This window comes from Mchenga conophoros, linkage group LG11, assembly GCF_057382185.1.
Source record: "Mchenga conophoros isolate Kocher_MC1m ecotype Shallow Benthic linkage group LG11, M_conophoros_male_GT1.1, whole genome shotgun sequence".
NCBI classification, from domain to species: domain Eukaryota; kingdom Metazoa; phylum Chordata; class Actinopteri; order Cichliformes; family Cichlidae; genus Mchenga; species Mchenga conophoros.
In genome coordinates, this window is record NC_140536.1 from 13,345,849 (window position 1) to 13,490,027 (window position 144,179).

Consider the following 144,179-nt stretch of genomic DNA (forward strand, 5'->3'; position numbering starts at 1 on the left):
AGCGCCTCTCATTTTAAAAGTAGAGCGAGGAATAGTTAGGAGACTGTGGTTAGAGGATCAGAGACACCGGCTGCAGTGATAAAGTTTAAAAGGCTCTGCTATATAAGCAGGGACCTGTCCATGTGGAGCCTTATATGCTAACAGGAAAGATACCTAGCTTCACTGGAAGTCAGTGAAGGGATACTTACTATGTGTGAACAACTTGGTATAGCAGCCTACTCAAACATGGTATATATGATGCAAGAAGCCTCTAGAGAGTATATAAATGGAGCAAGAGTTTAGTGTACTATGGATTGAATTTACAGTACTGTGTTGCTGTGACTTCTCTGGTGGGCTCTTCCCTAATTGAGTGTATTGGCAGAGTGCCCCTTTTTCTGACTGGATTTTGAAGCTCAATTTGATACATTTTCTGCCAATTTGTTCCCAAAAAACTTTATATAGGGGTTTTATTCACAGAGGCAACGATCCAACTCTCTAAACTGAGAAATGATAATAATAACCTCATGTCACTTGACATTAAGGGCAAAAGTTGAGGTTGTGGTAATCTGTCAGCCCGCTCGTGAAGACCGAGGGACCCTCGGCTGTTTTTAATGAATGAAGACAGGTTTACTGTGATAAGATTAAATCAACCTAAATCTTACCTTAATCTTATTAAAAGTGCCCACCCCAAAGCAGCAGCGACAGGCAAGGACTAGAAACAGTGGCAATACATGAGACAGATGGCTCTCGTGCAAACACGGCTTCATTATTAGGCTGTCGATCTAGCTCAAGGGATTAGTTCGGTTACAAAAACGGTCACTTAAAACAAAATCGTATAAAGGAAATGCAGTGAAACATCGCACCGCATATTAACGCACAGAGGGTTCACGTCGTTTTTTTAGGGTGACAGTTCAGGGGTACCAGTTTGTGGCAACCTGCACCTGCTCCACATGATCGGCAAACTTTCGAACCTGCACACACAGCACCGTGAAACACTTCTTACCGCTTCTGTGGCGCAAATTTCCCCGAAGAGTCCAAATGATTCCGGTTTCTGTTTTGGGGTGGGGGCGAACACCAAAGGACACTTTAGCGGCTCCGTCGGACCCTGCTCACACTGTGGCGGTATAAAATGATCCGTGATGCTGCCGGTCACAGTACCAGCTCAACACGAGTCTGGAAATAAGACAAGCAAACCAGCGACGGGTGTAATCTGAATCAAAACCCCGTGTCTGTTCACAAAACTTGTGCCGCTTTCTTACTTCCTCGGCAAGAGTGAGCGAATGTATGGCGCTTGAAACAAAGCTGCTGACCGAGCACAGCTGAATACAAGCGGGAAAAACTCACTACATACTTCCGGTCTGTGAGATTTCAAAATAAAATACTTAATGTCAGTATTCGTTGTCAAACTACATGAGGTGAACCTCCATTGACGAAATATCGACTAGAACATGCAGTAAAATCAGTATAAATTTTATAAATGGCTCGTGTGTCGAAGATAAATTAGATCTAAATGAAAATAAATCAAATCTGAATTGAAATTAAATTTATCTGACAAACCATAGATTTATATTACACCGTCCTTCTTCACATTTCAGAGGACATAAAAAACTATAATTAACATAATACAACGGATAGTGAGAAAAATCATTTACCTAGACAATGTCTGATTTTTTTTTCTTCCCCATTTTCATTTTCAGAGTAGGACTTTACTTATTTTCTTGTTTATATTACAGTGTATGGACACATACACATTTTTCATAAATTTAAGTGGCATTGCATAGGAGTTACTATTTCATTCCCAGATGAACAGAATCAACTTTTTGGGATTTACTTACATTGATGATTGAGCATGCGTCAAGACAATCTATTTCATTGAACCAGGAAAGCTGTCATTGTGTATTTACAGAGTTCAAGGGTCAAGGTTCTTTATTTGTCACATGCATAGTTATACAAGTATAACACACAGTGAAATGTAACCTGACACGCTCCTCGACATGTGCAAAAATAGGGGGGGGGTTAGAGGAAGAACATTATATATATATATAGTATATACATTAGGTGAATGTGCAGTAGTAGCAGCAAGCAGGTGAATTCTGTACATTAATAAGAATAGACAATCTGACTATTTTACAGAATAGACAATATAAACATATTTAAAATTAAAGGAATTTGAAATGTACATTGTGCCTGGGTTTAGAGTGTTTGGAAGAGAGTCCTGTCTCAGTCAATTATAGATGATGTGAGAGGGCGGGTGTGTGTGTTTAGGGCCCGGATGGCTTGGGGATAGAAGCTTCTCTTGAGTCTCTCTGTCCTTGCTCGGATGATGTGGAACCTTCTACCAGATTGCAGAAGTTGGAACAGTTTGTTGCCAGGATGGGACGGGTCCTTCAGTATCTGCGCTGCTCTAGTCCGGCATCTCCTGGTTTAGGTGTCCTGAAGCGGGGGGAGAGCAATCCTGCAGCAGCGTTCTGCTGTACGGATCACTCTCTGGAGAGCTTTTTGGTCCTTAACACAGCTGTTCCCGAACCACGATGTGATGTTCTGTGAAAATGCTCTCCACAGCGCCTGTATAGAAAATCCTGAGGATCTTTGGAGAGACCCTGAACTTCCTCAGTTGACACAGTCGGGTTACACAGCCGGGTTAAGAAATGTAATGACTGTTGTCTTTACTTGAACTTTGCAATAACAAAAAACTATGGTAAATACATTGAAAGCATCACTGGCTTTTATTTTGTTGAATGAAATATGTTCTCCGGAATTCGTCCCTGGCATTTTTATGTAACCTAGCTAGTTGGGAAGTTTTAAATTTATGCAGATTTCCACCGTTCCCTGCTCTTATATGGAGAGAAATTTGCCGCAAAAGACTGACATACTTCTATCCCTAGCTTATTAAGTTATTCGTAAGCCAGCTTCAAACATTTTTTAAAAACAATTTATTTATTCATTCTCATTTCCAGACAGTTTGATTAGAGTGAGGAAACAAAACCGTTTGGTTAGGTTTAGAAAAACATTTCAGTTTCAATAAAGTCAATCACCTTTTACGAAGCCACAATGGAAAACGTCTCACACGTGACCACATTTCACACAGTTTTAACTTAATTCACCAGTGTCCCCGCTGCCCTGTGGGCTGGCAAACACTGTAAGGCCTTTTGTCTGCCAATATCATTTAATTAATGACGTCATTCTACACTCTCACATGGATTGTGTGTATGCCCGCATTTAGACCCCGAAGACCGGAGTATGACCAGAGTTAGAGCTTACCTCCGGAATATTCAGAAGTACTCTGAAAATTATTTTTATAACACAAATTTAAAACTGAGTTTTATAAATTTCTCTGTTATAGTTTATTATAAAACGCCATTACAGCCACTTTAATTTGGATTCCAAGCGCCCGCTGTCTGTTGTGTTCACTCTAGTATCCTAGCAACGTGGGAATATACCATTTGGAGGTGGATCAGGTTAAAACTAATACAGCGTTTTTCACAAAATCACAGTTTTGCTTATATCTTATTTAAACCGAAACATTTTATTAAATATAATTACTTATCTGTATGCACATATAATGACTATGACGAGAAGATACAGCCTTTATTTCATGCCAACATTTTCACTACCCCCCACTCTTCCATTTGGAACAATGCGACCCATCACTCTTCCGCTCACAAACAGCGGGTCGTTGAAGAGGTAGGTTTCAAGCTACTTTAATGTGAAGTGTAAAAAAATAACAAGCTCAGCATTAATCGCAAATGTTTTTTATGAGCCTGTGTATAGGCGTGTGCAGGTCTCTTATAATTACTTTCACTTCAACTGTTAACTTTTTTTGTTCAAAGAGTGCAAACTACCTGAGCTCCTGAACGTACAACAGACCATGAAGCCCCCGAGGTCAACCGTTATTTTAAAGTTTACGTTAATGCCTCATAACATATATGTTTTTTCACACATAAAGGTTAATTATTTATTTTAAGCATAAAATACACACTTTGTTGTCTTGTCTTTCTGGGTGAATGTTAAGAGTTCGTTATGAAAGTGGTTGACTCTAATGAAGCTGCTGTAGTAAAACAGGTGTTCCGCTAATTAAAGGTAATCAGGCGGATTTTTTACAGGTGTGGCTCTCCAACAAATATAGTACCCCACCTTTAAATATATATATGTATTTGGATGTTGTTAAAACAGATTTATGACAAGATTCCCAGAGGTCCCATTTATCAAAACGCGTGCAAGAGCAGATAATATTCCATACGTACTGTACAACTTGCATGGTATAGTTTGAATTACTGTAAGGCTTCTGTTTTTCACTGATGGGAAAAAAAAGTTTGAAGTGAATAGATATAAATTAGGCCTTTTTTTTCTTCTCCACAGCAAATGGAAAACTTCATTCTGTACGAGGAGCTTGGGGAAGGCCACAACTCAGTTGTCTATAAAGGAAGAAGGAAGGGCAATCTCAACTATGTTGCCATCAAATGCACTGACAAAACCAAGAAATCCGAGATTACTAACCATGTAGGACAATGTTTGAACTTAGTAGTACATCTTCTAGTTGTATTAGTTTTATATACCAATAACAGAGTTGTTTTTAACAGTCCAAAGAAGGCTGTGATTAGTATTGATATATCTAACTGTCAATCTATTTTCCGCCTGTTAGGGGATGATCTCCCTTTCTGAGGCCACTGCTCCCAGTACACTAGCATATATACAGTGTGCTTTTCATATTGAATAAGATCATGTGAATGATTAGTGCATGATATTTTTAGGTGGAATTTGGCATTGAGCTTTGCCGTAAAAAGCCTGCTTTATAAAAGTGTTCTGATGATTCACTTTTGTATAAGGTACGCCTCACCCAGGATCTGGATCATCCAAATATAGCCAACTTCTACGAGTGGTATGAGACAAGTAACCACCTGTGGTTGGTGGTGGAGCTTTGTACAGGTCAGTCATTATTCCTGGCAGTTGTTATAAACAGTACCCGAATATCAAAGAATATATTTGATGAGAACCACAACTTATAGCAGCTTAAGGCTTAAATTACTTTAATATTTTAAGTTTTTAATAATAAATGTCCTTTCAGAATGTGTTTTTCCCCATTACTCATATATATTCAGTGTTGGTATAGTCTGTAACCACATTTTTTTTAAGCAGTGCAAGGTGTGTCATTCTTTGTTCTCTTTGTTTTTACCTCATGTGCCAAACTTGCATACAAACATGTGCTGTAAATTTCAGGGGGTTCCATGGAGTCTGTAATTGCCCATGATGGAAGCCTGTCACAAGATGCGGTACGAAGGTTTGGATGGCACTTAGTCAAAGGACTGAAACACATCCATGAGTTAGGAATCATTTTCTCTGACCTGACTCCTGCTAAGGTTTGCACCTGCATTCATCTCTATGTAAGTGTATAACAGCAATGCTACCATCATATATGAATGTTGTAATATTTCTCTTTCTGTTGCTCATAGATCCTACTTGATGGCAGCGGCATTCTGAAGTTTGGTAACTTCTGTCTGTCTAAGGCAGAGGGAGACACGCTGCAGGATTTCCTTACCTTGTTCTCTGCATCTGAGGAGATAGAGGAAGGAGACAGCAATCAGAACACTGACAACTTAAAGAAAAGATTACAAGGTTAGTAATCATGCTGTTTCTGTATGCTATCATTTGTTGACTGTATAAAACCAGCTGATTAGAGATAAGAGAGGCTCTAAAGATATACAGCTGTTAGTAGCTGCTGTTGATCAGATGGAAATGTAAGCAAGGTCTTAATGTTGCATCCAGTGCTCTGGGTGTGCAACCTTAGGAGAGGTATTTCACTTAAGGCAATGACAAAAACAAGTCTTGTGTAGGGAATGTTGTTTTGAAATCTTGGTGAGATTAAAAAATAGCAGCATAAAAACTTTTAAAAAAATTAAAATATGTTAAGACTATACCATATTGTATACTTTATACTATCTGTTTTTTAAACTACTCTGTGTGCATTTATGTATGTATATTTTCAGGTTCTACAGCTTACAGTGCTCCAGAGGTTTTGGAAGGATCAGAAACTAATATGAAGTCTGATCTCTGGTCTCTTGGTTGTATATTATACTACATGTACACCGGTACTGATATGCAAACAGACTCAAACTAATGAAAATACTAATTCTGGCCTGTAATATGTTATACGGTACTGTTCTATATTGTTTTTGTTTCCCAGGTACACCCCCCTTCTTCTCTGACAACTACACTGAATTGAGAGAGATGATCTTGAATAAGGAACCACCACCTCCCAGGCAGACAGGTGACAAACACTTCCTCGCACACCCACATCATTATATACAGACACAGACTCGCACACAAAGATGTCACATTTCATATAGTGTTTGATATTTAGAAAAAAATAGTTTTAACAGATAATTGTTGATTTTATTCTTGTTGTTGTTTGTTTGGTTAATTTTCTTCTTTGTACAGTGGTTTCTGCAGTTTCTCCCTGCCAGGATTTCCAGAGTCTTCTGAAAGGGTTGCTCAACAAAAACCCTGAGAGGAGGTTAAGCTCATACACACACAACAAACACTTACAATTCTGATACAGTTGCTATAGTTTCATCATCTGGATGCTCAAATGCTTCTATAAATCGATGCACATGTTCAGAAGCATTGCTCAGACAGTGGGATTTAATAAATGAGTGATCAGTATGAATGAATGAATGCTCAGTGTGCTGAAAACAAAAAATCACCACACCACTACACCACCTGTCTGAACTGACACAAAGCAGTCTGGGTTCATGGAGTCATGCTAGTTATGCCAAAGTCTGACCTTGCCATCTGTGTGCCTTAGCAGAAATTAAAATTCATTATTCATAATCATTAATTTTTCCAGTATTGCGTTGTCCAGTTTTTGTGAGTCTGTTCCCATTGCTGCTTCAAATTTCTGTTCTTGGCTGATAGGAGAGAACACACATGGTCCTGTTTTGTTGTAGCCCATCTGCCTGGAAGTTGTAAATGTTTTGGATGCTCTTCTGCTCACCCCAGCGTGGTTATCAGAGCTCTTTTCGGCTTTAATGTCAGGTCAGCACACTCTGGCCATTCTCCCGAGACTTTTGTCATTATCAAGGTATTTCTCACGGGGTATTTTTGTTTCTCACTCCAGTTCGACAGAGCTGTGCAGACTGCAGTGAGATCAGAGATTATAGAAATACCCAAACCAACTCGTGTGGCATCAACAGTCATGCCAGAATCATGGTTGGAAATACGGCCTGATCATATTTTTCCCAATTCTAATGACATTAACTGAAGCTTCTGAGTGCTTGCATGATGGATGTTCTATTATTTAACTGTCCTTTTATTTTGCCAATGCATTGCAAGAAGGACTCCCTTTCTAAATTACAAGAACAAATAAACTTGCAGGCCTGTGTAATGGAGCTAAGTCTGACTTGTAGTTTAGTGTAGTTTGATTTTCTACAAAATTACCAAGAAATTACACAGTACTTAAAAATACTTATGCAGTATTTAAAAATACAGTATAATACATACAGTATAATACCAGGAATTTAGGCACTACCTAAATTTTTTTATACATGCTTAAATTTACCTACAGTTTAATTATGTCTCTCTCTCTTTTTTTTTTTTTTATATATAAAAAACTGACTTATTAACCCCTTATTCTTGGGATACTACTTGTAGGTAAATGTAACTACAATGTAATTTCAAATAAAATAATTAAAGTTCCATTTACAGGGGAGTTGCTGTAGTTCCTGGTTGTATTGTAAGGTGTTACTCATAATGCATTTGATTTTTTGATGTATCTTTAGGATGAACTGGCCACAACTGCTGGCTCACCCTTTCTGGAAACAGATTATAAAGGAGGAAGAGGATGCCGAAAAAGGTGAAGAGAAGAATGAAGAAAATGAAGAGGCAGAAAATGTCTGCAAGGAGGTCGTTTCTTGTAGTTTCAGGTAGGTTATGTTTTTTCATTTTTCTAATCTGTTTTGATTTTAAAAGTCCAACATAATTACCAGCATTTATTTTCCTTGTTATTTTTGGCTGTCAGTCGGGATGTGAATCGTGTTTGACAAAGGTTGATATCAGAGAATTTAGCTAATAAAGAAACAGCTTGCAGAAAGGGTTCTGTATCGCCATTTTCACTCATGTGCTTCAGCATAGACCTTTTCTTGGCATTATCCGATGGAGCTACATACAAGAACACCGATGTTGGATTAAGTTGAATTGATCTTTAAATTTTCTTTTTTTGCCTGCAATATCTGTCTGGATCCATTCAAGAATAGTGCAGATGATAGCTGGGTGCATTCATGAGTAGACTTCATGTGTCCTGCTTTCTGCAGGAAGCACTTTCACTTACACCAACTGACTGAGTAAAACGAGTAGTAAGAACCCGTCTGAACGGAAATACTTCCTTTTTCTCTGTTACACGTTAGAAAGGGTAACTTCAGCCAGTGCTCAGACCTGAAAAAGAAAGAAAATGACCATGAAGTCTTTTTAGTTCTCACTACCTCCACAGACACACAAACACATGTGACCTTTTCCATCCGTGGCAAGCAGCGAGCCTTGCCAACAGCCACTTAGCCCTCAGTCAGCTAGCTTATGGGATGTCTGAGAAACTAATATCATCTCTTACAACAACTGACAGGCCATGTGACAGAAGGACTGACAGCCAAAATTCTGTCAACCACACATCCTCTGGAGCCTTGAGCCAAAGCCAGACCCTGACTAGTGAAGTCGGAAGGGAGAGAAGAAGAGAAGGAGAACCTGACGATGACTCTAAGTTAACTGGGAGTCTGCAAATGTGCCGCACACTGCAGCCCAATAAGTCATTCACACTAGGTAACAGATTCGTCAAAGTCTGTGTGGTTTAGATTAAGCAACAAAATTTAATACTTAGCCACAGTAAGCTACTTAACTTTGAATTTTAATTTGTACTTTAACACTAGTCATTTTTGTATATATGAACATTGTATGTGTGATAGATTCTGTTTTTTACAATATTTATCTTCAAACCATTAATTAATCATTAATCTGGTTTTATATTCCACTGTTTTGCTTTACCATTTTTTTGTACTAGAATTTGTTTGTGTTTGGTTTTGGTTTGTTGTAGGTCTACATTATACTAGTAGTTTCTATTGTGCAGATCTGATTTCTGCTTATTATGATGTAAGGTTCATCTTTCACCATACCACAAATTTATGTGTCTTTAAGTACACACGTGCTTACTTCTCCAGATAATGTTTCAGACCTGAAGCCAAAGAGTGGTTTGGATGAGGACAGCACTGAGGCCATTTTTCTGCTCAGGTATTCTGTACTCACTCTTTCCTAGTTTCCCTTACAGAGTTTTGTTCCTGTTTTCAGTGCACAAGTTTACAGATAAATCATTCCAGAGGAAGAATGTGAATCTCGTGTCTCAAAAGTGATATGTAAGCTTTGGATTTACTCTTACAGTAGGAACACACCTAGAACGAGTGGTACTCAGATGTCTATAGTAAACCATACATTGCTCTCCATACTCTTCTCTTCCTGTTCTTGTAGCTCCCGTGCCAACTCAATCAGAAACTGCAGTTCATCTGACTGTCCAAATCAGAACATTGCACCTCAGGTTACTCTCACTACCAGTAACTGTACTGACACTACACCCTGTGTGAAGGATCTTCTCCACACTGAATTTGATCTCACTGTCACCCCAGTCCTCGACAACCCCAAGGTAAAGGCGTGTAATTATATGATATGATGGCTGTTTCATATTTCTTTTTTTAATTCATTAAAATACATCTGTCAAACCTCTGTTAGTCTTTAAGTCTTCTTAGTGGGAAACTTTCTTGCTCCTTCTTACATAAGAATAAGACATTTATTAACAACCTTTACTAGCAATGTAGAAAAAATGGCTACAATTGACTATTTTGAGCTCTGTTTAACAGATTTTGAAGAACACACCTGGGCGATATGATCCTAAAACCCTATGTGTACCTGCATATTCAGGTATGTTTTTTGAGCTGGCACAAAGTCAGTTTAGTGTCCTGAAAAAAAGCAAAAAAGTATCTCAGTGTATTGTCCCTGGTTTTTATCTTGAATCCTCTCTATTTTCCTGCAGGTGAGAAGCTACAGTCTCTGAGTGATGAAGAGTGGACTGTCTTTCTATCACAGCTTTGTTCATCCATTGAAGAACAGAGCCACTCCACTTCCACGGCCACTCGATCCAAACTCAACCTCCTGTGCTACCTCGGCTGTGTGGTTGGACATACAGTTATCGCTAACAGGCTGATTAACTCAAGACTGGTAGGAAAACATATTTGTTTTAGACTCCTGTTGAAATATGATCTGCTGGGTGGGTTTCTTGAGAACAGTTGCATAACTGTGCAGCTTAATAGAATGTATTTAATATCTCAACCCTACATGACAGCAAGGGATCCTTAGTGTTAGCTGAGGAAGATTATAGTTGGAAATCTTTCCACTGGCATGTCTACAATTGAATATTTATAATGAGCTATTGTTTTCCAGTTTGTTCATTTTCTACTGACCTTGTGCTGTCTTTTTTTGTCTGTTTGTTTGCCCTGTCAACAGAGAACTTCAGTAAGAGGATGTAGGTGTGTGGGTCATGCTTTTGCTCCCAGCTAGTCATTAGTCAAGTGGGAGTCATTAGTACCGCACAAGGATGCAGTTTCATAGAATTATTCAGGGCTCAAATAAAGATACCTCTTTCAATCTGATTTTGGGCACAGAGTTCCTGAAAAAAATGTAAGATTAAGATTAACAAAAGCACAGGAAAATTATATTTAGAATGTTTTTTATTTATGGTATTATTACTGATATAACCATACTTTTTCTATCTGTAATTAAATAAAGTAATGATAATTGTTTTTTATACGGCTCATCTTTTCCACTCAACAATTTGAATTTGAAAAAAGTTAATTTCTTTTTACTAAAACACCGAACACTCTCATTAACAATCCTTTTAGAAGTCACAATGAACTTAGATTCCATGCTTTGTGGCAATATATCATCATTTTCTACATATTTACATTGTTTGCTATCCTTTTCCTTCTTTCTGTCACTCTAATTTCCTCAATTCTTCATTCAGCTTCTAGTTTTGGTCCACCTGTTGCGACAAGCTCCTAACTGGGACATGTAAGTATACAATGTATGTTTGTTCTATAAACAGGGGACACTGTAACATTGCTTTTTTTTAAAGTGCTAATTTCTGATGTGGCAAAACATTATGATTAAAGAAAAGCTACTGAATAATTAGAAGAAGCACGATTCTACATCCTCTCCCAATTGCTTTTTTTTTAACATTGTTTTATGAACTGCAGTTCCTATGATTATATCTAGAGTGGTTAAGCATGCTCTAAGAAATTTGATGTTTATACATTTTCTTTGCTTTATGTTGTGTTTTTCTTCTAAGGATGCTGGAAAACTTAAACACCATGACCAGTTTTATAAAATCAGTAACTGAAAATGTTTTTAAAAAATCCCGAGATGATATCCAAGCTGAAAATTCACAATTAACATAATAAATAAAAATGAAAAATGCCTTGCAGACGGAGCAAGGTTCTCAGAGTGATGGGACTACTGGCTCTGCACTGTAGTGACCTTGGATTGGACAGTCCTGTTTCTGAGGTCAGGAATATACACACATACTAAATAGAGTTATGCTTATTTCCTTTAGATTTTTTTATTTCCATGTATTCATTTATTTATTTACTTAGGGAGAACAGCTACTGCTCATTTGCTCATTTTTTTTTAACCTTAACCTAACACAATTTTCAAATGTTAGTATAAAATTTATACTAGGGCTCCTAGCTAATTGTCACAATTGTGTAGGTGTGCCAACACAGATTTAAAACCCCAAGACATTATCAATGCAATTAAATAGATATTTTATTTATGGAATTTTATTTATTTATTATGTATTAGAAATAAAAGTGTAACACTGGCAACTATAGAAAGAGCAAAACAGTCATTTTATTTCAGACAAGTTATTTAATGCGCTGAGTAACCAAAAAAATTGAGAAGTCCTGTTTTCTTCAAAATGTTTCATGATCCTCAGACCTGCAGTACAAATTTACACCACAATGTGGCAGTAAATACCAGAAAGAGCACATTTATTGATGTAAAAATGTAAATTTATCCACAACAAAATACATAAAGGTTGATTTAGCATGTCTTGCTTAATTTTATTGTGCATGTGGCCATAATTAGTACTTTTGTTTAGAGGCATGCAAACAATAATAAAAGCTTTTAGCTGAGGAAGGAGGAAAAAAACTGTCCTGAAACAAGATGTAGAAATACTTTATAGTACCAGTATTTACCAGCTGGCGGCGTTAAAAAGCTACAAGACAACCATAGCCTGTGTACAGTAAATAGGAACTTTAGAGATATCTTGCGCTCTCTTGCTTCTGCTCACTCTCTCTCTCTCTCTCTCTCTCTCTCTCTCTCTCTCTCTCACTTTTGCTCTCATCAGTTCAGTTAAATTCAGAGTGGCTATATTGGCACGGTGCTTCTGAAAAAAATATTGCCAAAATAATTTGAGTGTACACAATAATAGTGGTATAAATATTTATACAATTTATTTAATCAAGTATAACGATTAATATATAACTGTTATGTATCAGTCTATGATATATCATTTTCATGTTTGTGTCTGGATGAATCCATGTAATGTGTGTGTTTTGGTCATTCAGGGACCCTTGGGTGTGCCTCGCTCCTCGCCAAAGGAGTGTATATATAATATAAAGAGTTGAAGTACTTACTGTAAACATTGCTGTTTCATTAAACATTAGAAATTGTAGGAGGATGTGTATCTCTGACCACTCAACTCCACTCTACACAAAGAGTGACCACTAATGTACTTAGTTAAGATTGTTATTGGTGTGCTTCTAACCATGGAGTAGATATTCTGCCATAATTTCTTTTGAAATTGGCCAGCTCTACTTCGACTTTTTTTCTTTTCTTTCTAATGTTTGAAAATGGTTTCTTGACATAATTTGGGGAACTGATTGGTGCTTGGAAAGCAGTGTTGTTGTGATAATAGCCAGAAAATGTCTGAGAGGGAGCAGTTAATCTCAGCCCCAGCTCACACAAGGGACTCTTTTCTGGGCTCATCTTTTAGTTTTGGAGGGCTTTGGACTAGAGGGTGTCTGAGGGCTAGATTTGAGGTGATTAATAAATTTGAGTGTTCAATTTTTAATTTTAATTTTCCATGGATGTCTGCCTCATTCTGCTCTGCATCCATTTGTGGCTGTTTTTCTGTGTACATGTGCAGTAAAGTGCATCTGCAGGACTATACATGTAAACAATTCAGTTTTTTCGCATAATTACTGTGGTGACTCAGTGGAGCCTTTACTTTACTGTCTTACAACAAAAATTGACTGGTTAACACTTTAGCTGAAATTTGGAACTCAAATGAGGAATCAAATTTGCTTTTAATTGCATTTACAGCTTGAGCTTTTTTCTTTTAGTGTATTTACTGCCACGTTGAAACTCCCTGATGCTGTAATGCTCATACCAAAACAGACTTCCCTCTAGTCACTAAGAGACTGGAATCATTGATTCTAAAAAATAAATACTTAATTTTCAGCCATGGCAATCACTTTTCATCAAGTTAAAAGGTTTGGTTTGTCAAAGTGAAATGAGCATATGTACAGTGGGGCAAAAAAGTATTTAGTCAGCCACCGATTGTGCAAGTTCCCCCACCTAAAATGATGACAGAGGTCAGTAATTTGCACCAGAGGTACACTTCAACTGTGAGAGACAGAATGTGAAAAAAAAATCCATGAATCCACATAGTAGGATTTGTAAAGAATTTATTCGTAAATCAGGGTGGAAAATAAGTATTTGGTCAATAACAAAAATACAACTCAATACTTTGTAATGTAACCCAACCAGTGCAGGGGCCTCCCTACACCCCGGACTCTGCGTTGTATTAGTTTGTGTTGGATTGGGGTGCACCGCAGAGAGACCAGTCGGACACAGGCGCTCGATTTGTGGCTCGGACCGTGCCGTTTATTCGGAAGCAGGGGCAAACACCACTCCAACTCTGCTGCTGGCCCTTTTTGAATCACAGCAAACACTCCGTGACTATCAACATTGCAAAATACAACAACACATATACACAGAATACACATTAAGTAACAATAACCGTGCCTTCTACAACATTCCACGGTCTCGGCGATGAATACAACACAAAACTGATGCAGTTCGCCACTGGCAGTGCTTACCTTTTTGAATCACAGCAAACACTGAACCAAGATGGCGCCCGCGCGAACAAGAAATCTGAAGTACGGTGTCCTGCAGAGGACAAATGGTCAAAATTGCTAAATTTTACACCATATATGCAGCTCAACAGCGACACCTTGTGACTTATTCCAGTCACTACCTTACATCCGCCCCTCCTTTAAGTGATGGCGTCCCAGTCATCAAACAAAACAAAATAAAACAGAACAGTCTCACTATGTATACAAGAATAACGGTGGTGGAAGATGTGCAGTGTAATGCGAAAATGTCTGTGTTTCCTGCAGCCCTTCTTGCTTTGGCCCTCTGCCACAGCTTCCATCCCCTTTCTATCTTCTCCTGATCCTCCCCTGGTTCGTTAACTCTCGACCCATAAGTCAGTCTCTTAGGGGGATGCCGACTCCTTGGCAAGTTCCTCCTTGGTTCACTTGGTCTGGGAGGTGAGTGGGTGACCCTGACAGTTTCATTCCCCCTCCAATCTTCACTCTCTTGTCCTGTCCCTGTGTCCCTTTCCTCTGGTCCCTTGGGGGCAAGTGATCCATTTGCTGCTTCAGGTGAAACTCCCTCCACACCTCCTTCCAGGCTATCAGCCTCCCCGTCTTCGATCATGTCCGACTCTTCATCCTGTCTGATTACTTCACCAGCCTGCTCTCCACTGTCCTCAATCCCTCCTCCATGAACCTCCTCCACGTCAAGCTCCATTTCCTCTCTTGCCTCCTCTCCCACCTGCTCCACGGGAAGAAACATACACTGCGTGAGTAGGTTGCGGTGGACCACTCTCTCTGTATCACCATTTTCCGATCGCACCACATACACCGGCATGTCTGGCTGTTTCTTCACCACAATGTATGGACGTGACTCCCACTTGTCTCCTAGTTTGCTTCGCCCCTCCACATGACACACTTTAACCAGGACTCTGTCACCCGGGCTGAAGCTTTGACTCTTTGCTTGTCGGTCATAGTATCTTTTCTGGTGACCCTTAGCCTGGCGAGAGGCCTGATTAGCCTGTGCATAAGCCTGTGACAAGCAGTCATGCAGGGTCTGGACATAATCGCTATATCCCCCCGACCCATTAGTGGTTGACAGCCCAAAGACCAAGTCGACAGGGAGCCGTGGATGCCTGCCAAACATCAGGTAGTATGGTGTGTACCCTGTCGAATCATGGCGGGTGCAGTTGTAGGCGTGTGTCATTGCATCCACATATTCGTGCCACCGGGGTTTCAGGTGAGGTTCTAGCGTCCCCAGCATGTTCATGAGGGTGCGGTTAAACTTTTCAGTTGTCCCGTTGCCCTGTGGGTGATAGGGCGTGGTGTGGGTCTTAGTGATGCCGGTGCATTTACACAGCTCCTTCACCACAGCACTTTCAAAATTGCGCCCTTGGTCTGCATGCAGTTTTGCTGGGAAGCCAAACCGACAGAAAAAGTTTCTATACAGCACCCTAGCCACTGTGCTGGCTTTTTGGTCTTTAGTGGGGTATGCTTGCGCATAGCGTGAGAAATGGTCAGTGACCACGAGGACATTTTCGATACCACCTTTTGATTTCTCAAGAGTCAAAAAATCCACACAAACTAGCTCCAAGGGGGCACTGCTGTGGATACTGACCAGGGGGGCCCTGACCCCTGCGGTTGGAGTTTTCCTAAGGCAGCACCTCTCACATTGTTCGCACCAAGCCTTGATTTCCTGGAACATCCGTGGCCAATAAAACCTCTCCCTTATCATGTGCAATGTCCTCTCAAAACCAAGGTGGCCTGAGTCATCGTGGAGAGCAGTCTTCACTGATATACGCAAATCCTCTGGTAGCACCAATTGCTCAATTACTCCCCTTTGGCTGTCTTGGACGCAGCGGTACAGGATGCCATCCCTTACCGCTAACCTTCTCCACTCCTTTAAGAGAAGGCGCACGTGCCCTTCAGCACTCATTCGCTCGCTGCGGCTCGGCTTCTGGTTCATACTCTTATAGTGCAAGACGGGGCCAATAACAAGGTCTTTTTTCTGCCCTGCACGGAGCTCCTGTTTGGTCATGGTGGGCAGGGATTCCATCCCCACATCCCTGTAAGGCTCAGTGGATGTAGGTGGCCCGAGTTCCAGTTCCTCCCCTGTAGGCGTGCCATGGCCAGTGAGGCTTTGAGTATCCTGGGTAGCCTGTGTCACACCATGCCCCTGTTCGTCGACACCCACCCACTGAGGGCATGTCTGTAGGATGTGCATGACCTCCTGGTTAGACATGCGAGAGAGGGCGTCAGCGTTTGTGTTGCTCTGTCCCCTCCGATACTGGACATCGAACTCGAAAGCAGCCAGCCTAGACACCCACCGCTGGCCTGTGGCATCCAGCTTCGCTGATGACATAACATACTTGAGAGGGTTGTTGTCTGTCTGGACAGAGAATCTACGCCCATAGAGGTGGTCGTAGAATTTGTCGGTGACCGCCCATTTAAGAGCAAGGAACTCGAGTTTGTGTGCAGGATACCTTGTCTCTGCTGGGCTCAAACCTCTACTGGCGAAGGCTATGACCCTCTCAGCTCCACCTTGGATCTGAGCTAGAACGGCGCCCAGACCCTCCCCTGAGGCGTCCGTCTGCAGAACGAAGGGCAAGCTATAGTCAGGATATCCCAGCACTGGAGCGCTTGTCAGCCTTTCTTTTAGGGTCTTAAATGCCTTCTCGTATTCATCTGTCCACAAAAAGGGTGGGTCGGTAGCCAGACTTTTCTTTCCCCCTCTCCTTTTCTTTCTGGGGTCACCAGCAGTTAGGCGGTACAGGGGAGCAGCTAGGGTAGAGTACCCACTTACATACCGCCTATAGTATCCAGCGAATCCCAGGAATTGCAACACTTCTTTGCGATTTGTGGGCCTCACCCAGTTTTTCACCTTGCTGATCTTCTCTGGGTCTGTCCGGATCCCCTCAGCAGACACTAAGTGACCCAAATACTGAACCTCCTTTCTCACTAGGTGGCATTTAGAAGGCTTTAACTTCAAGCCATGCTCCCGAAGCCGATCGAACACCAGCTGCAGTCTTTCCAGATGCTCATCAAAGGTTTTGGAGAATATGATGAGATCATCAAGATAGATTAGGAGGTGGGTGAAGTTCAAGTCGCCAAAGCAGCAGGTCATGAGTCTCTGAAAGGTGGAGGGAGCATTCTGCAGTCCAAAGGGCATACGATTTGCTTCAAACAGCCCCATAGGGGTGCTGAATGCCGTCTTGTGTTTGTCATGCTCCGCCACCTCCACCTGCCAATAACCAGAGGTGAGGTCAAGGGTGGAGAAGTATCTTGCCTGCCCTAGAGCCTCCAGGGCTTCCTCTATTCTGGGGAGAGGGAAAGCATCTCTCGTGCTACAGGAGTTCAGTTTCCTGTAGTCAATACACAGCCTTAGTGATCCATCTTTCTTGGTTACGATCACGACTGGTGAAGCATATGGACTTTTGCTGGGCCTGATAACTCCTGCTACCTCCATTTCTGTCAGCAACCTTCTCACATCCTGCCACTGTGATGGGGGGATCTTACGGTAAGGCAGTCGAAATGGCTTAGAGTCGACCAGAGGGATTTCATGTTGCACAGTCTTTGTATGGCCATAATCCAGGGGGTGCTGTGAGAACACACCCATGTTCCTTTCCACAAGCTCTTTAAGAAGGGAACGCTGGTGCTCGTTTTCGACATCTGCTCCACTTAAATCCACTTCCTGGCTTGCCACAACGTGGTCCATACCCAGGCATGCTTCTCTGCCTCCGCTAATGTGATGGCTGCCCCGCACCCTGTCTGAAAAGTCCACAATACTTTCCACCAGAGATGCCCTGGCCAGATGCGTGTGAGGCTTGATAGTGATAGCATGCTGGGAGAGGTTCATCACTCTTACCGGGGCACATCCTTTCTTTACATCAGCAAGAACTCTGGCGACCAGGATGTCTTGGCTGAGCCGCAGGGAGGGGTGGCCTTCAATTAGGGCTGTATAAGTCTTTCTTTGTGGTCCAGCTTTTATTTTGCACATTAAATCTATCTCTTTCCCTGCTTGAATGTGCACCTTGCGACCAGTATAAACAACAGGGCCCACTGTGTCATCCATATCACACTGGTCAGTGCTCTCAATCTCTAGCAGGGAGGCGTGCCACTCCGGATGAGTCTCCTTGACCTGGAGGAGGAACTGCTGGCCGTAGGTTGCCTGGAGGTGACTTCTGGAGGCACGGAGGACATTAGTTCCCACAAGCAGAGGAACAGAGGAGCGGTACTCTGTGTTAGTGACAACAAAAGCAGGCACACCCTTAAACTCTCTCCCCAACAATTTTAGGTTGATGCGTAGCACACCATGGTAGGTGACACTCTGGCCCCCTGCACCTTCTATGGGTATCTTAGAAGGCTGCAGTTTTTGTTTATGGAGGGTGGGGTGGCTGCGCCAGTACTGATGCGTAATACTGGTTATCTGGGAGCCAGAGTCGATGAGTGCCCTGCACTTCATTCCGTTGACTTCCACCTCCCCCTCATTCCTGGGACCAACTAGGGGAGTGCTCTCTCCTCCGTCACCTTTGTTCACCTGCAGTGTGGGGACTTGCTGCTTTATCTGTTTAAAGGCTGAGCTGAGTAAGTGTTTCCCTCCATGGGGGTCACAGGCTGAGGATCGTGTGCCCACGTCTGTTCAGGCCCCGGGAGCACTGCTCTGCAAACCCGGGCTATATGTCCTTGCCTCCCACACCGGTAGCATGTGACCACTGACATTGGGGTTGTAGCCCCAGGTGGTGGTCGGACTCTCAGTGGAGTGGCAGAGGATGGAGCATAAATTCTCGATTCAAGGTGGGTCAACTTGGCCATCTGCTCCTCCTGGCTCAATGCTAATTTCTTGACCATCTCTGCTAGCTCTGACCACTCTGAGGAATGTTTAGCCTTTTCTGCCTTCACATTCACACTACACTCTGATGCCACTTGTACCTGGGCATAAGTTTTCTTTGATTTGTTTTGAGGCTGGAATCTCTTTGTTTCTTTTGCTAAATTTCGGAGCTCAGCCTGCAGCTCACGGAAACTCAAAAGCCGGGGCTTCATTGGCGAGATCCTCGCATACACATCCTCATCATTAATCCCCCGTATGAACTGCCGGGTGAGTTTACTGTCACGGTCAGGAAAAGGCTTGCCTCCTCTTTGGTTTTCTTCCACAGCTCGCAGTGTTGCCTCCAGTGCTATAGCATATGAACAGGCAGACTCCCCAGACCTCTGAACACGCTCATAGAAGTCCGCTAGTAGATCTGAGGAGCTCTGTGTGTCGCCGTACTCTGCTCTCAGTTCTTCGAATGCCCTTTCAGGTGTTTGGTCATGGAGAGGTAGATTCAGGACCAGCTTTCGGGCTTCACCAGTTAGGTGACGCACCACCGTGGAAAAGCGGAGGTGAATGGGGAGCTCTATTGCCTCAAGAAGATACTGCATGTCACGAATCCAGTCCTCTACATGCACCTTGCTGTCAGCACTGCCAGTGAAGACTTGGACATTTTTCACTTGATGAGTCTGTATAAAACCACCGTAGGCAGCTAATGGGGGGTTAGCGTTGGCTGCAGCCCGGCCCGGAGCGCTTAAAGATGTATGCACCTGCTGGGGGGGTATGCCAGGGTGTCCACTAACTTGGGGGTCTAAAGCAGAGGTTGGTATGTGCATTGAGGCATGGGTGCCGGGTGGGGCTATAAAACCTCCATGGGTCATATTCACGATAGGGGGCATGACAGTGTTGGGGCTTATAGCAGATGAGTGGAGGGGGGCTCGAGAGTCGTGGACAGCAGCTAGTGGCATGTGGGGCAAACGGGGCGTCAGCCCATGCTTTGAACTTTCAAGGGTCTGCTCGGCTGCAGAGGGATTATTCATTATGCCCACTCCCTGCACTGTTAGGGGGCTTGGCATGGCGGCTTGGGGGGCAGGTGTGGAATACAGATGGCTGGTGTATGCTTGGGGGCTGAATGGAACGGTCATCGTTGGGTAAGGAGTGTTAAGTGATTGGTTCAGGGTGGGATGCTGGGTACTGTGCACCGCTGGGTAGTTGGGATATGAGGCAACATGGGGTGCCGGTGTAGCAGTGGGCCCATGGACACTGGCCTGAGGGGAAAAAGCAGGGGGCATAGTTATCTGTACATCTGGCCGAAACACTGGAGGGGCTGTAGTTAGAGGGCTGTGGTTGGACTGGCTTGTCTGGTTGGTTGGCACTGACCTTGGGCGAATTTCAGATAGGTGTGAGGGCACCTGCATTTGGCCTCCATAGGGTGGCAGTGGTGGGGCATGAGCTGGAGCCACGCCAAGATCAGTCTGGGGTGAAAGCATGGTTGGTGGTGGGGTCTGTTGTGTGCCCAGCCCAGAGTCGGTGAGGTCCCTGATTGGGGTGTGATACTGTAACCGCTGGCCAGTGAAGCTGGGGAACTGGGTGACCAGCTTCGACTTCACTGATGACTGTTGGTCCACTGTACTGGCGCTAGCTGTAGCCCCTTCATTCAAAAGGTGAGGCTGTGCCCTCTTTGGAGTGTCTGCAAAGTCTCTCAACATTTTCACTGTCCTGTATCTCTAATTTAGCTGCACCAGAAAATGTGTGTGGGCTACTTGTAGTATGCTTAACTGTGAGTAAGTACAATATATTTCTAGTAAAATAGAACACAACACAGATGTATGACAACTATCATTCTATAACGCAGAAAAAAAAAGAATTCACAAAAAAACAGCATTAAACTCAGAGCGTAGTTAAACAACTATCTTCAGCACAGAGGTTGTGAATGACACAAATCAGCAGCAATTGCTTAACCGTATTCAATGATTATCATTATAGACAGGGAACATCATTTAGCATTCTTTCTACAATTCAAGTCTCTGAGTCTTTTTTTTTTTTTTTTTCAGGGACAGAAACCCTCAAATGAAACCACCCCAAGATTTCACTTTCAAAGGATATGCCTGGGGAGATGAAAGTCCCAGTAATACAGCTGCACAGGCAGTTATATACTTAGTTCAGCACCCCATCAGATGGCGACACCTCTTACTATGGCTGCGTAGCTGGGGGGTGTCGGCATTGCTTTCTCTTCGGTCTCGAAGTGCCACAAATCCGGGTCACGGCACCAAAGATGTAACCCAACCAGTGCAGGGGCCTCCCTACACCCCGGACTCTGCGTTGTGTTAGTTTGTGTTGGATTGGGGTGCACCGCAGAGAGACCAGTCGGACACAGGCGCTCGATTTGTGGCTCGGACCGTGCCGTTTATTCGGAAGCAGGGGCAAACACCACTCCAACTCTGCTGCTGGCCCTTTTTGAATCACAGCAAACACTCCGTGACTATCAACATTGCAAAATACAACAACACATATACACAGAATACACATTAAGTAACAATAACCGTGCCTTCTACAACATTCCACGGTCTCGGCGATGAATACAACACAAAACTGATGCAGTTCGCCACTGGCAGTGCTTACCTTTTTGAATCACAGCAAACACTGAACCAAGATGGCGCCCGCGCGAACAAGAAATCTGAAGTACGGTGTCCTGCAGAGGACAAATGGTCAAAATTGCTAAATTTTACACCATATATGCAGCTCAACAGCGACACCTTGTGACTTATTCCAGTCACTACCTTACAGTAACATAACCTTTGTTGGCAATAACAGAGGTCAAACGTTTACTATAGGTCTTTACCAGGTTTGCACACACAGTAGCTGGTATTTTGGCCCATTCCTCCATGCAGATCTTCTCGAGAGCAGTGATGTTTTGGGGCTGTCGCCGAGCAACACGGACTTTCAACTCCCGCCACAGATTTTCTATGGGGTTGAGGTCTGGAGACTGGCTAGGCCACTCCAGGACTTTCAAATGCTTCTTACGGAGCCACTCCTTTGTTGCCCGGGCGGTGTGTTTTGGATCATTGTCATGTTGGAAGACCCAGCCTCGTTTCATCTTCAAAGTTCTCACTGATGGAAGGAGGTTTTGGCTCAAAATCTCACGATACATGGCCCCATTCATTCTGTCCTTAACACGGATCAGTCGTCCTGTCCCCTTGGCAGAAAAACAGCCCCATAGCATGATGTTTCCACCCCCATGCTTCACAGTAGGTATGGTGTTCTTGGGATGCAACTCAGTATTCTTCTTCCTCCAAACACGACGAGTTGAGTTTATACCAAAAAGTTCTACTTTGGTTTCATCTGACCACATGACATTCTCCCAATCCTCTGCTGTATCATCCATGTGCTCTCTGGCAAACTTCAGACGGGCCTGGACATGCACTGGCTTCAGCAGCGGAACACGTCTGGCACTGCGGGATTTGATTCCCTGCCGTTGTAGTGTGTTACTGATGGTGACCTTTGTTACTTTGGTCCCAGCTCTCTGCAGGTCATTCACCAGGTCCCCCCGTGTGGTTCTGGGATCTTTGCTCACCGTTCTCATGATCATTTTGACCCCACGGGATGAGATCTTGCGTGGAGCCCCAGATCGAGGGAGATTATCAGTGGTCTTGTATGTCTTCCATTTTCTGATGATTGCTCCCACAGTTGATTTTTCCACACCAAGCTGCTTGCCTATTGTAGATTCACTCTTCCCAGTCTGGTGCAGGTCTACAATACTTTTCCTGGTGTCCTTCAAAAGCTCTTTGGTCTTGGCCATGGCGGAGTTTGGAGTCTGACTGTTTGAGGCTGTGGACAGGTGTCTTTTATACAGATGATGAGTTCAAACAGGTGCCATTCATACAGGTAACGAGTGGGGGACAGAAAAGCTTCTTACAGAAGACGTTACAGGTCTGTGAGAGCCAGAGATTTTCCTTGTTTGAGGTGACCAAATACTTATTTTCCACCCTGGTTTACGAATAAATTCTTTACAAATCCTACCATGTGAATTCATGGATTTTTTTTTTCACATTCTGTCTCTCACAGTTGAAGTGTACCTCTGGTGCAAATTACTGACCTCTGTCATCATTTTAAGTGGGGGAACTTGCACAATCGGTGGCTGACTAAATACTTTTTTGCCCCACTGTATGTTCAATAGTACAGTGGTTTAGGTGGAAGATTTTAATTTATCATGGGTCATCCATAAACAATATTTAGTGACCTTTTTTATGAATGTGCCTATGCACATGCTGACATAGATGCCATGGTACTTACATGGTCATGTTTAGTGCCACAAATGAGAGAAATTAGCCTTATGATAAAATATTGATATTACCAGTGGCCATATTGGCAGGAATGTATTGATTGTCTTGTTTTTGTTTGTCTGATTTTTACTATATACTGATATGTGATTTGTCAGATAATGTAACTTTAAAGCCTTTGCAGATTTGTCATCACTGTCTAGGGCCCATCATAAGCATTGCAGTTTATTGGTTTCCCTTGTTGAGTCATTTCTCTAAAGAGTCCCCTCTGAACTTTCTGTTAACTATGTACAAGCAGAAGGGAGAGACGCATTACCAGTGAGACTTACAAAACAAGTAGTTTCTGATTTGTAGTTTCATCATATCAGGCATCATTTTTTTGAGTCCTGGACATTGGCAGATTCTTGATGGAGTTTAAAAAATGGCTTCATCAAAGTAGAATCTACTGGGGGTGTATAAATGGCACAGAGATCTAGCTATGTGCTATTTGTCAGTGATGCCCAGGGCTTATTCTTATTTACCATGGTTTACTGTCGACATCTTACGCCAGAGAACTGTTTTATACCACACCAGTTGTCTTCTGGCTCTTTGCTGCTACTGGGATGGCTGTAGCTCAGGCAGTAGAGCAGGTCATCTACTGATCATCTACTGATACTGGTGGTTTGATTCCTGGCTTCCCCTAGTCTGCATGCCTCTTGGTCAAGATACTAACCCCAAATTGCTCTCCGATGCATCCCTCGGAGTATGAATGTGTGTGTGAATGTTAGTTAGAAAGCACTAAGAAAATGTGCTTGTTTGAATCGGTGAATGCACATGTTGTGTAAAGTGCTTTGAGTGCTCAGAAGAGTAGAAAAGCGCTATATAAGAACCAATCTATTTACCATTTACCGAGTCATCACAGCGATATACAAAATGGACGACTTTGGCATCGCAGTTTCTCTTTAGTGAATTGTTAAAAACCAATGATGAGTGGAAAAAAATCAGCTACTAATGACAAGGATAACAAAAAGCATTATATAAATAATCTTTGTGTCTGTAGTCGTGTGTCCATCTATAGACGCAGCAGAGGTGTTTTGTGTGTTTCTGCAAGTGTGCTTTTTTTTTTTTTTTTTTTTTAAACCATGTTTATGCGAGGACTCAGCAGGGGTCTCTTTTATGATATTTTGTGTGTGTGTGTGTGTGTGTGGGGGGGGGGGGGGGGTTGTTTGTTTGTTTGTTTTTTTTCCTTCTTTTGGTGCATCTGTGTTTGTGTTTGTCCTTATGTTATAGTGATGCTAACAGATGACCAATAAAAGATTTTTTTCTCTGGTGTGTGTGTGTGTGTGTGTGTGTGTGTGTGTGTGCGTGTGTGTGTGCGTGTGTGTGTGTGTTTTCTCAGCAGGGGTCCTCTCACTGATATTCTGCTAATCAGAGTTTTGGGGCTGGGCTTAGTTACCATGGTAGCTGCTATATGCTTTCATTACTCTTCAATAGACACACTCGTCTGTCTCTCTTCCTGTCTCACTGTTCTTTCTTCCTGTCCTGTTTGTTTCTCTTTTGTCTTTCTACAGTGAGTCTGTCATTGTCCTTCAGCCGTCAAATAGAATTAAATGAAAAATAAATGTTTTGTTTTAATGTTACTAATGCATGTTTCTTGCTTTCTTAATGTGAGATAGAGAAGCTGTGCTTTCAAAATCCACTACACATGATCTTCCCCAGATTTTCTGGGAGTTTTGCCACAAAAGCTTGAACTGTGAAGGGTTATAGGAAAGCAATGAATTTTAAAAGCTCACAGCAATCCTTAAGAAGACATATTCAGAGGGCAATGGCTCAACAAAGACATTTCTGGATTTCTAAATATCCTTTGTAAAAAAGAAAAAAAAAGTTTGGACTGACTGTGTTGTGTAATTATGTTAAGACTGATTTTGATTAAAGTTAAATAAAGTTGATTAAAGTGGCACGTCTGGATACTCTTATGGGTAAACAATATAAAAGTCTTGTTTCCTAGAGATATTTGGTGAATGTGTTTTTAGATGCTGTGATAATCTGTGCCTCACATTGTTAGTATAAGATATGTGATCCATTAATCTGAATTTAGCCGTGCAACAAACTGACAAACTATCCAGGTGTGCCCCCGCCTTTCACGCTATGACAGCTGGGATTGAAATCTGGTGTACTGATTTATAAGTCAGTCTCCTCTGTCACCGCTTTATGGGCTTGTATTACCTATTAATTCTGGCTGAGTCTTCAGTCTTCTATAAGGCTAATAGTCCACCGCAGTAACTGGTCATCGCACTGTTTATTGTGTGTGTGTGTGTGTGTGTGTGTGTGTGTGTGTGTGTGTGTCTGCGTTGTTGTTTATGTGTGTTAATTAAGTGCATGGGTTTGTATTTCCTTGTGTGCATTGATGTGCATAGTTTTCACCTGAAGTGCTGATGCTGAGATAATTGTAAGGTGTTCTCTGGGAATTATTTTTTATGTCTTCATGTAGGCTTTTTTTTTCTCTACCTCTCCCCTCTCCCTGAGTACAGCTGCTTGACCAGTTTCTAACACACCCCAGCATATTAATTCCCAACCTTTTCCATTTAGAAATTGTTAGTGGTTTGATCTCACTAAGGGAGTGAGAGAGAAGATTGGAAAATGGCAAAATACAATTGCTTGAGTGTAACTGTAGTGAAACTTTCTGTGGGAGAGAACATTATAATCTGTCACACTACCTCACCCTAAAATGGACAGACAGAACAACATAGCTAACAGACAGGATTGGTGAGAGAGCTGTAATAGAATCACAGCAGGCAAATTTAAAATGGAAGAGAAGGAGAAAATGTGTTCAACAATACAGAAATGATACAAAACTGGGAGAGAATGGAAACAATGGAAAAAATAAAGAAGAAAGCAGGAACAAAAGAGGAATGAGGCAGAACTTGCATCAGATCACAGAGGGGGAAAAGCTGGCAGTAATGCTAATGTCAGGAAGCAGCCAGCCAGAAAGGCTGTGTTTGCATATAATTAAGTCTGTGTGTGTGTGTGTTTACATCTGAGTTCAATGGGATTTTTTTTTTTTTTTTGTATTTAATGTATATCCCATCCATGCTTCTGTTTTCTTAACTCTGCCCCCCTGAACTGGATGAATAGAGGGCCTTGAGCATATCCATCCTCTAAGTCATGAAATACACCCTGGACATGTTTCCAGCCTTTCACAGGGCTATAGATAAACCAATTATGTCTTATTCCAGCAGCTAATAATCTTGTCCTTACTTAAAAGGTAAACCATAATATTATATTTTAACTCCATACACAAAGTATTTTGTTACACATTTTTGCTGTTTGTTTGTTTTTTAACATTATGCAACTTATACAACAGTTTATTGCCCAAGGAGTATTTGATGTGAGAGCAGTGTCCCTACTGTAAAAACCAACCTCAGTGCTGTAAACCTGTTGACCTCATCACTCATTTTTTCTCAAAGTCAAGCTTTGACTGGTGGATTTGTTTGGGAAGATCCAACCTGAGCATCACTCTGGGTCCTGCAGCCTTTCACTACTGGCTTTGTGTTAACCTCATAGAAGAAGTGACAATATTGCATTTGCAGGTTCTTTCAAAGAACATCAGTGGATAATTGTTCAGCTTTACTAAAACAAACAGTTGTTAAATGTTTTTCAGGTTAGCATGACATTGTTGCCGTTTTAGTCATCAAATTCTAAATAATATGCATGTCTTCGTTCCTCAAAAGTTGTAGACCAGGTTTTTGTTGACTACAACACAGGCAGCTCCTGGTAGATTTGGACTATAATCCTACACAGTGGGACAGCTTTGCAGGCTTTGAAATTATGATCTCTGTAATAGTGGCCTTAGTGACTTTGACAAAATCAATTTTCCTGTTTTTCCTTAATATTTTTAGTTGATTGCGTTCATAAATTAGATATTTGGTTTTAGCTAAGCTTTTTGTATTTGCTACCTCAACTTAAAAATAATGTTAGAATATAAGAGTTTTGAAGTTGAAATTTTTATGTGCTAGCAGAGCATTGCCATGCTTCTGGTGATGTCTCTGGGTAATACAGATGCCCCTGGCTTGTATTAAAAAATAGAATATGTCCAGCCCTAGGGAAATATATAAATGTAAAATGAATTGTAATTTTATTGTGCAGATAGTTTTTTTTTTAAATTATTATTATTATTATTATTATTGTTTTTTAAATTTTCATGTGATTGAACTTTAATTGAAAATAGAAGTACTATTGAAAGTGTTTGTCATGCTCTTTGCAGGCTGTGTCCACACTAACAGACCTGCTGAGGGATAATCTAAGGAACAGTAAAATAAAACGGCTCCTGCTGCCACCACTCGCGGAGTTCCTCTACCTCATCTCCTCTCAGGTACACTTTGAATGTCAGAAGCCAACGTGAAGAGACATTTTTAAAGAGATAGATATGTTGCAGTTTATTGAAACATGATTATGTTTCCAAACACGTCTATAGAAGTCGGTCCACATGCATACTTGCTTTAGGCATGAAAAGGACACTCATTGCAGGAGGTTGCATAAGTGGCAAGAACATTACTCGTTTTTTTTAACACTCATTCTTTGTGAAGTAGATTTTTCCTTGATTAGAAGAGGTATAACAGAAGAGGAGCTGTTAATAGAAATGTTATTTGGCATTTTTGTCAAGAAGAAACCAGCAGATTGGGGCAGGTGCATTTCTTACTATTTGATTTTATTCTTTTTATTACCGTTAACCTGCGATTAAAGTCTGTTTTCCATACACCATTGTTAAGACTAATTCATGAAGGTCTTTAATTAGTCTCAGACAAATTCTCTTAATATTGTTCTACATACTAGACAAGGCAGTGGCATATTATGTCATTAAATGACCCGAACAATTATGTTAATACAAGCAGTAAGGAATACAATGAAAGAAATGATTCACTGGCTGCTCACCTTGCTGTTAACTTTAAGTGGCTGTGAATGTGTCATATCATCTTTCGCCAATAGTTCAGCAGTGAAATTGATTTCTTCAGTTAATAAGTAAAAATGAACACAGAATTGATGTCACAAGTAAGACTGTTTGTTATTTCTTCAGTGGTAATGTTCAGCTTTAGGTGAAATGAATGAAAGTACTCTGTCATCAGGTAATGGACTTTATATCTACACACTAACTAAATTCAGTTGAAATTTAATTGACCCCCAGCCCTGAGAATTAGAGCGAAGGGGGCCTTGTTTGACTTCATTACCAGGGGCACTACAATTTATTGCCAGTTAACCTAATTTACCCAGGCAGGTCAATTAAGCATAAGATTTTTATTTACTCAACTGATGGATAACCTTTAAAAATCAATCCACCCACCTGATTGCACACATTATTCTCTGAAACCTTAAACAATCTCATTGCTGTGTCGAAGCTCCTAATAAATTGACTCTTAAGCTCCTGCAGGAATTGTGTTTGTCGACTGATGCAAATGTGTTCTATCTCCCACAGAAATCATCTAACCAGCAATTTAAACGTATACATTTTCATTTAGTTATAGTAAAAAAATGATCTTATATCAACTTACCATCCCTAAGATGCTCTGTAATGTAGTGTCTTTAGTGTTACTGAAATTTTAGTGCATATATATATATATATGTATATTAGAGCTGCCACAAACGATTATTTTGATAGTCGACTAGTCACCGATTATTTTTGCGATTAGTCGACTAATCAGATCATCATCCATTGGACGTAAAACGTACAGCTTATTGCACCAGCAGCATCTGCTCTTATATAACTATCATTAGCTTACAGCTTTAAGTGTTTAAGGTATGTGCTAACTAAAAATAAAGACAAGATGATAGTTTATAAAATTTTAATGAAATTTGCAGATTGTTTCGGTGAAGTTTAATAAACTCCTTGCTATCTAAAATATAACAGGACACCGGAGTAAATTCTCGAGCATCTCACACTTCTGATAATCAGCTGTCTGCTTGACGTTTATTCAGCTGTGTAAAAACTTTAATCTCAGCCAAACCGATTTCCTCAGGAACAAATAAAATACTAAAAAAAGCCAAACAATAACATGTTTAAGTTATCTAAGTGACTCATATATATTTAACCTAAGTAGCGAAAGACGGCGGTGGGTTTGAAAACGATTTGCCGGGAGTCCGGTGTTCTCACGGCTCTAGTTAGCCTAGCCCCCGGCTAACTATCGAGCTAGTGGGTAACAGACGTCTCCGAAAACGTCGGAGCGCTTTTGAAAATATGTGGTGTCTTGATAAACTGAGCAGATATTTGAGGTTTACACAGCTACATTCTCGCCTGAAAATATGTTAAACGTTTATTTTGTGACCCAGAAAGAATAATAAGAGTAATATTAAAACTAACTAGCTGCCGCCATTGTTGGAAACTGAGCTGGGCCGCGCTATGAATTCTGGGAAACTGCTTCTTCTTCTTCGGGGTTTAACGGCAGCTGGCATCCTTGTACATGCTGTGCTGCCATCTTCTGTTCCAGTCCGTTATTACACTCTTAAATCCTGCCACTTATTCCTGCGTCTTTTGTGATCTTACAAAGCTTCAAACGACGCGTCGACTATTAAATCAGTCGTCGACAATTTTGATAGTCGACGTAATCGTGACTAGTCGACTAATCGTGGCAGCCCTAATGTATATATATATGTATGTATGTATGTACATATATATATATATATATATATATATATATATATATATATATATATGTATGTATGTATGTATATATATATATATATATTAGGGGTGCAACGATACACAAAATTCACGGTTCGGTTCGGTTCGATACTTTGGTGTCACGGTTCGATATTTTTTCGATACAAAAAAATGTTCATGCCTTTTTAATTTGTCATTTATTAAAATTATAAATATATATTTTAACTCAAAAGTACAGTTTTTAAATTTAACCCTAACCCTTGTGCGTGTTTTTTATTTTGACAGCGAATGCGCACCTGCGGACCACTTATGTGCAGCCCTGGTTATTTAGCTCGTCATATTGCAGCCACAGAAATTCTTTTGTCCATGAAACCATAAAGCTGCACTTTCTTTTTGCCTTATAGTCTGATTTGTCATAACTTCTCCGTTTTGTGGTAAGCTTTTCTTTGGCTGTCACTTCTTCACCCTGACCTGTCTTATTTGGCTCAGCAGAACTAAAATATATATACTGCTGCTTTTACACAAGCACTCACATAAGCTCAGCGATTCTCTGCTCGATCAACCTCTCACATGTTTAAGCTTGCTGCGGGAGATTTCACTTGTCATGTTTGCATAGTAAGCTAACGATTAATAAGACGATGTCAGAGGAATTGGTGCACAAATTATCATCACTCACAGATCAGTGCTGTCGCTCTCTATACACAGTTCGCACGATTGCAAAGTGAAAGCAAAAAAGCAAGCGCAAATTCAAACGCGATTTCAATATGTCACATATTGACAGTGGCTCACCGATGCCAAAGACATAATTACCCAGCTACATTTCTGAAAGAATGCAAAAGCATTGACATATATTTTTCCTTCCTACAATAGCCCGACGGGCAGGGAAGAGATAGATTTTGGTAGCCCAACTGAAAAAATCGCTAGCCCCAGGACGTCGGGCTAGCGATATCGCAAGCCCTGTATCTAATTGAGGAATCACTCATCTTTGGAAAAGAGAGTTTATTACAGAGAAATGTCTCTTTCCAAAATAAAAGCTATACTATCCGCTTCTTCTGGGCTATATTCTCAGCAGCATAAGGAGAATCATGTGCTAACAGCTGTCTAAATGACTCGGCTAAAGTTAGTAGCATGCTTGTTGTTTTTGTCTTTGCACTAGGATGATGTCGGCGTAAATGTGCAGTCATATTCGTTGTGTTCCCACTAGTGCTTTCAGGTTAATCTCGTTGAAATGACCTTAACGCCACAACACGGCAAATCTCCGTTAACGAGCTACCGCCGATCGCCCCGTGCATGGGGCTAGACGGCCAACACGTTAACGAGCTAACTGCGCTAACACACTAGTTCCCACCCATGTAATTGAGCATTGCATGCCACATCCAACATACTGTTTTACTTTAGTCCATGACTCGCTTACCTTCAGGGTCATACGTCACATGAAAACCAAAATAATTCCAAACGCCAGATCTGAATGAGGGTGGGGGAGGTCCATGTTGCAAGGGGAGCTTAACTTCTGTCTTGCTAGCTTGCCCTGCGCTCTTCCTTCTGACTATGCTGTCTGTGTTGAGCGCTCAGTGGATCTGCGCTCGACAGTGCAGCCTAGGCGGAGTAGTCGAACGCAGATTCACTGAGCGCTCAACACAGACAGCATCGTCAGAAGGAAAGTTGATAAAATAAATTACAAATGTTGTATTGTTCGATACATATGCGTACCGAACCGAAAGCACTGTATCGAACGGTTCAATATCGATACGAATATCGTTGCACCCCTAATATATATATATGTATGTGTGTATATATATATATATATATATATATATATATATATATATATATGTGTATATATATATATATATATATATATATATACATACATGTATATTAGGGATGCAACGATACACAAGATTCATGGTTTGGTTCGATACTTTGGTGTCACGTTTCGATATTTTTTCAATACAAAAAAATGTTCATGCCTTTTTAATTTGTCATTTATTAAAATTATAAATATATATTTTAACTCAAAAGTACAGTTTTTAAATTTAATGTTGCTGAAACAATAAAATAATAATAATAAAAAATCTATCTGATCGAGAAATCACTCATCTTTGGAAAAGAGAGTTTATTACAGAGAAATGGCTCTTTCCAAAATAAAAGCTATACTATAGCTTCTTCTGGGCTATATTCTCCGCAGCATATTAAACATATCAGGTCCCCATAAGGAGAATCATGTGCTAACGGGTGTCTAAATGACTCGGGTAAAGTTAGTAGCATGCGTGCTTGTTGTTTTTGTCTGCTTCCACTTGTCTTTGCACTAGGATGATGTCGGAGTAAATGTGCAGTCATATTCGTTGTGTTCCCACTAGTGCTGTCAGCGTTAATCTCGTTAAAATTACATTAACGCCATAATGCCGCAAATCTCCGTTAACGAGTTACCGCGGATCGCCCCGTGCGTGGAGCTGGACGGTGTCAACACGTTAACGAGCTAACTGCGCTAACACACTAGTTCCCACCAATCGAGCATTGCGTGGCACATCCGACATACTGTTTTACTTTTGTCCATGACACACTTACCATCTGGGTCATACGTCACATGAAAACCAAGATAGTTCCAAACGCCAGATCTGAATGAGGGTGGAGGAGGTTCAATTTCGGGTAGCGTTGAGGCAGTTGCCATGTTGCAACAAGCTCAACTTTTGTCTTGCTAGCTTGCGCTGTGCTCAGTGGATCTGCGCTCGACAGTGCAGCCTAGGCGGAGTATCGAACGGTTCAATATCGATCCGAGTATTGTTGCACCCCTAATATATATATATATATATATATATATATATATATATATATATATATATATATATATATATATATATATATTAGGTACATACATTCAGTTTAGTTATTGTATATCTAGGCCTGGTGATATGAAATTGTATTTTTCAATGGTTCTGGCTGTCCTTGATGCACCATCAAGACTGAAATGGTCACGTTTATCTTTTCAAAACTCAATTTTTCTTGAATGCAGCATAATTAAATAAAGTTTTTGGTGGGTATATTCATTGTCTTGAAAAGTCACAAACTAATTCAAGTGTTTCAAATTAACTTCTTTTTGGTTTCATGATGTTGAGTGCATATATCCACAACATTTCTCTGAGTCAACTTCTTTAAAAGGACCCCTCCATGAAAACGTGTTTTAACCTTGACGTTTTTTCATTTCATGCCAGTTTAAGAATCAGAGCTCCAAAAACACAGTCGTTTTTTTTATTTTTTTGGACTGTTTTTAGAGTCTCAAGGTTGGCGGTCTGATGATCTGATAGGTTTTCTGCTTAGTGTCAGCTACATTGCTTCCTGTATTCTTGAGGCTAGATATACCCTTGAAAAAAAAAACCACCATAAAAACCTATATCCTTATTGGGCTTTACAAGGATGAATTAACATATTATCAGACTGATTTTAAATAGTAAGTAAAATTGGGTGTTTTGTTGTCTCATGCTGTCAGCTAACAGTACACGACTGTCTTTAACACCTTAATGAATAGTTAAGTTAATTTAGCAGCATTAGTGAAAGCAAATGTCTTAATTACAAACAGTTCAGATGAAAATCCTTCATGGATCTGAGCTCTACCAGCCATGTGGACCCACTTTGTCTCTATAATGGCAGGAGAAACAGTTTGAGTAATGTGGAATGGCTCTGTAAGTGTCCCCTGGTAAAATGATCTTCTTTACTCTCCTGCAGCCCCAGTCAATGACAACGATTAGCTATAGCCTCCAGTGCTGACTTTATCCTCAAGGTTAGATGTAGCCTAGAGCCTATACAATTGCAATGGAACAGAGAATTGTTTGATAAAAAAAAAAGTTGAATTATTGTTGAATTTATCTCAATTTTGTGGATTTTAAGACAGTTAGTAAGACAATATAAATGTAAAGCCTATTTTGTCAGGATAAGAAGTAAATGGTAAACATATGATCATGTGAATAACTGAAAATACAGTGGCAACATTTTGATGACTGAACATTCACAGGAAAAAATACCATACTAGATTTCCCAGATTAATATAAAATACATGATAATTTCAGGATTATTCAGAATTATGTGTGAGTTTATGGTTTGACAGAGCAACCAAAACCATCAGCCTAGTCCATAGGAAGTTGTAACACATTATTTCAACTATTTTTTGAAATGTCATTTACTACTAATACTAATAGATAACAGATTGTTTCTTAAATAGTCAATGAAAAAACACTATTTAAATACTCACATGTACCTTGTTCCTATATTTTTAAAATATTTTGATGGAAAAAGTCTTAATTTGAGTATTGCAAATGCAGTTAAGTAATAAAGATGCCCTGGCTCCTTTTGCACCCTTTTCTTACCCTTTCCTCAACTCCTCTCTGCTGCACTCCGCATCTCCTACACTCTGCCTTTCTCTGACTCCCACTCTACTCCTCCACTGCCCCCTCCTCCCTTTACTGTATCCCCTCCATCTCTCTTCTCTCACCCTTTCTCCCTCTTTTCTATGCCTCTCTATCAGGAGAAGAAGAGAGGCTCCCCAGAGGGACTGTGGTTCGTTCCCGCTGCCGCCTACACTGGCTTAATGAGGAGCCTGCGGGAAGGGGTGAGTGTCTCTGTGTATGTCTGCATGTGTCTGTTTGTCTGTGCCTGTGTAGCTGTGACTAAGTCTCTCTCACTGTGTGTGTGTGTGTGTGTGCGCAAGAGTGTGTGGCAGGGGATCCCTGTGAACTGTAATGATGAGGCAGCTGTGGGGGCCTAAAGCGTTGTTTGCCAGCTGCAAGTCAAGGGCATGCAGAGCAGTCACACACACACACACACACACACACACACACACACACACACACACACACACACACACACACACACACATGTGCGCATTCGCACTCTTACCTGCATCAAACACAACCCTTTACTGCTCAGCAGTCTGACCTCAGCAGCAATTAGGACCCTCCAGACACACATATACAGTAGATGGAGCAGAAACACAAGTAGAAATGTAGATACTTCTTTCCTTTTTGCAATTTTTTCTTTCACTTTTTTCTTTTTCTGTCTTATTTCATCCCTTTTTCTTACTTTGCCAGTTTAAATTACTGTTTTGTTTTGTTTTTAAAGTGAACTTATAAGACTGTAGTTGATTTAACACTAAAATAAAGATTAGAAATGGGCTTGTGCTTTTTGAAGCATGTCTATTAAGAAATTGCTCCCACATCACATAAAGAAATATACAGTGTTTTTCTTTCTAGTATTTTTACACGGTGACCTTTTCCCACGGATTAGGGACACATTTGGTAGACAGTGATATACAGTGAACAGGTAAAAGGAAAGAAGGAGATGGATGGATGTTGTTTTGTCTCTCAGGTGCAGAAAGGGTCTTGCTGTGGTGGCCCACTATAGCAGAATGAATATAGATGAAACCGGTCTGCACAGTTGTCAGCTAGTACCTACTGTTGCTTCATTACCACTGGGAGTGTAGGGGGGTAGATGAACAGAGAAGAGGTGCGTGTGCGTGTGTGTGTGTGTGTGACAGGAGCGAGGAGAGGGGTGTAGGGGAGGAGAGAGAAGGTTGACTTATTTATCATTATTGAGCTGAGAGAGTATGCTGATGGAAACACACACTACTCACACACAGCCTTAGGGACCAGACACTCATCCTAAGACCCAACCTGCCTCACTCTTTTTCCATCTCTCCCTCTCACACTCCATTTTCTCTCTCCTCCCAGTCTCCCTTTCCCTGACGAGCTGTTTTTCCAGTAGAATAATATTTGTCATCACGTTACAGAGCTGTCTATTTGGGCGAACTTTGTCTCATGGGTTTTACAATTATTGGAGAGATAGTGGTCACATTATATGGTTGGATGTTTGAGATACAAATCCTTGTTTGGGCACCTATGGGCAAAATACTTGTTTTGTTGCTTTATTTTCTTTTACTTGTTAAACAGTAAAACTTGATTAACAATTTCAGTGAAGCACTAAAACGTGTTGAATAGGTTGAGAACTGCCATGGGCTTTCTAAGCAATTGACTGAGGAGCTTTAAGTTAACTGATGTTTATAAATCAAGTTAAGGCTATATTAAAACACCTCCATATTATAATTTCCAAAATCTTTAATAAGGTCCTCTTAAGGAAAACTGTGAAAATGAAAAAAATTGCGGTTCATTGTGGTTGCAGTAAGCTTTAGCAGTATTTTTCCACCATGCAGAGATGATGCACCAAAAAAAGTCATTAGGAGGAAACTTTACCAAGTACCCGATCACAAATGTCATGATGAAGAATACAAAGCCACATCTGGTTTAGATGTTGCTTTAACTTCAGGTTGTGCACAGATGAAGTTTCTATCTTAGCTCTTTCTCTACAACTTCTAAAAGTAGGTTTAGAGAAAAAAAATGATGCAGAATTTGACCATGAGATTTAAAGCATCCTCCTTTTTGGGACAGTTAGTGGCATATGAAATATTGAATGGATATAGAAAACAGTTCCACTAAATATCAGAAGTTTTGGCTGCAATTGTACTCCAGTTAGTCACGTAAAGGCCTGGCAAAAACAACACAAATCTGACATGAACTGTTTAAATATAAGCAAACTAGAGATTTCTGAATGACCTTTGCAGTCTGTTTAACTATGGGAAGAGCTTAAGCCTGCCATGTGAACAAAATAAGCTAAAAATTGAAGTGTTTAATGGCTTAGCTGCGAGAAGGTTGATGGAGAGAGAGCTACAACAGGCTATTGAGTAAAGTTGAATTTTGCTTGACAGGGGTGACCTGTTAACCCATGATGAAATAGCCAAAAATAGAGAGTACACGCACCCCATATAAAAGAATGAGCTGCTCCCATGGCATCAGTGTTGTCTTAAATGTCAAAAAATGTGAATTTAGATCTAGACAGATGGTCTCTATTGATTTCTTTAAGGTTTATTGAATCCCTTACCCTAAGGAAAGCAAAGTGAAGACAATATGAGACTAGCTGACAATTCTGTCACATATAAGGCTAGATTTGGTCCAGTTTTTATATAAAAATATTGATCAGTATAGCTAATTCGTTTTTAGATGAAATATTTTTAGTAGCTAAGGCACAGAGCCAATTTGTTGGTTTTGTCAGTAGAGCGATATGGTGGAGGAAATGGGGACTGACAGAAATGAAGAAAGAAGGATCAGTGTAGTGGGGAAGGGGGTGGAGATGGCAGGGAGAAAGAGAGAAAGTTGTAGTTGGACAGGGGGAGTGGATGGCATGGAGTGAAAGGCAGGTTTCCAGGCCAGACTGAGCTACAGGAAATTATTTATGAGTCTGAACAAGATGATGCTTCAACTGCCTAAGATGAAAAGTGTATGTGTGAATATATGTGTGCGTGTGCGCGTGTGTGCAAAAAAAGTGATGTGTGAACAGTATTGCAGTGATAGAAGCCACGGGGCCAAAGGCAGAACTCCCCCTTACACACATGGATCCTTACATACAAACATACATACACACACAGCGGTGGTGGGCCTATTAATGATTTAACACTATCTTCCACAAAGGAGAGGAGACCAGAGGGGGATGTCGTGGGCCCTACCCTTTTGTCTAACATAGGATGACCATTGTATATGCATGAACACACACACACACCTAGCGTTAATGTTAGTAAATGTGTTATATAATAATGGATACTTACTCATCGTATTCTTCAGAATCCTTTTTTAGAATTAATCCCCATTTTTAATGAACAAAAAATGAAGAAAAATAGGCCAACATATGACGGAGTATAACTTAAGTTTATATTATCTTTACTTTTTTTCCCCTTTGTCTAAGAAAAACAATAATGTATAATCGAGCCTTTAACTCTTTTGGGGTAAAAAAAAAAAGGTTTGAAATTTGGCACAGTGATTTAGGGCACTCCTTGCTAGCTTTACAATTAGATGGAAGGTTCCTGCCTGAGTAAAAGGATCCAGATGTATCTACCTGAAATTAAAAGCTTGCAATTAAAAAAAAGTAATGTATTTTTAATGACCAATAGTTCTGCCTTAAGCACAATTAGAAACAAACACAATCTGACTTTACTAACAACATACAGAGATGTACATCTCAGTCTTTGGATGAATACACTGAATAATTACTCAGATCTCAGTCTGGAAAATCGATCCCTCCATTTATCCATGCATCCATCCATTTTCTGCTACTGCTGCTAGTAGCTAGTAGTAGTAGTCGAGTCTACGAGGCGTAGTTTAAGCAGAGAAACCCAGATCTTCGTCTCTCCACCTGGGAACACTTTGAGGTTCCCAGGTCATCCAAGAGATGTTCTCCAGCATGTCCTGGTCTGCTCCAGTGCCTCCTGCTGACAGAACATGTCTGAAATTCTTCATCTCATTTCTTTGGTCAACACTCAGCACTTATAACTACTGAACATAGCTCAACTGATAAATGGACAGCTTTGATTTTACACTTGGGTCTCCCTTCACCATAACAGCCTGGCACAGTGTTGGTACTTAAGAAACTCAACAACCCTCCACTTAGGCTACTCAGTCTCAACTTGGATTGGTCACTCTGACTTGTCTTACTTTGCAAAAAATGAATAATCATCTTTTTCAGTAATTCTGTTGTTGATTTTAACTGTGAGCACATGCTTGCTTCGATATGTAGCATTTCCAGCTTTCTGAATCCTTATTATGCTTCTTCTAAGGCCCTGTCAGGTATGGCTCTTGAGAAGACTAGACTTTCACAAGACACACTGTAAGACTTTTTTTTAAAGTCTCCTTTAACTGGAGGATCTGACTTCAAGTAGCTTTGGGAGAAATCATTAGCATAGAGGTTCTTTTGCTTATCCCAGTCTGGACCAAGAGATTTCTATGTTGTTGCTGGGATGAAGCTCATGTGCCAAGTTGAGATGGTGTCTCACTGAATTGTAAAACTGCCAAGGAAATGTGCATCTTCATGTTTTTTTTTTTGTTTGTTTTTGTTTTTGTTTTTTTTTGGGGAAGGAAAGGAAACATTTTTGCTTCCTGTTTGACTGAAATCTCATGAAACTCACGATTGAAACTCACCACACCACAGTGGGTCTGATTGGTTTCGCTAATAGTTCTTTACATAATTATTAGGTAAAACATATGTTTGAGTTTTAGCAATGATGTACCGTTGGCTTCATTTGATCAAGTGGAGTTCAGAGCACTACTTCAGTTCATGCAATACTTAATTTTCTTTACAAACCCCCCCCAAAACTTTAATTAAATTAAATTATTTGCATGGTTATATTTATTTATTTATTTTCAAGTTTTGGCAAAATTGGCAGAGATACCCAGCCAGTCAAATTTGGCACAAAGCTGTGAGATGAGAAGTAGTATCTTCAAATTTCCTTTTGTTGACATAAAGGTGAAGAAAATTGTATGATTTGACCATTTGGAGGTGCTGCAACAAGCGTCCCCATAACATGCTTCCATCCAGGCTATTAACCGGATCAAGTTGCCTCAGTGACAGTGGCCTATTGAACCTCTTGCCCCCTCCTCAGTGCTTGCAGCTATATTTAATATGTACCGGTATGTTTTTCTTTTTTTTGTGACATATTGGTTTTCCCACCTAATCGGTCCTTTCCCACGTCTCTATTACTTGTGCATAAATTTTTTCTCCTGTCAGCTATTTTGTCCAAGTCAGCTTATAAGCCTTTGTTCCTCGATGTTTACCTGTTTGTCTACAAGCCTGTGTTTCTCTTTGGGGTGTTAGATGTGTAGTGTGTGAGGTCAGTAGACAATGTCTGCGTTGCTGCCATGGGGGCTTATTCAAAACCAGGTGCACTGGCTTCTAAAGGATTTTAAATGGAAAGAGAAACCACATGAAACGTGAAAAAGTGTGCTTAAACATGCACAAGATTTCAACTCAAGAAAGTGATTTAGTTTTTCTGATCTGCTTGTCTTTGTACTTCAGACTCAGCAGACAGGTGCAAACATGTTTGGATATAAATCTAATCCACTGATCAACATTTAAAGACAGGGTTTTATTGTTCAGTATCACCCCAGCCTTTGAACTCTTTCATTTGAATTTCTTGTTCTTTTTATTTTGCCAGGGGTTCAAAGCACATAAATCTTTCTGTGGAAAAAGGGAGATTTTTTTTAAAGTTTAAACTACTTGCCATAAAGCCAGTTAGTCATATTGATTTCTGATGAAACCGATTGTTTCTATTTTTGGTAATTCTGAGTTTAAACCTTACAAACTTAAATTCTTATGCTTTGCTTTCCTGTTGCTTGTGTTAGATCTGGCCAATGCACTCCTGGAAAGCTGAATTAATCATCTTAACATTTTGTTTCTTTTATTTTTACAGTTATTATACTGCTATTATACTACAGATCAAAAGAAAACCTTTGGTCTAGCTTTGTAAGTTTTACCCGAGATCATGAATCTATTTTCCCAATAAACTCTGTAACCTCTTCTAAGGTCAGAATCAATTGTATTTTAATCTGTCAATGATTTGGAATTTGTGAAATGTTTTATTCATTTTTGTGCATTTTTACTTTTGGGGGGACAGGACAGTACAGTAGACAAGAAAGGGGGAGAGAAAGTAGGGGGAATGACACACAGGAAATAGCCTGGGGCAGACTTGAACCTGGGCCTCAGCAGGTGAGCCTTATGCCCTCTGGCATGTGGTTCACCTGTTCAACCAGTAAGCTACACTTTTTAATTTAACAATAACTAACAATAACTTAAGCAATAGCCGATAATGCTAGAAATATAATTAATATTAGTACATGTTTTGGAATTCAAAGCCCTGTATCTCTGATTTAGTCCAACACAGCAAAAGAGGATACCAGAATATACCAAACACATCCCTGGTGTCTGTAAACTAGAACAAGCAAAGAGCATTGTCTTGTCTTGTCAGCTGAGGTCATGAAGTGAAATTGCAGTGCTGTCATTCCAATTACCAGTATAATGACTCTGGCAGTTGCAACTTGATTCTGAATTTTAATAGCTCATAGAATTATTGATAGAATGAGGCTTAGTATACCACATTTTCCCAACCTAATTATTTCATCAGTTCTTTAACTCAGAACCAAGAAGTTGACATTTTTCTTTTTGAGTGAAATACTATGGCACACACTAAATTGTAACATATGCCTTTAGTAGTCTACCTATAATTGCATCTGTGGTCTCATGTGTTAGAGCATGGCTAATAGTTGATCCCCAGCCCCTCCACATGCCAAACTGTTGTTGGGCAAGATGTCAAGGTGGGGGCTAAATCTATCTTGAGTGCTGCTGTGTGTCCAATGGTGATGCAAGTCATAGTTTGTTACTGACAGACAGTGTTGATTTATTACTATTACTGAAGGTCCGCGACTCCGAACTGTAGTAAAGGGACCTCTGACTAATACGGCGGGGTCCCTATCGGCTCGTAGCCGAAAACTAGCTTTACTTTGTTGTGTGGGTCAACTTTACTTGCGAGAGACAGAGAGAGGCGTTGAAAGACTGCTCCAACGGAACTTATTGTTTTCGGAGGAAAACACGAACACGGTGTACAGTCGAGTCTTAATAGCTTGGCTGCAGTGGTTATTATTATATTTACATGCTTCCAGCTCCCGTTTTTCCTCGATGACAACTCCTACCTTTCCACTCCCCTTTTTCTCCCTCCTCGCTCACAGACACATAATGTGTATGGCAGTCCATTCTCCCTGCAACACGGACTACACTGCCCATGATGCTACATTCTTCAGAGCTATGCTTGTAGCATTCTGCCTGTTAGCTTAGCACAACAACAACAACAACAACAACAACAACAACAACAACAACGAAAAGGCGCTCTCTCACCCAGGAAACACACAGTCGCAGAGAGAGAGAGAGAGCGTCGCCCTGTAACCATGGCAACCGTAGCGCTGCCGCCTGGAACAACAGAACGTAGCTGTCAAACAAAACCCAAACAGTCCTGACCCGCGACAAAATGAAACAGGAAAGTACCGCAGTGTAATCCATTTATTTCAACAAAGTAACTGTATTCTGAATACCACCTTTTTAAACGGTAACTGTAACGGAATACAGTTACTCATATTTTGTATTTTAAATACGTAACGGCGGTACATGTATTCCGTTACTCCCCAACACTGCTGACAGAATATATCTGAGGTTACGTTTACAAATATGGATTAGCTTTACCTCTCTGTCTTGGAGCTACATATACAGTTGATGTTCTTTGAACAGCAGTTACCGCTGGAAGAATAAAGCAGTTAATCTGCTCCTCCTAGTGCTTGTAAAGACTGCAGTTGAAGTCATAACTGTCTGAGACTTCAGTCAGTTTCTAAAAACCTTGTTGTGTTGCATGTGCCGTACATATATTTTCAGTATATACCTAAAAAAAAAAATACTAAAGGATTGAACTTCACCGTGTAAATCGTAATAGTATTATTCATATCAGATAGTATTTAAGAAAATTGCTCACAAAACATTTTGTATCTTGGACATCAATACAAGCAGGCTTGATTGCATCTAAGCACAGTTTCTACAAATGCTGAGCTACTGTCTATTTGTAACTTCCAAATTCTCACCTTACTCTGCTGATCATTTATAAGTGTTACAATATTTGGCATCGCAAAATGCCTTAAGGGATTTTTTTCCCATTATTTTGTTTTTCTTTTAGGAGGCGTGATGCAAAAGTCATTTTAAATGGAGGGTGACGCCTCATTTATATCTTCTGCTTGCCTCATGAAACTAAGTGGTGATGGGATGGTGATAAGTGGTGATATAGTTCCAGATTTTAAAATACATTAGGCTCGGCCATAGGTATAGCTCTGGTATATAGTTCTTACTCTACATTTGAAAAACAAATCCCTAGTATATCTTTTATTGTCTCACAAGTGGCAGTAGTAGCATTAAGGAGGGTGGATTACCTTGAAGAGTGCACAGTAAATTAACCCCCCACCAATATGCTGTCTGATCTTTGTGGAAGTCACAATTACAAAAGCAGTGTGATTACTCATTTAACATACAAAGCACTGTACTCCTCATGTCTTCACTGAACACATTGAGCTATTACTAACAGTACAGGCCTGAAAGGGGAAAATTAACTTTAGTCGGTGGTAGAACCTCCTTTAGCAGCAACAACCTCAATCAGACACTTCCTGTAGATATTTCCACAACAATGAGGAGGATCTTGGGGCCATTCCCATTACGGCCTGTCTTAGCTGAACAACCTTCATGTGCAGAAGATGTCAGTCAGTTAAAATCAGGGTACTGACTTTAGGTTAATGTCTAGTTGCATCATTTTGTTCTCACAATGCTCCATCCACCATGGTTCACAGTTGGGATGATATTTTGGTGATGGTGTGCGTCTCCTTTTTTTTTTCTTCTCCATACATGATGTTATACATTTTTGTCTCAGAGTATCAGCCTAGAGGTGTTTGGAAAAAAATGGAAAGCAGTGATTTGACAAACACTAGTTACTTTTGTGACTTTTTCTTATTTAAAACAATTTATTTATTTATTTATTTTGTTGTAGGAGTTGGTGATATAGTCTTCTGATCTCATTTACCTAATTGAAACACCCAACTCTAAATAGCTTCTGGAGAAATTGTTTACAGAGTGGTTCATATTCCAGCCTGACCATCTTATGACTCCATATGTTCAAAGACATGACAAGTAAAAGTGTGTTTCTTTAGTTTAGTCTTGTTAATGCTTGTTAACCCTTCAAGCTCTTTTCTGAACAGTTTCCATCATATTACGGGCCTCTTTATACAGTGGGGCAAAAAAGTATTTAGTCAGCCACCGATTGTGCAAGTTCCCCCACCTAAAATGATGACAGAGGTCAGTAATTTGCACCAGAGGTACACTTCAACTGTGAGAGACAGAATGTGAAAAAAAAATCCATGAATCCACATAGTAGGATTTGTAAAGAATTTATTCGTAAATCAGGGTGGAAAATAAGTATTTGGTCAATAACAAAAATACAACTCAATACTTTGTAACATAACCTTTGTTGGCAATAACAGAGGTCAAATGTTTACTATAGGTCTTTACCAGGTTTGCACACACAGTAGCTGGTATTTTGGCTCATTCCTCCATGCAGATCTTCTCGAGAGCAGTGATGTTTTGGGGCTGTCGCCGAGCAACACGGACTTTCAACTCCCGCCACAGATTTTCTATGGGGTTGAGGTCTGGAGACTGGCTAGGCCACTCCAGGACTTTCAAATGCTTCTTACGGAGCCACTCCTTTGTTGCCCGGGCGGTGTGTTTTGGATCATTGTCATGTTGGAAGACCCAGCCTCGTTTCATCTTCAAAGTTCTCACTGATGGAAGGAGGTTTTGGCTCAAAATCTCACGATACATGGCCCCATTCATTCTGTCCTTAACACGGATCAGTCGTCCTGTCCCCTTGGCAGAAAAACAGCCCCATAGCATGATGTTTCCACCCCCATGCTTCACAGTAGGTATGGTGTTCTTGGGATGCAACTCAGTATTCTTCGTCCTCCAAACACGACGAGTTGAGTTTATACCAAAAAGTTCTACTTTGGTTTCATCTGACCACATGACATTCTCCCAATCCTCTGCTGTATCATCCATGTGCTCTCTGGCAAACTTCAGACGGGCCTGGACATGCACTGGCTTCAGCAGCGGAACACGTCTGGCACTGCGGGATTTGATTCCCTGCCGTTGTAGTGTGTTACTGATGGTGACCTTTGTTACTTTGGTCCCAGCTCTCTGCAGGTCATTCACCAGGTCCCCCCGTGTGGTTCTGGGATCTTTGCTCACCGTTCTCATGATCATTTTGACCCCACGGGATGAGATCTTGCGTGGAGTCCCAGATCGAGGGAGATTATCAGTGGTCTTGTATGTCTTCCATTTTCTGATGATTGCTCCCAAAGTTGATTTTTTTCACACCAAGCTGCTTGCCTATTGTAGATTCACTCTTCCCAGTCTGGTGCAGGTCTACAATACTTTTCCTGGTGTCCTTCGAAAGCTCTTTGGTCTTGGCCATGGCGGAGTTTGGAGTCTGACTGCTTGAGGCTGTGGACAGGTGTCTTTTATACAGATGATGAGTTCAAACAGGTGCCATTCATACAGGTAACGAGTGGGGGACAGAAAAGCTTCTTACAGAAGACGTTACAGGTCTGTGAGAGCCAGAGATTTTCGTTGTTTGAGGTGACCAAATACTTATTTTCCACCCTGATTTACAAATAAATTCTTTACAAACTCGTCGTGTTTGGAGGACGAAGAATACTGAGTTGCATCCCAAGAACACCATACCTACTGTGAAGCATGGGGGTGGAAACATCATGCTATGGGGCTGTTTTTCTGCCAAGGGGACAGGACGACTGATCCGTGTTAAGGACAGAATGAATGGGGCCATGTATCGTGAGATTTTGAGCCAAAACCTCCTTCCATCAGTGAGAACTTTGAAGATGAAACGAGGCTGGGTCTTCCAACATGACAATGATCCAAAACACACCGCCCGGGCAACAAAGGAGTGGCTCCGTAAGAAGCATTTGAAAGTCCTGGAGTGGCCTAGCCAGTCTCCAGACCTCAACCCCATAGAAAATCTGTGGCGGGAGTTGAAAGTCCGTGTTGCTCGGCGACAGCCCCAAAACATCACTGCTCTCGAGAAGATCTGCATGGAGGAATGGGCCAAAATACCAGCTACTGTGTGTGCAAACCTGGTAAAGACCTATAGTAAACGTTTGACCTCTGTTATTGCCAACAAAGGTTATGTTACAAAGTATTGAGTTGTATTTTTGTTATTGACCAAATACTTATTTTCCACCCTGATTTACGAATAAATTCTTTACAAATCCTACTATGTGGATTCATGGATTTTTTTTTCACATTCTGTCTCTCACAGTTGAAGTGTACCTCTGGTGCAAATTACTGACCTCTGTCATCATTTTAGGTGGGGGAACTTGCACAATTGGTGGCTGACTAAATACTTTTTTGCCCCACTGTAGAACAAAATGAGCAAAAATATTTTTATTGGTCATATACCCAGATTATTGTAAAAAAAATTGTAAAAATGTTACTTACTAATTTATTTGAGCTTACCTTTCTGGGAATGTAAAGTCTAACTAGAGCTATAAGGATAATATAATGAGAGTACTTATACTGGGAGACATTATAGTGCGAATGACTTACTCTTTTCTCTTTCTGCTGTATTTCTCTCTGCATCATAATGATGGAATTTCTTGCATTAGCAACTTGTTTCTTACCACATATAAGGATATCTCTCTCACTCTATCTCTCTCACTCTTTGTCTTTAACACCCCTCCTCTTCTCTGTGTAGTTCTTGGCAGGGCTACAGTCTATTAAACACACAGACAGTGGGTGCTCCCCCGTGGGCTCATTAGTGAGCTGGCCCACACGGCCTGGGGAATGCTGGAACAGACCATTCTACTGGTTCCCGGAGGGGTGCCAGAGGATTCATTATGTCGTTGTTCAACATAGTCTCTTGGTGGTGAATAGTGCAATGTGATGTTCTATATTGGATTAATAGGTCATCTATTTAAGATATTAGTCTTGATTTTGTTTCCATATACTTGTTGTATGTTGTATGTGATGTATGACATGAAATAACCAAGGCTTGCAGCCTGATCACAGATGCTTTCTTCAATGTCACAGGTAAATGTGTCCACGAGACAGCAAACTTTTTAACACCTAAAATTACATTTTGCCATTTTGTGATGAACAGAAGCCAAATGATTTATCCTTTTTTTCAAGAGAGGATTAATACAAAATGTTGTTATTGTATTTTGGGACCAAAGGATATTCTTTGACACAGTCAGAGCACATTATGTAAAAACTTGCTTCAACTTAGGTCTAATGTGAACATCATTTCAAACTGACATGATATGAGTTCAGTTGTTTTTGAGGGAAAAAAATATTTTTTGTATCCAGTATCACTGTTATTGTTTCGACTTTGTCTTAAGTATCGCATTATTTATACTTACTTTATAAACAAAAGTGTTGACTTTGTGAACTGTACAACAGCTTTTAAGTATAAACTGATGTGTTTTTCAGAATTAACATAATACATTTCCAGAGTGAAATAAATGTTTCAGCTGTTCATATGAGCCTTTACCACAAAATATTATTAGCTGTTTTTGTATGAATAGGCTCTATCGTATCCCATATCTAGGGAGATTGCGTGTAAATGATGTAACACAGTGAAACACAATAATAACTTGACAGAGGCAATCACTTCTGTTCTACTTCCTGGCTTTCTCCGCAATGACATTCCTGGAAAACTAATTTCCTCAGCGACAGACATTTCATTAGCCCATTGTCTGAACACTGACAACTATTCTCTACTGAAGCAAAGGTGTGTGGGCACATACAGTATACACATCGAATATGCACACAAACACGTTAATACACAAGTTCACTCATACATACGCACAACTTCGGTCTCCGTTTTGTACTGAGATGTCACTGAGAGCTAATCTAATTGTCAGTTTGTGATTTTATTACTTTTTTTGTACATCGTGGCCACATTTTTCAGTAATCGGGTTTTGGGTGTTGAATTTAACAATCAACCAGAAAATGCTGAACCCTTATCATTATAATATACTCTGCTATTAAGATGCACACCAGTATGAAAGCTTAGCTTTACACATGTGTGACCTTCACCAGTTGATTGTGCTGGCACACAAATTGCTTCTAGCACAGGCAGTAGTAAAACAACAACTTTTTCTTTCTGTATTGTCTCTGTTTATGTTTCTAAGTGTTTCTGCTTGGTATTCTTTGTCTTTGCTGAAGGACAACTGTTGAGGTTTTTGTCACTAGCCTGTTATTATAAGTGTAGTTGGTAGTGTAGTCAGTGCCACCTTAATTTGATCATTTTACTATATGCTACATACTTAAATTATACATTACCTCGTCTAGTCCCAGTGCGGTTAGCTGATCTCTATGTCAGAGCTGATATACATGATTTAGAAATACATTTATGTTTGTCTTTCAGGATGACACTACAGTTCATCATATGGCAGCAAAAGCAATAGAGAACATATCAACAGTGCTGTCTGGTCCCTCCCATCACCTGGTCACCACAGAGATAGGCGCCGCCCTGTGGTACCTGTTCACTCACTCCACTGTGGAGGCTGTCAGAGTCACTGCTATTTCTGTAAGCTCACATATATAAAGATATATCATAGATGTACAGCTAACTTTGTAAGAGCTATAAAGATATAGTAAAAAAAAAAAGTGATTAATACTAGTTGACTTTGAATAATTCAAGCTGATTTCACAAACTTATTTGCACCAGCTGTATATATTACACAAAGTTAAAGCAGCCAAATGTGCTTGACTGACTGAATTTCTTGTATTGCTGTTATAGTCTGCTAAAAAATAATTAATTCTGATGCGATTCTCCTAGTGAACCACAAGTAATGAATATCAACTACTTTATTATGATGCGTCACAAACCACATACTTTCTGAAACTATACCAACTTTCTCTACCCACTTTATTATGATGGACTGTGTATTAATTCAGGCCATGTTAAGCATTAGATATCCCACATCACCCACTGTCAGGCTTTGAACCATATTAATGTTTTTCTTAATGACACAGTCATTTGTTATTCCATAATATGTATCACTGGACACTTGTTCCTTCACTAATGGCAAGGAATTTCAGTGCTATGTTACAGAGGAGCGTACATTATCTCTCGGTGTGTGTGTGTGTGTGCGTGTGTGTGTGTGTGTGTGTGTGTGTGTGTGTGTGTGTATCTTTTTCTGTTTTTCCAGTCTCTTTCTAGGCTTACCCGGGTGGTCCCAGCAATCTTCCTATCAGTAATTGACACCTGTGGTCCAGCAGCCATCTTGGAGGGCATAGGGGGTGCAGGAGCCCGGGTCCAGCAGCACCTGCTCACTGCTGTGGCCGCTGCCTTGCTCACCTCATGCTCTCAAACACACCGTGTAACACAGAACAGGGTATGTGTATCACTTGTGTAACACGTCCGGCTACATGTACAAACCACAGCATTAGGTACACCGGTTAACGGCTTCTTAACACAAATATTTAATTTGATAGTCACATGGCAACACGTCTGTACAGTTAGGCATGTAAACCTATAAAAATATGAACAGCACGGTGAAGGTCCTGGGTTCATCTCCAACATCTGGATGGGGCCTTTCTGTGTGGAATTTTCATGTTTTCCCTGGGTGAATGATTTGCAAATCTCATAAAGTTGTATTTTATTGAGAATAAAACAAAGAAGACTTATTAACTGTTTAATCTGAGAACACACCACACCACAGAACAGTTTGCCTCAGTCCATTTTAAATGAGCTTTGGCTCACAGAAGGTGGTGGATCATGTTCACTGCTTCTTTGCATGACAGAGCTTTAACCTGCACTTGTTGATGACACAGTGAACTGTGGTTCTGGAAGTGTTCCTGAGACCATGCAGTTATTTCCATGAGAGAGAACTGTATTGGGCATGAAGAGCACCATCCAATATTGATTTTCAGCCTTGTCTCTTAGACATAGAGATTTTTTCCAATTCTCAGAAGCCTTTGATGATATTATGTACTGGAGTTGATGAGCTAATCACAATATTTGGAATTGTACAACTTGTGGAACATTTTCAGAATAATTTTCCACAATTTGTAGATCCAGTGTTTTGAGTAGAGTAAAGTAGGAATTTGGCGTAAACAATGTGAAAGAATGTTTTTTGGTGTAATGGTGTAGAGTGTATTTTCTTGGCTCACTATATAAACTCTATATAAATCAGTGCCACAAACAATGAAAGTATTTCTGAATGTAAGAATGTGTCTAACCTATTATTAGCGAGGTGTACCTAATAAAGTATTGGGTGAGTGTATATTTTAATGTATAGCAACAAAAAAAGTGTGTCTCAGAAACCTAGACACAAACAACCATTGTGGTAAAATTGCTAGAGCATTATTTGACAGATGATTTGGTGGTAACATCACTACAAGGAAAGCGTTGATTTTTAGTTCATGTGAGGAATGTCTCTAATTAGAGAGTTTTACACAGTGGCTGAGGGATACAAACACTCCTGGATAACTACACAACAACACCAAGAACAAACGAAACTGGACTTCTCAGATTCCTAACGTCTTCACGCTGTTTTTACCACTCTCTTTCTCTCTTCCACACAGTTCATGAACTGATGCTGAACTGTTCATGAACTAATTTGTCAGGAATTGCTTATTTAATTTTTCATAAGACAGTCCATCAAGTGTGTATGTGATGTGCTAATCTTGGTAAGGCAGAGGAGCTGAAATTGATTTGAAGGTTTTAACTTGAAGTCTAGCATTGGTAATTGACTCTGAACTGAATTTATTTGCATTGAGTATTTCCAATTTAACACCAGAATACAAACTTAGTACTTCAGCTCTCCTCTAATTATACAATGATATGCATTCACCCTCCAATCCCCTCCCCCCCACACTTTCCCTTGGCACAAGGACAGACAGACCAAGAGTTTGTTTACACAGAACTCTGTTAGTGTGTGTGTGTATGTGTACATGCATGTGAGTGAGTGACTGTGTGTGTGTGTGTGTACACTCAAGCAGAAGCGTTAATTTGTTGAGTGTGTCAGTATCTAGGCTAATTGGCTGAATGAACATGCTGTAGCCTTCTACTTCAGCAAAGCATTATGGGTAGTGGGGTGGGACTTATCAGCAAGGCACACACTACTGGGCTTTTGAAATTAATTAACTTAGTGTGTAACTCCATAAACACACATGTATACACATGCTTTCTCATTGCTGAGACACACACACACACACACACATTCAGTGGTGCTGGTGATTATGATAATGGTAATGAAGGGTGGTCAGTCAAAATGTTTTCCAACCAGTTACTGCTGCTGAGTGAATAGTTGTTGTAGCTGTAGGCATGCGAGTTTGTGTATGTGTGTCTAGTCTGGGCTGATTAATTTTTAGCTTGTTATACGTACATTTTCGGAAAAAAAAATTTAAGAAATGAACATGTTATTAGTTTGGATATTTTTCTCTTTTCTGTTGATTTCTGTTTCTTGTGATAAGGTGATATTAGGACAGCAAAGTACTTTTTTCTCTTTAAACTTTAAATTTACCAGAGTACTTATTATGTTACCAAATTAACATTTTCAATTTCAATTTGTTCTTAGCAATATTAAAATCTGTAAACTTTTTGACTATATATGATTTTGTCTTAATTACAAAGCTTAGTTTTGTTTTGGTTTGAGGGGGTTTTGGCAGCAGCAGAATAATTAGCAGTTGCACACCACCAAAAACACCTGTCAACTTGAAGTATTGGTTTTACAGTGAGTCTGTTTGTGTGTGGCAGAATGTGGTCCTTTTGACATCTTCTGTAGTAACACAGTACTTTGTCTGCTGTTAATTTGTCTCTGTGTGTGTAGCTTCAGAATGAGCATTAATTGAAGTAAAAAAAAACAGACAAAAATTGTTGCGTTCAGCTTTTTTTTGTTTCTTTACATCTTACAGAGCATCTGATCTTTTTTGGAAACCTGGTTGCAATTCATAGAATAGTAGATGTGTCCAGGACCACATTTTCCCATAATCCTACACAAACACACAATACTAGCTATGTTGCCAGAGGATGTAATCTGTTTGAGGAATAATTTTAATTTCCTTGCTTTTAGGATTTGGTTTTGAAAGTGCTGCGTTGTCTAGAGAGTCCGTCTACGATAACAAGAGCCAAAGCATTACTACTGCTTCTTCTGCTCATACAAGACAACAGACACACACTGCTTTACTGCTGTCAAAACAGGTAAATAAACATACAGTACACATCCACATGCCAACAGTGTACACACATACCAACAATATGTACTCGTGTAAAAACAGGTAATCATAATATACATATTGTTTTATCTGACCATGTGAGCAACCACTACAAAGTATGATGTGTGTGGTTGAATCTCATGAGTCAGGTCTTTATAAACAGCTCTATGAGCCACATTGCTAGATGAAACAATTAGAAAGTAATGTGTGTGACCTTCCCAGTAGTAGCTTTGAAAAAGACGTTAACTAGATGCAATCATGGTGCAATTTTGAATAATAATTCAGTTTTGTCAATTAAAGAATGATTGTTTATAATGAATTGTATTGCAACACACTAATAACACATTAATCTTGTTTCGGGTAGTGAGATTGCTTTCTTAACTTACCACATTTCACTGTGCACCCTGCAACTGTCTAACTGTACTGAGATTCAGACCAGTGAAACTCATACTTAACTCCTCTCAGTCTGTCAGACCACTGGCTAATTAGTTTCTCTGGAATGTAGTTGCCAGTGTTCACACATAGGCTGAGCTGTCAGAGAACAAACAAGTAGCATTTGTGAAATCCATTTCAGGGTGGGATTGCCCTTTAATTATTTAGCTGTAGCTTTCAGTATGAGAGTGTGTTCTCATACCGATCCTCACCACAGCTAAAACGAAATTCCCTTTTCAGTATACTTTGTGGGTTGACAAATACAAGATTGTGTTTTGGTTTTGCAATGTAATAATGTTCACTTGGAAGAAACTATTGTATGTACAACAGTTAGCTTAACACCTATTTAAGTAGATAGACTATGTATTACTCCAGCCAAGTTGGTTCCAATGTTATAACAGCTGGCTGACTGCACAGGAAGCAAAATGGTACATGCCACAGAATTTGTTTCAGTTTTAGAGCATTTCATGTTTTCTAGGCAATAAACTCAATTCAAGGTCCACAAAAAACTTTCTTTTTTTTTTTTTTTGCATCTTCAAGAGACTTCAGACCACATAATAAGTTTCAGGCTGACTGACAGATGTGATAGACCCCTCCTAAATATATTGCCCTTCACCAGCAGATCATATCATGAATACATTTACATCATACATTTTCTAAATGCTCGATTTGTGTTTGCCTAAAAAGAAAAGATGGATTCAGTGTGGTGGGCCAGAGGTTTGTTTCACAAAAATGCCTAACCAGTCATTGTTAACTCCCCTGGTGTTGTCTTCATTTTACCTTTCTCCTCCACTCCACCTCTCTCCAGATGTGCTGAAACTGCCAGCGAAATGCAGTATAGACTATCATAAGCACATTAAGTGCACATAAATCAGGCAAGTTTGCTAATATATTCTGTTTTTCCTCCTTTGGTTGCTGTAGAGCAGGGGTGTCAAACTCAAATACACAGTGGGCCAAAATTCAAAACTGGATCAAAGTCGCGGGCTAACGTTAATATTTATTGAAATATATTTATTCCTCCAGATATAAGAATGAATCTTTTCTTATGGACTCAAACATGTTTTGCTGAAAAACTGAATATGGAACAAGCAAAGCTTAATACTAAACAATATATATATTAGCTGTATAATACCAGTAGGCCAGCTCTAATAGTAATTTGGTATGGCTTCGCGGGCCAAATGTAATTGGGCCAGAGTTTGACACCTATGCTGTAGAGGGAAAAAGTGCATGTAATACTTAACTATTACTCAACTCATTAAACCCATGGAAACTTTAAGTCAACAACTCTTACCATTCATGCATGTATTCATGTATCCGTTCATTCATCTGTGTAAGATTTCCTTTATGTAGCACAGAAACTGTGGGAATTAGATTACAAATGTATTTACCCTGCACCTCAAATTTATGATGCTTTATGCTATTGGAACTGTAAATTGATTATTAACTGATCATCTTGTGTTTATCAACACACTGTGCAATGCTATGAATGTGAATAGCTCATTTAATTACATGCATGGTCATTATATATATGGTTGCTAGAAAAACATTTTGGAAGGATTTAGAATTATTAAGATATCTATACTGAATAATCATGCAGTGTGGTCTGCCCTATAAATTTAGTACATTCCAGCGCAATCTGCCTAGACTAAAAACCCACACCCAGTTATACTTAATATCCTCCTCAATTAAGTGTATTGAATAATCTCCATGTAAGCTGGAAAGTACCCTTGGTACTTTAGAAAAAATGTGTGTTTAGTAAAATTAAATGTATTTGTTCATTAGTGAAAGCAACTAATTTCAAATATTTCCTCTAGGTGCTTTTGAGTTTTCCACAACAATTGGTTTGAGATATTTCTGGGTTGTATAGATTGCACAGCCCATTTTAGGTTATGCCACAGCAGGCTATGATGCCCACGTGGCCATTAATGATTAATTTTCTTTTCCCATTAAGGTATGGATTTCCTTTTTATGCTCTGTGGTCTTTTACTTGTTGCTTCACCTAACCCCTCCTAACCAGTACATGATGGACTGCTGCCCTGACCTGCTCCTGTAAGCTTTTTGGTACAATTTTCAGCATATTGTTCCCTCAGTGATTGCAAAGTGCCCAGGCCAATCCACAATGCTGCTCCCATCATGCTTCACAGCTGTAGTTTTTCTCTGCAGTGTTGTTCTTCCTCTGATCTAATAATGAAAAACAGATGAGGCTTGTTTGTCTTATTGTAGACTCAGGAACACTCAGATTTTTAGTAGTGCTTTTGCATCCTCTTTCAGCTTTGTACATCTGTATAGTTCTTCTGAGGTCCTGTAAAAATTGCCCACACCAACCATTTGTTATTGAAAAGAGTAGACTTTGCAAGTTATTCATATGTATGCCTATTTATATGGAGGAGCACCTCTTTGCTTCCTATTTCATCAATTTATTCAAACATCTGAAATCTGTGTTTGTCTGTGGTTTTGATTTGACTGAAGGTCGGACCGTATTTTGTGAGTAATAAATACAGAAAAAATAAGCATATTATTAAATATTTAATGTAGTTTTGTTATTTTACCCTGTTACACAAATAAAGCTGAAAATAGTGTGTTATACTACACTCATATACAGGGAGTGCAGAATTATTAGGCAAGTTGTATTTTTGACTAATAATGTTATTATTGAACAACAACCATGTTCTCAATGAACCCAAAAAACTCATTAATATCAAAGCTGAATGTTTTTGGAAGTAGTTTTTAGTTTGTTTTTAGTTTTAGCTATTTTAGGGGGATATCTGTGTGTGCAGGTGACTATTACTGTGCATAATTATTGGGCAACTTAACAAAAAACAAATATATACCCATTTCAATTATTTATTTTTACCAGTGAAACCAATATAACATCTCCACATTCACAAATATACATTTCTGACATTCAAAAACAAAACAAAAACAAATCAGTGACCAATATAGCCACCTTTCTTTGCAAGGACACTCAAAAGCCTGCCATCCATGGATTCTGTCAGTGTTTTGATCTGTTCACCATCAACATTGCGTGCAGCAGCAACCACAGCCTCCCAGACACTGTTCAGAGAGGTGTACTGTTTTCCCTCCTTGTAAATCTCACATTTGATGATGGACCACAGGTTCTCAATGGGGTTCAGATCAGGTGAACAAGGAGGCCATGTCATTAGTTTTTCTTCTTTTATACCCTTTCTTGCCAGCCACGCTGTGGAGTACTTGGACGCGTGTGATGGAGCATTGTCCTGCATGAAAATCATGTTTTTCTTGAAGGATGCAGACTTCTTCCTGTACCACTGCTTGAAGAAGGTGTTTTCCAGAAACTGGCAGTAGGACTGGGAGTTGAGCTTGACTCCATCCTCAACCCAAAAAGGCCCCACAAGCTCATCTTTGATGATACCAGCCCAAACCAGTACTCCACCTCCACCTTGCTGGCGTCTGAGTCGGACTGGAGCTCTCTGCCCTTTACCAATCCAGCCACAGGCCTAATCCATCTGGCCCATCAAGACTCACTCTCATTTCATCAGTCCATAAAACCTTAGAAAAATCAGTCTTGAGATATTTCTTGGCCCAGTCTTGACGTTTCAGCTTGTGTGTCTTGTTCAGTGGTGGTCGTCTTTCAGCCTTTCTTACCTTGGCCATGTCTCTGAGTATTGCACACCTTGTGCTTTTGGGCACTCCAGTGATGTTGCAGCTCTGAAATATGGCCAAACTGGTGGCAAGTGGCATCTTGGCAGCTGCACACTTGACTTTTCTCAGTTCATGGGCAGTTATTTTGCGCCTTGGTTTTTCCACACGCTTCTTGCGACCCTGTTGACTATTTTGAATGAAACGCTTGATTGTTCGATGATCACGCTTCAGAAGCTTTGCAATTTTGAGACTGCTGCATCCCTCTGCAAGATATCTCACTATTTTTGACTTTTCTGAGCCTGTCAAGTCCTTCTTTTGACCCATTTTGCCAAAGGAAAGGAAGTTGCCTAATAATTATGCACACCTGATATAGGGTGTTGATGTCATTAGACCACACCCCTTCTCATTACAGAGATGCACATCACCTAATATGCTTAATTGGTAGTAGGCTTTCGAGCCTATACAGCTTGGAGTAAGACAACATGCATGAAGAGGTTGATGTGGACAAAATACTCATTTGCCTAATAATTCTGCACTCCCTGTATACATCAATGATTTGGTTTTTGATCCAAACTTTGGCTATAATTGACATAGTTTGTGCAAGAAAAGATGAGAGGAATAAAAGTTTTGGAATTGGATCTGGTATAGTGTGAAGAAATCCTGGAAAGCAAAACATAAAATTTCCCTCAGGGTGGAAAATAAAGCAGCATTTCCTTCTAAAATGCTGCTTTAAATATGTTGTTTTCAATTTTTAAATTGGCAGTGGCATGAATCTCTTTCAATGCATTTTTTATTTGCTTTTAGGCCCAAATGTTCCAGCACATTGGATTCTGCTATATTAATTGCCTTAACACAGTAGCAACTGAAGTATAAACATCTATATACTTGAGGATATAGTCGGTGTTCTCTGGAAATAATCAGTAACAGAAAGTGTAAATGAAGAACCATGATTACTTAGGATCGTTTCTGTTTGACCATTCACTCTGACATAAACACAGGGCCAGAACATCAATTGCAACCCTGAACACAGCTTACAATGACTGTTAAGGAAGTTAATGTGATTTTTTTACCTCTTGCTTTCTCTTCATGTTTTCCCTCTGCCTGTTTCTTTTCTCTCCCTTCCAGTGTCCCCACACACACATACATTCTTTATTTCTTTCCTCGCACTTGCTCTCCCTCTCTTAGCTGAGTTAGAGCTGTCAGAGTTGACCTGTCTGTCTCTCTCCCACTGAGCACTCTGCATGATTCAACCGTATACAGAGACACACATCTTTTCCCCAGTCCTATTCTTTCCCAGGCACGTTGTGTTTAATTAGCTTCTCAGTAGCATGAAAATTGCTTCTGTTTTTGTTTTGTTTTTTTGGTCTCTGAGATAAAATTGCATGGGTCTTATTGAGAAAGTGTCAAGATTGTCATTGAGAGTGGAAAGTGATGGCTTTCAGCAGTGGAGAGGCATATGTACACAAAGCTGGGTCAGTGGTGTGTGTGTGTGCTTTGTGAGTCTCCCACAGCGACTAACAGTGAGGCGGCAGGTTTGTGTCTCTTTATGAAGCAATCTGGAAAATGGCTGCAAGAAAAGGTTGCAAGTTGGTTGATCCACTACTTTGATCCAGCTGAAATACCTCAAAAACTACTTTACAGTAGGTCCAAATCCTCTCATGGGATGCAAGATGAAAATATGCTTAGGCTGTGTTCCTGATTTTATTTTAGTTTCTAAGTCACAAACCTTCATGATTGCATCAGTTATAGCCCCTGAGCCCCTTCTTGTTTGCAGTGGTGATGGACAGGTTGTCAGATGAGATCAGGCAGGAGTCTCCATGGACTATGATGTCTACAGATGGCATTGTAATCTGTAGTGAGAGTAGGGAGCAGCTGGAAGAGAGCCTGGAGAGGTGGAGGTATGGTCTGGAGAAAAAAGAAATGAAAGTCAGTAGAAACAAAACAGAATACGTGTGTGTGAATGAGACTGAGACAGATGGAAAGGTAAAATTGCAAGAAATGGAGATGGCAAAGGTAGACGATTTTAAATACCTGTGTTCAACCACCCAAAGGACAATGCGCAAGAGAGGTGAAGAAGAGAGTGCAGGGAGGGTGTAGTGGGTGGAGACGATTGTCAGTGGGCATTTGTGAAAGACAGAGACCAGCAAGAGTGAAAGGGAAGGTTTACAAGTTGGTAGTGAGACCTGCTATCATGTATGGTTTGGAGATAGTGATACTGGTAAAAAGACAGGAGGCAGAGTTGAAGATGCTAACAATTTTATTGGGAGTGACCACAATGGACAAAGTCAAAAATTAGTTTATCAGAGGGACAGCTCAGGTGGAGCACTTTGGAGAAAAAGAGAGTCGAGGATGACATGAGGAAGGATCTTAGAGCGAAACCGATGGGTGTAGTAAAGGAGGATGTGCAGATGGTTGGTGCGACAGTGGAAGATGGTAGGAATAGGGTGAGATGGAGGCAGATGGATACACCCTGATGACCCCAAAAGAGTGCAGCCAATAGAAGAAATCGGCAAAGACCTTCATGGAACAGAATTTTTTTTTTTCCAAAGATTTATTTATTGCTTTTCCAAAAGTATTTTAAACAAGGAAGACAGAGAAAAATAAAATGAAATGAAATAAAGGAGAAAATGAATAAAAATTGAGTGTGTAATAATAATAATGCATGCTCATCATGTATAGACGGTGTGCGTAAACACACAGATACAGATATATGCACTCACCCATGGAGATATACCCATATATTGTTTAAAAAAACACCACACAAAAACAAGGGAACAGACAGTGCTCAAAGACCAGGTACAACACAGTGAGACATTAGGTTTAAGTTCGTTACTTCAGGGTTTTTGGCGGGAGTTTAGTCCAAGGATTTCAAGTTAGTTAGAAAGGCATCCGACAAAACGGCTGCAGCAATGAGCTGTGTCCTCTTCCGTTTCAGTCCATCTAATTTCACATCTCCATCTCCTGCCCTTCCATTGAACAGTCCAGCATAAGCTCCCCAGGTTCTCTTCAAAAATCACAGCAACACGTCTCCCGTACAAGTTAAATGGGTACAGCCATATCTGTTCACTGTCGGCCATCTCCTCACATTCCAAAAACGACCAAAAATTTCCCCACATCTTTTTAAAGGAAGCATGTTTACCCTTAATCACAGATGTAAGTTTTTCCAAACAAGGGATTTGGACAATGTCAAAAGCCAAGTTCTCAAGTGTGGTCTAGTAATGGATCTCCATGATTTGGCTATGCTATATTTTGCCTGTAACAGAAGTAGATTGTAGTTTTTTGGTGAACTTTGCTCAGCTGGCTTTCAGTGGGGAAAATCCCTAGGATACATAATTTAGGACACGGATTCAGCTTAACATTTGTAATACGCGCAATGACATCTGAAACTTCTTTCCAAAACTTTTGAATTTCTGAACATTCCCATAGGCAATGCATCAGTGTGCCTTTATCCCCACATTTAACACATATGTCTGGAGTTTTAGGGTCAAATTTGTTTAACAATGTTGGGGTGACATATGTTCTCATTAGCCATTTATACTGGATTCGTTTAAATTGGGTGTTTATAGATTGTGTTTGGGCTTTCAAGCAGACTTTTTGCCATTCCTCTGTGGTTATTCTACACTTTAAGTCTTGACACCATGCAAGTCTGTGTTTTTTTCTGAGAACGTTTGAGAGCCGTCTCCGAGGTTGCTATAAAAGCAGGATATTAAGCCCTTCTTCAGCTGATGGTTTATTGCTATGTCCTCTAATGAGGTAAGAGTGGGCAGTGTTAGGGATTTTTGAGTGTTTGAAATAAAGCTTCTGATTTGAAGAAATGTTTAGTTGGAATGCCAAATTTCCGTGTCAAGTCATTAAAGCACATTAGGGTGTCCTTGTCAAATAGGTCTGCAACTTTGCACAAGCCTCTGGCAGCCCACATTTTAAAACCCAAATCTTTCTAACTGGGTTCAAAGGTCTTATTACCCCAGATAGGCGAGAACTGGGTAGTGCTGGTGTCTCATTTTTAAACTTAAGTGCATCGAACCAGACACGAATGGTATTTTTAACAAACGGATTCAATGTATCTTTCATCAAATCTTTATATTTTGCTGAGTACAGGCAAGAACTGAGCGGTAAGGGGGTGCTTGTCCTTTCTAAATTTACCCAGGATGAGGTTGTCGTTAAAATCCAGCAAAAAGCTGTAGAGAGTTGGGCAGCCCAGTAGTACCATTTGAGGTTTGGAATACCCAGACCTCCCCTATCATACGGAAGATACATTAACAATAGGCGTAGTTCGGCTCGTCTGTTATTCCAAATGAATGGAGTGAATATTGTTCTTGCCTTAGTGAAGAAGTCATCTGGAGGGCTGAGAGGAATGGCTTGGAAGAGAAAGAAATTTTGAGAGAGTGTTCATCTTAAGAATGTTTATGCGTCCAATCAGAGAGATTCATTTTGGTTTATTTCTTCTTTACTGTGCATCACCAGTCCTAGTTCTCCATTATAATTGTTAAATGTGAGACTTAAAAATGCTATTAGCACTTTGTTGTTATTAATGGTTTGGTTTTGCACAACAAGAATAACCCTGCGCAGATGAAATAATATATAATTTTTTTAATGACATTACATCATGACAATGACATTGACAGTAAGAAAAATTCAGTTAAAACAAAATTAGAATAATGATATAAAAATAGGATTGCATTAACATGTCTGCTTCTTTCAGAGATTTAACTTTGGTCGTACCAACCAGGCTAAAATTTATATAAAATTTATAAATAATTAAACTTAATAAGTAATCTGAAGGTCTTTCTCAGTTGCCAGGCTCAAGGTTGCAATGCTTTGCACTAAACAAAAATAATGTAACAATAAATGAAGTAATTAATCTCAAGAAATGCACTGGACAACAGGTTAACAGTTAACTATTTCTTGTTCTATATAGTTGTAAACCATGGATGATCATCTTTTATGGAACAACGTGAGAAAAAAATGCAGAATTTTTAATCCACCGGTCCCCTGCATCATTGCCACTCTAAAGCTTCGAACCCCTCTGAATTTCTCCATTTATTTTCTGTTTATTTTCTGTGTGCGTGTGTGTGCGTGTGTGTGCGTGCGTGAGATGATATACATAAGCATGTGTTTATGTGCTGGTAATGAATATGAGTTAGTGGTGGTAACCTTCTCTCCCTGCTCAGAATTTGTAAAGAGAAAATTATTGATTACTGTTCAGTACACACACTCTGATGAGAATAAATATGCTCTTAAATTGTGTGTGTCATGGACTTCTTGCCCCCTTATTTTGTACCCTATCAAAGTTTTACTGCTGTGCATTAAAATTTGTGTGCATTCATGTTCTTGTTAATGGGTCTGTCTCACTTAATCATGCTGCTAAACAACTAATAATATATGGAGCAGACGAAAGACCGGTAACCATTAAACACACTTGATGTATCTGCAATGTTACATAGAGGGCTGAAAATATTTCTTTCTGTCTAGACTTGTGATATACCTGGAGAGAGACCTCCGCAAAGCCACTCCTCTCAGAGAGAACCCCAGCCAATCAGGATACTTGTCTCAGTGTCTCAATTTACTGATTGCATATCTGAGCAGCACCGCACCAGTGATTATGGGTACACACACAAATACACACACTACTGTATGATTATCCATCTGCCATTTGTGTTTTCACCTCCATGTGTACAGAAATTTGTAAATCAGTTCATTTGACATGCTGATTTTTTTGATTTCCCTTACCATTACTACATCTGAGATCTTTTTTAAATCTGACATCTACAAAATTAATTGTCAGGTTACTATGGAAACTTGATTTGTTTCTGGTTCTTGTGCTAGAAGAAAAAATGTGATACTTAGGAAAAATAGACGCATATATTTGTAGGGTTTAAGACGCCAGAGAAATTTACCAGTATATAATATAATATAGTATATGATATATAATATATCTTAATAAAGATAGATGATAGCCACCTTCTTAAATTCCTTCTCATCTGTTTGCGACTCCTTGCCTTGTCTCCTTTCTTTAGAGGATGTTCTGTGTACCCTCAGAGGAGTGATTGGGAGAAGACACCCAACTACTGCTCAAAGTAAACAACTCAAACAAACTTTGCCTACTTTGTCCATAGTGCTGGACCTTGTTTCATCCCAGGTAAATGGAGCAAAATTACTTCTCCACAGTGTTTGGTTTTAAAACCTTTAGCAGTTTCTCACATAGATTTTCTCATAAATGACAAACAGCAGTTCTTATTTTTGAACACAGAGTTTTCATTTATTTAGTACATGGCACTAAAAGAAAAGTCAGGAGGCTTTCCAAAATAGTCAATAATAAAAACGAGGCAGACCTAAATCATCACCTCCCTCCCTGCTTGTTTTGTAACACTCTCAGTTGTCACCTGATCACATTATCTTGACTTACCTTTGTAAAATGTGTCTTCTGTCTCCTCACAGGTCTTTAGATCTCACATTGTAGCAGGACAGTTTCTGGCTCAAATTGGGTTGCTGTTGGTAAGTGTTTGGTAACCAGTCATAAATTGACACATTATCTGTCTCCACATGCTAAAGGCAAATAATAAAACTAACAGATAGGGTGAAGTGAAGTTTTTAGTTGATCACATTTTGTTACTCTAACAAGGAGACATGTTGATTATATATATTTTTTCAATTATAGAATAAATAAAATTAACCTAAATTATTTTAAAGCCAGCAGTGTAGTTACAGTTTTACAAATTGCAGAGACTGGTGGTGCCTTTCTCTCTTACTGTCAGTACTGAAATTCTTAAAACATCTCTGACATTCACACAACTAACTTTTTATAAGGAAAACTTTGAATGTTTGACAGTTTCAAAGCAAAACTCACATCAAGTTTTTAAATATCTCTTGACAGAACTTCATTGCCTCAGTAGAGTCCAATGAAACAAATCTGGCTAGTGCTATGGGTGAGTATCTTTACAGGTATGAATACTTTATCACTGGATATCAACCCCTGCCATATCTGCAGTAGTATTCCTTTTCACATGATTAGTCTGTGATACTGTGATTCTACAGAGCTTCATGTACTGCATTGTTTGTTAAAGTTGCACAGTGTGTTTGCTTAACTTGCCAGGTTAAATGAAGGATAAAAGAATAAATAACGTAGTTAAAATGATTATTATAAATTCGAGCTTATCTTACAAGTCAATATTGAATTGTATTGACATGGAGACGGTAAGGAGAGAGTCAGATACAGCACTTGAAGACAGCTATGACACTGAATTACAAATGCCTGCCAACAAGGCAAGCTGCGGTGTGGGCTCAGCCACTCTTCAAGCACCTGAATCAAGTGCTGTGATAAAGTGCCGCGCTCGAAGGCCATGTTATCAGCAAATCACAAACAGAATATATGCCTATCCTTAAAAGGTATTCAGTTATGGGTCAGTTTTTATTGAGAACATGAGTATTTGTATTATTATGTTTGATTCTTCTTTAGGTACAGCAATATGTGAAGATTTAATCAGAACATCTCTGTCCATCGTGGAAGTACTGAGCCAGCACCATGCACTCATCAGTCCATATCATAGTGATGTAAGTATCTGTGGAAGAAAATATGCAACTCTATATCCCATTAAATGAATGGTTGAGTGTGCATTTGTTGTAGGTTTTTGACTGGCTACCTGTCTGACTGACTAGCTGTCTGCTGATAGTTTAGTACACCGATATAGGACAGGTATCTTGTGATATTCAACAAATGTCAGTACATTTCCTCTGACGGGACGTTGGAGACAACCTGTCATCATCCTGTTATTCTGTATTTCTGCAACTGTCAGATTTTCAGCATTGATTTTCCCCTTCTCTCATTTAGAAAAAAACGTAATATGCAAGTTGCTTTGCTAGGATAGAATGAATTTCTGTAGACTTTGTCAATAATATGAATTGGACTGTGGTATGTTTACTGTGTGTCTTCCAGTCTACTAAACCTGTCTATTAGTGATCATAGGACAGAGGGTTAGCATGTGGACTATTAGGAGAGACACTAATCAACTATTGAACCGACAGACCTTGTGTGTGTGTGTGTGTGTGTGTGTGTGTGTGTGCGCGTGTGCGCGTGAAAGAGAGAGAGATGTTGATGGGAAGGGACAATGAGATTGTGTTTAATGACTATTGACGTATGGAAGTGGAAAACAGCAGCAGGAAGCTGACAGGATGGAGAGAGAGAAAAAAAGAAAAGACTTGAGGAACTGGGGATAGGAGCAAAAAGCAAGGCTGTGGATACTGATAGTCAATAACACAGGAAGACACTTTAATTACCCACAGCCAACTCAGATTAGCTTTAATTGTCCTCTGGACAAGGACACACGCTCATTTTTGACTTTGTTTGCGTTTCTAATTTCTTGTCACAGTTTGAAGCTAGTTTGCAGTTAGTTTTGCCTCCACAACTGCTCTTTTGTTAAAACAGATTTTATGTGATGTGGAAAATGACATTTTAAATTGCTGTGCAGACCTTTAAAAAAACTCTCATACCATAACTGAATACTGTTTGAAAATACTTGGGAATGATGTTTTGCCTTGAATGTGCATTTGAAAGATCACTTCATTACTTTTTTTGTTAGACTGTTTAAAAATTAATAGAAAAATAGTTTTCACTAAAAGACTGCAACATAATTTTAAAATACATTTTAAATAGCTACACAACACACAGCTGTACAGTACACAGCAGTTAGTAACAATCAGGTACGATTGTTGTTGAAACCAGCTGTTGTTTTATAACAAGGTAAGTTCTTAAAAAAGTTAACTGAACACTTATTTTTCTTTAGTCATGTTCAAATGCAAATTAGACACTTTAATTACTTTGGATATTTATATTATACAACAAATTATTCTTTAGTTACTGTTGGAGTGATGAGATTTCTTTTCTGCACCACTAAAAAAGCAGCTAGGAGAAAGACAGGAAAACGGACAAATGTGAACAAGAAAGGCTTTCATAAATACGAGGAACGCACTGCCCATAGTTACAGAGTTCAGAGAGAATGCACCCAGATCTGCACATCTCAACACACACACACACACACACACACACACACACACACACACACACACACACGGCTCCATGCAGTCTTTTGATGGTTGTGATAGTAATACACCAACCATTAAGTGGTGGACAACATCCTTTGTAGTTTTTTTTTTCTTCTGGCTTTCAATGTAATGACCTCACACATCCTCACTCAGCATTAGTGGTGTTTCTATGGTAATATTAGTAATCATGCAAATTCATGCAATACAGATTCATACCTAAATAAGAGCTTTGACAGTTGTGAAAATACGCGTGCATGTCTGTGTGTTTGTTTGTTTGATCAAAGAAACCATTCAGCAGTGCATTTCCATAGTAATTTGATCCTCTGTGACAGTGGTCTGTGGTCGATGCTCACAGAATTAATATAGTACAGCGTCTCCTGTTCATTTTTATCTAAAAATATAGACTATGCTTTTAGAGATGTTATACAGAATATTAACTCTATAGCTGTTTAGAGAACACCATGATTATGTTTATAAATACCCTCATTTGCCTCAAATTAGAATATATGGGACATTACTGAACTAATATTTACACCTTGTTCTTAAAAGCCGTCAGCAGAGGAGTGGATTTTTATTTCACTTCAGTGTTTTAACCTGAGTTGTTTCACATCCACGACATCATTTGTAGCTGAACTTGTGAAACACTAGATTATAACAGATTTTTCTAGCTTGTTACAGGTTTAATACTAAAACCAACTTGCTTCTTTGGTGACCAGGATCAAATACAGTACCATATAACATTTTTTGTTTGTTTGTTAATGTCTCTTGAAGGTCGTGGATGCCATCCTGCCTCCTCTGACAACAATGGCTTTCAGCAAAAATGGTATGAATGGTGGGGTCAGTTTTTTGAGGAAAGAGAGTGTGAAGGAGAGAAGATGAGGGAAGAATTGTTAATGTCAGAGTGAGAGAGAAAGAAATGGCAAATGGGGAAAGAGGCAGAGCGGGTTCAGAAGCCTGATGGCTGGGGACCTTTAGTTCCTGTCACAGGCAGTGATTTTCTTCTTGTTTCCTGTTTGTTAGGGTTCTAATAATTCTCCAAAGAGACGAGATCACGAAGAAAAAGTTCACTACTTACCTAAACGATCTGTAAATATTACAGCATTTAACAGACTAGCATACTGCCAGCTCCCTTGCGATACAAGTAGATAAAACTGCAATACAGCATTGCTTATGTTTGTACCACAACTGAGCGAAATGCCAAATAGTAATCTTTAAAAAAAAATATAGGTATCCGCATTTATTAATTACCATATCACCAATACAATAATAACAGCTTCTTTTGGGTTTTGGAACCTGAATGAGTCATTACAGTTTTGACTTTATGGGTCAGTATGCAAAAGAGCCAGCTGTCAGGGTAAAAGGTTTTTTGTTAGCCATTATAATGGTGCTACTTGTTGTCTTGTTGAAGCTCAAAATATTTCGTTTCCATGTGGGTATTTTGTTGTTTTTCCAAGCTTGTTGGTATTCTTACAGTATATATAGTACATATGTGTGCTGTCTAATGTTTCTTATACGGTAGTGTCGTGTGAAAAACAACAACTGACTCAAAGGCTTGTAGAACCACCTTTAGCAGCACTAACTTGCAGCAATCGTTTTCTGTATGACTTTTCCATTCTCTGCCATTCTTATGGAGGAATAAGGTTGAGGTCTGGACTTTGACTGAGCCACTTCAACACTTAGATGTTTTCTTTTTCAGACACTGTTGTATATTTGCTGCTGTGCTTGAGATCGTTGTCCTGTTGCATGACCTAGTTTCAGCCAAACTTCATCTGTCAGACACACGGCCTTCCATTTGACTTAATAACTTGGTATGATAAAATACTTTAGTATAAGGAGGAGTTTGTGGTTGACCCAATGATTGCAGGGTACCAAAGTCCTATTGCTGCAAAACTGAGGCCTGTAGAGTCAGAGATTTAGGTCTTAGATTTTTCCTTAGACTATGTTCATTCTTTAATCCTTAATCTAAAGTTTTGCGACATCCTAAAGTTTCAAATGCCATTCAGCAAATTCATTCAGAATTGTTTATGCATATTATTATCACCTCAGAACCCATTGTCCCCTTTCATTTATGGAAGTAAATCACGTGACATATACTTGTCCAACTAACACTAACTACCCCGACCCCCAAGACACACTAATCTAATCTAATTGACATAATACTTTCCCTAGCTGCTTACCCTAACCATCAAAAATGAACCATTAGCCTACACCTAACCATAACATAATTGTAACCCTGACACTAAAACCACATTTTGAGTTTCAAAAATGCCTTCAAACTTGTGGAGACTTGGATTTTGTCCCAATAAGGGCTGTTGGTCTCCACAAGTATAGTAAACTTGCAATTTTTGGTCCCCACAAAGATATGTAAACATGGTACACACAGTATTCTAAACACTTACTCCTAATAATACTCTCTCTTCCTGTCTTTGTGTGTGGTGTGGTGCAGTGGAGTGGTCTGTGTTTGTTTTGAGGGTGTTGTCTGAACTCAGTCTAATCCTGCTGGTCCAAGATGGTGTTGATACTGAGGTAAAAGAGGAAAGGACAGAGGAAAATAAAGAGAGAAATGAGAAGGAAGGACAGGCGGCAGAGGAAAGAGGGGATGGACTCTCGTGTATCACTGAATCTCTCCTTTCAAGGTTGGTCTGGTTTATTCTAAGTGCAGCTTCAGTGTTTCTAGATTCCTCCTGTATTTGCTGTCTCTATAGGAACAGATACTTTCCCCTTGAATGACATTTTTAAAATCACTACAGCTTAACCAAAATAATGACAGACTGTCAGTTTAAATGATAGATATAATAATATGTAATATACAATACTGAAGTAATTTCTACCCACTCTTTTGTGCTAAGGTGTTTATGTTCACATTAAAGCAAAATTTCTCTTGACTATTTTACAACCAAGACAATAAGTCTGACCTAATCCTTACCCGACACAGGTAATTTACATAAACATAATATTATAACCAAAAGAGCTCAGCTCAGTTGCAACAGATGATTTCAGAGTTGATCTTTAAAAAGTCTGAGACTGAAGTATAGAAGTCTAACAATGAACAATTGTTGTAATAGGGTTTTTTTGAAGATGTATATCAGATATAAATGATATGGTGTGGATTTGTTGATCCACTTTATAATATGTTGTAGTTTGTAAAATGCTTCTACAAATACAGAAAACTGGCAAGTGACTGTTCAATCTATGAAAAGGGGACAATGCATTTTACACAAGTCAAAGAATAGCTACACAGTACAAAAAAAGATGCTTGTATGATAGCCTCACAGGTTACCGCTTGTTCACTTTTATTTCTACCAATATTTCTCCTCCTCAAAGTCAGTCCTTTCTTCCTCCTAGTTTCTCCCCTAGCTGCTTCTGTCTACGTTCTTTTCTCTGCTTCTCCTATTATAAGTCTAGTTCTCCCCTCCCCCTCTTCTTCACCCCTCTCTCCAGATCTGTTCTAGTTTACTCTCTCTTACTAATGATCAGAACACTGCATTAATTATTAACACTTCGAAAGCCAAATGTTGTACTCAGACATGTTTATGTCTAGGTACGAGACTCTTCTACGAGCACCGGAGCCTATACCCCTCCATGCACTCAAACTGTTGGTATCAATGACTGAACACAACAGTCAAACCTGCAGGTAATGTGAACACATCAGCCACACACACAATTAATCACAGACAAGAAAGACTGTTGAAGCATTGTGACCTTGCTAATATGAACTTTACTTGTAATCTTTATTAGGATAATGTTGTTTACTGGTAATATAGTAAAGAAAGTATTACAAAATACTCCTAGCATCCATTTAAATCCATTATCTGCTTCTCTATTTTTTTTCCAAGACGCAGAATAGGTAGCATGCAAGTATTTTGCAGTCCTAGCAGGTTCAGATACAAATATACACGGGCGCATTTTAGGCACTCTGTAATGTTTTAATGCCAAGGCCATTCATTCCCAATTCAGCACTGTGAATCATTCACACACTGCACACAGACACACACACACACACACAGACACACACAGATGAATGTTCACTGTCTTAAACACACACAAACACACTCCTCCGTATTATAAGCAGTAATTTATTTGCCAACTCCAGAACACAGATATACACAAATGATTATTTGCTTGTTGTAGGTGATGCACATTCAGAGCTAATAGCAACAAAACCTTCACAGCTCCAGCACTGCTGGTGATCTGCATTCAATGACACCCTTTGAGCACCCTTAAAAGCGGTATTTTCTACATTAGTAATCAGTTTAGTGGCAGGCATAAGGTGCTGTATCAGCTGAGATGTGTAAAGACTTGACATGTTGTGCTGATATACCTTGGCACACTAGCTAGTCCAGAGAAGCTTTGCTTAAAAATGCAACACACGTTCTTTAAATATACGACACTAAGACAAAATTATTGCTCGCGTTGAAGTGAGATTCACTACTGCATAATGTGGAAGTAATTCACTATGCAGGAATTTAAAAAACATCGCTCAGAAAAGCAGTCATCTGACACCCAAATAAAAAGTGGTAATGATGTGTTGCTGTTGCACAGGAAATTTGCTGATTCCTTGTCTAGCCATGAGATGACTCACTTGTGTGTGCATGTTGTGTGTGTGTGCATGCGTGCGTGCATGAATGCTTGCGTAAACACATGTGTGTGCATGATGATGTATGTGTGTTTGATAGATGTGCTTTGACAGCAGCTGTCAGTAAGTCTTGATTCTCTGGTCATCTGTCTTCTCGTCTCAGCTGTTGGCAGGGATAGAAAGTGTGGGTGAAAAGAGAGGAGGCAGAAAGATTGAGGAGGGGAAGTGGATAAAGGTGCCAGGAAAAGGATAGGAGGAGGAACTAGGAAAGAGAATCTTGGGAGAAAAGAAAATGTTGATGAGGCCAGAAGGGTTGAGAATAAAGGAGAAGTGTTAATTGGTTAGAAAGTATAATTAGATGTGTGTCACCTGGCTCAGAAGATAACTGGAGGAAAGAGCAGGGGAAAACTGTAAAACTATGTGCAGTTTACACTATGAGATATACATTTCAGCTCAGGAACACTATGTTGCAAACTGTAGTTGTTACTTCAACAATACTCTCAGCATTTTTAGATTTAGTTGACTCTGTGTAAGGCATGCTCTATTTTAGCTCTAGAAATGCAGTCATTCATATTGGTGGAACACAATTTGGACATGGACATGTACCTGGTCAAATGCTGCAGTTGATCCAGAGATTTACATTTAATCCTTCATCTTTAATCACTAAGTATTAATTTGGAACAATGATTAAGCCTCTGTTTTGTGGTTTCCTCATTTCCATCCCAGCTTCTTTCCACATTTTATCTTCTCCAGCAATAATAGTTCAAAAAATCTCTAATCACTGCCAGTCACCTTCCATCTCTATCCATCCCATCCTCCTCTACTCCTAGAGTTTAAAGTTCGTCCTCACAGCTGAGTATGCCCCTACTTCTCTTATCAGTAATATTACCCCATTTCGTCTCCATCCTTCTCTTCCACCACCTCTCCTCATCCCCCTTTTTCTTAGACACAAGTAGAGTGACGTGAACTTTTCAAATTGGTGTCAGGACTCTTTCCTCTACATCTGTTTTCGCGCTCACTCTTTTCCTTTGACATTATTAACAACATTTTACATTTTTTTTCTCTGCCTCCCTCGCTCTCATTCTCTCACCATCTCTAATTTATTAACATTAGTCCACATTTTTCTTTTTCTCTGTGCCCTTTCTCCACAACTTTCCCTCCATCACTGCGGTTATACAATCAGAAATTAAATTGCCTGGGTCTTGGTTAGATAAGTGTGGCTATGAAGCCAGCCGAGCAGTAATTAGATGGTAAATTGGGGACATTAACGTTGGGAAGGCAGCCTGCTGTCTCTCTCTCCATTATCACAGTCCAGACACACCTTCAAACAACTACATTTACTATGACCTTTAGCCGGAGAACCTCATGCTGTGTGGTTACATATGTGTTTGCCCATGGATTTTCAATTTCCTTTAAGGCATCCTTTCAGCATATGTGCCATATGTGTCGATATGGTATTTTCACGCATACCCATCAACAAAGTAAAGAGGTAGTATTTGTCATAGTTTAACAGTACTGGCTGTTTATAGATTTTATTTTGATAAGATTTTATATTTAAACAACTTGTGTTTTCTGCCTGTTCTTTCCTTTTAATATGGACTCATAGACTCAGTCTATGAGTCTAAATCCATTATATCAAATTGCAGTAGTTAATTGGACACCAACATCTCTCTGTTCCATGTAAAGTGGATTCATTAACTGTTAACACAAAAGTGGCCATTTTCTCAGGCTAAAACGCTGTAATTGCCTCTAACAGCCTGTTTTACTGGTCTTACTCTCCACTGTAAATAAATGGGGGAAAAAGGTCTTTTTTTAAGTTAGTTATTAGAAAAAAGTATAATTTTCCTCTCTAGGCAAGTACTAATACATTATGGTATCAGATAATTTGTCAGTGCTGTTAATTATAAGCCCCTGACTGTAGCTATCTACTTCGTTGTATTTATCATCTCTTTATGTGCAAAAAGGTTTCATTTTGAATTTTGTTAGCTTTACAAAGCTGTGTAGCTGACATAAAGTATATAAAACTAGAGTAGAGCTGAGGTTAATAAGCGCATACTGTGGTATTTATTGCATTACCTCTAATGAAACAGCTGTTGAGTGAATGTGTGATGTGATGATGATGCAGTGCAGCATTGTCTCATCTGTGTTTTCTTATTATAGGTTGTCTGTTGAACCCTGTTCATTGTATGCTGTTGCGCCCTGTGTCCTGATGAATGGCTGGTAGTTTAAAGGTGGTCCAGTTTATCATGTTGTGCAGGCCTGGCCTGTCCTTTCATCTCTGAGCCTATCACCTCTCTAATAGGAGGCCATCCATCACATCTACAAGCAAACAATCAGACCCAAACAATAACAAATGCACACACACACACACACACACACACACACACACACACACACACACACACACACACACACACACACACACACACACACACACACACATGTCTAAAAGGTTGAACTGTACATTAAAATACATCACCATGGCAGGTAAAGAGAACCTACAACAGCAATTCATTACGTTCCTTAAATTCACATTTCTTCAAGCTTCCTGCACCTGTAGTCAGTGATTGTTTTCAGTAAAGATTATGGAGATTGAGTGACTGCAACTAAAGATAAAGTTACACTGTGCTTATACTTTTGTGGTGCTGATGACAGCATCCATCAGAATATCTCAATTCACCAAAGTAAATCTAACAATGTAACCATGAAGGGATCTAATGTTACTAACTAAAACCACAAAGTTAACTATTAAACAATAGTTACATGATGCCCAGGAAGTACGTGCAGTGGTGTAGAGAATATGTTATCATCATGAAACATGCATGCTTTGTTCTGGCTCTTTGTATACAAGGTAGGTGAGAGGACATCAGTATCTGATGGAACAAGGAAACCTAAAAGAACAAACACTCACAGAAGACAGTATATAAGTACAAATTACCTGTAAGTGGTGAAAAAAAAAGACGCTTGAGCTCTGAGGACAGCCTGAGATGATCATTTGGTATTCTTTGCTGTTCAGATGTTCTTTTTACTTAGTCATCTGACTTTGTTTGTTTGTTTGTTTTAATGAAAATGCCTCCAGGTTAATGAGCCATTGTTTTCACTTTCTAGAAGCAGCACACCAATAAAATGCTGTCCCATATTTGTAATGAAGTGGAACATTTTGTTTGCTAATTTAAAAAAAAGGGCAGTTTTTTAAGTTTAAATCCACATTTCCATAGGTTGAATGATCCTGCTGGAGAACCTATAAATCATAGTTAGAACATGGACAGATTTATAAATCAGTGGGCAGGCTTTGTTACCGTCAGAATATCAACACCTGTCTGATTTTTGCTAGTTTTATTCACATTACTGCCTGAATGCTTTCTTGCTTACTAATTCACAAAGACCCATAAACAAAATGTGCGTGCATATATGTAGACACTCCGCCCACTCAGTAACTGATTGAGGTTTAAAGAAGATCAATCAAGAAGTAGACAGAATGTCATTGTTAATATAAACATCCATCTCCCTCCCTCCCTCCATCTTTCTTCTTCTGTCTCTTGCCTTCCCCCCAAGCTTTTCAGTGTGGATTTATCCACATTACTCCTTTTTATTTTCCATTTTCCTCTCATTCGTTTGTTCCTCCACCTCCTCCACCTCACACCTCTTCTCTAATCTTCCCTCTTTTTCCTCCACTTTGCAAAATGTAATCTTTTCTAACCTTATCTTGCTTTAAACTCTCATCACCTTTTTCCATGTCCTTCCCTCTTGTCTCTCACCTGCTTTTACTTCATCTGCTCACATCGCTTCTTCTCTTTTTCTTCTCGCAATTCCACTGGTACTAGACGGAAGTCATTGTACCAGAACTCCACCCTTAATGAAGATGAAATAGCCACTTTTATCTGCTTGTGTGTGTGTGTGTGTGCAAACAGCATGCCTGAACAGCACATCTAAAAAATTAATTCCTTGCCCTGATTTTTCTGCTGCTACCTAAAGTGTATATTCTCTTTTTCTTCTCCTTTTCAGGTTGATCAAACGTAGTAGGATCCTACCAATGGTCTTTCAGCTCATTATGGTAAGAAAGCAGTCATGTTTCATCATTTAGTCTTCAAGGCAGTATCTAAATTACTTTACCAGTCAAACTGGTCAGTAAATTCAGTGCAGTTTTAAAATAAGCTCATCAAAGTTTGTATTATTGTAGCATTTCTATTCTGTTTATATTCAGTCTATTATGTCTGTTTCCTTCTTTTTGGTCTCTCCTTCCATCTAACCCTCAAATGTTTATGTAAATTAGTCTGAATAATGTTGACCTATTAGAGGGCTGGTGTAATTGACTGGCAGGTCAGCAGCAGAGAGGAGGAACGGCTAATAGAGTGGAAAGATGAACTCTGCTATTAAGATCATGTACAAGGGCTTGCACGCAAACACATGGCACTCGTCTGTTCTCAGTGAGCCATAACAGTGTTTCCAGTAAACCATTTCACCTGACCCTTTTTGCATGCGAACAATTTAATGCACCCACCAACACAGTACAACCAAACCAGCTCTAATTTATGCTTCACACAAACACATGCACTCACACAAACGCGCACACTCAATAACTCTGTTCTGCATGGCTGCCTGTCCAGCCCCAGCTAGCTGATACAGAATTTTAAACACTGCTGTCCAACAGCCTGATTAACTCGTCTCCTGATTGTTTACTCCTGCCTGAACCAGTCATGTCTGGATCCATTAGTGCCGTCTATATTGCTCACATTTGAATTGATTTATACTCCCTGAAACTCTCTGATGTAGATTGATTACACCTGTCGCTGGTGATCACACTTGTCATGGAGAAACTCACCTAATTGTATTTGTCTAAATGATGTAGTAGTTCTGCTTCAGACATGAAAGGACCTCAGGATGCTGGTTAGACCACGGCTCTGAACGGGGTGTTAGCCGTGCCTGAGGTGGCAAAAGACTGATCAGAGGGGAATGCTTGCAGTAAATGCTTTAACAAATCCTGCCTGGCTGAAAGTGTTCACAGTGCAGCTACACCGCTTATGCAAGTCAGATACTTATCCCTTCATGTGCAAGGTCCAAGTTAAACTTTGGTTTGCCGTTCCTCACTGTCCATTGTCAGCTTTATGCTTTTAGTGAGAACGTACAGTACAGTGCAGTATTTTTATAGCTTTTTAGTCTTTAAAGATCAAAATAGTTTAGCTTTGTCATTTGTGGCTCCTGACAGGCAGTTTGTCCTCAGCACAAACTGATGTCATTGTCTCCAGCCGCAGGCAATTGCACATGATGAGTACTAGCCAGGCTAATCACCACGTACACAGATCACACCGATGTGCACCAACCCTGCAGGCAGAGCTGGTGTATCTCAGAGAGGATCAAATAGTGAAGTGGGGGCAGAAGGGGGAAGGAGAAGTGAATTACTGTAGGAGGGAGGAGAGAATATTTTGAAAAGAGGAGAAAGATGAAGTAAGAGGAGTAAATAGGATGGGTAAGAGGGAGGTGAAGATTACACTTTCAGTCTTTAAAAACAAATAAATAAAGGCACCTTTTTTAATAAAACAATCCACTACTTTATTAAATAATTAACTGTGTTCTCAAGACAGTATATGCAGTATAAATAACAAAATGATGACAAAACCATGTTAGATATTAGCTGTTTTGGGTTAATTGTGAAATGTTATAAGCAAACCTGTAATTTACTTATCCTGTGTCTGTCTCCTGTTTTTCTAGGCCAATAGAAGTAACGTTATCAGTGGGATAGTCCAAAACGCAGTTGTTTTGCTCTGCAATCTTAGTGAGGGCACAATCCAGGATCAGCAACCACTGTATCAACAAGGTAGAGTGTGTCTGAATTCCTCATGGAGAGAAAGATCTAGATTTTCTCTCCTTTAAAAGGTACTAAATTCTTCTTATATTTTCCTGCATTGTGTTGCAACACATGTACTATTATCAAGGACACTTAGTCATCGAAAGGCATCTGTTCTGCTCACATTAGTGATTGTTATGTTACTTGTTGACATCCCTGATACCCGACCACATTGTAGTGTAATGCTTATTCAGGTCAGCAACCTTGGCTGTGTGTGCCTGAGGCGGAGGCCATGCTTTTTGTCTCTCAGCTACTGTGAATAATCTGAGATTTTCCTGTCAATTGCAAGTGATTCCAGGGGATCCTTAGGGAGAAGTCAAATTCATGTTTTTTGTTCTCTTGGTGTGAGGACATTGTTCAGAAGTCTAGTTTAGGCCTATTCTGGCCTATTTAATTAGGAGGAAGCAATAGTGAGGCACAAAGCTTTGGTACACTGTGGATGCCTGCCCAGTGTGTGTGTGTGTGTGTGTGTGTGTGTGTGTGTGTGTGTGTGTGTGTGAATGTTTCGGGACCCACAGTTCAACAGTGTGATTGCAACACCACAATAACACACATTTTCTCAAGTTTCTATTTGAGGACTGTGTTCATTTCTTTCTTTCTTTTTTATTCACTCATCATTCTGTTTCATTTTGTCCATCTTTATATACTTGCATACTAACTCCTCCTCTCCCTCTGTTTCCATTGGGTCAGCAATGCAGCAGTCTTGAAGTCAGCATCATTATCATCCAATCAGCACCTCTCTCAACAAGAATCTGTCAACCCAGCACTAATACTGGCCTGGCAATTAACGCTATCTCCACTCCTCTCCTCTTGTTCTGTTCCCTCCTCTCCTCCTCTCCTTTTTGTCTCGTGCTATCAGCCACTTTTCCAATCTACTCAGCTCACATCTTGGCCCCTCATTTCCTTTCCTTCCTCGCGTCTGTTCCCAGTTTTACCCTCTCCCATCTCCTCTATTTTGGGCTCCTGTTCTGCCTTCTCGTCTTTCTCCCTTGTTTTCCTTGTGGTCCCTCCAGATGAGTGTGGTGATGGCAAGAACGAAGGGAAAGGGAGAGAAGGAAAGAAGAGGAAAAGGGAGGAAGCGTGTATAATTGGGTTTTTAAGGTGTGACAGAGGGAGGAGGGGAAGGGTGGTGTTCTTGTTCGTGTGTGTGTGTGTGTGTGTGTGTGTGTGTGTGTGTGTGTGTGTGTGTGTGTGTGTGTGTGTGTGTTAGGAGGCAGTGAAATAGACAGTGAAGAAGAGAAAAATAGGGAGGTGGTTTTTTTGTGCCTGTGTAACTGTATTTGTGCTTCTGCTTCTGTGTATCTGTGAGAAGAGGGTGTGTGTGCAGCAGTGAATGCAGGAAAACCTCATATTTGTGTGCGTAAGAGAGAGAGAGTTGGGGAGATGAGGTTTATAATTGGGCAGATTTGCCTCCGACTGAGATAATACCCCCTGGGGAATGAAGACAGAGGAAGCAAAGAGGGAGAGAAACAGAGATAGAGAGGAAGAACAGAACAACGGAGGAAAAAAAGAAGATGGCACAAAAGCATGAAAGAGAAAAGGGATGGAAAATGATGGAGGCAGAAAAGCAAAATAGGAGGTAAAAAGGGTAGCATGAAGGTGAGAGAGGGAAGCATGGGACACACAGAGAGCGAGAATGTGTTGAATCTGGGTTGGAGACAGCAAGGGATAACACGCTAGAGGAGAAAATTGGAGGTTAAGATGAGTGACAGTTTGATAGCAGAAGAGATTTTGGGATGCAAGAGGGAAGAATAACTTGATGCCTTAGTGTGAGATTTCTAAACAGAGTAAATATTTTAGGTGATAATGGATGATCGGCTTTAATTTGAAAACATGCAGCAGACTAAGGAAGAAAGTTTAGTCTCTAATCTGATCATACACGGATATAAAGCCTAGGGCTTCTCTGCCGAGAATAAATTTGAGACCAATTTTGCAGGCACACTGGCATGCAGGCTGTTATTTAATAAGGAAATGGTCACATCTAGAGCATGTCAAGCTCAGAAATTCAGCCCAACAGTTCAGAAATGTTTGCACCCTGAGTGAACCTTGAGTTTGGTCCTGGGCCGAGTGTTAGTTAAAGTGTGCTTATCCTTTTAATTAATTAAAGAGCTTCTCAGGGGCTCTGTTTGTCTTCAGAGTTCTTGACAGTCACTGTGGTGCCTCTCAAGGTTAAATCCATCACACTTCATTTTTCATTATTTCTCTTGACCCTTGTAAGAAACTGAGATATTTCAGAAAACCTCTTCTGCAACGATGTTATCTAGTTTCTTTCAATTTGCATTTATAAATTCCCGTTTCAAATTGGTTTCAGCATAATTTCCCAAATGCATTCTCTAATAGTTCACACTGTGTCCATATGTGTCCAGTCAAAAATAATGCCCCCCAAGCATAATTTATACCATAAAAATCTGTCTTTGTTAATTAAGGGTGCAGTATTTCATTGTTTCATTGTCTTTGCATAAAGTTACATGTCTTCAGAGTCTCTACAGACCCAGAAAAATAGAAAAGATTACCATGCATGTCTCTACAGATCAGAAAGAATGAAAAACAACCGTTTGGGTAGGTAGCCACCTTAAATAATAATAATAAAACAATAAAATCAGATAATCTGGCTGGGTGGAAAAAATGGCTTGAGAAGCATGGGTTTTTCTGTTTATGCTATAAATTTAGACAACAGACTTGGTAGCTAACTGGCATAAATAACACATCATTAACTATATGTTGGTTCCCTAAAGTCAGTTTACATTAACATTAGGGGTACTCAGGCAGAAAAGGCATATCGGGCAGGTTATATTTGAAACTTTGACATGGAAGATTTGGAAGCATAAACATTGTGTGGTCCAAAGGTCTGTTATCATAGGAAATATCACATAGAGTTATGGTACACAGAATTAAAGTCAGCTAAAATAATATTTATTAATTATATGTACATCTTTCTTTCTTTTTTCTTCTTTTTTTTTGAGTAATATTCACCTGGACTTAAACTAAAAAAGTTACATTTACACATTTTTGACATTTTTAATTTTAATTGTTAGAATTCAGAGCAAGTTCCTGGCCCCACTTCTCTACATGCCCATCTCGATGTACTGTATAAGGCGCACTAAGTGAAAACAAAAACAGTGAAACAAAACAGTCAGATAAGTCAAATTTTACTCAACTCATTCTTCTTGCTTCCTCCACTTCCGTACCAGTGATTCATTAACGTTGAATTTTCTCGCAGCTGCTCTATTCTCTTGTTGTTGCAGTATATTAATGACTAACCTCGTATTGTGGATGGATTATCTTAGTTGTTCTCCTGACTGAAGTTTACAGAATCCTGCCATGCGATTGCATTTGTCCCCAACCATCGGGAACCTTCACATTAACTTTTATCAAGTGGAAGAAATTAGCATTCATCCTGCAGCTTCACTGTGTTTGTTATGCTAACATAGCTGTGTCGCTAGCAATCAGGTAGCACATCATTATATACCAGCTAGTCCAACTTCAGTAACCCTACAAAAGTCACATAGTATATCATATTTCGGTGGAAACTAGCGAGCTAACTTCCTGCTAACTTCTAACTCCATTAAATGTATTACATTCTGTTTTCATGGATGCCTGGATATTAAACTTAATTGTTACACCTCATAAAGCAGCAACACTGATCATTTTATTAAAGATGAAAGAATTTAGACAGTTTTTAACTCTCAGTGATGCTGCAGTTTTTTGGACCTGAAGTGGGCGGAGTTTTGGACCTAGATTACTCCACAAGGCTCCTGACTACGGTAGCCATAATGCTCCGACAATCCATCAACCGGTCCGGCTTCGTAGCTTACCAAAGACGTACTAAAACATTTTTTGACAGATTTCTGAGTGCCATGTACCACATAAAATCGGTTTGAGGCCAGTAAGGACAACCAGAATTCATACATAACACACACCGGATTATAAGGCGCACTGTCAATTTTTGTGAAAATTAAAGGATTTTAAGTGCGCCTTTTAGTGCCGAAAATACGATAGATGTTTGTGTGGTATACTATACTATTATACACCACATTCTATAAGCAGAAAAACATTGTCTTATAGTTGGGTCCATATATATATATTTGGACACGTTTTGTTTTTCTACCTGTTTACAGAAACATATTTATAGTTATATAATGACCTTAACAGAAGTTATATAAGTGGACATAATGTGTAGACCAGGGCTGCCCAATCCCAGTCCTCGAGAGCTACTATCCTGCAGCTTTTAGATGCATCCCTACTCCAACACAGCTGAATCAAATGTTTGATTACCTCTTCAGCATGCCATCGTGTTTGGCAAAGGCCTGATAACAAGCCATTCATTTGATTCGGGTGTGTGGGAACAAGGATGCATCTAAAAGCTGCAGGACGGTAGCTCTCGAGGACCGGGATTGGGCACCCCTGGTGTAGACTCTGAGCTTTCATTTGAGGCTGTCTTCATTTAAATTTGAGGAAGGGTTTAGAAGTTTCAGCCGCCCATTTTTTAAAAGGACCACAAGTAATTGGCCATGAAATGGCTTTGACTCAAAGGCAATTTCATGGGCAGGTGTGGGCAATTCCTTCATTATGTCATTACCAATTAAGCAGATAAAAGAAGTTGATTTGAGGTGTGGTGCTTGCATTTTGGAAGATTTTGCTGTGAACAGACAATATGTGGTTGAAACAAGTGATCCTTACGCTGCAGAAACAGAAGAAAACCACCATTATCCGTGGTGAAGAGAGCCCTTCACAACAGCCAACCAGGTGAACAACACTTTCCAGGAGGCAGGCATATCAATATCCAGGTCTATAATAAAGAGAAGACTGCATGAAAGTAAATACAGAGGGTTCATTGCAAGATGCAAGCCACTCATAAGCCTAAAGAATAGAAAGGGTATACTGCAATTTGCAAAAAAAAAAAAATCAAAAAAAGGCAGCACAGGTCTGGAAAAACATCCTTTGGACCGATGAAACCAAGAACAACCTCTTCCAGAATGAAAAGGAGGAAACCCAGCAGCTGGTGATGTCCATGAGTTCAAGACTTCAGGCTGTCATTGGGTTTTCAAACAAGTATTAGAAATGATTGATTTTACTAATGGTTTTACTAGTGAAAGATTTTATTTTCAGTTCTTTGTCCAATTACTTTTGAGCCCCTAAAAAGAATGGATTGTGTTAAAGTTGCCTCTGCACGAAGACTGTAGGTGCTACCATTACTTTTTTTCTCAGTTTAATTTTAATGTGAATTTTGACACAAGAACATAACTTTATAACAAAGAACAGATGTGTTGCTTGGAAGAGCCAGCTGTAGGACTCAGGATGACTGAGGATAAGGGCTGAACAGATGGAGTGAAGGGCAGGCGATGGTGGAAGCATGGTTGGTTGGATGGACAAGAAGCAGCGAGCCATAGCAGAAGCAGTGTTAAGTAGGAGTGAAGGTTTGTCTTTAAGGGTTAGGGTTAAATATGCAAACTATTGCATCCCATATGTTTTTCTTAACACCTTCTCTTGACCTTGACGTAAAATGTCATAAGGCCCCCAGGAAAGAAGAGGAATCTATGAAACCATAACCATTTGTAAACACTTAGGCTTTATAAATATGCATCAATGGCAGATGCGGCTCATTAGACTTGTACAATGTGGAGAAAGTTTTGGACCATTCCTCCTACAAAACTGTTTTAGTTTATCCATATTTCTAGGATGTTTTCAATGAACAGCTCTTTCCTCATCATGCCATAACATCTCACTTTTTAAGGTCAGCACTCTGACTTGGCCATCCCAAAACATGAATTTTCATTCTCTTTCATCCATTCTGTTGTTTATTTACTAGTGTGATTTGGGTCAGTGTCTTCTTGTATCACCCAGGCTCTCCTAAACTTCAGGTCATGAACTGTTGCCCTGAATTGTGCTTTTAAAAGTTCAAGATACAATTTTGAATTAATCAGTCCCTCCATCAGGCCCCGAGGCCAAACATAGCTATGTGGATTTTTGCCAGAAAGTTCCAATTTTGTCTCATCTGTCCATGAAATATTTGTCCCACAAGCAAACCGGAAATGTGCTGCTTTATTTATTTATTGTTGGACAGCTTTTGTGACCTTCCATTAACACCATTCCTAGTCAGTGTTTTTCATTGACACACAACACAAAGATTTAGCAAGGTGTAAAGCTTTCTGCGGGTGTTTTACTGTCAGTCAGTAGTTGCGGTATTGGTGTGATATTTACAGATTGTCCATTTACTCAGTTTGTAGACAGCTTGTTTCAGTGCCAGCTGATGCATACCTTTGCATATGCTTTTGTAACTTTTCCACCTTTGTCCACCCTTAAAAAGCTTCTGTTAAAGTCATTTTAGTGTAATTAAGGAATAATTTCTGTCTTTTTTAAAAAGAGCACACTTGGTGAGTAGTAATAATCAGCAAGTATCAGCAGCATAATACACAAAAACTATCTAAGTGGGACTGTGTTGTCAAGTTGCATTAACAGGACAAGTCTTTTTTGATTGAACAGTCAAAAGTAGAGCAGCTTGTCTAATTAATTATGAGATTGTTTGACAGTGTAACAGTACATCTCGCTGACAGCAGGCAAACTTAATGGCTTTCTAGTGTCTGCAGTGTTGCACTTTCACTCTCAAAAATAAACACACGACATCCACAGTCTAAATAAAGATCTGTTGGAAGACGAAAACAAAACTGGGTGTATTTTCCCTAGTGAAGACTATGATTTAATACACATGGTTATATAACTAAGTTTTTGTGCACAGAAGTAGAAATGAAGGACAAATCTGGGCGTATTGATTGTCTAGGTATTGTTATATTTATGGGCACTGCATGTGTCATGTCTTCACTGTGACTATCCTCTGTGTCACTTTAAATTTAATAGTGATATAACATGGGTTTGCACTTTAGTAGGTGCTATTCATAGCTTTGCAAGAGGTAACAACCTCATGTTGTACATTGGACAGTTATGTAGGGAGAGACTGAGTGAGGTGAGAGAACAGACAAAAACAATAAGAATGAGTTTTTGGATGAGTATGTAGTGAGTTGCCTTGTTGCCTCTGCTGCCCTTATGTACTTTCTCATTAAGGGACTGTAACCCTGCACAGTTCAGTGTCGTATTCAAACAATTTCCTCTGATGTGCAGCTTGGTAATAACAAAATGTTAATTGAATTAAGCTTGCATATAGGCAATCAATCTGCTCTGTAGCTGAATCAGAGCCTGAAGTTACAGATATTTATTGGTATAGTCTAATTTGTTTCCAGCTAGAGAAACATTTTTGGTTCACATGAACTTAAAGATGTTCTTGTGAATGTAATAATGTAATTGTGGTAATGTGCGTGAATTGCCTGAATTGCTTTTTGTTTCTCTTTGTTTAATAAAATGTATCGTGAACACAGGGCCTCAAAAAGACAAACATCTAATATATAGATCATTATAACATATAGAATATATTAACTGATACAATTTGTATTAAACTGGTTAACGATTTTTGGCAGTTAAAGTGACAAAGCCGTCCTTAATTAGGTTCTCTTACATTATTATCCTTATTTTTTATGTTCACGGCTTAATAGGTTAACAATTTATATAGGCTGACAAGTTCCCAGAATGCACTGGGCATATGCAAAGCTCTGCAAAAATACAAGTTACCAAGAAAACTAAGAAATCATAGTTCAGATACAATCTTCTCCACTTTTCTTGAATACACAGGGCTTATTGAGGTGGTGGTTTGCACCCTCTCAGAAGCTGCGCTTGCTCATCTAGATAGAGAGGAGCATGCTGGAAGGAAGGTCGGCCACGTTGTGCTACAAGCTCTGTTGGAACTGCTTCACAACGTCCTTAAGCAAACATCAGTTGTTGTCCGCTCTGCCCTGCAGGTATGAACACTCAGACACACCTGATGAACACAAACTTTACAGCTGACTGATGTCCCTTTGTGATTTCATCATGGTCCTCAAAGATGCACAGAGAGCAAACAAGAACTGCCATGTCTGAAAGATCATCGCTAGTGATGTGAGCTGGTTCTCCACCTACAACCCAGCAGTTTTCAGTTAAAGAGTCACACCGGAAGAGATCCAGTGCGCACACTGCAGAGGTGCAAGTGCAAGAGGAAATAACAGGAGTTTAACTGAAATAGCAGCCAAACTAGAAACTGTGTGAGCATACCAGAGAAGGAGATCATGAAAGGGAGATCATTCAAATTTAAATCAAGTGTGTTTTTTGATATTTTTATGGGCCCATTCCCCTAAAAGAAACTTAAAGAAAACTAAATATTAAGGAATCCAGGCATAATTTCAGTATCACACACTTTCAAAACGCTCAACGGTCCTTGCAAAGACATCCTTAAAGAGCCACAAGCCTTAATTTAGAAAATAATACTAAATTATTGTTATTTGTTAGGTTTTTTTTGGCTTCATCTTGTGAAATTGGTCATTTTAGGCTCATGTATGTCCTACAGTGATTCACCACTTTTTGCCAACTTCATCTTAGGTGAGTGCAGATTCACCGACAGAATCACAAAGTGTACTTCCTCAAAATGTTGCCCTTGTATCACGTCCCTGAAGGCATGTGTCTGTGTGTGTTTGAGTGTGTGTGCCCCTTGAAGTATACAGTGAAAGCTAGCAGGTTTAAGCAACTGCAATATTGAAGTTGTGGACTCAGGAGAAAGGGTATGAAGTCCTGAATCCCTGGGACACGCACACACACACACACACACACACACACACACACACAAGCATGCACAGAGGGGCCTGTCTGGCTATGTCCCTGCGGCCTCATTATCACCGCTGGCTTTGTCCTTAGCTTGCCTCACTACATACACATCCACGCGCACACACTCACACTCTCGGATTGGCACACACACATCAGCCCCCATCTCCCCATAGTGTGCACCCCAGCCCAGCACATACATATTAATGCCCGGACAGGGGGTGGGGGGACTAAAGTGAAGGCAGGGTGAAAGACTGGGTGAAAGAGAGGACAGAAAAAAGAGAAGGATGGGTGGAGAGATAGGAGAGACTGAGATGGAAAAGGCAACAAGCAGAATCTGCAGCGGAAATCAATTCTGCGAGAAATGCAAAGCTCATTAAAAAGAAAACTTCAGCCCAAACCAAATTCATTTGGGTAATAAGGTCTGATAAGGAGAAAGGACGTGACTAGACCGTTTTTCTCAAAATATTACTCAGTTGGTCAAGAGGGAGCATGTCAGAGATTATATACAGTACACTACAGAAGGAAAAAATAGGACAAGCGTAGCAGAGACTTTGGGAAAGAGACAAAATATGTGCTGTTATTAGCCCATCACTAATTGGCCTGAAGTTCCACTACAGGCAGGAAGTAAAGTAAAATAAGCCAAAGTAAGTCACAGAGGTGCTAATAATGAGGGGCAAAAGAGATGATGCCTTAAGAATGAGATGCAAAAATAACTTTGTGGCAAAAAAATGTTCAGCTTATGTTATCCTGAGAACTTAAAGAAGGTTTAGAATAACATAATATGTAGAAAAAAAACAATTCCCTGTCTTCATCTATCAGGGTGTCTTTCTGTGTATGTCTCAGTTTGTCAGAATAAGTCTTGGCAGGTCCCTGGATCCATCGTTATTGACTGTCAAATCTCTATAATGTGTGTGTGTGTGTATGTGCGCGTCTTTGCACGTGTGTATAGAGCCAGAGGCTATCTTGTCCAGCAGCAGAGACGGAGGCAGCAGAGAAGCTGCTCCGAGCCAACAGACCCCTGAGCCAACTCAGCACACACCTCATTCACATGGTGAGACCAACACTCACAGATCCTGTGCATGTCTGCGCATGTAAATGTGTTGTATGCATATATATTTTTTATGGTTGTTTCTGTTTGCATGTTTATATACATGTAAATATATGCTGGATACAGTGGCAAATATTGTGTTCTTGTACATAGTGCATTTAAAAAATGTATGTTTTTTAAATGCACTATGTTGTGCAGAGCTGATGCTCAGGTGGATAGGGCACATATCACCTGGGCTAAAGCAGCTTCCTGCTTGTATCCAGGCCAACCAGCCCTGGGTTCCAGTGTTAACACATGTCCATCTCTATTATGCTACCTGAATTAGATAAAAGTGCCAGTAACCAAAACATTAGTGACCTATACAGCTCAAAGTAGGTTATTCTTTAGTTATACACTAGGTCTCCAAATAAATCCATTAAGATCAGCAAAATAATCAGCTGCATCTGCATCTTGACTAAATATTTCTAGAGAAATATCTCACTGCACCACACTGTATGTGTTTCTTTGTTATTGTAGGAGTTAACTGGACAGTTGAAAATGTGTGCATGGACCATCTAATTCCTTCAATTAGAAAAGCTGTGTGCTTCGTGAATATTGTGTGTCTATTTAAAACTGATGATTGTCTACGTTTACTGAAGTAATTGGTTTGCAGTTATTACAGTTATTAATCCCAGGCATGTGCAGTGTCTGCTGGTACTAACACAGAACCTGATGAAGTCTAAAAACAGAAAGATAAGCATTGCAACAGTGTTGGCCTTTTGTTATCTCTGCAGCCAGTCAAACATCCATACCCACTGACACTAAACACAAATAAAATTGTGATTAACGATATGGCGCCTTGCAATGAGATCGCACCAGCTGGAATGCTCATCAACATGTTGATGTTCTTGCCCCTGAGTATTTAGTAGTCATTAGTACATTATTATATGAGTACTCGGTACTTAGGCCAAAAAGAGAGGGTACTATGAGGCAGCACACTTCTGGGAAGTCTACGCCAGAGAGATGAAAGAGGAGGAGACTGTGGGGGATTTAAAAAAAAAAGAAGTCTCCAGGGATGGAAACAGACACTACACTTGACACATCGAGTGTTGTTTGGAAAAGTAGGCTGACCGAGCAGCTGACACGCCCCCAGCCTTTGCATATATCTATAGATAGATAGATAGATAGATAGATGGATAGATTGGAATCAAATGTAAAATTGAGAAGTAAAGGTATGAAATTCTCCTTGGACTCTGGCCACATTGTTATTAGTCTCATTGTGTATTCTCCCATTTAGTATCTTTTGGTTGTTGTTGTACTTTCAAACTGACAATGACAGAGGATACAGACAGGATACTTTTTTTTTTTTAACAATGATTTATTGATTTTTTTGGAACAACACAAACAGCAACAAATCAGCACAACAAATACAAATAAGAAAAAGAGAAGAAAAACAAAAACAAATACAGGTACATGAGGTACAGATGTACATGTCTGGGTCAAAATATGTACAGTGTTTCACATTTGAAGTCAAGGGAAAGAAAAAAGGAAAAAAGTGGGGGAGAGAAAAAAAATACAGACATTAATTATTGTGTTTAAAAACAAAATGTGATCCCCCTTTATGTAATAGCACAGCAAGGTCACGAGGTTGGTGATCAAGCAAAGGCCGCCATATCCTACAGAATGCATCACAATTGCCCTTTATGATGGCACTAAGGCGCTCCATTGGCAGCACCTTGAACATGTCTCTGTACCATTGTGTAACAGTGGGGGGCTGTCTCTGAATCCATTGAAACAGTACACATTGCCTCGCTAAATGTACCTAACAAAAGCATCTGTACAGAAGACAGAGAAAGGCCTTCTATAGATAGACCCAGAACGAACAGCACAGGGTTCAGTGGGATCGTCTGGTGAAAGATTGAGCGAAGCTCTATAGCAATACTTTTCCAAAATCTAGTAATTAAAGGACATTGCCATATGCCATATCCGTATTGCACTTTACACAAAATGGAGAAATCTGAGTGATGAATTTTATTTAGAAACTCTGGCGTACGCTGCAGTCTATGTAATATTCTGTAATGGCTTTCCTGGAGTCTGTTACAGGAAAACAATTTCTTGGCAGATCTAAAAGTTTTGGACCATGCTTCTGCACTAAGCTGAACTTCGAGGTCGGTTTCCCACCAAACCCTGGCCTTATCAGTGGTTACAAAATTCAAAGACAATAATTTCCCATAACAAAGAGCGATAAATTTCTTTTTTGTGATTATTTCCTCATTAAATTTAAGAAGAAAGCTTTCAATAGGATTCAAAACAGGTTGATTGGCTGGAAATTTAAGGGAATTTACAAAATGCCTTACTTGCAGGAACCCAAAGAAGTGTTTCTGTGGTAAATTATATTTAATTTGAATTTGATTAAAGGCCATAAAACTACCCCTTTCAAACAGATCGCAAATAAATCTTATATTTTTAGAACGCCAATCATCAAATATACTAATGCCAATACCTGGAAGGACAGCTTTATTCCTAATTAGAGGCTGTAGACAGGATACTTTTATGTTTTGTTGACTGCCAATTTTACTTGGATTCAAAAGGTACCTGGGTGCCATTACTGATTCTACAGATTTTAAGATCCAGTACACATAGTAAAAAACTTGATGCAGAACCTGAGTATCCAAAATAGAAACATGTTCTCTTATACTTTAATCTCTGCATGTATTCACTGATTATCTGTCCATGCAGCTGTCTGCTGAGAACCAGGAAATCTGGGAGGAGTCTGTTCATTGTCTGTCACTGCTGGTCCAACTTTACTGTGGAGAGGGTCCTGACTGCCTGTCGCCTTCCTGCTTACGAAGCTTCTCGCATGTGCTGCGCACTCGCATGCACACTGAGACGCCCCGAACACAACGTACAGCTCTTAAAATTATTAAACGACTAGTAAGTAAACATCCACACAGACGGACAATCTGAAAAGCTTAACTGAACACACTGACATTTTCACATACACACGCTCATCAGAGCTCATGAACATTTTTTTGGACGTATATTTTGTGTTCCATTTGTGTTGAACCTTGGTTCTATATTGGTAATTTGAGCGCCCTGCAGATTTAACATATTGGAATTATAGACACATACCTATATGTGTATAAATTATACAAACACAAGAGTCAGTTCAACTGTGCTGCTGTTCTGAAAAAAACGTGTACTTTCACCCAAACGAGACTGACAGAGAGAGCAAGGCAGAGAGGGAAAAAATTTTGGTTTTCTATCTGCCTCTCACTCTGTTCAAGTATCTGTCCAATTTTGTCTCACAGTCAGAATGATTTGTACTACAGACCAAAGCTAGCCTGTAGTACAGTGTACTGCAGTAAAACACATTGAAATTTAGTAAGGCTAAGGCTCCCCAGACAAAACAGAAACATTATTTTAATCTGGTAGCAGTGGGAAGGACTGAGCAGCTGCGGCTGGCATTCAGGATTTAACAAGGCGACAGTTTCTTAACCCTGACAAACAATAGCAACATTTCATGTGTCTAAAACAATTTAATATTAATAGGAACATGCTGTGAATTGAGTGAAAATGTTGGCCCACCTACTGATTCATTTGAATTTAAAACCTTGTTAAAATGTTAACTAAACTGCCAGTAAAATATTGTCTGACTAAGGCAGTTAGTTGTGCAGTAGTTAGATATTTGGTAGACATCTTACATGCTTTGCTAGCAAATGAGTTCACATTGAATGTTTTTGTGTTAAAAGATTTAAGCCCAGTGCCAGCCCTCGTGGCCAAGTAGTTTACGGTTCATGTGACATAGCCGCAACCCGGGTTTGATTACTTTCTCAGTTCAACCTCACCTATTGTCTTCACCCTGCCAGGTGGGTGGACGGTGTGGACACCCAAGTTTGTGAATGCAATAACTTGAGAACGAAGTAATGGCGCACTTTCAGATTGATACCATAAGTGCATCTACTAAAAATCTCTGACAAGTTGGAATCTCAGTGACTTTGAACTCGAGGTCAGGGGTCAGAGGTCAAGTGTTCTGAAAATCTTCTGAATGTGAAACAACGTAGGAGTTTCAAATTGACACCTTAGGTGTATCTACTAGGAGGCTGAGGGCTATCACTGACTGCCATCGTTATTTTTAAACCATGATGTCAGCGTTATTTGGACATTAATTGCGTTGTTCTAGTTGTCGAAACTTAACCATACTTAAGAATAAGTTAAGTGTGTTGATATTGGATTTTTAGTGCGCCCCAGGGCAGCTGTGGCTACAATGTAGCTTGCCATTGCCAGTGTGTGAATGTGTGTGTGAATGGGTGAATGACTGAATGTAGTGTAAAGCGCTTTGGGGTCCTATGGACTAGAAAAGCGCTATACAAATGCAGGCCATTTACCATTTAATCAATCTGGTCTCTGAATGTAACCCACTGAATTTAATTTAATTTACTGAATACATATCTTTTTAGAGATTACTGCTAAAAAAAAGAGGCAGGGTTGGTGAGTCGGTCCAGTAAAAATGCATTTTAGGAAATCAACATGAAGTTAGAAAAAATAGCTGATTGTTCAGCAGACCCCTATGAATTATGTAAAATGCATTTGTAATGTTTTGGCTTGGCCGCAGGGTCATGAGATTCTGCATGTGGGATACAAGGTCAGCTGTCACCCTGAGATCACATGATCTGACTGAAGGCTGTGCCTGGAAGCTACCGTGTGTGTGTGTGTGTGTGTGTGTGTGTGTGTGTGTGTGTGTGAGAGAGAGAGAGAGGCAGTGTTTGCGTGTACTCGTATATTTTTGATTCCTCTTACTAATTATTTCTAGCCACCTGAACCACCCACACACACAAACTGTCACACACGAGCTCTTAGACGTATCTCTTCCTCTTTCTGTCTGTCTGTCACACCACATTTGTCCTCATGTGAAAACTCCCTTATTACTCCCCGTGCTAGTCAACAAAGTAACATCTGTGTGTGTCTTCTCTGTCCTGATCACCACCCTGGGCAACAAACACACATCACAGCAGTTACTTTCAACTATGTAGCAAATGAGAATATGTAGCTAGTGGATGAGTCACCAAGCAGCATCCCGCACGGAGTGAGCAGCAGAACTCATTTATTTGCTTAGAAAAAGCCTCTGCATGCATTTGGTCATTTCACTCATTACAACAGTTAATTTAAAAGATTTCATTTTTAAAGGTTTGGCTCTCTCTCTCTGAGTGCTTGTTCTAGTTCTCCCTCTCTCTTGCTCGCTATCTCTCGCTCGCTCTCGCTCTCTCATTCTCTCTTTATAGAGTGCTTAACAAAATTATTAGACCACCTGTCACAAAAGAAGAAATCTGTGAAAAACTTGATTAAAAATTACTGAGTTAACTGAACTGGATCTGCATTTTTATACCTAATATCGAGCCAGTACATTGGACTTCTCTGAACAGTCAGAAATTAAAGCATGACATTAAACAACTAAAACTAATTTTTCTGTTCAGGTATCCAAGTAAATAATTGTTGTTTGGCATTTTAATCAAAATATAATAATATGATTAATTATTGTTTTTCTAATTTGTAAAACTGTAAATTAAAAACAATTCATATTTATAATATACATATAATTATATTTTAAAATTAGAAATATCATTTTGATTAAAGAGTGTAGACATACTGGTGGATTAACCATTACAAAAACATAAAACATGATACTGGTAATTATCCTTACTGTTCATTTAGAGCAGCTGTAGCATAAACCTTACATTGGGACGTGGTCTAATTAATCTGTTAAGCACTGTATGTATCATAGACAGTTAGTTCAAATGTATCAAAACATATCCATCACCCACAACATGCTTTTATACAGAAGACTCATATTCTCTTTCAAACACACATTTACACCCTCAGACAAGTGTCTGCCCTTCAGAAAAAAGCTTTTTAATTATTTTTCATTGATTTCAGGGCTCTGATAATCTCTATCAAAGATCCTGCTAATAGCTTGGAAACTACAAGGGAGAGGAAATGAAGAATGTATCATGTTGGATTTACTACAATTTTCAACTTGTCTGTCTTTCATATTTGAGTAACAACTTGCAAAGACCTACAGAAAAACAAAATGCTAATTAGATTTAAAACAATACGTTTTTGAAAATAATAGGCATTTATTATCTTTTTTAAAATAATATAATTTCTCAGAGTTATTGGTCTTCCTCTGGCCTCTCAGTTTATCATGTTCAGTCCCTGATATGAAAAATATCTTTAACAAACTCAGTTCACACAAAACCTCTTTTAATCAACTTAACTGTAATTTAACTTTTTCAGCAGCTATAACGTTCACTGATCTGATATTTGGATATTTGCATATGGATATGTAAGCCGTGGTTGACATTGTCCTGTTTTTTCACTTGTGTCCTGAAGCTTTGTCCTCTCTCACCTCCAGAGGCTGAAATGTCTCAGCACACAGTCTCAAAAATGTCAAAGCACATTATGTCCAATTATTGTAACCTTTTACGGTGCTCAAGCCAAAAACATGAACCTTTATTTATCTTTTAGTCCCTGTTTGTTTCCAGCTTAGTTCGACACCCATTAGAATTTCCTTGGAAGCTGATGATTTCATCATGACCTATTTTCAGTGGGAAAACTTTGTGGGATTTCCTTTACCTTTAGGATTGATTTCATCAAGATAATTTCCCCTGTCATCAGTGTCAGAGAATTACTAAGCAGATGGGAAAAGTTTTGTGAGTTATGTTTCAAGCCTTGCTTTTGACTCCAAGATAATTCTCGAGATTTTTTTAGGTTAGAAGCTCTGCATTTTTAGACCTGAGTATTTAAAATAACTGTAAAACAAAAAAATCATTCCTCACTAGACTCTTACTCAAACGCACACACATACAGATCACAGCAGTGTCTATATCTGTGCATGTCTCTCTTTCTTCCTCTGTCTGATCTCAGGTACGTTTTTCCTTGTTTGAACTGACTGTTGAGACAGCCCTGCTGTCTTTCTGAAAGGCCACACGTCTGCCTGTCCTCTGCTGTCTGCCTTGAACGCCTCTCAAATCACTTTAAGATCAGTATTATTGAGTTAGGGTTGGTTGGCTAGAGATGGAGACACATGGAGGATAAGGAGGTGGGGGGTGGGGGCATCTGGAAAGCAAGGATGAAGGTTTGGTAAGTAGGTATGTTTACGTGTGGTTTCCATGCACACATAAATAGCCCCTAATCATGATGGGAAATTCAAAACTATGTGTTTGTGAAAACATGAAGTGCAATTCACAGTTTCACTTACAGCTTTTCACTTCAAGCTTCCTCCAGATAAAAAATTCAGTCAATCCCCCCACCTGCTAATGCCTCTCAGAAGAAAGAATTTGTTGGGATCCTTTTTGTTAATATTCAGAAAGACAACTTCCTGTTGAAGAAGTAACTTTACCATGAGAAGTTGAATTTTTTTCTTCTGTTTTTCAAAAGAGAAAAAGAGAAGAAACATAGAAACAGTTGACATTAGAGGGAGTTCCCTCCTGTCTCCATATTCCTGTCAGACTGTCCAGTTTCTAGCATCATGTGCCCCACCGCAGCCCCCTCTTTGTCTCCTCCTAACCCCGTTTCTTAGCAACGAGCATGCTGTGCCGCCACAGAGACACAGGTGATGATGTCACTGGAGATCAGAGAAAACGCATCCAACAAATAGACAGGCACATATGCACTCACACATTAAACATCTGAAGAGACATACGCCGAGGCATTTTTTATTCTTACAATACCGTTTTTGTAACACAAACTTTTTCAGCAGTATGAAATCAGACCTTAACCTAGCTTTGTGTTAAAACGGCGAGAACTATTCTGTGTGATCAGTGAACACACCCTCACACAAGCCTGGGGTCCAGGTGTTCCTGGGAGGGTGAGGAGCCTAGACATGGTGTGAAGAGACATGTCAGGACAGGAGTAAAAACAGAGGAAAGACAAAGAGCAGAGATAAATAATGTAGTCTGAGAATTCAGTGAGGGGGAAAAAGAGAAATGCTTGTAAGCTGATGCTTTAACCTAGTTTAATGTACTGTAGCAGAATAATTAAATAGATTTATACATCAGTAGAATTATGAGTAATATTAATACCAATAAGAAGAGTGGTCCTATGAAGAATGCAGCCACAGTTCTGTTTTAAATATGGCTTTAGACAAATCAAGTCACTTATTTGTTTCTGTGATCCATTAGGATCCCACCAGCTTCAGCTCTAAGCATAGATACTATTCCTGGCGTCATCCATACATTCATATGCATGTGTGGACTTAAACGAACCCACTCTTCTTAAATCATTGAAGTTCATAGAAACCTTACAATAGGACATTAAAACAAAATGCAATGATGAAATTTCCAATGATCCAAAGAACATTCATTCTTTAATGTCACTTCAATTACAGCCTTGAGGAAAATGAAGTTCATCTCAAGGAGTTGGATGCTTTGGAGCAAAGGCATATATATGTATGTATATATAAAAAACACCCAGCACGCCCCTGCGGGTGGTTTATCCTTCAAGCTCAGGTCCTCTACCAGAGGCCTGGGAGCTTGAGGGTCCTGCGCAGTATCTTAGCTGTTCCCAGGACTGCGCTCTTCTAGACAGAGATCTCCGATGTTATTCCCGGGATCTGCTGGAGCCACTCGCCTAGCTTGGGAGTCACCGCACCTAGTGCTCCGATTACCACGGGGACCACCGTTACCTTCACCCTCCACATCCTCTCGAGCTCTTCTCTGAGCCCTTGGTATTTCTCCAGCTTCTCATGTTCCTTCTTCCTGATATTGCTGTCATTCGGAACCGCTACATCGATCACTACGGCCATCTTCTTCTGTTTGTCTACCACCACTATGACCGGTTGGTTAGCCACCACCATTTTGTCCGTCTGTATCTGGAAGTCCCACAGGATCTTAGCTCGGTCATTCTCCACCACCCTTGGGGGCATCTCCCATTTTGACCTCGGGACTTCCAGGTTATACTCGGCACAGATGTTCCTGTACACTATGCCGGCCACTTGGTTATGGCGTTCCATGTATGCCTTGCCTGCTAGCATCTTGCACCCTGCTGTTATGTGCTGGATTGTCTCTGGGGCATCTTTACACAGCCTGCACCTGGGGTCTTGCCTGGTGTGATAGACCCCAGCCTCTATGGATCTTGTACTCAGAGCTTGTTCTTGTGCTGCCATGATTAGTGCCTCTGTGCTGTCTTTCAGTCCAGCTTTGTCCAGCCACTGGTAGGATTTCTGGATATCAGCCACCTCCTCTATCTGCCGGTGGTACATACCGTGCAGGGGCCTGTCCTTCCATGATGGTTCCTCGTCTCCCTTCTCTTTCTTGGGTTTCTGCTGCCTGAGGTATTCACTGAGCACTCGGTCAGTTGGGGCCATCTTCCCAATGTATTCTTGGATGTTCGTTGTCTCATCCTGGACTGTGGTGCTGACACTCACCAGTCCCCGGCCCCCTTCCTTCCGCTTAGCGTACAGCCTCAGGGTGCTGGACTTGGGGTGAAACCCTCCATGCATGGTAAGGAGCTTTCTTGTCTTTATGTCAGTGGCTTCTATCTCCTCCTTTGGCCAGCCTATTACCCCAGCAGGGTACCTGATCACGGGCAGGGCGTACGTGTTGATGGCCCAGATCTTGTTCTTACCATTCAGCTGACTCCTCAGGACTTGCCTGACCCTCTGCAGGTACTTTGTGGTTGCAGCTTTTCTAGCGGCCTCTTCATGGTTCCCATTCGCCTGCGGGATCCCCAGGTACTTGTAACTGTCCTCTATGTCTGCAATGTTGTCATCTGGTAGTTCAATCCCCTCAGTTCTGACTACCTTCCCTCTCTTTGTTACCATCCGACTACACTTCTCCAGTCCGAACGACATTCCAATGTCATTGCTGTATAGCCTGGTAGTGTGGATCAGTGAATCGATGTCTCGTTCACTCACTCTTGGCATACAGCTTGATGTCATCCATGTACAGGAGGTGGCTGACAACTGCTCCGTTCCGTAGTCGGTATCCGTAGCCAGTCTTGTTAATGATCTCACTGAGGGGGTTCAGGCCTATGCAGAACAGCAGTGGGGACAGAGCATCTCCTTGGTGACTTGTGCTATGGGCTTGGAGTTGGCCTCTAGTGTTGTACGCCACATCCCCATGTCCCCATTGAGTTCCTGATGAAGGCTCTTAGGGTCCCATTGATCTTGTACAATTCTAGGCATTCCAGTATCCAGCTGTGGGGCATTGAGTCATAGGCCTTCTTGTAATCAATCCAGGCAGTGCACAGGTTGGTCAGTCTGGTCTTGCAGTCTCGGCTGACTGTTCTGTCTACCAGTAGCTGGTGTTTTGCGCCTCTGGTATTCTTGCCAATTCCTTTCTGTGTCTCGCTCATGTATTGACCCATGTGCCTGTTCATCTTAGCTGACATGATGCCTGACAGGAGCTTCCATGTAGTACTGAGGCAGGTTATTGGTTGGTAGTTGGAGGGGACCGGTCCCTTCTTGGGGTCCTTGGGGATCAGGACCATCCGACCTTCGGTTAGCCATTCCGGGTGTCTCTCGTTAACTAGCAGCTGGTTCATTTGTGCTGCCAGACGCTCGTGGAGTGCAGTCAGCTTCTTTAGCCAGTAGGCGAGAACCATGTCGGGTCCTGGTGCTGTCCAACTCTTCATACTGGAGACCCTTTCTTGGATATCTGCCACTGTGATGGTTACTGGACCCTGTTCAGGGAGGTCGCTGTGGTCTGCCCTCAGAGCCACTGAGTCATTGCCGTTATGGGTTGCGTCCTTCTCCCATATGCTCTTCCAGTATTGCTCCGTCTCCAGCCTTGGTGGTGCTGTTCTCTTATTATTATTGTTCCCTTGCCACTGAGAGTACACCTTTGCTGGTTCTGTGGAGAACAGCTGGTTTATTCTCCTGCCTTCTATCTCTCTGGTGTACCTCCTCAAGCGGCTGGCCAAGGCTGTGAGTCTTTGCTTGGCAGTTTCCAAGGCCTCAGGTATGCACAGCTTGCTGTATTTCTTATGCACCTTCTTTGTCGCACCTTTCTGCACCTCCGTTAGTTGGCTAACCTCCCTCCGTGCTACTTTGATCTTGCCCTCTAGCCTCCTTCTCCATGGAGGGTACTGCCCCTTGTGGCTGTTCAACTTGTAGCCAAGCATCTCACTGATCACTGCTGCCGTATTGTAGATCAGCTTGTTAGTGTCGGTAATCGTGGTTGTAGGTATTGTCCGTAGTGCTGCATTAACATCATCTAGCAGACCTTCTGAGGGTACTTCACGTAATCTTGGTAACCGGCTATGGGGGATCCAGGTTTCAAGCTTGGCCATGATCCTATTTTTCAGGTCAGTTCCTCTCGCACTCAACGATCCTTCTCCTATCCTATTGGGGCTATGTACCCAATCTCGGGTGGGGGTGATGATATCTCCCCCCTGACCTGGCGTCCTGACTCCTCCTTGCCGTAGCATTTGTGTTGTACCTCGTCAATCTCTAGCTGTGAGAGCAGTCCCTTCTTTCGAATGTTGGAACACTGAGCTACTAGTTGTTTCGCCGTCATTGTGGATGTTGGGTATCGAAGAATCCATAGGTCCCTCATCCTATTCATGTAGCCCCTTCCGCCGGGGTTACTTGCGTAGTAGCATTCCAACAACGCCCTGTTTTCGTCTCTTGCCCACCGATGCCTTCTTGTTCCAGTAGCCCACTTTTCGTCAGGGTGCCCTGGTTCCTCAACACCTGACGCGGACCTTGTTGATCCGGGCATGCCTTCATATTTATCTGTCTCGCTCATGTCTGCGGTAGGCTTGCTTACCATAGGGGGTCTAGCCTTAGGACCCTTACTGGATACAGGCAGGAATCGATCCTGTGTTCCAAAGGCGTGTAGTCTAACCACTACGCTATCCAGCTGCTATATATATACATATATATATACATATGTATATATATATATGTATATATGTATATATACATATATATACATGTATGTATGTATGTATGTATATATATATGTGTGTGTATATATATGTGTGTGTATATATATATATATATGTATATATATATGTGTATATATGTATATATATATGTGTGTATGTGTGTGTGTGTGTGCGTGTAATTAGTCAAACAGACCACAAAAAGAAACATTATATTAAGTATTCTTTTAAGGTCACAAGGGTTAAACAGAGAGCTGTGCCAGAACTGACTAAAGGTTAAAGTTCACGTTTTCTCGGCTTTGAGTGATGTGCACATTTCACCACAAACTTAGTAAGGACCATAAGTAAAGAAGTCATCACTTCTTATTAAACTGTTCCAACAGCGTGTCCTGTAAAGTAACTCTCTGCTCTTATACATGCAGGCTGGGGTGAACATTTATTCAACCTGTGTCGCTCACTTTTTTCAGGTTCAGGCTACGGACAGGTCAGATTGGAGCGAATGTCCTGAGGGGGCGGAGCTAATGAGTCTACTGCACGATATGACCACATCCAACAGGTGCATGTTTCTGCTGTTTGTGTGTGTCTTTTAGAGGATCAGCTCATTATCCATCCCAGTAATTTGATATAACACAAAGGCATCAGCTGCTACCCGAATCAGGATTCCCCCACTTCCTGTGGGATCCTGAGATGATTCCAGGGATACATTTGTAAGAAAATGTCTGTGAACTTATTTGTATTACCATGATTTCTGCACTGTTCTTGTCTGATAGAAAGTTACTTACTAGATAATAACAGTATACTTAGTTTTAAGATATTTGCTGTCAAGTACACTAATTAAGGAGGTGAGACTGTAAGTATGGGTTGTTGAGGTGCCCCTCAAAATCTGCTCCACTAACAAAATATTGGTTGGTTTGAACTTCTGATAAAAGTATTACAGCAATACACAAATCTGTAAAAGACTACAGAAGCATTTTTGAAGATCTGGATGTTCATCTTTATACAATAAGATAAACTACAAATGGAGGAAACTTAAACATCAAATAAGATTGGTGTCAATAAAAAGCCATGAAAAAAGCCATATCGGCCAACAAAAAAAGAGCAAACATACTGGGAAACACCAGCGCCTAAAAATAATCTCAGTGGCACGTCCCACATTTCCAAAGAATCCCACTGATGTCTCACAGCACTTCAGAGATGTGAGCAGAGGAGACAAAAGTTTTAAATTAAATGAAACGTAATTATTTGTAAGGGAAAACAAGAAACTTAAACCAACAACAAAACCTCATCCCAGCTGTAAAGCACAGTGGAGCAAGCACCATGGTTTGGAGCTGTTTTTCTACATTATTTACTGGACACATTGTGGTCAGTAGAGAAACCAACTGAATTCAAAATTGTAAAAGAAGAAAACAAATAAATAAAAGCTTGACAGGGCTGGGTCATGTAACTTGAGAATGGTTCAAACAGCAATCATAAATCAGTTGAAGGGTTAAAAAAGAAGGATATTCAAGTTTTGAATGGAAACGTCAGAGTCCTGATCTTACACTGACTGATGATGTGACAGGACCTGAAACAGAGAGGTTCAGTTAATACATCCCATAATTATTAATGAACTGAAACTGTATTGTAGGATTGGTTTTCTCATTTTTGTGTAAGTCTCATAAAGAGCTACAGGAGACATCTGAGGTTTACCAAGTTTTAAAAAGTGAGCGATTATTTCATGTTTTCTACACTTGAAAGAGCACAAGATGATTCGTTTTATATCAGTCTATAACTGTGACTTACAGTGTTTAGACCATATGAGTAATAAAATGAGATCTGATCATTTTATTCCTAAAAAATTGTAATTGTATCAAATCTACAGTGGGGCAAAAAAGTATTTAGTCAGCCACCAATTGTGAAAGTTCCCCCACTTAAAATGATGACAGAGGTCAGTAATTTGCACCAGAGGTACACTTCAACTGTGAGAGACAGAATGTGAAAAAAAAAAATCCATGAATCCACATGGTAGGATTTGTAAAGAATTTATTCGTAAATCAGGGTGGAAAATAAGTATTTGGTCACCTCAAACAAGGAAAATCTCTGGCTCTCACAGACCTGTAACGTCTTCTGTAAGAAGCTTTTCTGTCCCCCACTCGTTACCTGTATGAATGGCACCTGTTTGAACTCATCATCTGTATAAAAGACACCTGTCCACAGCCTCAAACAGTCAGACTCCAAACTCCGGCCATGGCCAAGACCAAAGAGCTTTCGAAGGACACCAGGAAAAGTATTGTAGACCTGCACCAGACTGGGAAGAGTGAATCTACAATAGGCAAGCAGCTTGGTGTGAAAAAATCAACTGTGGGAGCAATCATCAGAAAATGGAAGACATGCAAGACCACTGATAATCTCCCTCGATCTGGGGCTCCACGCAAGATCTCATCCCGTGGGGTCAAAATGATCATGAGAACGGTGAGCAAAGATCCCAGAACCACACGGGGGGACCTGGTGAATGACCTGCAGAGAGCTGGGACCAAAGTAACAAAGGTCACCATCAGTAACACACTACAACGGCAGGGAATCAAATGCCGCAGTGCCAGACGTGTTCCGCTGCTGAAGCCAGTGCATGTCCAGGCCCGTCTGAAGTTTGCCAGAGAGCACATGGATGATACAGCAGAGGATTGGGAGAATGTCATGTGGTCAGATGAAACCAAAGTAGAACTTTTTGGTATAAACTCAACTCGTCGTGTTTGGAGGAAGAAGAATACTGAGTTGCATCCCAAGAACACCATACCTACTGTGAAGCATGGGGGTGGAAACATCATGCTATGGGGCTGTTTTTCTGCCAAGGGGACAGGACGACTGATCCGTGTTAAGGACAGAATGAATGGGGCCATGTATCGTGAGATTTTGAGCCAAAACCTCCTTCCATCAGTGAGAACTTTGAAGATGAAACGAGGCTGGGTCTTCCAACATGACAATGATCCAAAACACACCGCCCGGGCAATAAAGGAGTGGCTCCGTAAGAAGCATTTGAAAGTCCTGGAGTGGCCTAGCCAGTCTCCAGACCTCAACCCCATAGAAAATCTGTGGCGGGAGTTGAAAGTCCGTGTTGCTCGGCGACAGCCCCAAAACATCACTGCTCTCGAGAAGATCTGCATGGAGGAATGGGCCAAAATACCAGCTACTGTGTGTGCAAACCTGGTAAAGACCTATAGTAAACGTTTGACCTCTGTTATTGCCAACAAAGGTTATGTTACAAAGTATTGAGTTGTATTTTTGTTATTGACCAAATACTTATTTTCCACCCTGATTTACGAATAAATTCTTTACAAATCCTACCATGTGGATTCATGGATTTTTTTTTCACATTCTGTCTCTCACAGTTGAAGTGTACCTCTGGTGCAAATTACTGACCTCTGTCATCATTTTAGGTGGGGGAACTTGCACAATCGGTGGCTGACTAAATACTTTTTTGCCCCACTGTACCTTTAGTTGCCCTCCTTTATTCAGCCTACGTGACAGCAGCCTGTCAAAGACACCAGCTACTCTCCCTCCTCCCTGATGAAGCGACTCCCTCTGTTAGGGCTCTGCTCAATAAGCAATCATGGCAAGTTGCTCTTAGTCTCACCTGACAGAAAGGTGAGACACAGAGAGTCCATCAGCTTTCTTTAGTCTGTGAGTGCATGCAGTATATCTGGCTATGTAATCCATGCTTTCCTATTTTGTTTTTGAGACCAAATCTCCAAACATACCAATAACAAATGATTCTGGATTTTGATACTGCCCATTCCCACGTCTTATTATTTCCATGCATGTCAGAACTGATCTTTGTCTAGTTAATTGACAGGACATGCGCCTGTAACAGAGCAGGGTAGCTTAATGGCAAGAAAAAGCTCTGAGATGAAATATGTACACTATTAAAAACGTATATTTAAGTCTTGACATCTGTTACCAGGGACAGGAAACATAATCTGCACTTCTCTCTTTTAAAGAAACACCAGTTTTGAAACTCCAACAGCCCTCTTTTATCTTTAATTATAAAATATTTTTTTATATATGTGTTTTTTATATATGTTTTACTGTATATATGTCCCATGCTTCACTCTATGGGTCAGTATTAATACAAATACAGTCGTCGCCTCCACCCGCCTTTTCATATATGTAAAATAATGACTTCTTTTATATTTACCATATGAAGGAGTTTGTGTGTATGTGAGTGCATGTTTTCATGTGCACACCTGCATCTCTGCATCTAACTGTCTTTTATAAGTATGTCAGCCAGTTGTGTTTCCCCTCATAGGGCCAAGGCTTTTGTCACCGTAGTGACCGTGCTTCTTTTGATCTTCTGATGTATGAGACTAGCAACCTTTCACACACACACATCCACACATGCACACACACATCCACACACAATGAATACACGCAAATAGAGTCCTTTATTCTCATTTATATACAAACTCTCTGCAATCACACATACACCCTGTCAGATCAATAATGAAGGTGTATTGTTGCCCTGCTATAGAGGCCTCTCCTATTCTGTGCTCCCCGCCTCCCTCTTTTCTCCTTGGTCACCCTTTTCTTCCCCCTTTGTCACCATCCTCTCCTCCTCCTCCTCCTTCTCTCTTTCTCCACAATTTTCTTTCCTTTTTCTTGGTTTTCTTTCTTTCGTTCCCTCTTGTGCTCTCCCACTTCTCTTCTCTCGCCTCATCTCCTCACTCTCCTGTCCCTCTTTGGTAGATGAAAGCACAGATCAGCTCCAGCCTTTGAAGTGGCAGAGACTGGCACCCTCCCACTGGTTTAGCAGGAGGAGGAGGGGAGCAGAGGTTTTAGGAGAAAGGGCAGGAGATGAGAGGAGTTACAAGGAGAGAGAAGAGGAGTGGAAAGGGATGGGAAGAAGGGTTGAAGAGAGGTTTTAATTGAGAGGATGAGAGGAGCTAGCGCCGAGGTAGCAGACGGAAGAAGGATGGAAAAGAGAGAGGGGAGGTCTGGGCTAAGATCCTAACCCAAATGATGTCATTCACACTTTGCCATGGCAACCTGAGGAATGCCTTTTCAAAACCTCAAGCCTGACCAAGGGTGAAGGGTGGGGAGGAGCAATAGCGTATACTCCCCGTTCCTGAAGAAAAAGCATTGAGGTTCTCAACATAAACCTAGTTAATGCTGCTTTCAGTGAGTCAAAGCCTCAGTAATATCTGCTCAGACAACAAAGACAGATCAGAAAACTGCACAACTCTTCTACAAACACACTCTGAGGTCAATCATTCAGAATTTTATCAAAATGCAAACATTAACATGGTGAAACTAGCTGCAGTGTACACATGCGGTACCATTAAAAGAATAATAAGCTGTCTGATCTTCCTTGAAAGTCTCTAAATGTAGTGGTGGGCTGATCACATCAATCTCTGGGTTGAATTAAGCAGCTAAAGAGAAAATACTTCACCCATGAAAAGCAAAAGTTTACAGATTTAAAATTGGCGAGCCTCCTTTGTTAACCATTCAAAGTCATCTCCATGCACTTCTGCACTGCTTCCAGCACTCGGATTAATTTTAGATTGCTTCATGGGAGTCCCACTCTGAACACTTACCACATACCCATCTGATATTAGCTTGGACCTCAGGCTTGTGCAGAGAGAGCACATTATCTGGATCTCTGGCTAAGCTCCAGAGAAGAGTCTGCAGTGTCTGAGCACAAAGGTGTATTGTGTTTTGGTTGTGTTATTTAAAATGGCTTGTACACCATACATTTGTCCCCCGGGATTAGATTATCAGCAGTGACTTTCAATACGATATCTTGAGGTGTCAGAGGGAGGACTTTTGCCACAAACACAGTGAATTCCAGTGGCCAGCAAACCACATTTTAAATTTTGCTGTTGTTCAGTCCTGATCAGCACTATTGCTGCCAACCACTCACTCTGCTCATGAGGTTTGGCTCCCTGCAGCTTTGTCATTTTCCCCAAACAGAAATTCAAGTTGAAGGGCTGCATTTCTACAGAAATCAGTGCAGAATCAAAACTGTAAGAGGACAGAGTGGGACTGACAGCACAGCAGGAGCAATGGAAGGCAGCGGAAACTCTTAGACTCACCTTTTGAAATCATTTAGTTGTTTATTTAATCTGAACAAAAACAACAACAACAATAATCTTTGGGTTGAGTTGTGAGTGAGTCTACCACTAAAGGAACTGCAGATGATTGTCTTCTTTCTGATGAGTTCTTCTGTTTGTTTGTTTTCTTAAATAATGGAAAGCACACAGATTCCACACAGCAGACATCCCACATGTTGGTGTAAGCAGAGTGTGAGGCTAATGCGATACTGTAATCTAAAACCAATTATTTTATTTTCCGCTGTTCTCTGTGCAGCTGTGTCAATTTGAGGCTGTTAAGAGTGCAAGGATTTAATGAGTAACCAAACTCTAAAGTTTGTCCTAAAACTTTTATGGACCCAATTTATGTTTTCCAGATCCACAAACTTTCAAGGGTTTCCGAGGCCTCTGGGGAATGTGTTAATTAGGTTAATTATGTAGGTTTTAATTAACTAAGATGGGTGGGTGGGCTTCTTCTGGCCTGGCTGTCAGGTTGCCCCCAAAGACACCTGGGAGTAAGTGGAGGGGGGAGGGGGGTGATAAGAGGGGGAGAGCAGGAGTAAATTATAGACAGCCTAGAGGGGCCTGGGCAGATTGGATGTTTTCATCAAGTCTTAATTATCATATATAGATGTATGTTTGTACAGAATTGTGAAAATCATTATTTATACACTTGTATATGTTTTTTAATTGTCTTACTACAGAACACATAAAATATCTATTTAATAAGCACAGGTTCATGTGGGCTGAAATTGGGATGTAAAGTTTTATGTTTGCGGAGCAGAAATAAATGTAGTAGTCTAATTACTAATTCAGTCCACTCAGTACCATGCTAAGTGGCTGCACCTGTTTCATTGCTCAGCATGCTTAAGAACCCTGATCTATTTTATTGTAATTGTGTCTTTGATTAAGCTGTTTGCACTCATCAACGGTTAATTATCACTGGATAGATAGCATGCCAGTAATACTACTCATTTTTTATGTTTCCCCATCACAGGTATCACACTGATGTCACTGGCCTGGCTGCTGATATCCTTCAAGAGATCTCTGAATCCTAAAAGCTTTCAGAGCATTCAGCCATGCCTCCATATGACTGTCATCATTTCAAATTGGATCAGTGGCAGCAAAAAATATTAGTGTCACTAAAATGTCTTGAGAGGGCAATCAAAACATGCATCCGGTGTTCATCAAACTTCACAGGATTACAGCATGAGTGTTAATTTAGACTGTCATTGGCATCACAACACTGACCTCTGAGTGTGTCAACACACCTCGTGTCATCAGCAGTGACAGAATATTAGATCACGCATGCCATCACGAGTCATAAATTTCTACTTTGTAATAACATGAAGCTAATGGCGACATCTACAAACTCTTTTTTGTTGGTATTCCAGCACTAAAAAGGAAGTTGTTCTGTTTACTTGTAGCAGACTAGTGCCGTGAAAAACCATTAATACCAAAGTGGTTCACCACATCAACTGAGTTGTGCATAAATCATCCATGTCTGCTTTTACACAAGTTAGGTCATATCATTCTAATTAAGTAATTTTCCTGTGTATAATCCAGTGTATACCTGATCTCTGCCTACTGTTACATTCCCAATTTTTTTAACTGGATATAATTACTTTGCATAATTAAATATTCCATTACTGAGAAGTGTTTGAACTTAAAATGAAAGAATGACACTTAAATGTTCCAAGCTGGATGAAGTCGGGTTAAATAGGTGAGGTAGAGGTCATGTTAGAAAGATTATGCTTAGTCATTGAATATGTCCTTAAGCTACCTCAGCTGTCCATGTACCACCATCCTAGACATCCACACGTGGACACCACCAGCAGGCTTTTAGTTCACAGCACACTGAATTTTCTGCAATTTTGACTCATCGCATTAAAGCTGGACCCAACTTGCCACTGTACACAGTTTAAGTAGATTTCAACAGTCTCAGTGAACACACAGCAGGTGGACTGCTGGCACGTCAGTTTCTCCTCACCTTCCCGTCAATAAGTGTAAAACTAATGCAGCAGGCTCCAGACCAGGGATGTCAAACTCATTTTACATGGTGGGCCACATGCAGCCCACTTTGATCTAAAGTGGGTCTGACCACTGAAACTGCCCTTCCTGTCAGTGTAAAGAAGTTGCACTACACATTTAATCTCTGAGATACTGTAACATAAGAAAATGCAATGTCAACAGCACATCTACATGAAGTCCAACTGTTTGGGTTTATATTCAGAGAAGGCCCCATTTCATTTCACCGTGGAACCTTTGTAAACAATGAAAATCTTTTAGTGTTAGTACGCAGGAGTAGAGCAGGGCGATATGGCCAAAAATATTTATCACGATATATATTTGAAAATTTGCGATAACGATATAACCGACGATATAATTGATGCGAGACAAAATACAACTCCACAACATTACTAGCGCAAAAAGACAACCTTCCATTTATTTTCACTTAAACAAGAAGCTGGTTTTTATGTACATTAAAGCTTTATAAAAATATAACAGTGCAAATGCAAATTCCTTGCTGAAAGTTTAACCAAAAGGCATTTCCAGTAGAAATGGGCTGACATATCCTGAGCATAACCATGTATAATATCCACTGAAGTTAAAAAGAGGTGCTTTGCAACATTAAACTGCAGTGTGCAGTACGCATTTTTCGGACCATAAGGTGCACGGGATTATAAGGCACATTAAGCGAAACAAAGCAGTCAGATAAATCAAACTTTATTAAACTCATTCTTCTTGCTTCCTCCACTTCTGTACCATCGATTCATTAATGTTGAATTCTCTGGTAGCTGCTCTATTCCCATGTTGCTGCAGTATATTGACTAACCTCGTATTGTGGATGGATTATCTCAGTTGTTCTCCTGACTGAAGTTTGGTCCGTTTACAGCATCCTGCCATGCGATTGCATTTGTTTCTAACCATGAAGAACCTTCACGTTAACTTTTATAAGTGGAAAAGTGTTAGTGTTCGTCCTCCAGCTTCACTGTTTATGTTATGCTAACATAGCTGTGTCGCTAGCGATCACGTAGCACATCATTATATACCAACTAGCCCAACTTCAGTAACCCTACAAACGTCACTGCTGTTTAGTTTCCCGTCTTCATTTATGTTGGAAGTGATAGCAGAGCTGTACGTTTGATTTTTTTCAGAAATCTCTCAGTCAGAACATGCAATATCATGCTTAGGTAACTAGCGAGCTAACTTCCAACTCCGTTAAATGTAATAACTTTTGTTTTCATGGATGCCTGGAAGTTAAACTTCATAGTTACACCTGGTAAAGCAGCAATGCTGATCGTTTTATTAAAGATGAAAGAATTTAGACAGTTTTTAACTCTAAGTGATGCTGCAGTGTTGTTTGACCTGAAGCATACGGAGTTTAGGACCCAGATTACTCCCAGATTTAAGAGCATCTTAGTCCGACAAATATGACAATAACAACGGCCGCTTGCATGTTCTGCAAAAAAAAATGTGCTTTGTTGTGTATCTGATGGACAAACACCAAACCAGTTCCACATCACGGAAGTTGCACCATTTTTACAAACCAATTCTGGTTCATCTGTTTCACTCAACAATCGGCCATGTGCGCATGAAAACAAAGGCACTGCGCACGCGCGTTTTACTCCCATTCTATCGCGATATTTCATTTTCCTATTGTTGCCTAACATTATACCGGTATTACCGTGAACGGTATAATATGGCCCAGCCCTACGCAGGAGGTCTGTCAGCAGGAAAAACTAAAATGTATTAAATAGTTAGGTCCAAGGTTTATGCCCTTCTACAATTTCCAAAGCTGTCTGGTGGGCCAAATGTGTGTGTCAGGCCAATTCTTGGCCCCAAGCCTTATGTTTGATACCCCTGCTCCCTGAAACGACTTCAAGTGTGTCTCATGTTAATCCTTGATTTGAGTAGAAATGAGACTTAAAGGCATACAGTTGAAATGACAGTCCATTTTATTGTTTCAGAACACAGCAGGCTACAGCAACCAGCTCCTCTCACTACCCCACCCACTTACAGCAGACCAATAGGAGCCCTCCTCCACCCCTGTCCTTTCAGACACTCCCACCCAGCTAGGTCAGCTACACCCCCTTTGGAACAGCAGAGACATCAGTGTCTCCCTTTAAAGCAAGAAAATAGCTTGATATTTGGACCATGATTTCCAATTCATGTTTTTATACAAAAGCTACACAATGTTACACTTGATCATCAGAATACAATTCAACTGATTAACTTTAGTGTTTGGACACCATTTAAAATGTGATCAGATCCTTTACTTGGATGGAGCATTACCACTTAAAAAAAAATAAAAATAAAATAAAAATAATAACTCAACACTACCAGAGACTGAAAATACAAGGGACTGCAAAAACAAGAGATGAGTATCATAATTCAGAATAATGGAAAAAGCAAGCTAGATTCAGTTGTACCATTACAGACTTAAGGAAAACGGAATAAAAAAGTAAAAATAAAGTAAAAATGAAAAAAAAAAATTACATTAAAAGGGATTTGAAAACTAATTATTGAAAAATCTGTGTGTCATGTCAGGATTTGAGGTCAGCCCCCATCAGGCTGAAACCAGAACCAAACCGCACTCAAATCTAGTTTGTCCCAATGGAGTCCCCGTAGACGGGAAACTCTGCTTGCTGTTGTTGAGTCATCTTCAGGCACTTCTGAAACCTCGCCTCCTCCATATGGGCGAATCACGATGCAGGTTCATCCAGATCACATGATACAGCTGCAAGGGGAGAGCAGAGGAGAAATGAGCGGTGGGGAGGAGGCATGGCAGGCATTGGGTGAAGGACCACACATACAGATCAAATACAAGTCAAAGTAACTTCACAGACACCACATCACACAGCTTTGTAATTTGGAGCAGTCTGAACATGCAGCAGGCACAAGGAGTAAACCGACACTTCCCCCAGTCCTCGGGCTCTTTATCCAGAAACCACCTCTGAAATGAACACCACTCTGTTCAGCTGACACGAGGCCACAGAGTTGGGGGTTGGGGGTACCAAGTAAATCTTACCTAGTAGAAAGTGTAGTGTAATGTTGGTCTTGGTATTTACAGGTCGGTATCAAACCAGGCCAGTTGGTTTGAGTCGCCAGGTGGCAGGCCCTCTATCAGTTCCTGGGCATGTCCCAGGTCAGGCAGCCCTTCTACAGGGGGGTAGTCCTGGCCAGGGTGGTGCCCTCCACCCAAGTCATGATCCATCATGGGTTCCATACCCATTGTGTCCCCTCCGTAACCCCCCGAATGGAAAGAACGGTAACTTGGGTCTGGTGGAGGAGGAATGGATGGAGGAGACGCAGGTGAAGCAGAGCAGTTGTTAGAAGCAAGTTAACAAACCAAGCTGACACACAGTAGTATGATCACTGAAATGTAACACTGCAAATCAACACAGCACACGGTCAACCCTCCAGCAGACCAAATCAAACCAAAGCTGTTAACTCTTATTTCAGCTAAACTTGTGCTTCAGGTCACTGTTTAGTTGTTTCCACCAACAGGAATGCATCTGCAGTAGCCAGGGCCTTTTCTAAATCTATCAACATCAAGTCTGTTTTCATTTGGCTGACAAAGAGTCAATTAAAGCTGTTACTGCTGGAGAATTGGAGAGCATTGCAAATTAAAACCAACGCCAGCTTGCCCTCTAGCCTACTGATCGGCACAGTGTCCAAAATCCTGGACGCCGGTAATAATTAAAGAGATGGTCTGATCTTCAGCCAGGTCAGAATTAAAGACCATTTTGAACAATTTGACTGAAGTAGTAACACACTTTTCATGTCTTTCTGGAACATGCTGAGGAATCACTTGGTGCAGACTGGAACATTTAAGTGGATCCTTAAATTTAAAAACTGCTAGAAGCTTCTGTAACAGCACCAACCTACATCTGATGTCTCCTGAAGTTGTTTATAATAAAGCTGCACAACACTGAGGAGGAACATGAACTGTTTTTAGTTTGCTAATATCTAACAGTAGACCTCCTTCAGGTCATGCATCATCAGTTAGGTCAAGATGAAACACTCAAACACTAAGTGTCAGCTCATTAGAAGATCTCGACCCCGAGTAGATCTTTAGAGAAGTTGTTGGTCAAGTGGTTTACTTCATTAAGTCATATTTTCAAGTTCATTAGTGACACACAAATTTGTAATAGCTGTGTCAGATTGCGTATCTGTAATTTTGACTCTGATGAAGATCAGATCACATTTTTGATAAGATGAGTATATCAACTTAATAATAAATTAAGCCCACAGATGTACAAAGACTTCCAAAGAAGGCATTTAGAGCATCCCCAGTTTGATAATTAGCTCAACTGTTTTTATCTTGACTGCAGTAATAGTTGGGAAGCCTTTGTCTTCTGCTTTGCTTGCAAGTGTCAAATGAGTGACTTACCTTCTGGTCTGTAGCCCAGAGGCTCACCCTGAGCTCCGATATCCAAACCCAGATCTGCTGTCTGCAGAGCAACACATGGCAAACATTTGACAAAGTTTCAATTACACAAACACATGTGCATGTCTTTGTAACTGACTACACAATGTAAATAAGCATTACACAGTTTGTGTAAAAGTGTGTCGCACCTCGTTCCAGGCCATTGGTTCTGTCCTGAAGAGCGAGCTGGTGAGTTCTACAGAGAGGCGCTTCTTGTAGTCTTGAGGTTTGTCCTCTGACATACGGAACAAAACTGCTGCTGCGTATGTGGCTGAGAAAGATGGAAGCATGACTGCTTAGCCAACACATTTTTAGCCTTTAAAAACAAAAGCACTTAAAACAGCCATAATACAGCTGTCAGGGTTAACAAAAGAGACTAGGTATTACCCATGACTAGAAAGTTTATTCAACTAGCGTTCTCCACATCATTTAGAGGCCCAGGCTGCACATGAGACTGGACTACACTGATCCAAGTGTTGTGACATTTACATATATGCAACAATATAATGAAGTTGTCACCATAAATATAACTGTTTTAAGAGCAAGCTTGGCTCCTACTTAGATTCTTCAACCATGTGCTACAACACAAGCCCACAGTGCGTCTCTGCATGATAGCAGATGAGCCTGAACAAAAGAGAGTTACTGAACAAAAAGCAGCAGCTACATTGAACCGCTAGAGCTGCAAATTTTCAAGATGCCACTTTAGGTCCACATCACACTAAAGAGTCTTCCAGGAAAACACAAACAATTATTTCCAAGTGCCAGCGTGTTATCCAATTAAATCCCCTCATTGCACAGTTAGACTGGCACTTCTGAACATCTGCATAGTTAAATGCAGCTATTATGTGACTGATAGCGTTGTGTAAATGAGTGTTTTGGGTACATACCAACTCCTTCATTGCGGCTGTGCAATAGCTCTGTGAGTGGAGCAGTGGCTCCCTCAGCTTCGATGGCCTCAGCGGCCTCTTTATCCTGAGCGAGCTCACACAGGACGCCTGCTGCTACACGCTGGATGTTCTCAATGGGAGAATACAGCAGCTGCACACAAACACAGACCAACAGCTTAGTGAAAAAATAAATAAAATACTGAGCCTCCACAGATGCAGCCTCATGATACTACAATTTGTTCCCTCTGGAGAACCACCTCATGCATCCACCCAAACAACCTCTATCTGGGATCATTTTTCTAACCCAGTTCTCCTGTTTAATCCAGACAAGCTTCAAACAAATTAATCTCAATACTAAAAATATCATCCGTAATCTTGGTTAAATTATATTGTTTTACTTTGAGATTAAATCTGCAGACTGACCTGTACAAAGAGTGGAATGGTGTTGAGTCCTCTGATGACTATTCTGTTGTGGACATCTCTGGCCAGGATGTGAAGTGCTCCTGTACACCCTTCCACAATCTCCTCCATACGTACTCCCTCCTAATAAACAAACAGCGTAAGATCAGTGCACTTGCAGCATCTCTCTCTACAGACTTCTTAGTAGACCGGGTAGTACTGAGAACTACTGCTCTCTCAGTGAATTCCAGGCACCATGGACTGGTATTTATTAAAGCTGTGTGAATTCATTGAAATGATGAGAGTATGTGCGCTCTTACCACAAACTGCTGCTGTGTGCCTCCCATGCTGGTGCGTCTTTGTGTGTCTTGATGTGCTCTGACCAGCAGCTGAACCAGTCTGGGGATGGCGCCCTGCTCCCTCAAAGGGGCGTGGTTTGCAGGGCAGAGAGCCAGGTTACGGATCAGACCAACTGTAGCCTGACAGAAGAACACAGTTATGTGTCATTTAGCCACGATTTTAATGTCACTCTCAGGTTACGCATTAGCCACCCATAATCCAGAACCATACAGAAAACCTTTGTCTTGATGTATATTTGTAGACAGATTTACTGAAAAATATTATTTCAACTTAATTTCTCATCTTAAAGTCAATTATTAAACAAGCTGATTGCACTTGAACAAAAAAAAATTATTTCCTGTCTATCAGTACATGTAATATAACAGTGGAAATGACTGACATGTTTATGACAGCCTACAATATTCAGCTCATTATTTTAGCATCAAAACATAGTTAAGAGTGAAGTGATTTTCACTGCACTAAATGAATAGCAGCACGAGTGGCTGGCATTATGAAGAGCAGCTTACAGAGTGCTGCTGCCAAGTCTCTGTGTGTACCTTGATGAGTGGCCAGTGTGATGGCGGGTGCAGTAATTTGACCACTACAGGCAGGCCATAGTGCAGTCTGACAGCGTTCTGTGCCATCTCAGCATCCTGGTGTCGAGAAGTGAGGTGACGCAGGGCACAAATAGCTGGCTCTGTGATGTCTTCTCTGTCTCCAGCCCGAAGCACCGTGCGAACCAACGCCTCAATGCCTCCAACCTAGAGAGGAACAAATAAGGTGGCAGATTGTGAATGCAGCAGAAAATCTGGGCCTATAATTTAAATACAGATTTAAAACTAAATTTTTATATATATTTTATTTTTTAAATGAGAAAAACTGCTAGTTAAAACACATCACTTCGTATTATAGAAATTTTACATTTTCCTTTGCAAAAAATAAATAAAGTGCTCACCTGGCACACCATCATCTTGTTCTTGTAGTTGTTGCAGGTCAGATTAGACAAGATGCCAGCTGCACAGGTCACCACGTTAATGTCATCACTGCCAAGCAGCTGCACCAGAGTTCCTAGCAGACCCTCCATTCCCTCCTGGGTATAAGGATTGATAAATAGCATCAACAAAAAGTCAATTTAAATGTCTTCTGATGTATTTCACAGCCTGAAACTAATGATTAACACACAGGTACTGGTAATGGGGCAGCTTGCCTCACCTGTTTGGTGGCAGCATCTGACAAGTTCCTGAGAGTCCAGAGACAGTTCTGGACCAGTCTCTGGCTGGGATCTGTCAGGTGGAGTCCCAGAGCCTGCATGCCTCCTAACAGAAGGAAATCAAGGGCACATAGTGTTTACATACGCATGGTAAGAAAATACATTTCAAAATGTATACGATCTCAACTTTGTGGTGTTGAGTTTTCTGTACTGCAAGTTTATAAAACATACCAGCCTCTACAATGGCAGGCTTGTTACTGGAGCACACCGACAGAACCTTGAGGACACGGCTTGTGGTCCACAACAGCTTCTCATAGGTATAAGTTCTCATGATGTTGACGAGTGCCTGGGGGCCACCACTGGCCAGGATTATCAACTACACAAACAGAAAGCAAACAAATATGTTGATCTGCGTGTCAAATCCAGAGTAACACGCTGCAGTCTAGACGTACATAAGTCAGTTTCTTGCCTCAACACCTTTCTAGCCCCCTCACCTTGCTTTCCTGGTTTCCATAGGCCAGTATTTGGAGACAGTCTGTGGTGATGGCCAGAAACTTGACATTGGTTTTGCTGAGCAGAGCCACCATTTTCTGTAGCCCGCCAGCTAAACGAACAGCCATCTTGGCTCCTTCCTGGTGCAGGAGAAGGTTGTGGAGGGTGGTGATGGCATAGAACAGGATAGAGTCCACTGGTGAACTGCAGAAGAGAAGATTACTCAATTACTGGAAAATTACTAACAGATATACAGATGAAGTTTCTCTGCTGTCCTTCCTCTCCACAGTCTCAGTGAACTGAGACAATTTCTTCATGTCAGCTTTGGCCAAAAATCATGGTGTGATGATTTCCTTGTCTCTGATCAAAACATTGCTCTGCTTCATGCACTGGTGAGCTTAAGTACAGCAGACAAATGTAGACCCAGAGGGGAAGGGGGAAAAGTATGCCTCCACTCTCCTCCTACATACCCCAGCATTTTAACTAGAGCTGGTATTCCTCCTGACTTGAAGATAGCCAGCAGTCCCTCTCTGTGATGGGAAAGGTTGTGCAGTGTTCCTGCAGTGCAGCGAGCTGTTTCCACATCGTTTGTGTTCTGCATGGTCCTCACAATAGCAGATACCATCTGAGGTGAGCGCATGATAGCGTGGCGAGAAGCTTCTTTCTTTGAAAGCTGGTTAACCATCACTGCTGCTTTGTTTACTACAACCTGGAAGGGATGAAAACTAACATTAGCGAATCATATCAAAGAGGACAAAATTACTTCTGAGACAGTTCTGAGCCACAAACATATTCACCTGGTCCTCATCATTGAGAAGTTTGGTGAGCTCTGGTATTGCTCTTGTTGCCAGCTCAGCATCATCTTGATAGTTGATCAGATTGACCACAGCATGTTTGAGCATTTGTGACGGCTCTGCCAGCCTCTGGACATTGGTGGGGTTTGCTGCATCATACTGTGTAGAAGGGATCTGCATGCCCTCCTCAAGAGTCTCTGGGAACATTGCTGCACGAACCCGCTGGGCACGTGTCATGGCGTACTGACCATCTAGGTCTGAAAGCAAACAAGACCAGCTTTGTATGATTTGCAAACGGGTCACCTGTGACCTTCCTTGAAAAGATCACCAGCATTATAACCTACCTTGTACTTGCTCTTGGGAGAAGTTCTGGTTGAAACCCTGCTCCCACTCATACATGACCTGGTTGCTGTCAACATCATCTTCCTCAGGGTTGCCCTTCCCACTGAGGGATGGAGCAGTTGTGGTGGCCCCTGAGTGGATGCCTGAATCCAGGTAGGACTGTTGCTGCCAGTGACTGACTGCTGCCTTACGGTCTGGCTCCATGGCCATGTCTAGTTCCATCAGATCAGCTGGAAAGAGAAAAGCATGCATTCAACAAAAGGTCTATTCTGTAATTTCAAAGGATGTGTAGAGTTACAGACTTTAAGTGATTAATTCCAACTATCCAATTTTGTCAAAGGCTTGAGCTTTTCAAAGACATGGCTGACTTTAAAAGTAATAACAGTGGTGTGCTGATGTCACAGGGTGAGTGCATCAGCAATGGTTAATAGCCTCTGCAGTGAATAGATTTCTGTCCTACTATTATTTTCCAGTGTTTTCATAATTCAGTGTAGTAGGGTTTACCAGTAAAAGACTCCTGAAGCATGAAGTTGGATTTTACATGTGCCCCAAGTTTCAAATTGAAATCAATAACTAATTCAGCGTGCTTTAATGGCAACATAAATCTCTACCAAGCCAAGCTGTAATTTTGGTCTGCTGTAAAGTTTAATACACTGCATGTGTGACTGAGGAAGAAGCAAAGGGTGGGAACTTAATTAAGGGGGACTCAAACTCACCCTGGGAAGCCATGTTCCTTTCTCAAACCGTGGCTGACACAGCTTCCTGATCTGTAACAGGAAAAAAAATAAATCATTTCAGCTATGCAGCTACCTTCTCTACACCATTCACAGCCATTAAATCACCGACCATTTTACACTAAACACATATACAAGACCACAGCAGATGTAAACGCAGAGAAAAAAATTAGACTGAAATTAATAGAAGTTTAAAAAAAAAAAATAGAGTCTGGAGAAGTGACTTTCCAGTGCTTTCTTTCCTGTCTCCTCCCGTTCTTGGGTTTCCTCTTCCCTTTTAAGCCAGTCGTGCAAACAGCAACACACACAAGGCTACCATTAAATGTAGCTGCTACCAACTGGTGGCAGCTACATTTAATGGTGAGGAAGGACAGGGGAAGTAGAGCACTGGGTGGAGAAAGGAGGCAGGGGTGGGAGGGGGCATTCACATTCCTGCACTTGCTTTGAAGCTGGAAACGCTCTGCAGGAAAGTAAACACTGGCAATGGCAGGAGAAGGGTAGAGCAGGCAAACGGGGATTAATTTGGGGGGAAAAAAGCACGGCAAACTGAGAGAGGCATTTTCAATTCATACTCGAAGATAAATGTTATGGCAGGAAAGCATAAAATGGAGACTGGGGAAAAGACCTAAGAAAATATCTGCTAAAATGAGACATAAACAGGGGCTGTGTATCCATGGAGTCTCAAATCCTTTCATGAAACCCTTTCAAAAGTACACCTGTGGTTATGGAGCAGAAAAATGAGAGACCAAATCCCTTTCAAATCACCACATAAGTTCAGGCACGCTCTAATACCAGAGGTATTAATTCTGGTAAAGAAAGCACAGGTAGTTAAAACCATAGCATTTCCTCAACTACATCAACAAAAATAGATAAACAAAGTCTTGTTACCACCAGAGTCTCTTCCCCCTGGTGGCCATTAGAAAGAAGGCATGTTTCAGTCCCTCAGTGTTTGATTCACCCTCAGACCTGGAAGCTGTGTCCACATGAAGCACACCCTTCTCTCCTGCATGACTGAACATAGTCACTTCAATCTTTACACAACTGCAGATTTAGGTCAGTCAAACTAACAGTGCTAATCAAAGTAACCTAATTTTTCACAAAAAACATTTTAGATTTTCAAATTACTCAAATTGTGAGCAAGCTTTCCTTACAGCAAAAGGTGTGTGTCAGATTTAGTTCTTGAAAAAAATATTTAAAATGAATGCAAAAAATATTTGACATAGTTTGCCTACTTATTTGTATTTTGTCAACTAATGTCCAGTGACAGTCATATATGAAGGAAAGATTTTCTTTCTAGTTGTAGCTCATTTCTGCAGAGCATTAGACGGCTTTAAGTTCCACTTCTGGGAGAAAATGTCATAACATTGTTATGAATGTACTACATTACAGAGAAATACAAATAACGTTTTAAACACCATTACTGATACTAACAAATTGGCGATGACTGTGTCATGGACACCAGCAAGAAGGTTAACACAACTCTCTGCTGAGTTAGAAAGTCACCTTCGAGTCGTTCTTCCTCTCAATGATCCCAGGCTAGAATTCATCATTTAATTACAATCCAATAACCACAGAATCAGCTGATTAAAGACTAATGTTTGTGTCTGAATGATGCTACTTTCGGTGGACTAACCAACATACCGTAGCTTGTTTTAAACCTTAAAACTAAGATTCTTCTTGTTGATTACGATCTAATCTTTTAGGGGGCAGTTCTCTCTCACACACTCTCTCACTCACACACACACACACACACACGTTTTGATTACAGGCCTGTGGACTGTATTTATCTGACAGCAGTAGAGAATTTGGGTTGTTTTTAATCAACTCTCTAGTCATCTAGATGTACACATATTTGTAGATTGTACTCTGTGTACAAGTGCCCCAAAAAGTACATAATACACTCTGTATATACACTCTGCTAAAAATACCTAGTTTAAAATCAAACAAGAAAAACAGCAACACATCACCATAAGCTTGAGTTTAATAGCTTTTCTTCCCAGCAAGTTATGCTAAAAAAAGATGACAAAAGGCCAAATGGAAGACAAATTCGCAGCAGTGGCAGACAAAAAAAAAAGGCAGTCCAGTATGAATGCCAGTGAGTGTGTAGGAGTTGCTTGGGTTCAGTGGCTGCCAACATGCAAATATACTCAAGGACAGTTAAACTACTGCTCTGAATTACTTTCCTCCTCAACCACACCACCTTAGCTCAGCTGTATCATTAAAACCTGATCTTGAGTCATGCTCCAAGACTGCTGCTTCTAACCACAAAGGCACCAACTCAAATTCACTGTTCACACGCCATCCTCCCGCCATTGTAGTCCTGCCCTCACATAACCCAGCTTGCTCCTAATGGGAGCCACATATCCCATACAAATCAGACATACAATCAAAGCACATAATGGAACAATTTATGATTCACACTGGTGGAAAAGTGGTTCTTTACAACTGGCTTTGGAAACTGAGCCAGTAGTTTTTTGGAGGTTTTTTGTGATGGGCTAAACAAGCAAAGTCTGGCATTAAACTGTGGTTCACAAATGGCAGCCTTACCCTAAAGTCACTATAAAGAACAACAAAAAAAAAAAATCATTACAGTATGCGTTCCTAGATTTCAAACCGGCCACAAAAATCTGAACAGGTTTCTTTGAAGTCAGATGTGAAATCCAATATGTAGTCGTGCCTGGTGGAGTTGAAAGCCACAAAATTGAAACCAGATGACAAATGAGTGACACACTAGTCACCAGAGTCGGATGACTGTCTTGTGTAATATACAGTACGTATACAGAATAAATTCAGTTCTATGTACCCCAAGAGAGCTGAAGGAACAGAGGAAGTTATATTCCATAAGTCTTCTAGGCAGATATCACAGAAAAGAGAACAGAAATATCGAGAATCATGCGCTGGTGACGTTACGATAGGTTCCAGGTCAACATTCAAACAACAAGGTTTAGACTGCTGCAGCACAGGACTGATTTTGGGAACAGTGACTGTGACACTGTCCTGATAAATAGTGAGAAAACATGCTGCTCAAAAAGAGAAGCAATGTTCATTAATGTTTAATTGACATAACATAGTGAAACATTGTTTTAAGGAGCTGGCCAGAGAACAAACTGTTCCAACAGGCTGCCTCTAGTCACTGCAGAGAGAGAGAGAGCAGATCTGAGTATCCAAATAGATCTGAATGCCATATTGCTTAATTTTTATGGTGCATAAAAAAATAAAGAAATGAGTGAAGGGAATTAAAGAACAAGTGTTCAAGAGAGGACTTGATTTGTTTCACATGGCAGAACCTCAACTCTTTGAACCAGCAGGACGTCTCCACATGTAGCTCTTAATTGCACCGAAGGCATCTCAGTGAGGAAGAGGGACTAAGCCAGATGACTGACAGCGTTCACAAAGAAACCTAACCAACAAATAAATCAAGATGTGAGCCGCTAGTTAGTCTACGAAAGTCCACTGTGGCACCTTGTAAAATGTCACTAACAAAAACAAAAAATATTTTTCTGAACAATGAGAAAATTTCATCTGGTAATACTGGCGCTACGAACTCTACATGATTTATTCACACCGGGTTTCTTTGCTTCAGCATATTCATCAACCTTGCATGCCACTGAAACTCAGGTGCCCTACTTTTGCACTGATGTAAAGACTGACACAGTCAAAACGTGACTGAACATTTCCATAACATTAATCTAAACATCAAGTTTCTGTGCGTTGTAGTCAGAGCTTCTAGCCGTCCATGGGTGTTAGTACCTACTTGTTCCACATTTTATAACTGTTGGCCTTCGCTCTGTTGATAAAGTACTGAGAGAACACACAGCCAAATATAGTCCAAATGCAATGGGGAAAAGAATTGAAAAACTAGTAACAGATATTTGTTCGTGTCCATTTAATTCAAGACCCTACTGCATACCGCTGCTCTCCATTTCACTGTTTAGGTCTTTACCTTGTCCCTGTGGTCTGGACTAGGGTATCAAGTTTAAAGACGCTACAATGAAGGGGCTGCAGTCCCCACAGTACACTGTACGAAAGGTATTTGCTTATCACAGTGGAAACTTTCTCTTCAGTCACATCCTGTGATGGTGGGGCACCAACACAACCCATTTACTCTTTTTTTTGGTCACTGTCTGGAACCCTGTTCAGTCTTTTTCAGTCTTCATTTGTGAAAAACTAAATAAACCAAATCATATCCATTTGTCCCCAACTGAAATTCAAAGCAGCCAATTAATCCCATTTCCTGTTCCCCAGGGGGGGACTTCAGGTGAGCTCAGAGGCCAGTGACATGATGTCATTAGAGGAAAGAAGAAAAAAAACATTCAGTTTTTCTTGCTTCTGAAGGACAGTGGCTTTAATTTATTTCCCTGCCATTTAATAATCATAAAAAATTTCAACATGGAAATTTGTAGTTTTTGTATTTTCAAAGAAATGCCTTTCTTAAATACAAGACAACAAATTAGGCAAACCCATCTGACTCCTGCATATGCACTTACGTTAAAAACAAACAAACAAGTAAAACAAAACAAAAAAAAATAGTTCAATGCATCCATATGCGTAAATGACCCAAACAAGCTGTATTATCGGCACAGGCAGAAAGATGGGAGCTGCCACCGGCTTAGCACATAATGTGCAGGGTCAGCAGCACTCACTGCTGCCTGCCAACAATGCAAGAATGCCTGCAGCCGCTGCAGGGCTTTTTCTGTGTATCACCCGAAAAGTGATGGACGCCTGTGGACAAACACGAAAAATACCCATGGAATTTGGGTTACTTTCCCTATTAGTTCGTTTAATATTTACAATCGCAATTCAAGCTGTAAAATAGGGCGCAGTGTGTACAGAGCGTGCAATCACTTCCTCTCAGTGTCTCATCACATACGCAAGTTTATGGAAAATTGATCAGTAATATCGTTTATTAAACGAGCGCGCTTAAGTCCACCTCAGACAAACACAAAGACCGGCAATGACAGACAGAAAAAGTACAATATTAGGTCATGGCAATGCCACTGGAAAGGCCGTATAGTCAAGTGGATGACCTCAAAACCACTACCGCTCTCGTATGTAACCCACACCCACGTTTTTCAGCTTAAAATTTTCAGTGCGTCGTCAGAAGAAAATGTTGCTGACGAGATGACGGGTTTGTAAGATTTGTTCCGCTGTGTACTGGGTCGGGGATTTCACCGAGGGACCGCAGAAGTACACAAGGAGAGAAAACGTTCAACAAATTCAAGAAAAACAGATGAGGGATGCATTCAAAATAAAACCAGTTTAGTTTCACGTGAACGAAAGGAAAACAAATCTGGAGCGGCTGGACGACAACATCCTTTTGTGAGCAGTCTTTCTTGAAAAATTAAACCTCCATTAATGGTATGTAAACACACCTCCAAGCCAGCACCTGTGCCGCCTCCGCAGCGCACTGGACGGACAGCTTTTATTCCACAGAAGGCTGGGGAGCCGTTTTGTGTCGGGGAGGATGACGTCCCAACTTTTCCTCATTAAACACCCGCCTGTCCCTGTTCCTACCAGCTCCACTCTGGCACCCCGTTAAAACCTGAACACTTCACGCAAATCTAACGAGAGCCGCTATCCAAAAAGGTCCAAGTAAGCGTGCCGCTGCCCCCACCCCTCTCCTCCACAGCTGCTGGCTGCCTCTGACTTTCTTGCTCCAACACCACTGACTCAAATTTCACACTCTGGCTCCTCCTCGTCTTCCTCCCAAAGCACCACGGCTGGGAGGAATTTTTCGGTCTTTGTTTAAAAGGACGAGTGGAAAACACACTGGAGCCCACGACCTAAAATAAACTTTTTTAAACAATTTAAAATCGACTTATTTTTTTCTTAAAGATAGACCACTCTACCAGAAATCGGCTTTACTTAACACCAGGTTTAAACCAAGTTTTTCAAAATACGCACTAAAACTTCAGACAAAACATCTGCGCTAACGTTTACGTGTTTCATACCCCGACTAACCGTCATTCGCAACTTTAACGAGTAACTTTACGCCATAAGACAACGGAATCCACCGTATACCGAGCTTTCAGACCGGTTGCATCTTTATCTTCAGCTCAGTCTGTTAAAACTAAAGCAGCTGCAAAAAACAAAAAAACAAACGACCCACAGACGACACTCAACTCGAGCAAACATGAGTCAGAATAGTGGAATGTAGCCAACTAATAGTTAGGCTAACATCTGCTAACGTAAACTACTAAAACACGCTAGGAAACGCCATCGTCGTGAACTCCCGAAATCCCACTTACGGTTTCCAAATAACTGGGCGGCAATTGATCCGTGGCGTAAATCTGGCTATTGTAAACAACTGCTTATAATGCCGAACACAAACCACGTGCTATTAAAGAGTCAACCAGTGTCGTCGGTAAAACAGTTATGTTCCCATTAGGCGGTGGCTGGCATATCCCCAATATATGCCGCGAGAGCGACGGGCTCGCTCGCTAGCTTGCGGCGGCGGCAGCAGCAGCAGCATCCCCCGGCCGGTCCACACACAACAACAGTCCTCATTCCTGCTGGCATTCAGAAAAGACAGAAACTGAGTGGTGCCGATAGTTTGAATGTTGAAGCCTACCCTTGTCAACACAGCAAGTCCGTCCACTCGGGTCCTGGAGAGTAAAAAAAATACTCTGAAATGGAAAAAGTCGAGGAAAAAATTGAAGCCGAGCGTCAGCGGGGAGCCCTCGTCCGCTCCCTCCACAGGGAACTGAAACCGACTTGGCCGGAAAAGCAGAGACTGGAAAATGTAAGATGGCGGCATGTTTATATAGACCGGAGAACACCTCGAGTGCACCCATATCCTGCCGTGAGCTCGGATAAAGTAGAAACTGAAGCCATATTTTATCTTTATTTCGTCTGACGTTTACGCACTTCTGTATATATTTACCAAGCTCGATAGCTACACGCGTTGGTTGTGATAAATACTTTATTTTTTAGGGTAAAGCTAGCCAAATTCCACATCTGCACGAGTATGAATACACAATGGAATGAAGTTCCGGCTGACTCGAAAAGGGAAATCCGATTCCTTTCCCCCGAGTTAAATCTCATGGACTCTGGAAACATAGGATAATTTCCTTTAGCGTACAAAGTCATACATTTGTCACCTTTGTCTATACAGACTGAGAAATGAAGGCCTTCATTGCTCTTACCATCACCAGGTCCCTGCTCAAAAGACAAAAAAAAAAAGGAAAAATTGAGCAAACCAACTTAAAAAACAACCCAAAAAACAACAACCCCCCCCCCCCCCCCCCCACACACACACACACACACACACAAAACAGAAATCAAAACGAATTAAATTAGACAAAATGACAAATTCTAATTCAATATATGTTCAGAGAGACAACATCCGCATTTTGCCCAAGCCATTGTTGGTTTCTTTGCATTTTAAATAATGTCAGGAGACAAATTGTGGCAAACAAAACACACATTTAGACTAGGTAATGTAAAGAAAATGTCAGTGAGATGTTTTCTTAGTTTCCTTAACAAAAGATTGTAAGATATATGTGACACGAGGTGCTGGCTTTGCTGTACTTTGCTGTAAACTAAATGCTCAACAAACAAGCTAATGTTTGTGGTCTTTCTTTTATGAAACTGCTTATGTCCCCGGGCATAAAACAGACCTCACTGGGCAAGTTGGAACACCTCTCACTGGCTTTCCTGTGTTCTGTTCAGTGATGTCTGGAAGGCTCATGACTTGTTTGTGAATACCACCAAATCTCACATATGCAGAAAATATAAAAAGTGATTAATGTGGTTTTCATATTTAAGTTGGAAAAAATATGAGATCAGCCAATTAATCACATTAAAGTCATAACTGATCAAACAATGTGGGCATTGCTATAACAGAATTACTTCTTATAAATATTGTAGACTTAGATTAATCATATTTCCTGAGTCCATTAGAACGCACATTCAGCCATTAAAATTATTAGTGATCTATGGGCATCGCCAAGGTCCTTCAAGTGAGTAGTCTGATCTTTCCTTTATTCTGAGATCACAGAGTTGTGGCTGTTAATTTTCAGATCACTTTCTATTTGGCTCAATAATAAGTAACTTGGTGGATAGGCCACATAGGAAATTTAAATATGCTTTGCAAGTCCTCTACTCACTGTTCGGTCCCTTAATCTCCACGTTATGAAAGCAGATAATGTACCTTTTCAGTACCCCTTCATTCTGCAGGTAGCAATGTCATGGGCAAACAAAGGTAAATCCTTTCCTGTGAACTGCCTACAGGCTATTTCATTAACCTTTATTTACAGTGCGTGGGTGGAATAGGTTACTGAAAGCCAAACTCCAATTGAAAACAGTCAATGCAGTGTCCCTGAATAGGATGCATGGGAATGAAATCAACAACAGAGCCAATACGTACACAATATATGAGCGCATCACCTAAAATGACTCCACCCTGTGTCATCTGATTGCGACACAGACAATTACAGTACCAGCGTGTGATTGATTTCATTTGGAATAGCTTTCAAACCACAGTGACAATTACTGCTGCCACTCACTGTTATATATAGCCACAAAGTTTGAAATCTGATGACTGTGCTTCTTGGCAGTCACATTATCTCACAGGTGCGTGCTCATGCAGCCGAAAAAGGCACAAAATCACGAAAACAGGATGACGAGACATTCAGATTTTCTAATTATACTCCAAAACACATATCAGTGGAAAGGCAGCGTAATTATTGTTTAGGTGACAGGCTTGTGATTTCTATTTCCATTTAACTATGGGTTCCTCCAGGAGGGCTTTTAACATCCAACATCTCCACAACATACAATTAATATCAAACATGATGCGTGGTTGTGGGTGCAGATGTTGAAAAGAGCAATCTGTGAGAAAATACATTAAAACATATCACAAAAAGCCCTCTTTGAACAAGAGATACAATGGTACAATGCAATGTCTGACATAACATGCTTGAGTTAGATGGCATCCCTACATTAAAGCCTTCACTTGCTTACAAGTACACTCTTGTAAAACAGGTTGTATTTGTGAACTCCTTCATTAAAAGTCATACCTGCTTTTGGATTTATATAGCGTGCACAACCTAAACAGAGCCCTTCTAAAAATACAACTCTCCTAAAAACCAGTGTGAAAATCCAGCTGTTTATGTTGCCGGTGATTTGTGGTTAACTGAGTCAGAAATCCAAGAATTAATTGATTTAGACAGGCATCACTAAAATCAGAGGAACATATGTTAGTGTGAGTACAAGATGATATTTCTTGTACTGTAGTTTGTTTGGGTTTTTTTGTTGTTGTTTTTTTTGCATGAATAAAAATGCAAATTTTCGCTCCACAGGCCCTTCAAAATGTTAATGTCTGTATAATAGATTCATTATTTCATTTTTATCAGACAATACCAATAGTCACAATTTAAGCCCAGTAAATAAACAAAACATAGCGTATCCTTGTCAAATTAAGGCAACAGGGAACTGGAAGTGCTTCACATGTGCTGGGTTTACCTTACAGTTTAGTTTGACCTCTAGGTCCAGGTAAAGGGTTAAAAAATATATTTGCCGTCTGTAAAAAAAAAAAAAAAAGTCAAAGATCAAATGCATTTGAAACGCAATCTCTTGATTTAGTGTCTCTCTGGAAAAGCTATTGATCATTAAATACTATCACTTTTTATTATTCTTGTTTTAAAATTAATCTCATGATGCAAGAAAACAAGCAAGATCACATCCATTCGTTTATTTAATAAAACAGTTCACACATGTACAGCTGCTGGGATACATATAAGCAGTCTTTCTGTTTGCACCCAGACTGTTCAATTTACACCTGTCTATCACACCTCCTGTCAAAATGAACTTGAAAGCATTTCAATATTGAGCGTAACGAACAGTTTATAAGCAGCGTTGGGACGTGTCAGCTGTGAATCTGTGATTGTGTGCAGGTGACAGCAAGGTGGAGTGACAGACACAGCAGCGCAGTTCAAACGGTCACTTTCTGGTACCTAAACAGGACATCGGGTGATCAGCAGGGAGATATAACACAGTAATGTGTGGTGGTTTTCCACTTCACATTAAGGCAGTTTAATTATTTATTTGTCCATGGGTACCACTTACCTGAAGAAGGATGTGTACCCGTATTTTATTTTTAAGAAGGACTCAAGTAATGAATCTACAGAGAAATGCGGGTCACCTTCAATCCTCTCTGTCCTGGTTTATCACCAGAGAACTCTCTATCGTGACACGTGAGGTTAAACGCCCAGTTTTGCTTGATCCTGGAGGGATCCTGCCAAAGATTAATCCATAATGCCTGTGAAATGGCCCTTCATCCAACAAGCTGTGCTGAAAAAAACACAGACTGTTGTGTTCCCAAACATGCTGTGGCTCTCCAATGACCCAGTGCTGCACCACTTCAGGGAGCCCACACAACACTTGTTCTTCCAGCTGGAGAGGCCGTTTCATTTTCCGCCCTGGCAGCACGAGGAGTTCGCTGAGTATTTACACCTGCAATTCATTGATAAACGCAGAGCAGCATGGACATCAAGACAGGGTGTTTTAGAGGACAAAGCACATTTTAATTCTAATAACAAATTCTTTTTGTTTGGATGTAAATAGATCATTGGAAAATATAAGGCAGCCTGATAGAATACAATAAAATCACCATCATCATTAGTAGAAGTAGCAGCACTATTGAAACGACGAACATGTTAAGATTAATTTCTACTAGCATTTTATATAGAAATTTAAACGCTCTGTATATTTGCTTGTAATCTACGCCTCTCCAATCCTGCATCATGTCACACTGTGAGGTCAGTTCACAATAATCTGTCCAACTCCTATAATTTTTGGGTGGATTTAGTCAATTGCCGGCAATTAATACACAAATAAGTCCAGCAGTGTTTTTGATCCATTTCAGCAGACAAGTATGACAACAGATTAAACATTATACTACACATAGGGAAAAAAAGAAAAAAGAATGAATGCTTGGCACTAGCGCTTTAATCGAAGCATCAGTTATCCTGACTCGTGCGTGAATGTGACGAAACTGCATGTATGCATACGCAGCTTTTGCTTTGACTAAACACAGGTCAAGGTAATGATAATATAGAGCTCAAGGTGCCAACAGCGACACAAACAAGCACATAAAAACAGGTAGGTCCCAGTCTCCTAGGAGCAGATAGTCACAAGAGACTTGCAGGTCTTGTTCAAGCTCCGTTCTCATTGGCTAACACCGGTGCTGTGTATTCACATACGCATGTGTGTTTGCATTCTTATGCCTGTGTGAACACTTGCATCAGAATTTCTGTGTGCTGCGTTATTTAATTTATGTGCAGGTCTGCTGTATGTGAGCGTAGTAACAAGAAAGACCAGTTTTTTCGTTGGTGTGTTGATCCCAAAATGTGTATTTTGAGGCACATATGATCACGTGTGTCCCTAATCATAATATCTTTTATCAAAAATTCCTCTCTTAATTTTTCTGCTCTTGTTTAACTGAAGAGTTTGGCATCTCGTGGTTATTGGTGAGGAAATGGCACGGCAATAGAAATCACCAAATCCCAGGAGAGCAAAGTGCCACATACACATGCAGTGGCCAAGGCCCGAGGGGTGTGGTTTCTTTCTCTAGCTGTTAAAGAAAGGGGCAGCTCAAAGCTATAGATAGGGGCAGACAAAACAAATACGCCCTCACACACAGGGACACACACACACAGGCACATGCACACACAGCAACAGCAGGTCAGAGAAGGGATACAGACCGGGCCACATGGAAGGAATGTTTGCCTTGGACCGACACTCTCGTGCGGAGGCTGCGACTTATGGCCCTCTTGACACTGAAAAATGGCTCTAACACAGCGGGGCAAACCAAATATACTCTGTCAGTCACTGACCATGTATTTTACACTATAACGCTTTCACTTTGGCCTTTACTTTACAGTGTAGCAGATGCTTATAGCGAGCTTGACAAATTCATTTAAACAAATGTGAAAAATGAAAAAAATTAAATGTCATTTTTATTTTTATTTACTTTTTACAGCGTTAAATACAAAATTGTTTAGTCACTCTATTCACTACAGAATAGTCTGAGGTGATGTTGCTGCTCTCAATTAGTAATAACAATACTAATTTTGTGGTATATTAAAAAACAGCAGGAAGGGTGAAAACGCTCTGCTAACCTGCTCGGTGTTACTCTTCAAACTTGGACAGTTGTAATCCAGTGTGTGAAGAGGAGGAAGAGGAGGATAGAGGAAATCACATCCTAAAAGAAGGTGAGAGGACACTGCATGGACCAGATATTTGACTCAGACTACAGACGGATTATGAGGATTGGGCAGTATAAGCCGATATAGGAAACAATGTGACGGTGGGGCTGACATATGAATGAAGTGAGGCTATGCAGTATAGCATAGTGTTGAGGAGAGACTCTTTTATTTTTTATTTTTTGGTCAGCTACAAGCTCCTGAATCGAAACTGAGCAGAAAGAATGCTTGGGTGCTGAACTAACACAGGAAACAATAGCCTAATTTCCCCACCAGAGCCAAGTGGGATTCAATGTTAACCACAGCAGACTTCAAAGGTGCTCATTTAAACAGCCCGGATGACATTTCACCTGCTTTCCACGAATCCTGTATTATTACAGCAGTAGCCCATGCTCAGTCCCTGCATCTATACTGCATTAGTGGTTGCCATGGTAAAAGTCCTCCATCCCGCATCCATCCTGCACAGACAGACAGAGAGGCACCACTCATACAGATTTCTGCAGGAGGAAATTGAGGATGGGAGAGACAGCTGAGTTACATAGCACTGCTGTGTGATGTACAAGCACTGTGATCTACCTGTAAAACCACGCTGAGATTTCATGCACTGCACTCTATCACGCCTCTACAGAGACGCACGACGTGGCGACGAACACAGCGAGCCAGAGCACTGGGAAGGCCACAGCTCTCAAGTTTCATTGTAGTGTTTCAATGCCATTCGGCTTCTTCTGAATCAATTCTACGGCCCGTCTCTGTTTTATTAAACACAAGGCACACAGAGAGGCAGAGCCGGCTTCTGCTGGATTTCACTCAACACTGCGAATATGTGGTTGACGCGCTAAGCTACCACACTCTTCCCTGATATTTTATTACATCTCGTGATGTCATGCTGAAAAATAAACTCCTCGTGGAGTGATGCTGGAGCCGAAGGGGTTTTAAAGCTCCTAAAAGTCATTTATCAGCTGGATTATCGTCAGCAGCTGCTCATTAAAGCCAGTCACATCTGGATTTATATGCCATTTGTGTCACATCCACAGCAGGGCCTAATGACTAACATTATTATTGTCATATCATTATGAACTAGGAAATAAATTTAACAAGCCATGAGAGGGTGTAAATGTTAGTTTGATGGGAAATAACAAGGGAGTGAAATTCAAAATAGTGCTCTACAGAGATTTTTCTCTTTATTAGTGATTTAGTTTGAAATGCTAAACCCAAAAACATGACTCTGCAAACCTACAATGACTCCAGTCAGTAACTCATGGCACAGCGGCTGCTGATATAAGAGGGAAAAAATATATTGTAAAATAAAAACCCAATAACCATTTTTGCTAAATGGCCTGAAGAAAAAAAAAAAGTTTTTGCATGTTTTTAACAAACCGATGTGTAAAGTTCTTCATAAAATATAATTCTGCATGTTTAAAACAGTAGAAATAACAGCGATGTTGACAGTCTAAGTGTCGATTATGATAAAATTTGTCTTAATAATTTCACAAATTGTTACAAATTTCCAATCATTTTATTATACAATAATAAAATGGCACGTTCTAGTTAAAAAAAAAAAAAGCTGAAATAAACAGCTCCATCACATTTATCTCAAATCATCTTTCCACGGCATAAAGCAGCATCCTGCATGGCTGCCTCCAGTTCACCTTCAGTTTAATCAATTTAGGAGGCCAATTTTCTCCCAAACCGACATGGACAAGGTTGTTATATCCATCTTATTAGCAGTGAATACTCTATCATTAGCAAATCAATTGCAGTTTCTATTCACAGTTGGAATGGGTTCAGCTGAGAGGGAGCTGAAAAGAATCGCCACCCTCCACCTCGGTGATTCACGCTAACACTGAGCCATACGTAAAGCGAAGAAAACCTCCTCTTGGTGATTGTCCTTAGAAGTTCTCTTGCTCCAAAGCAGCTTATAGACAATATTGTCAAGCTGGCACATAGACGACCTTTAGCATGACTGATCCTGCATAGAGATGAATGAATATATGTGTGTGTGTGTTGGAAATATGTGCGACACAGACATAAAACCAAAAAACTGAAAGACTGAAAAATTGACAGCAGTCAAAAGGGTTACGACACACACACACGAACAGGCCTCATTTAAAGCAACCTAGCTTCAAGATGTTGAATAGTTACTATTAGACAGAAAACACACCTTTAAAATTTTGAGTAATTAACATTCAAAAACAAATCTAAATGCTATCACACACTATGTGCACGTGTTCTAAAATTTAAATTCAATGGAGCAAAAGTCACACTTTATCAAAGGGACAAAGTAATAATTTGTTCCCTTTTAAACCTCACAGAACAACATCTTTAGAGAAGACGCACATTAACTACCGTATACGGCATTACACAACACATGCAACCTTGTGGAGTCCCCCTCTATTGAAATCACTTTCCAAAGACGAAAAAGCAGAAATATGAGGAAAATAAGTGGAATAAAGCAGCTCTTTGACTGGACTTTGACTTCAAGGCCTTGAAGGTATAATCAGATCACAATCGAATTCGCAGTACTTTAGAAAGCTTATCATTTAGTCTATCATAGACCAGGTTAAGTATATACATATAGACATATATAGATTACTTTGCAGTGATAAGGCATGCAGAGCTTGATAACAAATCTGAAACATCTAAGTATTTATTATCTGTAGAGATAAGGCATAATATGCACTGGGATAATAAATATGAAAGCTTCTATTGAAATGATTTTAAATTTGATCCCTGTAAGAAGACTGACGAAAAACACGAGTACGTATGTATTAATTTTATTTTTATTCTTGTCAATGCAGTGCTGATCCATGGGAGTAGTTTTAAACCATATTATTAGTATCTGTGTGATTACCTATAAGTATGTAAAATACTGTATAATAATAGTGTAATTTATCAAAACAATCACAGAATCTTTTTAGACAGAAATAGAAAAATGTTGGGCATGAAATTAAACCGTGATGCTTTGTCTAGGAAGTTACGCAATTATGTGAAGAATAAAATGAGCTTAAATGATTTAGTTTGAGCATTAAGAGTAGAAACCCCCCCCAAAAATAATTAAGAGATGACCACAAAGTCACAGCAACGCACTGATGCCACCAAATGAGGTGCATTGCACATGTTAAGCTTCCTGAAAGCCAGAGGGGGAGCTATGCTGTTCAAAGGTACACAGACTATTTATCAGGTACAGTGTTTATGCTTTTTTTTATTCTCTCCAAAAACAGTGCAAGACCTGAAAAATCAATCAGTAAGTAATTAATCCATCTGAATACAGTATCAAACAATGTACATAAATAATAATGATAACAATAATATAAAGATGGTGAAAATTACAATTACAAATGCGTACTTCACAATTACTTTTTAATAGAAACTATTTAAGAAATGTTGAATTTCTTCTGTCTTTTGTTAAAAAAAAAAATCACACTCATATTTTCTGTGCTCAAATGCTCAGCAAGATTACCCTGAATATTATACTATATATAGTAAGGTGTGTTTGCATGTGTTACATATATCAGAAATTAAATACTGCACCGACTGCACTGTATAATACTGGAAATATCTTTAAAAATACAAATTGTAACGCTTTAATAATATATGGTTGTCAAAACAAAAAACAAAACACCTGCAGAGTGAGATTATTCATTTCATTGCAACAACAATGTCACTTTTTCTGTATTATAAAACAATTCATTTTAATGCAGATTGCAGATGATATTCAGGTCCAAGAGCTTTTTAAATGTTGCATACCCAGTGAGATTCAGAAACTGAAACACTACTGGCATAATAATTCAGGCATTTTTATCTGCCGTATATAATAAAAAATGTGTTAAATAACAGATGATCGCAAACAACGATAAACAATCTTATTTTGACCACATGCAAAAAAACTGAGGGCGTTTTAAATGTATAAAATGTCGGTAAATATGTGAGCTGCGACAGTGTCAGCCTCCATGCTTTTAGCAAAAAGATTACACAGCGAATTTGCACAAACTCCACCCTGCTATTGTGAAAAAGTCTCGGGAAACAAATCAGTATCATAAGAAAATTTTAAGTGACAGAGGCATGGTTATGGCTGCCACTTTGGCTGTGTGTCTCACTGACCGTCCGGTTAATCCACTTAAGATACAATGTCCACCGACCTTCTGATCTGACACAATACCTTACACAACGCGCTACTACAAACTCATCACTAAATGCATTTTATTACTTTCCCAGCACACACATACATATAAAATTCTACTTTTTTAATAGAAATTTTAAATATTGTAGAATCCCAAGATGAGAAATTAGCAATAAAAAAACAACAACCCAGGGTCGCAGGGACTTGGCTGTGGTCGGTGTAATTTTTCATGGTGTCTTCTCTCTCGTTCGTTCTCTTTCCATTGCATTTCCTTAACAAAAGCCTCTCTCGCACACAAACATCCACTCCACCGGGGTGACAGACAGGGAGACAAAATGGCTGAATAGTGATGGAGGGGCTACATGTTCCTTTATGTGTCGACTAATCAGCCAGCACTAACATGTGTCAACACTGCACTCGCACCCTCCTCCGAATAGGGACATTGTCCCTCAGAAAGAGGGGAAAAACTAACAATCTTTTCCGACATCCTGACAACGAATGAGAAATAAACAAATAAGAGCTTCATTCATTTATCAGAATACCAACAACGGAAAATATCGGGACAATAACTCTCACAAGGAAATGTCTTTTAGAACAAAACCACAACATTTCCACTGATACTTTTTCTTTCTTTAACAGAAACTCGTCCTCGTATGCTGTGTTTGTATGTGAGCTACCGTTGGAGGTTTTCTAACGAAAGCTCCTGTGTGACAGCAGAGGGCTGGCCGACGGCTACCTTTTGAAGCTCGCTGCTGCAGCACTGATATCCTCCACACACGCGCACACATACATACAGTGTCATCAGTATTCTGCTAGACCTGCCTTTTCAAGCTCACTGCAATTTTATTAGTATAATCGACGGCAGACATCATCCTACCTACTATACATGAATAATCCTCTATATACCTGGGTTCCAGGACACTAAAAATAGAGAGGAAAATATCAAGAGACAGCGAGAGAGAGATTTAAAATAAGGAAATAATGAAGGGAAAGACAATAATACGCAACATGCTAGAGTGTCTTTTGTGAGCCTGCAAATTTGAGTCCGTATGTGAGCCAAGCCTATTCGCTCGACCGAGAGAGCAAAAAAAGAAAAGAAAAAAGAGGTGGAGAGATAATGAACCTGTGTCTGCTACTGCTATATGCAATCAGGAACTAACCTTGTGAATAATCAAGGCTTTGCAGGCTCAAGAGAGAGAGGGGGTGAGAGAGGAAAAGAAAGACACAGAGAGAATATAGCGCGAGTCTCTAATCCTATCAGTCCAGTCCATGGTGTGTGTGCATGTGTGTGTCTGCGTATATATATATGTGTGTGTGCACGCTCCCACTGTGAACAGTGAAAAAGTAACCTGGAATCAAAGCCTGAAAGCATCTGGGTTTGTGTTCGTGGAACAACGACAAACCTTCTCTCACTGAGGCCTCCTCTAAGTCTGAATCAGTGTGAGCCGCTCTGAGCCTTCCTCTGCCTCACCACGCATGTCCGGGGTTTTGTTTTGTGCCCGTGTCTGTCACATATCGATGCCGGTGCCTGAAACGGCTTTGTCTTCAGTGCATCGCTGTCATAGCTAAGCGAAAACAAACACCATCGAGTTTGCGTCCAGCGATTATGTTGCTGCTGGTTTGTCCGGGTGGGTCAGGTAGGAGAAGACGGTGACGGTGACACTGAAAATCATATTACGCTAATGAGAAGCTCATAAAACACTTTAAGTAAAAAAAAAACAAAAAAACGAGAAGTTTGCTGATTTACTTTAAGAGTGGAATCAATGGCAATGTTACAAGCTTCATAAAGGGAGCTACATGTGTTGCAGGACTGTGTTTCTGCGCTGTGCCGCAATAATATGGATTTATTATTTTATCAGTCACATATATTATTGCGCACTCTCCTTTTCTGCAGCAATAGGATTGGAACAAATCACTTCTGCTTTTCAATTTGTGTGTGCGCGTGTGTGTATTTGTGACAGAACAACAGCTGATGCTGTGGCTAGATGAACAGGAGGTTGCCATCCCCCACTAATGTGCACACAAACATTTTAAGACGCACCGGGTATGCTGTGCATTCCCGTGTGGAGCGCACAACACAGGCGTACCATTTACCTGCTAAGCTGACTGCGACATGCAGAACTACTTATTCCAATCAGTGCATTGTTCGACCTGCACACACGACCTCATACAATACAAGTAATCACAAATACACAAAATAAAAGCCAAATAACACAGTAGTAATCATCTGACATAAATCGACAGAGCAAACGATGCCGCACGTAAACAGAAACGACAAAGCCGTGGGTTTTGCCTGACGAAGTCGTCCGTTAAAAGCATATTTCTCGCCCTCCATCTTACAGCTGGCTGGCCGACAAGCAGACAAAGACACACTACCGCAGTGTGAAAATATACTGACGTAACTGGCTTCTCTGTGCCTGAGAGCTGGTCTGCATGTGTTTTACAGTGTTTTATGCTTTATGGATGGACGTAAATGTGCATACTGTTGCACAAATTGTGAAAAATGACCTTATGAAAAAAAACTGCAAATTTTCCAAGAGATTTTGAGGATGAAGGAAGTTTCACTCTTCAACCTTCTTCATGTTTTTAGTTGAGATTCTCTGATTTGTGTGTATGTGTATGTCACAGCTGTAGAGCAGGGATAGTCGGGCTCTAACTGTAGCAATCTCAATTTTCAGCATCTCAGTATTTGCTCTGCTTTCCTGGGTGTACCCCACCCATCCCCCTCCTCTCCTCTCCTCTCCTCTCAGATTATTCACAGTGAAGGTTGTAAATAAAACTGCAGTATTAGATTTTACTTATGGTCATTTTCTTTCTTTCTCACTGTGGTTACTTTGCATTGACAGGCGCTGGATTTTTGGAGGAAAACAACACACTTTTAATTAGAATACTCGACTTGCACATACAACTAAACTCGTCTACTTCCTACCCTTTTCTTCATTTAGCAATTTAGCATTTTCCATCCAGCAGCAAGTACTGCACATGTATTTGTCAAAGATTTAACCGGTTTATGCAGTACAAAGCCTGAATCCCAATCAAAGTAGACATAATGTCAGTAACAGCAGTCGTTTAAATTTGTGTAGTGCAGAAGCTCACCTGGCTGAGGCAGTTGCTAGCAGGTTAAACAGCTGTCTGTACGATGGAGGCCTTCAGAGGGTGAAGCCTCTGCCTCCATTTTTTGACAGGCAAAAGACAAAGACTGGGCCACTGGCTAACGCTTACAATCCAATGCTAGTCAAAAGTAGAAACACAAAGGTGGAGAAAAATTGGAAAAATAGTTAGCCATCTTTGGAGATGGATGGGAACTCAAAAGAAAAACAAAAAGGAACAAGTGTACAGAGAGAGTTAAGGTGAAAAATAAAAATGAACAGACAAATCTAGAGAGCGGAGACATGCTAGCACTTCGCTGATCAACTTTCAACTTTGAGAGTAGGAGCAACAGATGCAGTGCTGGTGTATTGTGGATGGTATTAGGGTGAGGGACACCCCAAAATCTCCCCCACTGAGTCTATGCATTTGTTTGTGTGTGTGTGTGAGTGTGACAGCAGGGAGCAGCTCAGCCCAGGACGCTGCACGCAGCAAGGGGCCATTAGACATGGTAGGGTGACCCACATAAAAGATGCACAGAAGCACACACATACACAAACTTGCACAAGCATGAAAGTTTTCTTTCTACGGTCAATGTGCCATGATAACCATAAAGCTGGGATTCTTTAACATTGTGTTTAGCATGGCCATTGTCACATGGTTCTCAGGATTTGGTAGGCAACTGCTGGTTTAAAAAAAAGAGCTTCACTATATTCAGCACGGATCCGAAAAACTCCTTTCAGTGATCAGACACATTCGTCCTGCTCAGTTTTTTCTGAATGAAAACTTTTCAAAGTCTATGTGTTCTGCTGTACTTTCGCTTGTGTTGCCATTTAGCACACGCTGCATATGCTCTTGGCACAAAAAGGCTTATTTTTGTAAATCAGCCAGCACTGATTTGTGCTGATAGTGAGGGGTGGAAAAGTGTGGGCTGGACAACACCAACAGCACAAGAAAATACACCTTCAAAATCATTACCTAAGCCTGGACACAGTTTCAACAGGGACTTAGTTCACACACTGATACTGCAGTCCTTTAATTGTGTCTGTGCTTGTATGCATATTTCATCAAGTTGTGTACAATTTTCCTTTGCATGTGTAACATTTGAGCTGCTCCTCTACAATATAGATAGCGAAAAAAGTCTTTTTTGTGACATTTGCATCAAATAATCATGAGAAATATGTATATTTGTCACGGTTCTGGGTCCGTTGGACCCAGTATTTTGAGTTCATTATGTTTTGGTACTTTTGCATCATGGATTTTCCTTTATGTTTCTCTGGTACTTGGTGTTTCTGTTATCTTGGTGTTTTTTTATATTATGATCTGATACTGTTGTGATTATGATTATTATTTAGTAGACTTTGGTCAGCGTCTAGTCTGTCTAGTCTGTGTCTTAGTAAAGTGTGTTTTGTTTCCTGTTTTACTTTGAAGGTTCTTGTTCCTGTCTGATGTCAGTATTCCGGCTTCGCTCTCCCTGTCTCGTTAGGTCTTATTTCTCCCAGCTGTGTCCCCCTTCTGTCTCTAATTCCTTGATGACTCCCTCAGTGTATTTAAACCCAGTGTGTCTTTATGTCAGTGTTGTGTTGTTAACGTCTGTTCACCCTCAGACCGTGCCTGTGTGTTCCAGCTTGTGTTTTCATGTTTGGTTTATGTTTTGTTTTCTGGCCAGCAATAAAGCTGTGGTTTTGATTCTCAAATCTATGTTCGAGTCCTGCGTTTGGATCCTCCTCTCCGCCTGCCCGCACACAGAGCCTTGACAGAACGACGCGACCACAAGATGGATCCAGCGGACTCACCTTTTGCCTCAGAGGGAAAGTACCTCGCACAGCTGTGGGATTATTGCTGGCGCATAATTCACGCTGTGGATGACTACAGGAGGCTTCCAGAGGTAGTGTTTCTAGACAACTTCTTGTCATCCCCTACCTTCACCATAACCTTTCTGGACATTAACGGATTAAAAACAATAGTAACAGCTCTGAGGGCCAGTTTTTGTTTTAAACTGTTTGGCATGGGCGGCCCAGGGAAGGAGGATTCTGCTGCTCTCCTGGAGGCCCTTGCCACTTGGTGCTCTCGACGTCAGCAGTATGTTTTACCAAGGTTCATTGCCAAGTCGTTCGATCCACCTTTAAAGAAGAAATGCAACCCTCACCATCATCATCATCATCATCCAACCACACTTCTATTCTCTCCTGTAGTACGGACTGGTGCAGTTTTCATTTCCACACCTTCAGCTCAGTTAGCTGACCAGCAGCCACCAGCAGCTCGGTGAGCTGACCAGCAGCTCGGTGAGCTGACCAGCAGCTCGGTGAGCTGACCAGCAGCCACCAGCAGCTCGGTGAGCTGACCAGCAGCCACCAGCAGCTCGGTGAGCTGACCAGCAGCCACCAGCAGCTCGGTTTCCAGTGTCCCCAGCTCAGCAGCCACCAGCAGCTCGGTTTCCAGTGTCCCCAGCTCAGCAGCCACCAGCAGCTCGGTTTCCAGTGTCCCCAGCTCAGCAGCCACCTGTAGCCTGGTTTCCAGTGTCCCCAGCTCAGCAGCCACCTGTAGCCCGGTCACCAACTCCACCACCACCACTACCACCTCAAGTTCAGTTATCCATGGCTCAGTCGCTACCTCAATCAGACTTTTTGCAGACTTTATTACGGTCCATGGCCCAGTCAGTAGCGCAGCTAGTGCAGGAATCGTTAGCTTTGTCTTCTGCTAAATCAGCCTCTCATCTCCACCCTCAGTCAGGGGTCCCTATTGCCTCTGGCCCTGCATCTGCTCCAGCTGGAGGGCCCGAGGAGCCCGTCCAGCCTCAAGCCACGTCTGCTGGAGGGTCCGAGGAGCCCGCCCAGCACCACGCCTCACATCTGCTGGCGGTCCGGGGAAGTTTGTTCAGCTACCATCTGCTGAAACATCCCCTGTGACTCCTACATCACCGCCTGGAGCATTCACGCCACCGCCTACGGCATTCACATCATCACCATTTGCATCACCGCCTGCAGCCGTCCCGCTGCCGTCAGGTTCCGCAGCCGTCCCGCTGCCGTCAGGTTCCGCAGCCGTCCCGCTGCCGTCAGGTTCCGCAGCCGTCCCGCTGCCGTCAGGTTCCGCAGCCGTCCCGCTGCCGTCATCCACGCCTGGTCCGGCTTCAGCTCCACCCACGCCGTCGCCTGGTCCGGCCTCTGCTCCGCCGTCGCCTGGTCCGGCCTCTGCTCCGCCGTCGTCTGGTCCGGCCTCTGCTCCGCCTTCGTCTGGTCCTGCGGTTGCCACGCCGCCGTCGGAGCCAGCTCGATCCGTTCCGCCTCGCCTCTGCCGGCCGTTTTCCAGGCCTCTAAGGTGGCGTCATGGCCTTCGGGGATGGCCTCCGGAAAAGGTTTGTCGCCGCCGCTGGCATCGCGGCCGCCTTCCGGACCTGCTCAGTGGCCGCCACTGCCTTCCAAGTGGTCGGCCTCCAGAACTGTTTGCCTGTCGCCGCCGCTGGCATCGCGGCCGCCCTCCGGACCTGCTCAGTGGCTGCCACTGCCTTCCAAGTGGTCGGCCTCCGGAACTGTTTGCCCGTTGCCGCCGTTGCTGTGTGCACGGTCGGCCTCCAGAACTGTTTTGCCTGTCGCCGCCGTTGCCGTGTGCACGGTCGGTCTCCTGACCTCTTCATGGACTCTTGAGCTTTTGTTTCATTTTGTTTTTGATGTGCCTTCTTGTGTGTTTGGACTCTTGTGCTCCTTTTTGTTTCGGACCCTCCGTCCTGGGCCCCCTCCGCCCGCCCTGGCCTGGTGCTCTGTGCTTTTTCGTTTTGGGCTGTCGGGAGCCAGCCCTTAGAGGGGGGGTACTGTCACGGTTCTGGGTCCGTTGGACCCAGTATTTTGAGTTCATTATGTTTTGGTACTTTTGCATCATGGATTTTCCTTTGTTTCTCTGGTACTTGGTGTTTCTGTTATCTTGGTGGTTTTTTTGGTGTGTGTGTGGTGTTTTTTTTTTTGGTTTTTTTTAATATTATGATCTGATACTGTTGTGATTATGATTATTTAGTAGACTTTGGTCAGCGTCTAGTCTGTCTCTGTCTAGTCTGTGTCTTAGTAAAGTGTGTTTTGTTTCCTGTTTTACTTTGAAGGTTCTTGTTCCTGTCTGATGTCAGTATTCCGGCTTCGCTCTCCCTGTCTCGTTAGGTCTTATTTCTCCCAGCTGTGTCCCCCTTCTGTCTCTAATTCCTTGATGACTCCCTCAGTGTATTTAAACCCAGTGTGTCTTTATGTCAGTGTCGCGTCGTTAACGTCTGTTCACCCTCAGACCGTGCCTGTGTGTTCCAGCTTGTGTTTTCATGTTTGGTTTATGTTTTGTTTTCTGGCCAGCAATAAAGCTGTGGTTTTGATTCTCAAATCTATGTTCGAGTCCTGCGTTTGGATCCTCCTCTCCGCCTGCCCGCACACAGAGCCTTGACAATATTAGTAATTTATTTACTTTATGGTTTCAAATGTGTAACATTATAATATAACTGACTTTGTAAACTAAAGTGGCTAAAGTAGTTTTAGTACTACAAATAAGTATTTTAATTTACTTTAGTTTAGGAAGAGGTGTAGGTGATAAATATCTAGCATTTCAGTATTACAGGTGTTTAGGACACTTATGACCACGCTAGATAAACGGAGGCCTGAGGTGTTTATTGAGTGTAAACTGATCAATGGCCCTCCTTCAGTGTACATATAAGGAACCTTTCATGATTATTTACAAACCTAAACCTAACATAAGAAGAAAACAAATCAGGATCCGTGTGCAAACAGTTGATTCATCATTTTAGAAAGTTGCCTCGAGTTCTCCGAGGTGCAGAAATGGTTGGTTGATCATTTTACTTGGTCCTAAGGCGCCTACATGCTGTGAGATTTCAGCAATGCTGCAGTAACTGCACTGCAATCCACAGTCTGCCGCCTAGATCTAATAAACTTGTCTGTGACATTAAGTTGGATGTATGCAGGTTGAAAACCAACTGAAAACGAAGGTTGCGAGACACATCTGCGGTCTCTCCTGTTTCCTTTAATCCTTGCAGTCAGTGAAAAACGCATTACTACCAGACACATCATCATCCAAACATCCGAACGACATTTTCTTGTTTCCTGGTCATTTTGCGTGCTTTACCACCACTGATTTACTACACATTTGTCTTCATTCACAAAGCATTTCTGGCTGTGATCCTGAAGGTTGTTTAGTAGACAGCCAGAAATGCTACAAGATATTTATCCTGCATTACTGATTCTGTCTTTATTAGTAGGAATGCCTATTTTTAAGTCTCTATCACTGTGTGAGATATCCATCTTTTAGATTGATACATAGGTACTTTATTGATCCCACAAGGGAAATTATTGAAAAAGATGTCATCACAACTATTTCACATAGCTCATTTTTTTTCTGCTGAGAAATGCCCAATATTGCAGTCTATAGATATAAATGTTTGAAGCAAGGCTGCTAGATTGCATTGGTGCTTTATAGTGATCTATCACTGCTGGTACATATTCCTATATATATACCTTTTGTGGCATTCTTTGAATGTGATTAGGCATATTATTAATTTGACTGAGTCAGGTTCTTTACCAACTCCAGTTAAAAAAACAACAACTTTGTGTTCTGTAATAAATCTTGAAACGCAGCTTTTTGCCCCCCTTAGATAATTACAGTTTGGCTGCCTAGCTCCACTTTCACACAGCAGACAGATTGTGGAGTTGGTGAGTTGGCCTGTAGTTCTGAAACTCTCCTCCTTTCATTATCCTTATCTCTCCATATCTCTCTCTCTCCTGCCCCCACAACACACACGCATATACATTGCCAGAGGGATTTGCAGCAGCTAGGCAGAGCACGCGTGTGTGTGTTTGTGTGAGAGCACATGCACAGCGGGGAGTTGCCAATTACAGCAGTGATTAAAACCCAGTAGTGTGGAAAGATAGAGGAAGAGGAGAGAGAGACGGGAAGGAAGAAAGAAAAAGAAAAGAAAGCGATATGGATGGACAGACAGACAGACAGACAGTGGATGATATAATGAAGGAGAAGACAAACGCACCCCTCCACATGCAGCCTTTTTCATAAATGTTACAGGATGTTATTTGTGATATTTATGGACAGCCTGAGTCAAATTTCAGTAAATGGTTTGCTGCAATTTCCAAGAGAGGCTCTTTACACGTAATTAGAGATGTATCAAAAATAACCAGCGTCGCAATTATAAGTGTCAGCATCATTTCAGACAATCACAAGTGTGTTGAAGGGGAGTACGCCACAAATCAGCCCTGATACCTTGTGTGTCGTAGCATTACACACACAGTTGTATTTAGAACCAAGTAAAGAGTTGATTGACAGACCTGACATGGATTTAAAATGAATTTAGAGAAATTTTCTCTCTTGCTGATGTTGTCCACAGGATGAGAGTCGGATCCACAATCCAGTGGGACTGATTTCAACCCTGTCCAGCATTTACTTCTATTAACCACAGGAAATCAGCATTTCATGCCTCATATCACAAAGAAAAAGACAGAGAAATGCTTCAAACTGTTTAAATAACAACAAAAATTGCTCAAAATGAATCTGCGGCAAGGAAGAACAGAAGGAAAGGGCTGAATGAAAGACAAGCGAATGACCCCGGCCGATGTGTTCCCCTCTGCTCCTTTTCTCTTGCTGCCACCACACTGATGACTGCGAGGAGAGGAGGTGTGAGTAGAGTGGAAAGGAGAGGAATAATGAAAAGGAAAGGAGACAAATATAGCATACAGGACAGGAAACGGATAAAGGATCTCAATGATCAGGTCAAAGAAAAAGAAGAGGAGAAGGAGAAGCCATAAGGATGTTTAGACACTTATAATCTGATCACTTTATTAGCCTTACAGTCCCCACGGGTGTTCATAACATGTATAATGCCCAAAAAGGGAGTAAATGATGCATCATTTCTAGATTATCAGGCCGTTTCACTGTTGTTTGGCTTCCTCTCTTGAGGCGAATATTACAAATTCTTCAGTTCTGCCTGTGCTGACAGATCATTCTGTTGACTAATAGGAGGGTATACGGTGGTTTGAGGGTTTCGCAATGATGCCGTAGCTGGATCCATCTTCAAGACCTGGTTTCTGTTCACACATAGTTCATACACAATACTAGAAAAGCTCATTCTAGTACTGAAAAACAACCTAGTCCAACTTTTCAAGCAAAGTAGTCTCACCGGCTCCAACATGCAGCTGACGAGCTCACATGAGCTCTGTGACATGTTAGCGTTTCGCATGGTGTGTGTGATTTAACATTGCTTCTGAATTCATATCAGGCGCAATGTTGGTGTAGTTACAATCAGGAGGTCCTGAAATTCGCGCTAAGCACTGATTATTAAGTTGACATGAGATATATATGGATAATGTCTACCAATCATTTAACACCATGTTGTTTTCAATCCTCCAGTTTTGTCTGGTGGACTTGAAATTTCCAAATGAATACTAAAACTCCTCACAGGGTAAGAATCAGACTGTAACTGATTGCAAAACCACTGAATACCCATCAAAAAATATCACTGATACGATGACCAAGCAGGTTGAACAGGACATAGCAATGCAAAATCACAAAATAGCTACATATGAATTAATCTGGGTGAGTGAAAGGTCCGTGTTGAGTAAAGTGCCTCTCAATTACCGTCATGTTTTGTGTTTCAACAATTTCTGTGCTGTCTTACGGACTGGAGAAGCTGCTGTGCCCCAGTATCGCTGCCATTGTGGCGCTTACAGTCAAATTCAAACAACATTTTAATGACCAACAAATTAGAGGGTAAAAGTTGTTGTTGTACTCACTGAGTGAAAATGTACTGTCCGTTATGGTAAACCTGTCAAACAGCAGCATATTCTCCGCCACAAAGAAGAACAGAAAATGGCTCGAGACACATTTTCAATACAAATGTGATACTTCGCATCTCAAAGCCGAATTAAAATTCCTTGATTTCTTTTATTCATCATATCGAAAGCCAGGCAGCTTCTTTTTAAGGAAGCCAACGGACAGTTTGATGTTTGTGCATGATGGTGTGTGGTGTGAGTGTGTGTGCGTGCGTGCGTGTGTCTGCAGAGTGGCAGGTGAGTGAGCTATCTGCAGTGCTCACACACTCACCCCCTGCTGTGTTTAATCAATACAGTTCTGAATTCCAGCCTTCACACACGTCCGCGCACGCAAACACACATGCACGGACAGACACAGCTTTGCAATATCTTTCTGCACGACGCCGAGGGAATACTAAATATGAGCAACTTCACACTTACGCTGCTAAGTGCATACGCAGTGCCCCCCCCACCACACACACACACACACGAGTGGGCGAATGTGTGTTTATATGTGCGTTTCTCTGTGGATGTGCGATATGTGCGTGTGTCCATAACGGGCCGGAGATAATTAATTCTAGTTCATGGTGTCCACCGGGAGAGCAGAATATCAAGCTTGAACGAGAGACGTGTGCGCGTGTGTTTGTGTGTGCCTGTAAGAGAGGCTCTCGAGAAGATTCGGAGCAGCAACTGGATCGATTTGAGTTCACCCAGGATGGAGAGAAGATGAGTGGAGACAAGCAAAAAAAAAACAATAAGAAACAAAAAATAGCTACTTTCAACTACTCCCCCATTCACCAGGGGTCGGCACAGCGGGTAGCTCCACATATTTGATTTGGCAGATTTTTACACCGGATGCCCTTCTTGATGCAACCCCAAAGGGATTGGTGTCTCCTCCTGGGAATGAAACACGGAGCTTCTGCTCGATAATCTGTACAAACTACTACACTATGGTGCCACTAATAAGAAAGCAAAAATAATATATCCTAATATTGGTAGGACTTTCTGGAAGCTGGTCTATCTGGATAAAGGCTAGAAGCAGCTAAACTTCAAACTACTGCCTTCAATGCAAACTACTGCCCCCCCGAATCAGGAAGTGGACAGAAAGGTCAAAGGGCATGTTGAGATGTTTTCTGTATGACTTATATGGTATTTCTGCATTTTTGGCTCATTTAAGACAAGATCACAAATTATTGAGGACATCAATGTTCGCGGCTATTTCTTTCTGCTTTTCTTATACCTTTATTACAAAAGTATTGAGGTGAATTCATATTAGGAACCTTTCTTCTACGATTTTCTATGAACAAGAATGAAACAATTCCTAATTTTGTCACTTGTGGAGAACAGCAATACCACTGTGCTCTGAGAAAATGTTTTTCCAGGTAGAGAAAATCTCACTTTGGGGAATTAATGAATGTGTTGGTGCTTTCAAAAAAATCGAATAATAATAATAATCATAATAATACTGATAATAACAGCAGGAAGGCATCTATAATGCCTTTCAAAGTAAAGGCGTATCATCACTGCTGTGGGTTTTTTATCTTGATGCAAATATCTCGAGTAATCCAGGCTTATTTTTTTCTAATTCACGCGTTGTTGTGTTTTCAGGTTCTTGTCTTGTCTTTGCTATTTTCAGATAATATTGTGCGACATTATATTTCACATGAATTTAGAAACAGCAGAGTGCAGTCAGTTAATTAGCCAATAAAAATCCTGGGGATAACATGGAGGTGTGTTGCACTGCGAGTACAAATCTGACTCAGAAACTATTTACGTGCCGTTCTCGAAACCTCTGAGTCCCATCCCTGCTGTCGATCTCTGAGTAAAAATAACTGTATTAGGAAAAATGTGAAAGTGGGCCGTTTTTAGACAGAAGATAATTAAGCCGAATATGGAGTCTGTTTTTTTTCTTTTTACCTGTCACAGTTTCCCTCTTCTTTCCTTTCGCCTTCCCTCGTTCAGTGTTTTCTGTCCCTCATGACACCTTGCCCCCCTTCCTTTCTCCCTCCACACACACACACACACCAACCAGCTTCCCTGCTGCGAGAGCAAACACTCATCTCACATGATCACCATGACGATATAGAAATATGAATTATGCATAAAGGCAGTCTCACCTCGGCTGCGGGTACAAAGCTGTGTGGGTGATATTCTCCTTTCAAACGATAGGGGAAATGTCCCCTTCGTATTAATAATATAATAATCTACTCTGCCACATTATTGTCTGCCGTGTTACCGTCTCATAGATGCATGATTTGTAGGGTGTACCGCACATTTAATGGCCTTGTACACAAGGAGCAGGGAACCATTAGCAAATTTAATTTAGGAAATATTTGAGTGGTGTGTGTGTGTAAAATTAAAATCAGCATGAACGATAAAAACATTGTCTTCATATTTCAACACTAATCACAGAAACACAGAGCTAATTTCAGAACGGCCTTTAAATAGACTTTAACAGCACCGAGGGCAATGTAATTATCTTCTGCTGACTTTGCGTTTCTACCCTCATTGTGTCATTTGAAGGTCACACTGCGGTTAAACACCCCTCCAATGAGAACAGATAACAGGCATGCAAAAATGCAATACAGTGTCAATATATTGCA

The 144,179-nt window shown here is 40.6% G+C and overlaps 3 protein-coding genes and 1 long non-coding RNA gene across 10 annotated transcripts; 2 read left to right on the forward strand and 2 right to left on the reverse strand.

The window, feature by feature from the left end:
• Positions 1-3,630: 3,630 nt before the first annotated feature.
• ulk4 (unc-51 like kinase 4) lies at positions 3,631-107,241 on the forward strand. Of its 5 annotated transcripts, XM_085290998.1 has the most exons (37): positions 3,631-3,663; positions 4,339-4,479; positions 4,806-4,905; positions 5,197-5,336; positions 5,430-5,592; positions 5,964-6,065; positions 6,161-6,244; positions 6,415-6,490; positions 6,892-7,011; positions 7,755-7,898; positions 8,591-8,784; positions 9,180-9,249; positions 9,484-9,655; positions 9,870-9,930; positions 10,043-10,227; positions 11,030-11,076; positions 11,490-11,568; positions 27,496-27,603; positions 34,403-34,486; positions 47,768-47,929; positions 48,555-48,740; positions 51,423-51,550; positions 61,090-61,223; positions 61,635-61,756; positions 62,056-62,112; positions 62,492-62,543; positions 63,074-63,168; positions 65,428-65,479; positions 67,103-67,292; positions 68,198-68,290; positions 73,238-73,286; positions 74,942-75,047; positions 82,758-82,924; positions 84,709-84,810; positions 87,526-87,720; positions 97,140-97,228; positions 103,732-107,241. In XM_085290998.1, exons 2-37 carry the CDS (start codon positions 4,342-4,344, stop codon positions 103,790-103,792), a joined length of 4,107 nt encoding a protein of 1,368 aa, XP_085147124.1. In that variant the 5' UTR covers positions 3,631-3,663; positions 4,339-4,341; the 3' UTR covers positions 103,793-107,241. The 5 variants fall into 5 exon arrangements, 3 of the variants coding, with proteins under 3 accessions (XP_085147124.1, XP_085147122.1, XP_085147123.1); XM_085290996.1 differs by lacking the exon at positions 6,892-7,011; XM_085290997.1 differs by lacking the exons at positions 6,892-7,011; positions 87,526-87,720.
• ctnnb1 (catenin (cadherin-associated protein), beta 1) lies at positions 106,676-121,103 on the reverse strand. Of its 3 annotated transcripts, none has more exons than XM_085291000.1 (17): positions 120,936-121,103; positions 114,347-114,397; positions 113,633-113,860; positions 113,292-113,545; positions 112,965-113,203; positions 112,497-112,698; positions 112,234-112,378; positions 112,005-112,108; positions 111,748-111,882; positions 111,350-111,553; positions 110,774-110,932; positions 110,478-110,597; positions 110,055-110,205; positions 109,317-109,438; positions 109,132-109,192; positions 107,767-108,017; positions 106,676-107,475 (listed from the first exon to the last, which is right to left on the reverse strand). In XM_085291000.1, exons 2-16 carry the CDS (start codon positions 114,357-114,359, stop codon positions 107,803-107,805), a joined length of 2,352 nt encoding a protein of 783 aa, XP_085147126.1. In that variant the 5' UTR covers positions 114,360-114,397; positions 120,936-121,103; the 3' UTR covers positions 106,676-107,475; positions 107,767-107,802. The 3 variants fall into 3 exon arrangements, with proteins under 3 accessions (XP_085147126.1, XP_085147127.1, XP_085147128.1); XM_085291001.1 differs by lacking the exon at positions 120,936-121,103 and adding an exon at positions 119,737-119,930; XM_085291002.1 differs by lacking the exon at positions 107,767-108,017.
• Positions 121,104-123,804: 2,701 nt separating this feature from the next.
• LOC146563733 (uncharacterized) lies at positions 123,805-134,392 on the reverse strand. The gene is made up of 3 exons (XR_014894267.1): positions 133,787-134,392; positions 124,433-124,819; positions 123,805-124,320 (listed from the first exon to the last, which is right to left on the reverse strand). It is a non-coding gene; the product is annotated as an uncharacterized LOC146563733 (long non-coding RNA).
• Positions 134,393-135,554: 1,162 nt separating this feature from the next.
• On the forward strand, positions 135,555-138,194 carry LOC146563734 (uncharacterized). Its single transcript, XM_085291099.1, has 3 exons — positions 135,555-136,042; positions 136,099-136,281; positions 136,487-138,194. Exons 1-3 carry the CDS (start codon positions 135,555-135,557, stop codon positions 137,400-137,402), a joined length of 1,587 nt encoding a protein of 528 aa, XP_085147225.1. The 3' UTR covers positions 137,403-138,194.
• Positions 138,195-144,179: the final 5,985 nt, after the last annotated feature.

Bases quoted from the DNA above. Each gene is read 5' to 3' on its own strand.
- ulk4 (XM_085290998.1), top strand. From the start codon at position 4,342: ATGGAAAACTTCATTCTGTACGAGGAGCTTGGGGAAGGCCACAACTCA. The intron at 63,169-65,427 runs GTAAGTATCTGT...TGTCTCTTGAAG, and splicing joins TCAGTCCATATCATAGTGAT to GTCGTGGATGCCATCCTGCC. The intron at 73,287-74,941 runs GTAAGAAAGCAG...CTGTTTTTCTAG, and splicing joins TGGTCTTTCAGCTCATTATG to GCCAATAGAAGTAACGTTAT.
- ctnnb1 (XM_085291000.1), bottom strand. The intron at 112,379-112,496 runs GTGAGGGGGCTA...CTGTTTGTGTAG, and splicing joins ATGGAAACCAGGAAAGCAAG to TTGATAATCCTGGCCAGTGG. The intron at 110,206-110,477 runs GTCAGTCTGCAG...GTTTGTGTGCAG, and splicing joins CCATTCCACTCTTTGTACAG to CTGCTGTATTCTCCCATTGA.
- LOC146563734 (XM_085291099.1), top strand. From the start codon at position 135,555: ATGGATCCAGCGGACTCACCTTTTGCCTCAGAGGGAAAGTACCTCGCA. The intron at 136,043-136,098 runs GTGAGCTGACCA...GCTGACCAGCAG, and splicing joins CAGCAGCCACCAGCAGCTCG to CCACCAGCAGCTCGGTGAGC. The intron at 136,282-136,486 runs GTAGCCTGGTTT...CTGCTAAATCAG, and splicing joins CCCCAGCTCAGCAGCCACCT to CCTCTCATCTCCACCCTCAG.